General features: G+C 42.6%; 1 protein-coding gene across 1 annotated transcript; it reads left to right on the top strand.

Annotated features, from left to right (window-relative positions):
• The first annotated feature begins 237 nt into the window (after positions 1 to 237).
• On the top strand, positions 238 to 51,753 carry MBOAT1 (membrane bound glycerophospholipid O-acyltransferase 1). Its single transcript, XM_088533390.1, has 13 exons — positions 238 to 327; positions 22,548 to 22,693; positions 23,262 to 23,339; positions 26,466 to 26,561; positions 35,259 to 35,314; positions 37,308 to 37,362; positions 39,984 to 40,167; positions 41,034 to 41,226; positions 44,449 to 44,552; positions 47,403 to 47,467; positions 48,773 to 48,905; positions 50,102 to 50,253; positions 51,431 to 51,753. The coding sequence occupies exons 1-13, from the start codon at positions 238 to 240 to the stop codon at positions 51,561 to 51,563; spliced, it is 1,485 nt and encodes a 494-aa protein (XP_088389516.1). The 3' UTR covers positions 51,564 to 51,753.
• The last annotated feature ends 70,143 nt before the right edge of the window (positions 51,754 to 121,896 follow it).

Here is a 121,896-nt window from a genome sequence, read left to right as displayed (position 1 = left end):
AAACATCAGGCTCTTTGGCAGCTCTCCATTGCAAACACGAGCCCGCGCCCAAGCCGCGCTCGGAAAAAAACCCAATACCTGCGTTAACCAACAGCCAGAAACGCCCCGGAGCGGCGCCCGCGCGGCCGGCCACGCTCCGCCCGCCGGGCCGCCCCCGCCCGGTCCCCGCCCCGCGCGCGCCGTGGGCGGCCGCGGGCGCCCGCGCAGGTGGGCGCGGGCGCGCGGCGGGGATGCGGGATGGCCGCGGCGCCCGGGGCCGCGCAGCGCACCACGGGCTCCACGCTGCTGCAGCCGCTCAGCGCCCTGCTCGGCATCCCGCTCGACCAGGTAGGGCTGCTGCCGCCCGCGGGCGCTGCGCGGCCGCGGGGAGAGCCCCCGCGCGGGGTCGGCCCGCGGGGAGAGCGCCCGGGTGGACGCGCTGCCGCCTCGGCGGAGAGAGCCCTGCGGCTCGCTGCGCCCAACGCGCCGCGGTTCTTTTCCGGGCTGCTCTCGGCAGAAACGCTCGGCTGCTCGTGATGCTGCGAGGAGCAGCGCTGCGCGCGCGGCGCGGAAGTTCGCGGGGTTGGAGTAGCTGGGTGGCCTCCGTGGCTTGCTGCTTTAGAGTAAGTACTGCGCAAGGGGAGTCGTGCGTCTGTCATAGGAGAAATTGTTTAATTCAGGCAGTGGACGGGGAACTGCGGGGTTAGGGGTCTGTTGAGGGGAGGAACAGAAGTCTCTTTCAGCCCGGCACAAGAGCCCGTTGGAAATGCAAGGCGCCTCTGTGGAGATGTGTAAAACTCATAGGCACATGTAAAAGAAGAGTCCCATAGGAGAGCAGGGTGGCACAAAACGCGTACCAGTTTGCACACAAAATGAAATACGTTTTTGGCGATGTTGTTGTCTAATCTTTTAGAGGCTTGTAGTTAACCTGGAAGGGAAAACGTTGCCTTTCCTCCCCTTTCTTTCCTCTTCTTTTTACTGTGTCTGAAGCGCGCGTGCACCTGCAGCCCTTCCTGCGCTCTTTGAGCTGCAACGAAGCTGGGTGTGGAAGTGTGCGCTGGCCACCAAGGCCTCCTCAACCCCGCTTTCCTAGCACAGATGTTGGCCATAAAAGTCAGCCCAGGGTTGAGACTGATGCACGCACTGCTGTTCACAGAGTGACGGGCACTACGTGTCATTTTTTATGATTGCTTGCTGGTAAAGCTGAGTAAGAAGGGTGTCACTGACTACGGAAAGATTCAACTCCCACAACAATGCACACTGATTATAACTGATATTAACTTTTTTTTTTTTTTTTAACAAAAAGCATTTTTTATGTGAAATGCTATGGTTTTTTTTTTTTTTTGATATTGCCAGATGAATCAACTTAGTAAGAATTTACTCCTCAAAGCCTCCCAAAACCAGGGCTCATTATCTATAAACTAGCATTTTAATCTAGAAGAAGGGGCATGAATGGGTTTGGTTTCTTTTTCAAGGTGTTTGGTGCCGCAGATTGAGAACAGAAATGCTAGAGGAACCATGAACAGCAAATGTTTGCTGTTCCAGCTTGTTGGCAGCAGCAGAGCATATATACAGTGCTAGGCCGACTGGGTCACCCATCAATGAATGCTTGACAAATGAGGATTTTTTTTTACCCAAGTTTTCAAAAACTTAGCTTCCCATTCAGTCAAGACGCTACAAAGACCACGTGGTCTGGCAGGGTGATAGTTCTCTCCCTGCTGCTCCGCGTTGGAGGGCCTTGGCCGCCTGGGGCTACGTGATGTGGTTTGTGCCAGGGCGCCATCTCCCTGTCGCTGATGGCAGGCGCCCATGGAGCGCAGGGTGCGTGCATGCCCTCTTGGTCATCTTCTGGAGGGTGACGTGGCTGGGTCGTGCCATGCTGTGCCAGCAGGCTCTCTCGGTGAAGCACCACAAGGGGAGGGGAGGTTTCTTGCTGGAGGTCTTTGCAGGATTTCAGAAAAACCGCTTTGAGATGCCATTTCCCTCATCTTTTCTTTCCCCCCTCCCTCTCTCAATATCCTCCTTTCTTGCCCCTGTGAGATTGTAATATTATTCTTCAAGATGCTGTGGCCTGCTTGCCACTGCAATGAGCCAGGCTGTACCCAGCGTCCCGGATTGCTGCTCCCTCGGAAGGGGAGGCGCCGGGGCTGTTGCGTGTGAGCCACCACTGTCTGCTTGGGTGGCGTGAATTTTGACTCTGACCCATAATGCTAACACCCATAGAAACAAAATAGAAACGTATCCAACCTTTGCACCTCATGGGAGCTCATTTGCCAGGTGGGATTGGTCGCCTGCTTCATTAGGATGGAAGGAGAAAGCAGGAATTGCCTCCATTCTCTGTGCAAAACAAAACTCTGTGGAAGAAGTGTTTTGCTAGGTATAAATCCTATAATTCATGGGATTGTTTTGTGTAATGAGGTGGATCCATCATGACAATGTTGAGGGGCCCTGTTTGTCTCCCCTGCGGTAGCTCGGCTGCATCATAGGACGTGCTCTTTGATGGGTCACCACATCAGGACTGCCGCTCTTGCCCTGTTGAACCAGGACACCTAAATCTCCCCTCTGCCCACGTGCCTGGTGTTTCCTCATGTATCGGAAGCCCTGAGCTCTCCCTCTGTGCTGCGTGTGCAGGAGACTTGTCAGCTCTTCCCTTGGGCAGTTTGCCATGAGAGGCTTTACAGTCCATGGGAAAAATGAGGAAAAGGAGAGGGCTGAAAAAGTAAAAGTAGCAAGCGGGACAGAAAAGCTAATAGCAATGGCAGATGAAAAAGAAAAATCATATGATAAGCAGCTAGTGTGTGTTGCTGACTGTATGGGGACATGGATGAACATGAAAATGTCACTTTTCACACTGGTGTTTTTTTTTTTTCCATTGCAAAGATTATGTTTTAGGTTTAGTTCCAGAGGGTGTAATCCTTGTTACACTGCGCGACTGACAGACTGTTCACACTTTATTCACTGGGCAGTGTCTTAACATGATAAAATAGGAATGTTTTCTGCTTTCCAGGCTCGAGTGATCACTGTGTCTCAGTGTGAATTTGCATCTCTTCGCATAAATAATGTATATAAAAATAAATCATGGATTATTTATTTCTGAATTTAATGTTAAAATATTATTTTTTTAAGAAGAACTATATTCGGTAACAAGATTAATCAGCTCAGAAGAGGATGAAAGGACTATTTGCACTCAATTCATCCTCATATCCCAGGAAAGCAGACTTTGAAATTTAGTTGCCTTGTGTTCTAAAAATATCTGGCTAGGTCAATGCCATAACTTCAGCAAGGTTTGGAAAGGGATTTGTTTGTTTGTTTCTTTCTTTTTTTCTTCTTGCCCTGTATGTCCAAATCATTGATCCTAGGACATCATCCATCTGATAGGCTTGCCAAAACATTTGGCAATTTTTTGTTGTTGTTATCATATATGCCCCAAATCACTGTTTTAGAACATAGTCCTCTAGAATAAATCTGTGAGAAATATTAAAGATTAAATTCTGATAGTGTAATTTTTTTAAAAAATGTGTGTAAATTCAATCAAGAAATGAATATCCTATTTATATTAAAAGATTTTTAAGGGCATCATTGATCCATACTGAGTTTTTACCATGACTTCCTAAGCTCTAGGAACCTCTAAAAATTTTTGAATTCAAGGGATTAAGATCATTTTTGATTGATATTTGATAGAAAAAGTGTAGCAATAGCCTTTGAAGTGTCTGTCCAAGTGCAAGTCTTCCTATGACAAACCTTATATGTTAACAGGCCTTTCTCAAGCCTACATCTATCAGTACCAAGCTTGTTGACTTTCAAAGAAGTATGTTACCTTTTCAAGGACTGTCTCCCGCAAAAATGTCATATGAGCATCTTGTGTTTATATCAGAGAGCTTCAACTTCAGTGTTTTTGTTGCTGAAGCATGCTGTATTGACCCAAAAGTAAAAAAAAAAGTACACTTAAAATTAATTTTGTATATATTGGCTGCTTTTTGCACACCTTATATTTCATTTAGTTCATTTAGCTGTTGTCTGTGCTTATGTCTTGGCGACACTTTAAATCACTCACTAGCTCGGTGGGGCGGCTGAAGAGCAAATATATGAGTCTTGGAATAGCTGAGGTATTAGAGTCTCTTCCCACCACTACTTGAGCTTAAAGAAAGAGGTAGATACACTTTTGTCCTTTTGCAGTAATATACAATAAAGCAATATTTTACAGCAATAAATTTGGTCTTCAAGTAAATCAATCCTTGTATTAAGCATTATAGTTTTTCAGTAACTGTTTTGCTGTCTGATTTCATTTTTCCTTTGACTCTTTCTGGCTAGTCAGCAGATTGGTTAGTCCCAAGCCTGTTTGTATAACTTTTGGTGGGGGACAAATACAAATTCGACTTTCTAGGAACACACTGGACCTTAGGTTGGGAACTTTAGTGGCATTAGAAGTTGTAGTGCTGACATTAAAGAAAACATAATTTTCTTTTAGAGATCAAAGCAAGATAATTGAAAATAAAAGTTTTCATGAAGACCTGAATGGGGTTAATATCTGATTTGAACCTGAAAAAACCACAGCTCTGAGGCAACAGAAACAATTGTTCATGTAAGCTATGAACTGTGCTGCAGTTTAATTCTCTGATACTAGTCATTCTGAAAATTCAATGCTTTTATTTTTAATTGCAGCAATATTCTCAGGTTTATTGCCTCCTTGGCTGACACACCCTCAGCTGGGAAAAAATAGAGCTATGTAACCCTTAGTTATTTGAAAAACGGTAAGCAGGAATGGAATTGGAAATTAACATCATAATGCCCCTTTACGAAGCAATATTTTTTAGATTGACAAAAGCAACTCAGCTTTGGTGCTTTCTTATTTTTGGGTATCCAGAGTTTGTCATTTTATCGTCCTTAAAGGGCAGCATTAGCTTCTTGCTGTAGTGCCATAGGGGACATAGCACTTTATTTAAAGATCAGTATACTGAGGCATAGTCTTGCTGGTTCTCTTGTGGGTGACCTATTACATGGGTGCCTGGCAAGCAGGGCACCTTTTGCAGTGTTTGTGAGCTACGCAGCTCTTCTCTGTGTTTATAACACAGGCTGTAACTCTTCTAACTTGTCTCACCTGTTCATATAAGGGCTAAATTCTTCATTTTGTGGAGATTGCCCTGGAATGGAGCTGTAGCACCTTTCAAATAATTAGGCTATGTCCAAAGTATGTCTGTTCAGGCTGATTATTATTACCCATTGCAATAGTACATTTTCTTCCTCTGACTTGGAAACATGTGCTGCCTGTTTCAGTGTGCTCTCTCTGTTGGGCATTGCAGTCTTGGACCCATGGCGGATGTCTTGATATTATGCGTGTAAATATTTCCACATCCTTTCGCTCTTTGAAAACAAAGTCTCTCCTAGTAAGTCTTTCGTTTGGCAAGGGACAAAAGGGGAACTGGAATCAGCTGCTTGCAATTTTCCCCACTTTATGCACTTTCCTTCTCATTTGTGTTAAACCAGATCTGGAAAAATAAACCTTAGAGAGTTCTGCATAAAATTTCCTGAAACCTTCTCTGCACATTCATCTTACTGGGATTGATTTAGTGGTGCCCTGCAGCTATTTGGAGACAGTATAAGGTCGTGATGAAGAATCTCGGGCTCCAGAGTAGGGCTCAAGGCAATGAGCCCTTTGCAGGCCCTATGCTTGCAGGGACGGCCCTGCTGCTTAGGTTTCCTGCATGCTGGCCAGCCTGGCATGGTGTGTAGCGCTGTGACTGCTCCTTGCCTCTTGGCGTGGAGCTCTCGTGAACGGAGAGCTCTCAAAGCGGCCTTGCCAGACTGCAGGCGCTGCTGGTAATCCCTGGGCAGGAGACGCTGCTGCGCTGGGCCAGACCTAAGCACAGAGGTGGATCCAACCTTCTGTACTTGTCCAGGGCTGGACAAAATCTGCTTAATTGTGTGATATCGACAGGCCGTGCTTCTTTTTGAAGCAAATGCCCACAGCAGACGCTGTAGGACATGACCTGGTGTTTCCAGGTAACCTGGAGGATACGCAGTGCCAGGTCTCCTGGATGACTGAGTAGTCTAGCGAGAGTATTTAAAGGAAGGCTTCTAGAAAGTTGGATTTGCTCTTAAAATGACAGCCTAGTGCACGGATTGCCCTTGCCCTTGGCTGTCAGTGGTGCTGTTTATGTCAACAGTACCCGTGTAGAGCTGACATGATGCCCTCCAGGCCAGGTATAACAGGCACGTGGGATCCTTGGCATGAGCTGTTTTGCCCTGCAGATCCACTTTTACCAGCCCATGCTACTTGCTAGACATAGCCAGAGTCTTTGATTTTCATTTAGTGTTTTCTTCAGAGCCCTGCACTGGTCAGGCTTGTTTGGTTGCTTTGAGGAGGTGGAATCCAGCCCGTGCTGTATCGGGTGTTCAGCTTGATCAGTCGGTTGTGGCTCTGCAAACAAGGAGAGTTGCACTTTCAGAAAAATGCAACCAAAAGTTGCTTCCCTCCTAGTGCAAGGTGCAATCAGATCACCCTTCCTTTTTGTCATCTTAGTTTGTTCATTTTCACTAATTCTTTATTTTTTTTATTTTTTTTTCCTCTCCTGGATTAAAAGCCTTTAAACAACTTTGCAGAATTGTAGATGAGCAACAAAGCAAAAACAAAAGCACAAACATCAGTTTCTGACATAGATACTTTTTTAAACCATTTTTTTCCCCAGATACTTAAAATATATTGCATAGTTACTGGAACCAGGTAGGAAAACAGTTTTTACTGTGTTTCTGGATGTGTGTTTTAATCAAACAAATTGAAACATCTAAAAGTTGAGAGCAATAGTTTGCTCCCAATCATTATATTTTAGTAAAAATCCAAATGAAAGAGTATATTTAACTAAAACTCAGATAGTAAGTAGGGAGGTTTAACAGCTAGAAAGAAAGTTAGTCTGTCAGTCTGTCTATAGCATGGCTGTATGAAGCTACCTGGTCCTATTGAAAACAAATAGTAAATATCAGAACAATTTTTCATCCTTGGCCTCCAAAAGAAGGAATAAACTCCCTCTTTCTGGATGTTTTGTCCAGGTGGTATCCAAGGGCTTTGAACACTTTACCTGGTGGTTCTGATGACTGGGTTGCTGGGTATTAGGAATGCAGCATATGTCCATGGCACATGTCCTCACACAGATAGATCTGCAGCAGGACCATGGTGGGTGTGTGGGTCCTTTCTGGGCACATAGAAGCTGCCTAGGTGACTTATGTGGGGGTAGATACACCTGAATGCGCATATTTCCCTGGAAAGTCCTAGGCAAAAGTACAGCAATCTTATGAAATGGCTACTTTAAAAAGCATTATTGATGATGAAGCATCAAATTATATGTTGTCAACTTCCAGTTCCATGAGTTAAGTGAGCTAGAGACATCTGAGAGGAACAAGGAAGAAAGGAAAATACTCCTTTAAATCACAGTATTTTGGATTAAATGCAAATACATATGTATAATAATATATGCAATGCTTATTATGTATGTTTGCATTTAATCCTATATAGTATCTATGTGTATACACACACACATATATTTAAATCTGTTTCAGGCCCAGAAGGAAACATTAACTGCTGGCTTTTTACATAGGATGGTTCCTTTGCTCTTACTACATGCCTTGGCCTTGTGACAAAAACTCTAACTGGACTTGAGCAATTTCTTCATCTGTGGTTTCTTGTTGGAGTGTAGTTTGGCAGGGCTATGTAGATAGGGCAGGAATGGGGAAGGCAGCGTGATCTGACACAAGACATTTGAGGACCCACTCTCCCCAACATTTCTAGAATGACTTTAGCACTTGTTTTCATTCTGCAATGTGTGTGTGTAGGGGGGAATTAAACATTCTTTTTAAGCACATTTGCCTAGGAAAGATTTAATAATTAACTCTTATACCTGACTTACGTGACATTAAAAGCTGGTGAAAGTAGGTTTTTTCCTGCTATCCGTTAAAGGGAGTGTTATAGACTAGTACACTATTGACTCTGTTTATCTTTTTTTTCGCGCACACAGAGAGGGCAGTTTCAAATCACTGACTCTTAAGGTTTGCTGTAAGTATTTACACCAGCAAATTCCAACTTGTAGATCAATGATTCATCTGTTTGAAAGAGAAGTATTTTTAGAATTACTTTGTTCACTCACAAGCACTGCTGTTTCTCCATCTAAGTTACCTTATATTTATGTATTTTATGCCATGGAGTTTCTCAGAACGTTTTGCAAACCATGCTGTATTGAGAATGGGGAAAAACAAGTGTAGACAATTAATTTGGATACAATGGTTTGGAAGCTAATGGAATTGCTCTTTAAATTCTTTTATATATATATATATATGTGTGTGGCAGTGCTTTAAATCCACAGTGGGTTGTAAGCACTGCTAACATCTCCAAGGCTGTTTATGTCTTTGAGTGTATGTTTGTGTTCACACTAATTCTCTAGAGACAAAAAATTGTGGTCAGAGGTTGCCACAGCAACAATAACACTACACTTGGTCTTTTTTTTGTGTGTGTGTGTATTTTATAGCAGTATGTGGAAAGTAGCCTTATTGCTCTGATACATTGTGAAATATAATAAACTCATAAGAGAGGAAACTTTTTTCTCTCAGGAAAAAGTATCAATATTTCAGTGTTACCTTAAATGCTACTTCTGTGCTAGGGCCCTAGTTTCCGACTGCAAACCTGTGACTGAAGAGAAGAAAATGGGTCAAAAGTTTGGAAAAAGGAGGTTTTGGAGAGGTTCTGCTGATGCTAAACAAAAAATAAAATCAGGAGGAGAGCAAAGAACAGTCTGAGGTAGAAGGAAAAAGAGGGTTTAGTTGTATTTCTGCCCTGCTGTTGCTGCAGAAGTTAATTGAAAGATGACTATGAGTTGCTGTTCTTTGCCTTTAAACAATGATAAAAATACAGGCAAGATAAACAGAAGAATCATAGACTCATTTCCTTAAACACATAAGAGCAAAGTGAGCGAATTGGCTGTTTGCTTCAGAGATGTGACTGTTAAGAGGGATCTGGTAAAAGCATTTGAGTAAGGCCCTAGGGTCCAAGGCTTCTTCCCTTCTCTCTCCCAGCATTTCCTGTGTGAAGAGAAAAATGTGATAATATCAAGAGGCTGCAGATTCGAGAGTGACTAAAACGAGGATTTTTATTATTATTATTTTCTCCACGCTGGAGTCCATAGCTGGACTGGGAACCCCATTTCAACAGGATGCTGCGAAGGCCAAGGGACTTGGGTGTTTATCCCAAAACGCGTGTCCGCGGAGCACGGCGCGCGGTCGCTGCGCGGAGAGGCTTTGCGAGGACAGGCCCCGGCCTGCCGAGGAGGCCGCTGGTGCCCGCGTGTCCCCGCTGTCCCTGGGGCGCGTGGGGCCGGTCGCTGCCGTCCGTCCCGCGGGCGGCCGCCTCCTCGTGGGTGAGCGGCCCTGTCGGCATCGGCTCTGCACGGGTTTCGCCCACAGGGTCTCCTCACAGGGAGCTCCACATCTGTGTGTGCAAGAGCAGCCAACATCTGAGAGCGCTGGCGTCCCACGTGCAGACAGCCCGGGCGAGGGGGTGTCAGGCTGGAAATTAGATGTGTTCCAGGGCCTCAATGACTATCCGGGGGAAACGGATTCCATTCCTGCCACCTCCTCTTGCCTTTCCCAACACCTAAGTTTCTGAACACAGCCACGTGGAAGGCAGGGTACCAGAGCAGCTTAGGAGATGACCCCAGGTGGCACGTGTGGCTCTGTTGTCTAGATTGGGGGGCAGACCTTTGCAATTGGTTTGCCTTTATTTTTGCAAGTGCTGCATGCACGTTGCCCACTGCATGGGGTGCCACTGCAGCCTCCTTTCTTTGCCGGAGGGCAGAAACATTGTCTCATGCCCTGGCGAGGCCTGCGGGGACCCACGCGCCCGGTCCAAGTCTTCATCTGGGCTGAAGCTCCTCTACCTCTTGCTCAGGTGCCACATGTTAAAGCCTTGTGACAGAAAGAAAGAGGGATGGAAATACATTTGGCAACCTCTTGCAAATCATGTGATTTCTTAGTTCTTTTAAAGTATGTATATTTTTTTTAGGCTTTAGGTATGAAGGGCTTATTTGAAGGGAAAGCTATAATTATTTATGCAACTTAGCAATTTTTGAATTTCTTTCCCCTAGCTACCGTTTTTTGAGGAAAATTAGTTTGGACTATGCAGGATTCTGTTACTATGTTTTTTTTTTTTTTTCTTGAACCAAAAATTGCCTCTCACTGGATAACAGAAGCATCATTTTAATAATTCTGCAGTGTAAGGACATTTTCTTTTCCTGAACTGTTAAAGAGGAAAAAATGAGATTTATTCCTATTACCTAATTATTTCTGTGCTTTGTAAAGGAAAGCAATTAAAGTTTCCGCTATTGAGGATTGGTAGTATAGCAAAAATACTCCCAGAGAAAAATAAGATATTGTGACTAAGTAATGCAAGTGTGTCTGTTTGTTTCTTCTTCCCTGATAGGGTAGTTATCTTTGGAAAATGTTAGTGTTGGTATCTGAGTGCTGTCCCACTTCAAATAGAGGTATGGATCTGTACTTGGAGATATGCAAACCAGGCAGCACTTTTTTAAATGAAGCAAGGAAATAAAAAGAAAGATTTTTTTCCCTTAAACTTGGTAAAATGTAGGTTTCTCTTTTTTTATTATTCTTAATTTTACTTTGCTTTTTGCTGATTCACCAACTGACACTTGCTTATGCTGTGTGTTTTCCTGTTAGTTTTTGTTTTGTTTTGGTTGCTAAGTTTGAGAACTAGGAAACCCTGTTCTTTTGGAAGGGGGTGGGAGGAGGTAGTAAACCTCTGGAACTCGTTCGGGGCATATTTTTTTCAGAAAGATACTAGCAATTTCCAGACACTTTAATTCAATGTCAGTGGAGCTGCTGGGTTTACAGGAAGTCTTGAACACTTGCCATCTCCAAGCCACTTTCTTTCAACTGTGTCTGATGCTGAGCACCTAATTTGGGACATACCCCAAAGTTCAGTTTCCAAAGATATTTGCTGTATGTGAAGATGCTTATAATACAGGCGCCACTGAACAGCCAGCTACGTTCCAATCATCTTGTATGGCTCAAGATTTGAATAAATGTGCGTGGCTTAGAAAGAGCATGCAGCACTTTCTAAGCTGGAGTAGGGAGACCGAAAAGCTGTGACAGGATATCCTAGCTGTGCACTTGGCGGTTTCTCTTTCTGCTGCAGTACTGCAGGGGTTAAAAACTCCGTCTGCAGCCCCCATGAATGAAGGTTAGACAAACATATTTATATTAAACAACATGGGGCAATTATCCTACTGCTAAATTGTACAACAATAGGGAAGAGCGGTATTTTATGGCTGTGAATCTCATGGTTGTGAAAGCAAACGCCTGTTGGCAGTTCCAGAAGCTTGCTGATTTACACTGTCGCCGTTAGAGCAGAGGTATGAAACAAGGATAATTGTGCTCGAATAACAAAGCACACTCGGGTAAGCCTTTGGAAAGGGCCAAGCAATCGAGGGGAAAAAAAGCTCTAGCTGAAATATTTACTTGCCTATGGACGGATGCAAGGGCTGCAGACGACTGCAGAATGTATAGTTTCCACTATGTACAGAAACAAAGCAAGTTAGTTACTAACAACTGCTCTGTTTGCAAAGATAACTGCCCATATAAGAACTGGATACGTGATTCCATGACCAAATAAATGGCTCTAACTTGAGGATACTACTGCAAAAGGTGGTTTCTGCTTGTGTTCCTCCCCTGGCATCACGTTCCTGTTTCCTCGCTTGTGAGAAAACATCAGTTGTGCAGCTGCACATGTTGATGTGGCTGAAAATTAACCCTGCAAATAAAAGGGTCAGTCTGCAGTCGGTTTAGCTCTATATGATCTGCCTGGCCTAAGGGGAGAAGGTGGGGGAGAAAGGAACCCGTAGGCCGTGGCACCGAAGGAAGGTGGAAAACTCATTACCTTCTTGTGGGCAGGGAGCTGAGGTTTGGGCAGGCTTTTCCTGGCCCTTACTGGTGGCTTCTCCAAATCTTTTCGTATGCTCTTTCCCCTGCAAGTGGCATTTCATGCTGGGAGGTAGCAGGACCTCTTTTAACAAATGTTGTGTCCTTTGGAGGAGGAAAGGGCATGGTGGCAACCTGAGCTCAGTGTGCCAGGCAGAAGAACATAGACTCTCAGCTGAAAACATTTCCTTTGGCATTTGAGAGAGTTCTCCTTTCTGCTAGTGCTGCAAGTGGGTGTTTTGGGTGTTAAGTTAATCGACTTGAACAGGGAAGAGGACAGGAAGGACTGAGGTCTGCAATACCTTCTGCTTGCAGAAGCAGGAAACTGTGTGTGACTACACCCCTCAGAGAGGAAGGTTGTTAGCCCAGAGTTCCTACGCTATAGATGCTAGTAATCTTTTTTCTCAGAAGTGCCTCTTGATTGGCACTCCATTTTTTTTTCTTTTCTATTTCAAGCACTTGAGGTGGGCTTGCTTTATCGCAGAATACCATCTTGTGAAATATTGTGCCATTGTAAGGTGCTTTTAAGTGGTAAAACAAAACGTGCAGCACCATGAAAATGTGACCACTTACACCTAAATGGAAGTCCTATTTCATAGACTGAAGTTTCCTTTTTCCTTTCACTAATGCAGGCAGTATGAGTTCTTTTTACTTTCGTAAATCTGAAGTGTACATTCCTACACCTAGGCTTATCCATCTAGATTTCATTTGTAGTCAGAACAGTAGCTGTTTTTGACATGTTTGTTAGGATTAGAAGAATTGAAGCCTTAGAATTGCCCATTTTTTCCCCATTGACAGTAAAAGGAATTTAGATGGACTAGGTCAGATCTGACATCATTGTCTGGATAGATAAATTCTACTCCTTTTTTGAGCAAAGCCCTTTGCTGCAGTTTTAAAGCATGTTCCAATAAACTAATTTTCAGTATCTTTGTTTCAGAATGCCCAGTCACTGACAGCATGATCTTTGTGTTTAGTGCCTGATGTTCCAGATTTAAATAAGGAAGGACCTTATAAATTCTTCTATATTACCATTGCCATGTATGAAAGACTTAGTCTTTGATGAAGCCACTTTATTCCAAGGACAATGTGCTTAAATTCAACAAGGTGGTGACAGTTTCTACTGTGTGTGTGTGTAGGAGAAGAACTTTCTTTTGGTTTATAATAGCCCATAAAATTGGCACTTTCTTTTCTCTATTGATGTTTGCTTTTCACTGGCTGCTATCACAACGATAATAGTGAATAAAACCGCTTGGCATTGGTGTGTAATTTTAAAGGCCACTGACACTATAGAAAAGGAACTGAAAATAGAATTGCAAAGACATTGCAACAAGAATAACGGGGCAAGTTATTTCAGACTTGCCAGTTCCCATTCTAGTGAAGGATTGCACTTTGAGCTTATGATTTTAATTTTAAAGTGGTGGATATTTACAGTCACTGGGATTTCATCTCTATTAAGTGTGGTTTTGAATTGTAGCCTTAGAAATATTGCTTTAAGGATCCTGTCTGCAACTCCTGCTGGTATTTGAGGAATATAATTTGCATTGTAGCTGCAGAAAGAAATGTCATCAGGATGGCTGGGCATACATACATTTATGTGTATTACGTTTCTTCTTCATGTTTTACTTAATCAAATATACACTTACGTCTGTATTACTTAATGAAAGGTTGCTTGTCTTGCTGTGCTGTATTCTATATTTTTTAAAAATAAATCTTTAAATCTGGCAGAAAGGTCTGGCTTGAAGCTACTCTTTGCACTATTACGCTTAAGTTATTTACTGAAGAATACTAAAATAGAAACCAGAGTGCAATCTCCATGGCAGGCAGTACTTGAAGCTTGGAAACTGGAGCTAGATCATATCTGATCCAACCTGTCCCAGTGCATAGAGTCCTTCTCCCTTTCCACTGTGGCCTGGTGCCTGTAGCAATGAGGTGGTAGTGCTGGAGGAGCAGGGGCTCCCCAAGTCTTTGGAGAGGTCCAGCAAAAATAACTGATCAGGTCTAGGAGCATCTACCAGCTATGGGGAAGGAAAAAAATAATAAAAATTGGGAGCGATAGCTGTTACCCCGGAATTCATTTCTGGGAAAAGGAGGGGTGACTGGGCCACAACGTTGTGGCTGAGAAAGCTGAGCAGGTGAAGGGACGGTGGTGACGTCCTGGCCGGAGGGCTTGCTGGGCTGCTAGAGGCATTCACAGGAGAATTTGCAATGACCTCTCTGCCTTGGTGGGGTTTACTCTCCTGCAGTTGTGGTTCTCCTTGTTTCTGTGCTTTTCTTCTTCAGTGTCTCCCTCCTAATGTTAGATATGCTTAGGTCTCCAAATGGACCTTTCAAGAAGAGCAAGAGTGACGTAAGAATGTGCTGGTAAGGCAGACACGTCCCTTTGGCATTTGTGTGAACCGGATGCTTAAGCAAGGAGCATAGAGGATAAAAGATGCCATCTTTCTAGTGAGAAGTAAGTGCAAAATTCCAGTGACTTCTGAAATGCTATGGAATTTTTATTTTTGTAAAAGCAGGAGTAGTAGTCCTGGTTCTTCTTGCTTTTCAAATCCTGTTTGAATAATTACATTTCACTCTTCCTTTTCTATTAAAATATCTTCCATTTTCCGACCTGTTGACTGTAGTTCTTTTCTCAGACATGCCTGCATCTCTTATAGCACGAGATGCAGTAGATGCACAGAAGTACGTGAAATTATTCGTTCTGAAGTGATGTTTGGATGAAGGGTGCTGCAGTTAGTGTGCATCTTCACTACTGTACAGTCTGGAGGAATGAGTCAGTTCTCATAATAACCGAGAGGCTTTCTGCTTTAAACAAAATCCTGAGTGACCGAAGGCTCCAGCTTATTTGATGTTACGACTGCTTTTTTTGTAGGTAGTGTTTACTATTGACTATCCCAGGTACAAAGAAATTTCATCATGCTGTGCTCTGGCATTGCTCTCTCACTGGGAGAACAGCCGTCACTGAAGTACGGGTAGCAGCAGAACATCACTGCACATAAATGATCACTACTTAAACATCTGTTCAACACACAGCTGACAGAAAACTAAGGCTGGGTTTGGATCGGGTTCAAGTGTTAAAATTATCAGCCATCAAAGGTATGGCTGTGTGACTAACTTAGCATTACGTTGTAGAATTGACTTCTCAAGCTTGTTTTTTAAATTAAATGCTTTCCTTTTAAAATTTCTGATGAGTCAGGATTTAATCTGTTCTGCAGCTATGTTTATGTGTCCTGATGGTGATTATTCTGCTAGTGGCTTCATAGAGGTAATCCAGAAAGAACATCTGTTTCAAGTTTATAGCCTAAATCATGGAAGGATATTTGACCCTGTAAGTAGGGAGATGGCAGAGTTTACCCATGAAAACAACACAGCAGGCCAAAGTACTGTCAATTTGGCAAATTCTGCTTCATCAACTCTGTTTTCAGGATACAGCAGCAACTAACAAAGCCAGGGCTATAATAACTTAGTGCTGTTTCAGAGAATATTAATCACACGAGAATAATAATCTTAGATTAATCATGTGTATACTCTTATCTCATAACAGTATTGTCTCAGAGTTCTGTTTTCAAAGCTTTCTGTTTGCCCCCCGAAAATATTCCCCAGGACTCCTAAAACAGAAATTCAGATAAAAGAGTTGTTTGAATATAATGATGGGAAGGATTTAGCTTTTCAGTAATTGTATCACTATTTCCCTGATATAAGTGAATTTGTCTCCTGTCTGACTCATGCTGTTGGCAAATAATAGTGCCTGGGTGTAAACAGAAAATAGAACATTTCACAAGTTTCAGTTTATTCTATTTTCTTCTCAAATTCCTGTTTGCACTGATTCTTGATGAGTGAGTTCTGTGCAAAGAGATATCACTGTGGGCCAAATGGGGAGCTACACAGGTGATACTGTGATTATTCATTTCCTTTGTGAAAGCCTAAGTAAAAATTTTGCTATCAGTGGGAATCTTCCCATGCTATCTGCAATGATCTCCCTACATTTTAAAGTGTTTGTCACCTCCCTGCATAGAGTTAACAATCTCTACAGAGAATATTTGTCCTTAGGGCTCGTAAAAATAGTCTGGGAGATCAAAATATTTTGCGAAATTCCAGTATCAGATATCTTTGAGACGATCTGATTAAAGAGTATTCTGTCTCTTATTCTTAACACACCCATTTCAGCTATCACAGTCTGGATGTTGCGAAACGCTGTCAGGCCAAGCAGGTCTGTTTTTCAGCATCAAAACAGAAATGTCTCCAGCGAGATGAACTTAAACATGCTTGCTTGCTAGGTGCATGTGTGCAAAAGAGCTCTTTTAAATAAGAAAACAAGTTGTTATACTTCGGCAGTTCTGGCATTTACTTTGCAGTAGAAAGACATTATCCTGTAGGATGGGGTTGATCTGCGGCTAGGGGGAATATTTCATTCTGGGGTCTCCCTTTCAAAATGGTTTGATGTCAGAAGGACTTGCTGTTGCTGTCACTAATTTCTGTTAATATGTGGTTTTTATGCTTCTTTGAGTACTGAAAACTGCTTTTTGGTGATCTGTGTTAAGTTAGTGAATAGAGTACTTCAAGTTACAGGTTAAAAGCCTTGTATGAGTCACCTAAACTGAGAATCAGTAGCTGATGAGCGGATAGCACTCACTGTACTGTGATCTGCACTGCTAGGATTTCATGCCTAGCACTGCAGCACATGGGAAGCACCGCTGTTTGGATGCTCTCTGCTTTGCAGATGGAAATTTCAAGCCTTTCTCTCTTATTTGGTTGGTAAGCACAAAGCCTGAAGTAGAAGGTGTCTTCTGAGATTTCTGTAATCTGAGGACAATTCGTATTACCTGTTGAAGCAAGCATGGATCTGAATGCTAACTGGGAATATTCAGACACCTAACATACTTGTACCATCACCTACCAAGACGAGTGAACACGCAATATGCCTGCTCTAGTCCCACAGCTGCATACTGTGGAGGACAGATCCGTACCTCACCGTCAAATAAGTGACAAGTTATCAAAGTAAATGTACCATGTCCATTTTCATAGTGAGTAAAAATATCTTAAATTAATAGAGTTAATAGGAATTTTGCTTGCAGAGGGACTGTTATTTTGGATAACAGACCTAATGCCAATAAGAGTTTGGAGAGAACTGTGTGGTCAATTTGGTATATCCTCCTAGATATTTGGAAAGTGAGGTCAGTTTTTCTGCAAGGATAAGGGAGGAAAAAATGGTAAAGGAAAGGCAAAGTATTTTTTGTGGTCAAAGCAGAATGCAGGATATTTCTTCCTGATACTCAACTATAAGGAAATTGTTAAAAGCACTAAAATAACGGACTACTTACTTGAATTTACTTATTGCCTCTTAGGGTGCGGTCTCTCAAATGCCTTTTACCATCCCTTTAAGTAGAGGGATTTGCAGATGGTGGGATTGTGGGGTGAGTGGAACGAAACCTGCTGAAGTGAATGATCAATAGCCTACTCTGCCCCATGAAAGCAGTAACCAAGAGTATTTGTAATGATTTAGTGAAAGGGTATAAAGCCAGGGATACCTCCTCCTAAATGTTCTGTTTCCCATTCCAAGAACTTCTAGCTAAAAAAGCATTTTCCATTTTCTCCTTTTAAGGTTTATGTGGTTTTTTTTTTCACAATCATTTTCCAGTACTACCACAAAAAGCATTTATCTGTCTCCTTCTAGAAGTGTTATCCATGGCTTTCCTTTTACAGGCATTTGACAAATTGCTACCCCTTTTTTCCACAAACACAGAGGTAGTTTGTCCCCAAAACAAAAGATGATAACTGTTCCCACTCTGTTTTTGACAGTGGGATCATTGCCTCCAAATGCTGAAATTTTTAGAGATGTTGAGACACGGATCTGATGCCAGGATTTCAAATTTTTGTGCCTTGCCAAATGGCTTTTGCCCTTCAAGTGTCCACCTGCAGCGAGTTAATGGGATCTCCTAAAAGACAAAACAAGAAATGGCTGTGATGTTCTTCCAGGAATGGTCAGGTAGTTGAAGTGGTGCCTTTCCTGCCTTTTCCAATCATTTGCCCCTGCTGATCGTAAAGAAGTGACTGAAAAGCGGACTCCATAGTCTAAGGGGTTAATGTTTCCTTCCTTTTCTACAGGGTCAGTCCAGTCTTCCAAGTCGGTATCACCCTACTGAAAATGGGAAAAGATGCAAAGGCTTGACAGAGATGGAATTAACCTTTTCTGTCCTTGGAGAGTTCTGATTTTAGCATTAAAAGGTGTAGAAGAACCTTGAAACCATTTTGTGTGCCAGTGTGATAGGTGCTTGGTCAACTGGTTTCACCTGTTTACCACGTTTGTATAAAACTAGGATTTGCCAGCTAAACATCCCTTTGAGTTATTGCTATTACAGAGAATGAATGGGTAAAGGAAGGAATTAAGGTTTAATTTTATTTCTTCATTCACAACTTGCATTTAGATGCTCTGGATCCAACTGCCTTTTTAAAGCCAAGACTCTCTGATGCTGAGGGTTCTTTAACCAGGCACCAGTAACACTCAATTCAGTTGGACTGGAGCGGATCCATATTTTCTCTCTTTCCAGAAGGGCAGAAACCTCATTTCTGCATTGCAAGGCTGCCTTCCCCATGTGGGACTCAGACCTTTGGGGTGTCAGGCACTGTGATGGGCCTGGCTCCCTCACCTCCAAAGAGCTTAATCATGGAAAATGAAAGGAAGATAATAGTATCTTTCCAACCTTTTGCCTTGGCAAAATATCATGTGCTCCGATTCCACTTCATGTGGAATAAAAGTTCAAAGGCAACACTGGACGAATGTGACTAGGAAAAACATGGATTATAAATTACTTAGATAGTGGTGGGTCAGAATGAAAAAGGTTAATTTTCAAATAATTTGTTTTCTTTTTCCATGCTATTTTTATGTGGACGCCATCCATCAAAGTTCAAAAGTCCTCAATATACTGTTTACAAAGTGTTTTTAGCAACAGTGGAAATAACCAAAGAGAATAATGTGAACCCTTTCCTCTTTGCAAAGGGAAAGGGAGGAAAGTGTGACCATAACTTATCTTGTGATACAACACAATGTTTCTTGAAATTTTAAGGATCTGGAATGCAGTACAGTTGCTGTCAAATGTGCCAACAGGGCCTGTGTGAGAGAGAGAACGAATGCCTACACTTACTGTTGCATATGAGTAAAGAAAGAGATGTGATAGTTGAAGGAAAATCCATCATATCTTTCTATTATTCTGTAGAGGACAGATCCAATCTGGTCTGATACCAAAATTAGCTCTTAGTTTTAAATGCAGAGTCACCCTTTCAGGTAGAATAAACTTCAATAGTACTAGTCCTCCAGTTTTACAGCAATCGGACTTAAATTAAGGCCCAGCCAGGAAAAAAAAAAACAAAATAACCCCAAGCCCTGAGAAACTACTTCCCTCCCTCTGATTGTGAAAGCTTCAAGTTAGGAAAAGGTTTATGCCTGATTTATTTAAGCTTTCAGTGTGGCTCAGGTTCATAAGGGATTGTTTTATATTCTTCTGAAGTAAGCATTCTGTGATTCCTTGAGTTGTTTTTATGGTGAGCTATGCATTAGACCTTACGCTGAGCTCTGTACAGCTAAATCTGATCTTTTGCCTGGGCCACATGAAAACCAGAGGTCTTCTCAGTGCACTTGGATTCCAAGCATGGATTTAGAGGTGGATAGGTACAAGAAGTAGTGAAGTTCATGCGTTTCTATTTTTTTTCCTTCCTTTTTTTTTTTTTTTTTTGCAATATGTGCCAAGTACCTGGTGGATGACAGAATCACAAAATGGTTGAGGTGACAGAAAGGTTTTATCCACCATTGTTATATTTACCTCTTTTTCTTGTTCATCTCTATCCTTTTCCCAACACCTCTGCTGATGTATCATTTTAACTGTGCAATGTATATGTTAATGTTGTAAACACACTTCCTATACATTCTGTTAATGTTATTTTTCTCCAGTAATGTTAAACAAACAAACAAAAATAAACAGGGCTTGCTGCTGCGCTTCTACCTTATGAGGTTTAAAGAGCTGGAGCCAGCACATTCACATTTGGCATTCTGTTGTGTGCTGTTCAAGGAGAAGGCGTGACAAGCCAGACTTGGATGATAACTATTTTGTGGTAGGAAATCCTAAAGACTATAGCTTAAAAAAAAAAGACAAGCCTTAATGATGGATTAAACAAACAGCATGTTGTATTTAGGAGAAGTGCAGTATTTAGAGGTAGTGCAGCCGAATATCCACACGAGGGAAAGCAAGTTGGAGAACTGCAGAGGAGCTTTGGTTGTTGCAGGTGAGAAGGGAACCAGTAAAGAAATTTCCTCAGCCAGCGAGTGAAACTCTTTTATTTTTTCTGCATTTATTTATCTGTTTGTTGTTTGTTTGTTTTGCATCAGGGAGTTGATCTTCCTGTCACTGCATTGAGTGCAGCCTTCTTGCTCCCTGTACTGCTGTTGTGGTCATGTAATGGTCAAAGAACATCCAAGAATGCTAACGTACATTGGTGCCTCTTGGACACTTGTTGCTTATGGTTCCTGAAAAGGAAGGTTAATCTTTAAGTTTTTGAATCAGATCTGTAACCCTTATCGGTGTGTAGTGACCGTTACTGTGCAAACTGCTTTATCATTTAGTGCTTTATCGGTACAAAAAGTGCTTTATCAGTACAAAAAGAGTAAGTGGAAACTAAAAGTTTGAAATTATTGCTCAATTGTTTCTTTGCAGAAAAAGCTCTGAGAAAAATGAAAGCAGAATGAAATGTAAGGCTAGGGTGGACTTTTTAATCCTAGTATGAGGATTTACCCCAGTTCTTGCAAAAGCAGCACACAGAAGAATTTGTCTCAGCGGTTTGCACAACAAATTGAAAGTGTGATTGCAGTGTGGCTGGTGCACTTGTGCTGTCTTTATGCCAGGTACGCTTGCTTTCTGCCACAGAGGTTGCCTCTCCTAGCTATATAAATGCTATTCTGAGTGTCTGCTGTGGGCTCTTACACTTTTGTTTCACTGTGTGTATGCACCCCTGCAGTCCCAGCGTGTTTAGTGTCTCACATGGAAAGTACAATAATGGAATGCAAGTAGAAAGAACAAGGTAGCTTTTCTTGTTCTAGGAATAATGCTGCACAGAACAGAATACTGTCTTTTTAAAAATTCACCATGTGAGCTTCTTGGGCTGTTTGCTCTCTCCCCCTTTCTCTGTACTGGCTTCTGCAGGCCTCAAAGCTGAGCTCCGTTCTGTGTACCAGTGTGATCAGAGGTGGGAGCAGGCTGAGGTGACAATTCAGATTTGCTGAGTTGTCACTTCAGTGCATCCATTCGCCACTTGCAAAAAAGGATACAATCCAAACAGCCTTGCAGCAGAAATACTCTCCCCAGCTGTTTTTGCAGTAAGTCTGGCACTGGGAAGGAGTTATTATTTGGGAATAAACATCCTCTAATAGGCTGAGTGACAGTTTGGGATTTGTGCCATAGCTATAGACCAGTGCAATTCTGTTCCCCTCCTTTTAAAATCTTTCCTCAAGACTTTCTACTGCTAAAAGGAATTGTGTTATCCAAATAAGACTTAAAGTGGGAAAGCGAGCAGTGGGAAATTCCTAATTATTTGCTCGTGCGTGCTGTTCTGCAAAAGCTTTGAGTTATAAATGCTGGCTGCTTACAAGAGCAAAAGACAGAAGGTATTGTTCTTGGCCCAACAAACTAAAATCCAACATATTTAAATGCTTAAATTACTGAATTGCATTATTGTCTACATCACAGGAATAAAAGAACTGCAACAGTGTAGCTAAGAAATCTATAATAGAAGCATTTGCCTGAACAGCACCATTGTAAATGTTTTCGACAAGAAGCTTGATGGAATCCAACAATCTCTGGACATATAGTGTGTTCAGAGGATTTCCGAGTGTAAGATATCACCCTGTTCTGGACAGACAGCTTTGGATAATCCTCTAATCCAAGTGATTGCTTAAATATTTCACTCTAAATAGAATTTTGCTCACTCTATGATGACTTCCTGCCAGAGACCTCAGAGCAAATTAAAAATAGAAAGGAAACAGACTGCAGCTGAATAAAGTGGGTCCAACTTCATCCGCCCAGGATCCGGGCTGGTCTCGTGACTCTGGGATCCCAGATTTGCTGGGATTTGCTACCCTGGTGGCTCCTGAGCTCTGCTGCTCCTCTATACTCAGGGTTTTTTTTGCTGAGGAGACAAGGTAACTGGAAAAGGGCAATTTTGCTCTGAGGACACTGGGGTTCTGCTTGTCATTGTGTGTGACAGGAGCAGCTTCTAGCCCGAAGCTGCTCACCCTCTCCCTGCTCCTGCCTTATGCTGCCTTCTGTGCATGGCAGAGCACCCTGCCCCTCTGGGAGCTGGGGCCCAGGTGGCCATGAGCTTTTCAGTCCCTTCTCTTACGTAACAAAAGTTTTCACCAACTCACAAGAGAGGCTTGCAAGAAAGAAGACAAAAGATTAATTTCCTTTGCTTTCTTTGTTCTCCCTCTGTTGGCTCCACTCTTTCATGTTCTGAGAAGGAAGATGCTCCTTCCGCCCCTAGTCCCGCCAAAAAATCACAACATTTTTTTTCTTTTCCTTTTTTTTTTCTTTTTCTTTTTTTTTCTTTTACAGATAAATTTTGTAGCCTGCCAGCTGTTTGCCCTTTTGGCTGCTTTTTGGTTTCGTGTTTACTTGGGTCCCAGTCATGCCAGTTCTGCTGTTCGCCATGCGTTTGCCACCCTCTTTGGAATATACTTTGCTGTCTTCTGCTTTGGGTGGTGAGTATTTAATCAGGCTTGAGTGGAAGTATTTTTAATGTCCATATCAGATTTTCTAGATTACTTCTTTTTAGTCTTGAGGCACTTTCTGTATTACAGTCCTGGAGGAAAAAAAAAAAAAAAAGGGAGAGAGGACAAAAAAGCCCCAGATTCCTAATAATGTAGCCACCCTAAAACCTCAGAGTGAAATGAGTCATGAAAGCATTTGTGAGGTATTTAATCTACCAAAAATTTCTGGCAGTTTCTGGCATTTAAGGCCAGGAGTCTGCTGTGAAGATGTTGGCAATGGAAAAGTAGCATCCAATTTGAACATGCACTCTGAGTGAGACTGCTCTTTCTCTGAATCAAACACATTGACAGCATCTTGTCAATGAGTGCTAATCTATGTTGAATGCTCATACCATAAAAATGTCATTGTGATAATCCTTGTTCAGGGATATCCTCATAAGACATAGCATTAATGCCATTTGTCTGGAAAAATATCCCTGCAGCCTGTATTGCCAGCCCTTTTTCCAACCTCCTCCCATTACTTAGAAGTTTCTTAAATATTCACTTTGTTGTTTTCAAGGTATTCCATACATCTGTTTGTCCTGGTGATGATGAACTATGGCATTATGAACATGGCGAGTATTCCAAACATCCACAGGTGAGCTTATGTGGCTGCAAGTACAGGGCTGCTCCTCTGGGCAACTTCCCCCTTTCATCCAGAGGCATGAGCCTGTTTGCTTGTTTTTGTTTTGTGCCTTCTTCTCTCCTTTCTTGCCTTTCTTTCTCTGTTATGTTGCAGGAGTTTTGTACGATTGGTTACAGAATCAGCTATAATTTTGTTAATTTCATTTTGTGGTGTTTCTTTTTTCTTTTTTTCTGCATTGATATATTACGTTTCCTTAGGTAATTGCTGTGCCCCAAAGTAGGCTTTTGCAGGCTTAGCAGTTTATGCTCGTGGCTCTCATTTCTTAAACTTCATGAAGTCATATTGCCCTTGGCATTGTGTCCTTGAGGATGGCTTTGGATAATCCTTTTTAATGTATTTTCCCTCTTGCTGTATGGTCTCTAGTTATTTTCCAGCTACTCTTAAGCTAGGCAGTTCAGTTAAGGTCACTGGCAGCTTAATTTTTTTCTTTCTCTGTACAAAAGTCTTGGAGGAAGACCACTAAGATATCTGAAGTGTATCGTCAAGTGACTGCCTCATGGGACAAGAGGCAGAAGGCATTTTGATGTGAAAATGAAAACTGCATGAAAATCACGTCTGCTTCTTTCACTGGGTAATAGAAAGTGGATGTGAAAGAACCTTCTCTATCCTGTCCTCTCTAATAACTGAATGGGAATCCCATCACTTCATGATGTATCTAGAATTGTTGAGCAACATGAACTGTGACAGGTCTGTCTGTAGCAGTCACTAGGATTTGCACCAGCAAGATAGGCTTTAATCAAGGAGTTGGGCTTTTTTTTCCCACCCCCTCACAGAATTCAAAGGCAAAGCCCAGAGGTAATTAATAAAAAGTCAGACAATGTTTATGGAAGAAATGCCAGCCATAAACCAGAAGAAAAGGAGCTAAAATGTATATTATTTCTTCCTGAGTCGTCCATGCCCATCCTTTGGAGAAATGCATCAGTAATACTTCTGGATCAGAGAATTGAGCTCCAGGGGTCAAGTCTCCAATGCTTACTAAAGTCTTTATAGAGAAGTCGAGGTGGTGGTAGGATTTTCAACAGGAAACTCCCTTACTCTTACTGTTTAGCCAATTAGTCACAAGGGGAGAAATAGCTGTATATTGCAGCACAAATTAAGCCACTTTCTATAATGTCAGCTACTACTGTGAGATAGTCATGTTTTGATTTGAATCAACGTGAAATAGCAAATGAACATGCTGAAAAAGCTTAGGAGGGCTGGGGAGATTGGACTAGGCCTTTTCTACTGTATTGTATTAGCCATAGCTTTATGACTTGAAGTACAGGCACATCATTAATTTTGGCAAAATAACTGTTGCTTCATGCAGCGGGGCTATAAGAATACAGGAAGCTGAACAGCAGGGACTGGGGACTTCTCTCTTCCCCCCCCAAAATACAAGTGAAGGTGAATGAAAGGAAATAAATAAACTACATAGTTTAACCCACATGCTCTTCTGCCTGCCTATTTTCTGCTAGAGTGCTCTGTGGTGGGGCTGTCAGTCTGTTGATGAATTAATCCAGCATCTTCAGTAATGTGCTCAGCTACAGGAGCAATTTGGTACATCCCTCCTTGCCCATCTCCTTTCAGTGCAGGTGCTTTAGATGTAAGCATCAAGGATTTCTTTAGGTGCTTCATCCCATTTATCACAGTTACGTGCATCAGGCTGTTGCAGCTTTCTCTTGGAGGGATGCCTGTCAATCCTTGATTAGGGGGAGCACAAGGACCTTGGTGAGGCTGGGCTGGATGCCAAACTGAGGTAAAATAGATAAATTCTGCTGTGAACCTCCTGAAGAAGCTGTCATGTCCCCTCAGTCTGCTGTCAAACAGCTGTTTGCCGTGAGCTGTGTGACCTGCACGGTGTACTGTGATCCCTAGCTTAACATCCTTCACTGTCACTCATACTGCAGTTTACTGGTCCTCAGGACAGCAAAGCCCGTTTCTTTTATAGCAAGCCATAATCTGTCAAAGGTCTGGCCCATTTTCAGTCACCTGCTAACCCTTCCTCTGGATGTTTGTCCTCATCTTTAACTCCCTTGTCCTGATCGGTCCAATTCTGCAATGTGCATTACCAACCTGGCAGGTTTCTGCTGTCTCAGCTCTCCTACGGCTCCTCCGCATGCAGACTGCACAGTTTGGTTCCTCTACAGATGTCTTCGTATCTTCTCATCTGTGTGGCTACCTCCTCCTGCGCTAGGGAGCCCTGGTGCACTCGGCCCATCTGAGACCTGGGGGACATGACCCTTTCATTCTGGTGTCTCAGCTCCCTATCCACTGTCAAGCTTACTTGTTTTGCAAATTGTCCTCTTGTCCCTAGGTTCCCATTGCTTCTTAACTCCCAGGTACTCTCTTTTCTGCTTTGTTACATGCGTGGACAGTAAGTTGTAGGAAAGGTTGCAACTGCCCACCTAAACGCTGCAGAATGTCCAGTTCTCAAACAATTCAATTCTTATGATGGAAAGTGTCACACTGCCATCTTACCTGTCATATTTTTGTGGTCATTCTGGAAAACTGAAAGTGAATCTGCCAAGTTCCAGTTAAAGACTGTTTCTGCTAGAAGATGCATGCTTCACCATTTAGGGCTGAAAAAAATAGGCTAAGTGTCATTAGCTGCCTTTAAGGTATTATCTGCCTTCTTTCTCCTCTGGTTTTGCATTGGCTTGAAATATATGAGTTTCTGGTAGACCTGAGGAGGGATCGTACATGTAATTAAAAGGCATATACAGATAGGGTTGTTAAAAGAATAACGGATTAATTCAGCTACACACACTAAATAACATCTGGTTTCTAATACCTGAGTTGGACAAAAATTCTAAAACAATTTGTTAGATAGGGGAACCCTCCATAAAAAGGAAATACTCAACTTGTAGTGGTCTCATTTCTCTCCCTCACTCTCAGTGTGAAGAGTCTCCCCTGCTATGTTGCAGCAGGGAACACAAAATTATAAGTCCCCCTTTGAAAATTTTTGCTAGAACTTGTAACATAGATTCAGACTTATTAACCCAATTTGCAAAGCATAAACCCCAAAAGCCAAATTGAGTGATTCCAGTTCTTGCTGGTACGTGTGTTGGTAACTATTTGTTCTGTGTATTGTGTTTTTAGGTACTCCTTTGCCGTAGCTATGGGATACCTCACGTTGTGCCACATAAGCCGAATATACATATTTCATTATGGTATTCTTACTACAGATTTTTCTGGGTGAGTGAGTCTGCAAGCCGTGTCCTGAATCATTTGGTATTAGATAAATGTAGTGTCTTTAAAAAAAAATAATGCTATCTGGGGAGCTCCTGCAATCTTGTTTGCCTTTAAACTTTTTTTTTTTACCAGTTTGCTGTTGTTAAAGGAACAAATACTGAGACTTCACAGCGAACCCCTGTTTCTGCTGCCTTTTTGCTGAGCACTATCTAGTCAGGAAGGAAGAGGTTGGTTGGCTACTCATCTCCCTGTAAACGCAGCTGTCAACCTGGAGTTGTCCTTTCCTACCTTCTGACTGACTCGTGCATGGGAAGGGGTCCCAGAGTGATTGCAGCCATCCCTGCAGCCTGCTGGAGAAGGTGTTATCTGCCTTAGGACAAGAGCCAGTGCCAGAGGAAGATTTGAAGGGGTGAGAGGATAGGGGAGCTGGGACAGGTACAACCAGTTTAGAGAGAAAGGGATTGTGTTCTGTACCTGTGTTTCCGTCACCGAGGCAGGTTGTGAGTAACATTTAAGTAGCCCGACTTTGTATTATCATGCAGTTCTTCCTCATGTAGACAGTAGTCTCTCTGTATTTGGTTTCACTGAAGCGGTAGAGGAGGCCTTGCAAAAAGTGCAGGTATTTTGTAAAAGAAGGAGAGTCTCATGTCTCAGTGATGGATGCCAGCTAATGCTGTATCTTGTTTCTGAACATGGTACCATTCTGCCTAGTTTAAAAACAGTGTGCTAACCCATATTCCACTTGTTTAACTGAATGCCTGAATGCAGAGTAATTATTAACATACCCTGAAAAACCTCTGTGAACTGGAACAGTAAGTTGTAGATAAATGCCTCTTCCGAACCTCAGTCTTCTTACAGGCATAGAAAAGAAACTGGAGTTTTTGGTTGTGTGCATATGTGGCTATGTGTGTGAGGTGGGGGTGGAGGGGGGCGGCTAAGCATTTAAATGCATTTCTGCAAAAAGTGATATCTGGTCTTCTGTGTCTTTTTTTTTTTTGTCTCTTTTTTTTTTCATAGGGGAGGGGCAGGAATGGGGAATTTTTGTGCTTAGAGAAAATTTAGTGCTGTATTTTTTCCTGCTATTCTATTAGTACACAAAAGCGTGTCCTGAATGAGCGTGACATACCAAGCAGCCTATAAATGGGGTTGGAATGCTATAGCTATGTGTGCTGTGAGGCAGCAATGGGTGAGAACACGCTTTTCTGAATAGCCTGTTCAGAAAGGCACTGGGAGGCATACTAGCTGTCTCACTCCCAAGACATTTAATAAGGATGCAGTTGAGACTGGGGGTGGAAGAGGAGGAATGGTGACCCCTTTGTAGACTAGAAAGCATTTTCTGCTCTCTTGATGAAAAGGGAGCTACTTTTTTTCTAATCGTGAGCTTTAGGATATTGCTGGAGGAAAATAATAATGCTTAAACTTACTCTTACATAGTTATGTCCTGTTACTTCAAAATAAAAAACAATTCCTAAACTTAAGTCAAACAGAAAACCGTAAAATAGTTAACGGGCAGAAAATGTAGAACAGATGTGTGAACCGCATCTTCCTGGTTTATTCTAAAAACTAAGAATAAGAAAATGCTGTGTTAATAAAAACTTGAAATCCAAGTGCTCAAACTCAGGTCAGCTTCTTAAATCTGTTTTACAAACTGGTTTTCTCAGCTGCAAACAATATATTCCCACTGAGGCCGATGCACAGCTGATCGTCTCCCTGTATTAGCAGAAACTTCACGGCCTCCTCTTCATTGCCCGTGCCTGGTGGCTCCACAGACACTGTTGTGTCAGTCTGGTAAAATTCAGACAGGCTCCTGGCTAGAAGCATGTCCTAAAAAATCCCGAAACTTCAGAAACAACCAAACTGGGATCCACAGAGCGATGCCCAGCTCCCTCCAGCATGCTGGGTGAATGCTGCTGATGGCACTCTGATAGTGCCAACTGCTGAATTTACAGGAATCCTGAAAAGTGAGCAAAAAGCCTGCGATCATCTGATTCATGTCTGAGGTCTCAGTTATCCTCTGTGTTTCTGGCAATACTTGATTGCAAGGAGGAAGTGTTAATCCACATCAGGTAGGCGGGTGAGCAGTTCTCGTGTCATCAGCTTGCCAGTGGCAATTCCCTAAAGTGACAAGCCAGATGTTCAATGAATGTTTCTCAATTTCAATACTGACAGCTGGGATAACTCGTTTGCTCTCATGACCTGCTCTGTGCGCTTAGCAGTTTGCATGCATAATCCTTTTAGCTTGTGTTGCAACTGTATTTTTTTTTTTTTGGTTCCATAATAACACTGAGTGGTGCTATTTGTTTTTTGAGTGCTTCTCCCCACCTCTTTGAGAACACAGCTCATAAAAATGCGTGTAGATATGAAGGAGATATTGAAGAACAGGTAATACTGAACATATTTCTGAGTCATATGTTCAGTAAACTGGGAAACGGAAGATTAAACTGTGACTCATCACTTCAAGGTTAGGGAGTAGGGAAACTTGTACTGTAATGGTGACTAGTTAATTCTTCCAGGTTATACAAAGGATAGTTTCGTTCACTGACCCACACAAACAGGACTATACTAACACATGTAACACTCACATGGAACACTGGAGCTACGTGAAATGTCGACTTTTTTAGACTATAAGATGGATTTGTGATGTAACTCATTTGCAGTTTGTTGCACTTGATTTTTTAAAAATATATTTAAAGTACTTTTATTTATATTCTATCACAAGGATATGGTGAAATACTTTGGGAATTTTCTTTGACAGATTTCCCATAGAAAACTCAGTTCATTTGTGACCGCTAATTGTAAAGCAACCTAATGTTATGCTTCTCCTTTAATTCAAATCAGTCTTTGGAAGGAATGTGCGTATTTTATTTTGCTTGTTTTGCCGTGGCATTTATATATTGTACCTAGGAAAACTAAACCCTAACTCTTTCTCTCTCTCTTTTTTTCTCTCTCTCTCTCATTTCTTCTTCTTTATGCTAAGAGGATTATGCTGGTAAGTTGCCTGGTTTCTTCATGACTTTATAAAAATGGTAACACTAACATCCTTTTTATTTTTTTTCCCTTTGAAACACAGACACATACTGAGTATAGTGATATTTAGGCAGAGATTAGTTTAAAACAAAATCAATTGATCTTGATTTGGATTTTTGGAAATTGGTAAGAGGTATGTTTTCAATCTAGGAAACTGCATGAGCAAATGCCTTGTGCATATCATCATCTGGGCATAATTCAGGGGAAGTCCTCATCCATATGAAGTTAACTGTGTCTACGTTAATCTTTTGCTTGATTGAGACCATAGAGCTTTTTGGTTTCTTCTTTTGATGCCAGACAGCATCTGAGCAAAGTTTCATAGTATTTGCAGTCCATTCAGGGAGGCCCAGGGAGTGATAACCATGTATATACAGTACATTTCTTGGTGCCATTCCTTACAGAAAGAAATTCAGTGGGTGAAAATCTCCATACACACTGGCACTGCTTGCTATCTTGTGTTAATCTTGGAAGAGAGACTGGAGTTGAAATTATCAGACATTTTTTTTCTCCCTGAGACTGTCAAACCTGCATTAGCGTTTTGTCGTTTTGTTGGTTTTGTTTTGTTTTGTTCGAGGAAATTGATCCCCAGAACTATTGGGCATCTTCTCCCACCAGCTATACACCCAGTGCAAAAGAGCAGCAGCATTTCTAGCAAAGCACTTTAAAAATATTGGCCACTGAAAGAGCTCACCAGAAAAGCCATATAAGCAGATACTATAGTAAAAATTCTCGCTTCAGGCTTATCTGATGGTTACTGCTTTGTTACTTTTTTTTTTTCCCCCTCCCAATGGCTTTGTGTCAACCACAGAAGACAAAGGTACAGCAGCCAGTTTTTACAATGAAAATGCATTTGTGGATGGGAGCAGATACAGACGTACAATGCCCTGCTAAAGCACAACGCAGAAACACTAACTCCTCCTGTGAGGTTGGCAGGTTGTTTTTACTCCGTCATCTTTTAGATGGACCGTATCTTTCAAACTCGTCAAGTGCCACGCGCTGTTCCCAGCGCTTGTTCCATGAGCTCTGGGTGACGCTGGTCCGCATGCGGGGACAGGATGACAGAGCAGGTGGGAGCAGGAGCGGGGCAGGATGCTCCGCATCAACATCTGCTCTGAAAGGGCAAAACAGGCTTTTCTCCATGCCCGCCACTGAGCATTTATCCACTCGAAACTGTGCTGAGATCCCCCAGCATCATACAGAAGTCCTGGAGGTGAGACCTGCCAATTAGCCACATTTCAGCCCGTGAGTCAGTCTCAGAAAGCTCTGTATCTCCTGTGTCCCGGGTCACTTCTCCAGAAATCAGTTTTCTTTGAAGCAAAATATTTATTTCCTGAAGATCTAAGAAGCATGCACTGTTCGGCAGCTTTCACAAATGAATTAAAGGCAAATTAGAAATCTCTTGGGAGGCATGAGAGTGTTTAATAAAAATACTTTCCTCTGCGTGCTCCAGCACGTGTGCATTTTTTTTCTGTTGAAATGGGAAGTAAAAACCTGTTTGCAGTGAAGCATCGTGGTGTTCTGGCCCAGTGCTCCCTGGCTGGGATTTGCACGGGGACTTCAAGGCTATAGAGACAAACCTGAAATAAATGTTTGCTGCTTGGGGCTCTTGTCTGCAGTGAGCCTTTTGACTCCACCTACTCTCCTAGGGAAATCAGGTCAGTGGAAACTATTTCTGGCCTGCATGTGCCAGACTCCTCCACAGGATTACCTAAGGTCAGAGGGAGTCTGCTGGGGAAATGGCTTTTCTCTTGTAAGTTTTGAAGTGGGGGATTAGCACGATATCCCGCCCGAGATACAGGGAGGGTTCCCATGGTAGGGTATGAACTGATGCTGGCATGCTTAATTCCCCACGCCCGTGTTTCTGGACAAACACAGTTTCATGGGACAAGCCATGTTTAAAACTGTTTTAACTGATTTATTCCCATTGGAAGATTAAACTAGGAGGGCAAAGAAATATTTACTCATATTCAGCATCCTCTATAAACTGTCCCATCTTTTTCTTGCCACCATCTTGTCTTCCAAGGCATCAAAATTTAGGTAAAGTTTTTTTATAAAAATTTATTACTTTGTTTTGGACAGGACAATTTCTTGATTCCTAGTTAAAACCTGACTCCTGTGTGTAGGGGGTGCAGTGCAGCAACAACCTGAGACTAAACACTGAGCCAATATAATGCCAAACACAGAAAGAGGAAAAGTCAAGAGGCAGGTTAATGTTACTCCACGTTTCTGTCCCAGTTCGTAGCTGTGGTGGTTAATACGATGGGCAGAGAGTACAACCCATGGAAGCAGACATCTTAGTATGTGGCTGCAAAGCATTTGCAAGGTGTTTGCGTGTGACTGGAGTTCACCCGGTCTGGGCTTCTGAAAATAGATGTAATATTCCCAATGCCATGGTCTTAGGGGTAGTTCCTTGTGATTCATTCCTAAATGCAATATTAGTAGCTGGAATGTTCTCCCTCTTTTTCTTTTTTCTTAATTTTAACTGAATACTTCATGCCACTGCAGGAATCTGTTTTTTTCTCTTAAAATGTTTTGGAGGGTAAGAAGATTTGGAGGAGACATATGGAATTTTAATTCCCCTTCTTGTTTGTATCTCTTAAGACTTTTCCAGTAGAGTCAGAGATATAAAATATTGGTATATGTCAGAAAGAAACACTTGACCATATGTGATAAGATGCTTCATTTTATGCATTAACATAGTCAATGTTTAATTGATATTTAAAATCAAAACTTACTGAAAGGCTGAGCATAAATGGCAATTTAGTATCACCAAGGTTTAATTGCAATTTATGTACTTAACTAGGAAACGATGACGTTTCTTTTACCACCCCCAAATTAAACTGTTTTTTGTTTATCTATTTTTTTAATATTGATTGTAGTTTGGGGTTCTCATGCATTGCTCTGCAAGTATGGGGAAGGGCAGGCGGGCAAGGTGCACCTGAAACCTTGCTTACCCTTTCCCAAAAGGTTTAATGATACCTGATCTCAATCATGCGAAAGGTTTGGGTCGTGCCATGGGTTGCTCACATGCAGCGAGTTTCCACCTTCCTAAATAGTTTATGTGCCGGGACTGAGTCTTGAAGATTTGTCGTGTTTGTGTTTTTCTCTCTTCTGCTGGCACCGGAGAGAAACCTGGAGCGATTTCAGATTGAAGGTGGGGTTGTGTCCTACCCTTAGCGTCACCATCTACTTTGGTGTTCGGGTTTGAGGGAGGGACTGTTCCTCTTGTCTGATTACACTGCAGGGTTACTTCGTAGCACAAATGACTATGAATTCCTAATATAGCTAAGAAGAACGTCTCTATGCTCCGTGTTTATAAGTTGTACAGCTTTAATGCGGGCTGTACTTGTGCTTCCCTTGATTAATCAGCACATCAAAATTGTTTGCATTTTGGTTCCCCCTGGCTTACAGTGGGGGGCCCAATTTTTCTAAGACAAGTGTCTAAATTTAGGCACTTAAAGGCGTACAGTTCTGGCTCCAAGCCTGAGGTTTAAAGTTACCCATTGCAGTATTAACATGAAGTGCTTGCCCTTAGAAAGAAACATATGTGACAAATTGAACCAGTTTTAAATACGTGTTAGCATTCACCCAAAAAGCTAAAGGTCAAACACTGACAAAAAAATCTGTGTTTGTTGCAGTAGGAATGCTCTTTCATTGAAAGCCTCTGTCTCTCTTAAGGATTAAAAAAATGATTTTTTACATGCTTAAAGCTTTGGGTTTTAGTCATTTTCGAAACGAAAGCTGAATTTTATCTGAATGGGAAAACCCACTTGGAGAAATAGGCTGTTGGAAATAACGGGGAAAGTAGCATAGAAGGAACTTCTCAGTGGAAAAAAAAATGCAAGCCGAGTTGGGAAAAATATAGTATGATTGTTTCATCATCCTCAAGCTTCCTGGACAGTGGAAAATCGTTACTGGATTTGCCCATTTTTATCTAGCATCAGAGTTCTAGATGCCCTGCTGAGCTGCTATGCCAAGTTTTGGTGGCACAGCTGTGTTTCAGATCTGTGGATATCTAAGCCTGTTCTGGCTTTTAGGTGCAATGCTAACTTTATGTTAGCATTGTGCTTTTACTGACATTTTAAGAGAAATTTGCTAAAAGTGTGCAATTAGTTTCCTCTTAAGAAAGCAGTTACTGTTGCATATTCTCTGCTTTGGGGTGGAAAACACAAATCTATCCACACGGAGTTACATACAGATTCTTGAAGTACATCAGCCAATTTAATACAAAAAGTAGAGATTGCTTTTGATGAGAGAACACTTTTATCCAGTACCATTGTGCTTACCATAGTCAGTATATTAATTATCTTTAAAATGAGTTTGTTTTTTTTTCATGGTAGGATAGTTGGAATGCAGACAGTTAATATTAACCATTTGGGTTTACACTTGATTGCAGCTGGTAGATCACTTTGAGGAATGATCATTCAGAATCTCTTGAGAATCCTCGCTGAACAGTATTATTAAACTGTTATTTTAAACAGTTATCATTGAATATACATATTTTTCTTATCTTCTCAGTGAAACTTATTTCTATATATAGTCACCATAAATAATGTTGTTTGAATAATCAATTTATAACCTCCCAACTATTACAGTTATGAAGGTCTTGGTCACTAGATGGTGATTTGGACATTGCATGTTGGGGACACACAGATGGGGAGAGGAGCTTTACTGGGCACTCTTTTTTTGAGTTTCCTGGCATGGATCCTTCCAGGAGACAGGTGTCCACTGCTGAGATTTGTGTTTAGGGCTCCACAGCCCTTAAAAGTTGTATATGAACAGCAACTAGTGCACTGAGCCCCTGCCTGAGAGGGAATGACCGGTTTCACTACTGTTTCTCTCTTTGAATTCTACTTTTACATCTCTTGACTGCTTCCAGCTGCCTCTTGCAGCAGCCACTGTTGCCACAAAGCTGTGTTTTGCCTCAAAGTTGCATTTTGCCTCTTTTTCTACTCTTTCTCTGACGTGGCTGCTCAGATTTGCCATTAGTGCTAAGAAGTGCTGAAAAGCCAGATACTGCAAATCCAATAGTGCTATTGCGTGTAAAGGCTCTTCCTGCACTGCTTGCTCTGTTGGCCCCAACACTGGTGCCATGGGAAGCCAGCTCGTGTTTTGGGGAGCCTGCAGATCTCAGGGGGTCGTATGACCAGGAAGCAGATGAGAGAGCATGTGCTGTGCTGGCAGCTATCCTGATCCTTGTGCTTTATCAATAGCACTAGTCTTGTGTGGAAATAGGGTATTCTGTATATGGGCAAAGCTGACACTGGTTTAGGACAGTGAGGAGATGAACGATAGGAGAGTAGCCATAAGGGATGCCAGATTCAGCAGTGTCACCATGCAGCTTTGCATCATGCAAGGCTTGAGTTTGGTCTTTGCATAAGGAAAAGAGAACCCAATGGATTGCGGTAGCTGGGATTTTGAAAGTGGTGTCATTTCTTCTGGACTCTAATTTGTACTGCTGTTGGATGGGGAGATCTAAACAAAAAAAGACATTGTTTGCAATTCAAAGCTGCAATGTAAGTTACTGTGTTCTGCCCACGTTCCTCCATCAGCTTGAACTGAAGGTGTTCTACTGGTTGCTAATACTCTTACGCTTTTAAAGACATTCAGTAAGAAAACAGGTTATAATTTGTATTAAAAGGCATATAATTGTTGTCTCTGTCTTTATTGTAGTCCACTGATGATAATTACACAGAAGATCACAACACTTGCATGCCAACTCCATGATGGTAAGAAAAGAAATCTCTTTCCCTGTCCTGAAGATCGCATTTTTATTCCAGTGCAGTCTTCGAATTATGGAATGGATGAATGTAGTTCAGTGAGTTATTCTATGTGAAGAAGAAAAACGCTTTGTGGAGGAAAACAAGTAATTAAAGGTTTCGATCAGTTCTCTAGAATCATCTGTCCCCGCAATAACGGAGACAACTATTTCCTTACTGGGAACTCTGTCTCCTTTCCTTCTCTTTCCTAATTCTGATTTTAGCTGGTATCTGTGTTAGCTAATTAGACATTACTGTGCATCTCCATCGAGCTCTTTGAAGCTGTTCTGCATTCTGAGATTAAAATAAGTCTCTTATTTGATACATAGGTCTAGGAATTAATTAGCGTAGCCAGACTATACTATCACTGGACTATTCAATGACACAACCCTTTGTGAACTGCGAGAGATGGAATTCAATAGCTTTCTCCCCATGCGGAGAGAGGCTCCGTTACCGATGGCCACACTGCAGATTGCTGGGACTGGGCTTTCTCCCAGGCCAGGTCTGCATGAGTCTCTCGGATACTTTGAGCTGGTGAGAGCAGGTGCAACTTGAAGCTCTGCAGGGCCTGACTAACCTTGTCCCTGTCCCACGTGTTGCTGGGGCTTCTCTGCCTCTGTTACTTAAACTAGCCAGCTCAGGTGTCACTGCGTGCCATCGTGGTGTGCGGCCTCGATGCACACTTGGGATACTGGCAGTATACCAACAGGCAGAGGAGAAGAGGTAAGAGCAGAAAAAAGAAGCATTTCAAACAAAGAAATCTTACAGATTAATGATGGTGGAAAAGGCTCATTATGTTGTGAGCATCTACATATGGAGCTGTTGATCAAATGACAGCTGTTTTGTACATTCTCGCTAGCAAGCATTAGTAAGAAATTGCCATTTGTAAAAATTTAATGCAGCCACCCATAAATGGAAACAGGCAAAAAATGTCCAGCCCTTGAAGTAACTAAACACCCAATTGCTTCCCTGGAAGTTGCAGTTTTCCAGTATTTACATACAGAAATAGAGGAGAGATGGTGGAAATGAGCAGTCTTTTAGGAAACGGGACTTACATGTGGGTGCGTACACGAGTATTGGTGCTTATGACCAATCCACTGAGAGCAGCAGTGTTTTTGGTGCCCAGGCCCTGTTCTTGTGAAGATGTGTGCATGCGGTTTCAGCATCACGTTGTGACTCATCCGGCAGTGAGCTGGTAGGAAGCCAGTGGGATTCCTCATGCTGCAAGCAGCTAACGCTTTACAGCAAAGGCCTCAAGTTATTTGGTGTTCATACCCTTGCCTTCCTATGAGAGTTTTCCAGTTTTCCAGAGATTTCTTGATGCAGTGAGTTTGTGCCCTACCTCTGGCCCCAAAGGTCTCACGAGCTCAACAGGAGGTTGCCCTTCTAGCCTGGACCTTGTCCAACTCCCAATTATTGCTGCTGTGTGTGTTTAGGCTTGTCAGCTCCGGGGGCCCGCAGTGAGGCTGCTAGCTCACGCTACTGGAGCTTCTGCTTCTTGAGAGCCCGTTTCTCTCCCCCTGCCCGCTCGTCCTGCTGTGAAATGCTCCATTTCTCAGCAAGGAGTCAGCGGGAGGCTTCTGCTTAAATGAGCCAGCAGCTTCTGGGAACGGAGGTTTTTCCAGCCCGGGGTTGTTAGTAGAGGCTGCTGGGGGGTGGCTTCCAGTCGGTGGCATTGCGAGAAGCACTTTGTGTGTGCGGGGAGGCTGCGACTACTCCTGAAAGCACCGCAGGGTGAGAAGGGGGCAGCGAGATAGGCAGCGGGGCAAAGAAGGAGGGGAGCATGTGAATAGACTTGACCTGAAAGTTGGAGCTGTGCTATTACTGCCTTGCACAAAGAAGCCCTGAAGTCTGTGGTTTAAATAACTTTACTTTTTATGGTGGGATAGAAACATAAGGCTTGGCAAAGGCTTTCTGTGTCTGGCTGTCCGAAAGGTCTAAAGTGACTTTTTTTTCTTTCTAGGAATAGGGCGACAAGCTGAGGAACTCACTGCTGAACAAAATCGGCTTGCTGTAAAGTAAGAATTTAATTCCCCACTTGGTTTGTGTTAAGCCTCATCTAAAAAAGTTTGGTTTTATTTTCTGGGGTTTTTTTTTTGCCTTTTTCCCTCTTGTGATGTCAATACTAACAGCCATGAAAATGTTCCCTAGTTCTTTCCAGTCCAAAATGGGAAAAAGAGAGTAACTTGCTTTTTCTATTTCCTTGAAGAATTAAAACAAAACAAAACAACAACAAACAAACAGGTCTTGTGCTTTTATCACTCTGCACTAGTTAATAAAGCATGGTAACACTTGGCCCTACATTTCACTGAGTCAAATGTGTCCATCCACTCCACCTGTAACAAAGGTGGTCAACTCCTTATTACTCAGACTAGGGCTGTACTATATGGACTTTCAGCCGTCGTCTTCATTCTATCCACAATTATCCTATTTTTGCACAGTAGAACATTCCTCTTCTGTCACCATGCTGCTGCATAGTACAAACCCATTTCGGCTGGACTCTGATGCTCCAAAAGCTGTTTTTCTCTGCCACAAATTTTGGACCCTGAAATTATATTTTTTTCTGTCTCCCTCCAAAAGGTTGATACTTCTAGGCTTGCAGGTTATGTGGCTAGTATATGACTCCCGTTTTTCAGAAGAATTCATAAGCAACATGCTATCTCCAAGGTTGTTGTTTTTTTTCCCTCCTCCTCTGCTGTTTTAGTGGAAGTGCAAGATGTAGGTGAATTCTTTCTCTGGCAAGAATCAGTGTTACACCCATAACTACTTTTCACCAGTATGTTTGGTTAGAAAATTGTTTCCTTAGTTTACAGGGCAGGAGATTGAACTGTCAGAAATCTGCCTATGAGACTATATTAAAAAAAAAAAAAGAGGAGTTGTTTCTTGAAAAGCAAAAATCCTGTTGGAAAACTTATATAACTTTTGCTGTGACCCTTAGCTGTGTGTCTATTTTTAAGGCTCATAGCAAAATGTTGAACTGCACTGGGTCCATGTGACCACACCATTAGTTCTGGTCAAATTCTCACTAAACAGACTTTTTTCCCTGTGCAGGAGATGAGCTCATAATATAAAAGTACATGCCAATAGCTCAAGTGTCAGTGGCAGACAAATCATAACTTAGGAGTTGTAAATCCCCTTTGGCAATACAAGCTTTTGTCTTCCCTCCTGTTCTTGATCTGTTTTTGTTTCTCACTCATCCTCTGTGCATTCCTTCATGCTTTGCTCATGTCTCCCCACCCACCCATGTGCAGAATCTGAGTTGAAACTAATGACTTTATTTTTTTAATCATACTGTAGAGCTCAGAAGTGCAAATCATGGACCTGACTTTGAAGAACAAAAAGATGATCCTTCCCCCAAATTGTTTGCCACCTACCACGTCTTTCTATCCAATGGTTTCACCAGAGAACGTGCCATTCAGAAACTAACATCTACAATAACCAGCAGAGTGAATGCACAAAATCCCTGGCTAAGCCAACTGTTTATTCAAACTAATTCTGCTTCAGAATAAAAATAGGCAACAGCAAGTGTTTAACTGTTGCTTAGATTTTCTTCTAAAAATCTGTTGTTTAGTGTGATTTGATTTTAAGTGGGTTTTAGTTTATGCATATCCATCTGGAGAATCTTTAAACACAGTATCCTACTTTTTCTTACCAAATGGGAAGTGCTCATTGACTTTGGCTTGTGACTACCAGCAAGGAAAGGATTGTGCATCCAAATGCAGAATTCAAATAGTGCATCTTCTGTCACATAAAAAAAAAAAGCCAGTCCAGCATTTTAGAAACCATACGAGCAGTGAGAAGCCTCTGCATCTTTCTCTTTAGTCCTGCTGATCTGTAGTACTGACAGTGAATCATCTTCATTTAACATCTGACAGTGAAAGCCCCAAAGGAGCCTGCGGGATATGCACTAGCAAAATGGAAATAATGAACAAGATTGCTTTCTCTGACTTTCATCTTCAACTGTCTTTTGATTTACGTATTTCTTTTCCTCTTGCTTCCTTTTCCTGTTCATGTTGCAACACAGGCAATTACTTCCTTTATTTGCACAGTAGGACAGAATGGCAGTTCACATACTTCTAATGTCACGCTTCCCATTTTTAAAAAGGTTGACCTGTACAGGCAGCTGCTTTGAGAAGGGGTGGGTGAGAGTTTCTCCCAGGCCTGACAGTCATTGTCTTAAACACTTCCTGTCCTGTAGTTTGCATAAAACTCCAAAACGTTGCGTTGTGCAGCTTGGGCAGGTCGGCATTACTGAACTTGTGGTCTTCCAGCCATTACTGGTCCGGGCCATACTGGACTAATGTCCAAAACCAGTTACCAGCTGCTGACCATTGGCCTGTTCCAATGTTACTAATCAGTTTATTTAAGAGAAGGTACCCTAATTTATGAGTATTTTAAACTAAAAACCTTTCTAATAATAAGACTGCAACTTTTTGAATCAGTAGCATTTTGTTTACCTGTCATTTAAATGCTTCTGCTTTACCCTTGTCTGGACTGTCACTAAGATGAATTGAGCTTTCAGCTGGGAGGGAGGATAGAGGTGAGGACTGAAACACAGTAAAACCAAAAGCACTCATGAAGGCCTTTGCTGTGTTTGCCCTGGCTTTTTAATTCTATTCTATATGGATTTTTTTCACAGGACCAAACCTTCTTTACTGGAGTACTTAAGCTATCTCCTCAATTTCATGAGCATTATAGCTGGGCCTTGCAGCAATTACAAGGATTATATAGCCTTCATTGAAGGGAGACATGTACACATGAAACTCTTAGAAGTGAACTGGAAGCAGAAAGGTTATGACAGACTTCCTGATCCTTCTCCAACTGTAAGTTTTAAATTGACAAAGATTTATTCCAAAGGGCAGGGCAGTACAGCTCTGTACATGATTCTCATAGTTATAAGAAGAAAAGCCATTTTTGGATAATCTTCTCAGTAAATGTTACTGTATTTTTTTTTTCTGTGAAATGGCTGCTGTATTTATCACAGAGCCAAGGGTGAAGGGACAAGCGTCTTCTTCTTGAATTCCCAGAATGCGTTTGGCTTGCAAAACAGGTCATTTGTTAACGGGTGTCTTCTGTTGAGGAATGGGGAGGGAGCAATAGCAGCAAGTTTTATGGCCTAGCAGATACCTATATCATTGGAAGGAATGCATACAAAGATGCATGTATGAGATGTATACTTTTCTAAAAAAAAAAATTTAGCAAGACATTTGGATGATAGCTGGATGGAAGACCTATTCTTGTCCTTAACATCAGTGCTCTTGGCTTCCAGGAAAAATCCAATCTTTTGTTCCAGGAGAACGACAATGCACATGGGAAAGCTTTCTCCTTTCTGTTGAGGGGTGTTTCCTCTCCTGCCCCCAATTTAAGAACTTCCACCAATGGCTGTAGGAGTATGGTGAAGTTCATGGCCAACTTTGACTTCTAATTCCCAGTTACACACATGGACCGGTAGTTCAGTAAGCCACATCACTCAACCTTGGTCTTTGGCCATCTTCTTGTCACTTCTTAATTAATTATCATGTCACTTCTTAATTAATTATCATGCCCCTTGTTGTTGCTAACTGCATTGGCTCTTGAATCACATTCTTTTCATACGTGGTGAGCACTGCTCTTTTCTTTTTTTTTTTTTTCCCCCTCTCCTTGAGCAAATACTTGTAATGAATGTTTCGTTGTCCTTTGTGCCTTTTAGGGAGCAGTGATGTACAAGCTGTGTATCACACTGTTATCTCTTGTTTTGTTCTTGACACTTACCAAGAATTTCCCTATGGCATATATTGTTGATAATGAATTTCTTGAGAAAACATCCTTCTTGTCAAGACTTGGTTACCTGTATGTTGTCACACAGGCAGCAAAGCCCAAGTATTACTTTGCATGGACTTTAGGTAAGTCTGATTGGTTCGATTATTTTTGTCAGTAATAAAAAAGCTCATAAATGTGGGGATAGGGGTCTGAAAGAGTAATAAAGAGTAATAAATAGGCCCTAGACCTATAATTCTTATGAGAAACACATGCATGTTCCTATTGGCAGTGAAGCCTACTGAACTGGGGAGTCTTCAAAGGTTTTAAACACACACAGTTTTATCTCCTAGTTTGGGATTGCTGTTCTCTGGAACTTAATCTGTTTTTCAGAATATCAGTCAATATACTCAATATGCCAACTTCCTCTTACTTAAGAGGAAATTATTTTTGCAGGTATTTTTAGGAAATAAAGTGAAAAGTTTGTTTCCTCTAAGCCTTAATTTCTATACTTTTTCGATAATATGCCACTTTGGTTGATGGGATTGAGAGGTAGTCCTGGCTCAGGATTACACATATGTAACACTACTATGTAACATATGTACTACACATACGTTCCCCCTACTGTGGGAAGACTGTGGCCCATACATATACACTAAAAAGCTGTACAGTTGGTCAGAGATGAAGATAGGTTTTGTCTTGGTGCCGTGTGGTCCTGTACACAAACAAGCTTTAAGCAATCAAAAGACAGGACTGGAGATCAAGAGGGAAGGTGGGGAATAACTGAAATAGTGGGAGGACCAAGAGCTCTTCCTCCAGGAAAAGGAAGAGAGAAAGAAGCTCATAATAAAGAGCAGTGAATTTCTTTGGCTTTAGTATTGGAAGCCCAACTACACTCTTGGCCACAGTAAACATTTTGTTTGCCTTCTTTCTTTCAAAAGTCACCTTTCCATCAAGCTACGGGGAATCAAATCCTTCTAGGTTAGGCTGAAAATTGAGAGGGTATTTTTCTGGTATTGCAAGATTTTGTGTGTAGAAGAGATCCTGAAAGCCTCTTGGACAGAGATACGTATGCTTGAAAGTGAAAAGAGTGTCACTGAGATGGAGTGGGAAGATGCAGGGAAATTCATTGTGAGGCTGTGATTGAATTACTGGGAATAAAAATGAGAGATTGAGGAAGAAAGACAGGACTGGCATGTGCGGGCTAGGAACAGCACTGGGATAAAGAATTGTTTGCTCAGAAACTTATTTTTGTGGGAACCAATACTGAGTTGTTGCTTGCAATTTTTCTGACTTTCTAGTTAAATAAAATCACATTATTAAAGAGGGAAACTGCATTTGGATTTGTGGTATGACAAAGCCTTGGAGACTGTAGAAATATCGTATAAACGAAGGGGCTTGGGGAAAAGCAAGCCTTGCTTTCTGAGGGTGGGTGAGGCCTCTGTTATTCCCGTTACAGACATGGGCAGCAACACAGCAGGCGTTTTCTGCCTTTGCAGCCTGGCTCCCTGCTGCATGGCACAGGGCGCTATGCAAGTGCCCGCTGAACCCGCTGATAAGCACTTTGTGTTCTCAGGAAGGGACACACAGACACGCTATTGTGCGCCAGCCACGCTGCCCGACGCCTCCACATCCAGAGAAAGGCTGAAAATCCCTCTTCCGCCTGCATTCGCAGCAATCAGGGGCTTAGCCACCAACTTAGCTCACTGTTGCTGATGAAAATGATTTGAAAGGGCTGCCCGCGTCCAGGGACCCGTGCGGAGGGCAAGCGATGGGCCAGGCCTGCGAAAGTCAGCAGGGGAAGCCCGCCGGGCTTGGGGGAGGTTGGGCTTGCACCAGCCAGTCGGAGGCCGAACGATCGCGCTTCTTCCGTGCTCCAAAACATGTTCTGCAGGCAGCAGCTTGCGGGCTGCAGCTTGCAGATCTGCTGTAACCTTATGCCACTGGAATTCCGAGTTCTTGCTTTTGGCAGCGAGGCACCAGGCAGTCCCGTGTTACCCTTGGAGCAAGACGGAGCAAACACAGGAGACCCTCTGCTCTGCCACGGTAGCTGTCAGCAGCTCTGTTCTCCATAGAGGGGCAGGGCTGCATGGACGGAGCAGCTTGTTACAGATCCCCCAGGGAGACACTAGGAGGCTCTAAGATAAATACAGTGTCAGACAGGGTTGTTTTGAAATAGGGAGAGAATCAGGACTCGGAGACCTTTATTCTCCCTCAATACAATCTAGAAATCTAGCTTTTTAGTAAAGTGGAAAATAAAGGGAAAGTTTCAGGTTAGAGAAGGCTTTTTTTTTTTTTTTTTTTTAATGGTACTACCATTACTTTTAAGTTAGGCTCTTTTCCTAGTGCCCATATTGATAGGAGTAAAGCAAAGTCACTTTTCTTTCTCCTTAAAGAAATACTGACTTTTTTTAAAGCTTAGCTTGATCAGGCTTTTATTTTGTAAATGATCTAGATGGAAAAACCTGACATGTATTCTTGTTTCATTTATTTTTTTTCTCCAGTATCTTTAGTTTTTGTGGCATTTAGTGACCCAGAGATAATGAATCCCTACTATTTTCTCAGTATGTAGACATCCTACATACAGGATATCTGGCGGGGGCACACTGAAAGCAGGATCTTTTTTAGACCAGACCCAGGGATCAGATGGCTCCCAGGCAAGACTGAGAAGGGAAGTAGCCAACTTGCACCCTGGGAAAGAGCAAGAACTTTAACCAGTGGTGTCCCGTGCTTCGCTGCAGCAGAACAAGGCAGGGACATCAGCATGCCAAAATGCCTCCCCTTACTCAAGCTTTTATTTGCACTTTTGGTAGTTAAGTCTGTAGTTGAGGCTACTCGGTATTTGATTTGCAGAGATGGCCAGGTACTTTAGCAAGGCACCGAACAGCAAGATTAGCAAAAGGTTCTACCCGTGAAAGCATGAATAAAAAGACATGTTGAAAGTCTTAACAGAGATGGTAAATTTGTCTTTGAGAACCCACAGTATTTCTGAGTTCTAGAAAATATTGTGACACCTCACGCATCTTTTTGAGAAAAATGGTAATTTGTGTCATGACAACTCTTATACACCTGTCTTAAATAGATAATAATGGGAAAATGATAAGAAAAAATACTTCCTTTCACTATTATTTTGTTATCTATTTCCTCTGCCCACAGAGAAGTTGTTTTGGGTGTTTTTTTTTCTTTTTACTTGGGGAAAAGGCTTTCTTATACTGCCTTAGAGCAATGCCCCTTTGCCAATACAAAACCTCTCTTTGAAAACAAAGATACTAATAACGTCCTGAAAGTCCGTATAGTGCCTACAGAGTTGCAAGAAAATATGGCTCCTCCAGCAGTTGGATTTGACCAGTTTTGCTTTGATATTGCAGCAGATGCAATCAACAATGCGGCTGGTTATGGATTCAGTGGAGTGGATGAGAAAGGCATTTTCCGTTGGGACCTGCTATCCAACTTGAATATCTGGAACATTGAGGTGAGTTAAAGGAGTGACGGTGTTGATGTAATTATAGAAAAATGGGCATGATAATGAGGAGAAGCTTTGCTGCAAGGAAAGATAAGTCCATGCCACTGAGCTGTCTCTCTCTAAATTGGAGAGGTTTTGTGTTTTATCTCCTGGGCAGATAATAGCATCTGTCACACTGCCTTGACCACACTCTATATTCAGGTTGCATTCGTGAATAGTTTATAGAAGGCTAATAAATGATTAATCAGATGTTTAATAAATGAGCAGTCAATTATCATAGGTTGTGGTTGAGTTCACTCGGTCAATAAATTGCTTGTAACTATGATTCTCCACCATCCATGTGTCTTTTTACTTGTAATAGTCTTGCATTTTTGTACCCTGATTGAGATGCAGGGGTGGGATAGAGGCCATCATGGGTAAGAATTGCATAAATACATGGAAAAGCCGAGTTTCTGAGTGCACATAACTAGAGTGCCTGCTCCAGGTCAAGCAAAGCAAGGCAAAGGAAGAAGTAACAGTACAAAATGGTAATTCACAGAGCCACATGGAGTGTAGTTGGCTGCTGATAGAGCGCACTATCCAGCAAACCACGTGGTTTCTCAAAACATCTGTCACACATGTTCCTTGGGACTGCAACATGCTTTTAACATCCATTAGTCTTCTGTAAACTATTTACGTTTGTTTCTTTAATGCAAAAGATGGACAATTCAGTTAGTTGTTTTTTCCCCAAGAATGTTTTCTGAATGCCAGTGGGATGTCAAAATGTTTGCAATCTAGGATTGCTCTTTCTAAAGACTTCTTTGCAGTAGAAATAGGGGGAACTTCCCCCTGTGAATCCGTAGTTATGCTTTTAAAAGGAAGAACAAACAAACAAACAAAAGTTGACTGCTGCACTTCTGAATGATATGTGACTGAACAAATATGCTCTGATAGCTCTTCTCTAAAATGCAAGGGCTGCTCTAATTCAGCGTTGGAAAACGTTGGAAGATGCAAAAGCTGAAAGAATCGTTATACGCTCTCTCTCTGTTAACATCCATTTTCTGTTTTCTGCTTTCATCTTCAGTACAAGTCTGTTGAGTGGTACTGAATACACAGCAGTAAATGCTTTACACTCAATGAGAAAGGCAGCGCCCCAGATATCATCCTGAGATCTTGAAGGAGGACCTTATTCAGTTTCCAGGCAGGAGACAGTTCCTCACTAGGCTGTCTGGGACAGTTCCTGCTCCACGGTAGAAAGTTAGATGCAGGCAGTTCTCCTTAGTCAAGCCCAGCAGAGGAAGGTAGGATCTTCTACTCCTCTCTGCCCACTGAACAGTAGGCCCCATTAAATCTTTTTCCTTTACTGCACATAGGGGCAACAGGGATCATGGTAGTGAAATCATTTCCAAATGCTTAAAACAGAGGGGCCAAACCATCCTTAAAAGCCCTGTCAGGTGTCGTGAGGTACTAGACTTTTCTTGATTTACTGGTCTTACCCTGGAGAGCACCTGAGTGAGCAGGAGAAAAATGTGCTCTCCATGGATTTGTCTGTGTGTAAAATAATAATGAGACCATTATTTCCCGCAAGTCTTGTACTGTCTCTTTGTACACTGTCCACAGGCCTTGGAGTTAAAGTTTAAGTGCTATCGTGCAGTACCTTTTAGGCAGTAATAGACACTGTCACATGTAAAAATGCTTGAGAACTGAGAACTTGAGCTGGGTGCTGAATATGGCCACAAACTGCTCTGGTCCATAATGTTCAGGTGAATATAGCATGTGACAGAAATTATAAAGGCATTGAAAGTGTGACAGGAAGCCAAATACAAGTGGAGTGCTTGAAGAAAACCCTGGCAGCATGTGTATTTTGACAGCCAAAGACTGCTGCCTTTCTTGGTAACGTAACAGGAGAATTTAAGAGGCCAGAAGAGAGTGACAATATTATTTGGAAAAGAAATAGTATTTCCTTTGGCTGCTTTTGGTGCAGTAATGCAATTAAAATGTGGCAGTGCTGCATTGGGAGTTGCTAATTGTTTTAACTCCTTAGCCACAGAGCTTGACAGTGCTAATCTTCAGGATTATGCACAGAAGTGCAAGAACATCTGGATATTCCCCTTGGCACTTTCTTGACAGTGTGCCCTTGTCGTCAGTTCATGTGGCAAAACATCATGCTTCCACTGAATTGGTGGACACCAGTTATTTATTCTTACTTGATGAAGAAGTCCTCAGAGTTTCTGTCACCAGGCAAGCAAGGAGGAGGAAGGTGGGCAGGGAATGGCCAGAGAGGAAGTTAACCAGGAGTAGGGGAACTGATGCTGTAAAGGATCGTGCTCCTAGTACCCTAGCGCCCATTTCAGTTTCATGAGGTGTCAAATGAACTGAGAATTGCCTTCTAAATTTGGTCCTAACATGTTTTGTCCATGCTTTCCAGTCTTATTCTTCCTTCCCCAAGTAATAATGTGTTTCTTTTAGTCTTTATAACACTTAACAGCACTCTAGGGAAGTCCAGACTGTGTAATGGATGGCAGGGTATGTCTTTCAAAAATGAAGCTGTTTGTGAACTGTAGGGAAGGACAAACATTTAAAACAAGGAAAGCTTTCTGCATTTCACATTATGTGAACAATAACCAAATATTTTGGTTGTTTTTGCAAATTTTACAAAGCAGAGTGAGATCTTACAGCAGCACCAAATGTTAGTGGTGAGCACAACCTGATTAGTGTCCCTCCCAAAATGTATTAGTATAGTTATGGACTGTGTTGACAGTCTTCACTACAATTGGCTACTAGAGTGAATATGTTGCATGTACCACTTCTCTAATTTTAAATCCAAGTATTATTGCACTGGACAAAGCTAACATTTCATGTGAATTTCTTCTCTCTTAGACTGCAACAAGTTTTAAAATGTACCTTGATAACTGGAACATTCAGACAGCTGCCTGGCTAAAACGGTAAGAGTAATGAAATGGTGATTTGCTTGTGAGATCCAAAAACTCTAGATAGCTGGAAGCTCTAGAAACCTGGAAAAACACTGGCTAGTGAATGCCACCAGTGCATAGCCTCTTGTTCTTTCTTTCTTCCCTGACTCTATAGCAGTTGATATACTACAATGATATTTGATGCTATAAAGTTTTATTGCTGCAAATTGAAAATGTCTGCATTTTATACATCAGCAGCAAGACCATAAATGAACCGGTCAACTCTTCCATAATAAGAAGTAATAGCATTCTGAAGGCATTTTTCACACTGCTGCCATTGGCCTCCGTTATCCTGGCTATCCTGTTTCAGTAGCTATTTGTCCTCTGTTGTCTTTCCCATGGCATCGCTGCTTTGGGGCAGCCAGGCTGTGTCCCTGCGATCCAGCTCAGTTAGAAAAGGAGGAATGATCAGGTTTTCATCCAGAGCCTCCAGTGTGGGGTGATTACACAATGCTTGTTGGAGAGTCCCAGTTTAGGATGTGGAGAAGAGACCTCCCAAAACAGCAGGAGGGACTGATTTGGAACCATGGCTGTTAACGCTCATGTAGCTGCTAAGTCCAAATTTTGTAGATTGCACTTGTTATTTATAACTACACTTTCTGACACCATGCATGCATCTTAAAATCAATTTCTGCTACTCTTTATGATTCTAATAATGCTTCTGGGAACAAATGTGTTATCTTGACTCATTTCAGTTAAAACTCAGAAACCAAATGGGCTTGTCAGGGTGTTCTTGAACTGGTATCATTTACCACATCATTTATGTCTTTGCAGTAGAATTTTGGGATGATAAAAGCAGAAATCCACTACTTTGCAATAGTTAAAAGCACTTTCCATTGTGCACAGTAAGCAAGACAGCAATGCCTTAAAAATACCTGCATTCGCCAGTGAGGAGTAGGGTGATGTCTCTGTCTTTCTACTCTTGATTTACTATTAGAGTATTGAAGAGCCTAGCACAATTCCAGATGCAGAACAACACTGTCACTATAAAAGTGAATGAGCATTTTGCCCACCTCTTTTCCTTTTTCCTTATTTAAATTCTATTAGCATTGGTAGCATTTTGTACAGGGGGTCTTTGAATATTCATTGCACGAGAGTACACTTCTCTTTCCAATGACTCTCATGTAGATGAAGAGAGGATGCCTTGATCTGTAACTGAAGATGAAGCCCTTAAGAAAGTGGAGTAAGGCCACACAAATGGAGAAGGATTTGAAATGCAGTAATCATTGCTCAGTCATATTCAGCCACTTATTTCTTGTTTTGTTTTATTCCTTGCAGAGTTTGTTATGACAGAGCTCCCTGGTACCCTACAGCTTTAACATTTATCCTGTCGGCCCTGTGGCATGGTGTCTATCCTGGATATTATTTTACATTCCTCACAGGAATCCTTGTCACACTCGCAGCCAGAGCAGTACGTACCTCGCGTTGTTCTCTTGCCAGGCCAACATTAGGTACTATGCCCCTATCTCCTGCAGGGATCTCTCTGATGCTCTCAGAGTCCTCTTAACATGCCTTTGCAGGGAGCGAAACATTCACAGCAGCTTTGCTCTGTTTTAATACTAGTTCCAAGGTACCCCCCACTGGCTGCAGCCAGCACTGACTCTGCCTGTGCCGCAATGTTGTCCCTGGATTTCTGAGAAAGTTTGAACCTACAGTTAGGAATGGGGTTGGTAATGCTATTTATTGGCTATGCCCATATTCAAGCTTATGCTTGAGTTCAGACTTGAGCTAGTCCATGTTGCCTGTATGCTGGCCTGTAATCAGCTCTGAGCCCAGTGTCTCTCTCAAGGGAGGAAAGCTCGGTCACGGGCTGAGCATTAGCTCAAGTTTTAACTCTGTCTGTGGGGATGCAGTGGGCTGAGACACTGCTCTGCGTGCATGAGTCTGATCTTGGGCACAGTTACCAAAGACTCGATAGATTTCATGTTTTCCTGGGGTTAGATTCATCACTGCCAACCTTTCAGGCTGAACCAGCCCGCTGTGCAGGGCTGGGAAGCACCACCACTGATTTTGAGTTTTACTGTAGATGAGTATCCAGGTCAGTCTGAAAGGTGAATTAAACTAGTGATCAGCATTAGCCCCCATGGCTACAGTGAGTTGCTAAGCATGCCACCCTAATATGTGCTTTGCCACTCTTGCATGAGGGCCCATTTCATTGACAGAAAGCCAAACCCACCTCTATAAATAACTAAGCATGTTTGCACATATAAACATAAACACGTGCTTGTTTATTTAAAGTAACTTCATCTCACAAATGAGGATTGTTAAGCACAGAAGACACAGAGGGGGATCAGTCATGAAGACGTCCCTCCCTCAAAGATACTGCCCAAACATCAGTCCAAAGTCACGGGCCTGCTCTGGTGACTATCACAGTGGAAAATGGGCCGTTCTTCTCTGTTTACTACTGTTTGATTGTGGGATTTTAGGTATGCCAATCAACAGACCCCTGTCTTCCTTTCTACTGACAGTGCTTTCTAACTGGTGTATAAAGTTTTCTGTAGTACTAATGTTGATGAGGGTGTAATAGAAGACACCAGAGGGTGCCTGTGGGACCGTACCTAAGAAATTAACTCCTATCATTTTCGTTTGCTTTTCCTTGACCTGCAGATAAGAAGCAATTGCAGACATTACTTCCTCGCACCAGTGCCTCTCAAGGTAGTCTATGATATTGTTACCTGGCTTGTCACTCAGCTGGCCGTTTGCTATACGGTTGCACCTTTTGTTATGCTGGCTGTTGAGCCCACAATTAAGTTTTACAAGTAAGTTCTCTTTTCTAACTACTATACCTAGACAAGCACAAACTTTTGTTAAATAAGACAAACCACTCTCAAAAGCAATAGATATTTCATCATAATTGGAAAGGAATTCAAACAGCATATTTAATAAAGTTAGGAGTGATTTTTGGCATTCCCCATAACTTGATAAGCTATTAATACCAAGGCAGAACACTTATCTCTTATTTCTCAGTCTTTATGTATTCTTACATAAATTGGATTTTTCACACATTTGTTTTCCTGGGAACTTAGGGAAGGAAGCAAGGAAAGCAAGGAAATTGTAGACCTTTGGGGCAGGATTAAGCAAAGAAATTATAGACCTTTGGATGAACCCATGAATTTTTGGAGCACTGAACACCTAAATGTGGTCATAAGCACCTTGCAAGTTTTTTAAGATCTGTACTGAGAAGGGTATACGAGGCTGTCCAAAAGTGCATCTCTGTTTAGGAGCTGGATGCTACTGCTCCCAAACTTAGTCCTCTCCAGGCTACTCAGGTTGATTTTAGTATATTTGTTTTCTGTTCAATCCTGTGCATACCAAGGTATTAGAAACAAAAATACTCAATATTCAGTAAGATATCAGATAAAGGTATCTCTGAATAGTTGCCTTTAAAAACAAGGCCCTTTTGTAATTGTCATTAAGTGACCTCTGTCGCTCAGAAGTTTAATGTTTTGACTTATTTCAGATCTCCACATTTGGGATGGATTTTTGCTTTCTCATTCAGTTGCTTGGTGTCATTTTTCATTTGTTTGTTTTCTACTGGTACATGCTTTATGACCTAAAAATAAAAGAGGTTTCTTCAGAATGGATCATTTTATGATCTTTGATGTTGAGACAGATATGAGCTGATTAAGTCCAGTGTTGATTTATGTGGGTTTAGCTGAGCTCCCAGATTCGGGATGCAGGAGATGAGGGGTAGGTTCTGCACTTTGCCAGACAATTCCTTGCCTCATTCACATCCATGGAAACATTTTCAGCAGATGTCACTCTAGAGGATGTGTGCAATTCTGGAGTGAATTTTGATCATTTCTAGGTCAAGTTCTTAATTTCTGCACTTACCCTTTTGCACTGTATTTCACACTGGCTTATGGAGTTTGCACAATTCCTAACATTTGTGGTGTTATCAAGGGTATAATTTTGTCTTTCTTATTTTCCTTCTAGGTCTATGTATTTTCACATGCATATCCTAAGCATCCTGGTGTTGCTAGTGTTACCAGCCAGACCTCAAGCTCACTCTGCAAGAAGGCCTCAAAACCAGGTCACGCAGAACTCCATTAAAAACAAAGACAAATGACACTTCCAAAGAAAACCATTGATGTTGGGACATAAACGGTTGCACTGGAAGCAAACAAAGAAGAAGGAAAAAGGGAGGGGGGAGGGACAAGCTGCAAGACAAATGGCATTACTATTGCTCATCTTAAAACCTTACTGGGCAGGGCAAAAAAGATCCAGAAAGACTGTGTTTCAGATAACTCCAGTTAACAGAGTTTTACAAGCAACTTTTACAGGCTCAAGGGGCATTTTGATTTTTTTTTAATAAATATTTTTATGAAGTGTTTTTATATATTTAAACTTTTTCACACAGAGAGGTGTTTTTGCTCTTTTAAGGAAATAAACCATTATTAAAAAACGCTATTGTGATTAAAGGGACCTAGTAAAGAGTTAAACGAGCTGCTTTGTAGCCTGGTGCTCATAGCGGTTCATGCGAGAGATTTTCGGATCTTGGTAGAGAGGGGAGAGAACCACGGAAAGGGAAGTGCTCAGTGTGCCGACTTCTGCCCCGGCCGGCCGGGCTTTCCTGGGCAATCCCCCGAACAGGGACACTCCAGCCTGAGCTCGGCAGCAGGGATATTCCACCTCCCTCCAAGTGATGCCGGTATGACGGCAAGACAAGTCCCTTGGGAAGAGGTGTCTGGGAACACTGTCTAACCGCTGCGCCGAAACCTAAAGCCAAGTAAAAGCAACACAAAAGGGAAAAAAACCCAGAGGAGTAAAAATGACAGAATATCCTGTGATCTGTAGAATCAGGCTTCTCTGTTAATGCAGCTGGTGCTCATTGCTGCTTCAGCCTTATTTTGCACTTCCAGAGTGATATAGCACTTCCATTTTGTGGTGGAGGTAACTAACTGAAAATCAATGCAGGTTTAGATTATTAAAACTCACAGTTATGGCTTAAATCTGAAAAAGGTTGATAGCAGTTCAGCCTGTTCTACACAAATTTTTAGCAATAGATCAGGCGTTCTACACAGAAGCATCCTGTCTTGTGGGGTGAGTTCATTCCAAACATCTAACACTAAAATCAAAATAGAACAATAATTATTGTGGTCCTAATAAGCATTTTTGTACTAGAGGAGTGTGATGCAGTGTGATCAGCACAACAGTCAACACCGAGTCCTTATATGATCTTGACAAGACACTTAAATTTTTGGTACAAGCGTCCTTGCTTGTAAAATCCAAAGCTTACAGGGATGTTGTAGGGCTTAATTTCTAAGGGCTTATAGTGCTTTGAAATAACTTGCTGCAAAATGCTGTCAGTTTTATATTTTTTTTTCTGGATATACTTAACCCTGCAAAATAAACTTATAGGGCATTTCAAAACAAGAAAACATTTTTTTTCTTAAAAGAAAGCTTTATTGTTTTCTAAGAATGGTTTGCTCAGGACTTTTAGAAGCAATTCCCTTGTAAAGTATTGGTATTTTTTTGGTTATTGAACTGAAGTGTGAGTGAGCAGATAATCTGCTGTTTATTGCATTCTGATTTCTGTGTTGGATTAAAGTTGTGCGGAATTCTTATGTTGGGAAGGAAACAAGTCAGTGAAACCAAAAACAAATTTTAAACGTTTGATTGATTTTTCTTATTTTTCTGATGGAAACATTTGGTCTGTGGCCACCTCATGATTCAGAATGTATTTAATGGAAGAGTTTATTTGGTAATTTATTCTGAAGGCAAAATAGTATTAAAAGATGGATCTGAATAAACAAATTGCTTTGTGTCCCTGCATGGTATTATTGACAGTCAAATGTGAAAATGGATAAATGAGCCTGTGTCCCATGGGAAGGTCACTCACATATAAGGAGAGCTATTTGGGTCTGTCAGATTCCTCAGATCCTGCTCCTGTTCAGATGGGGATGAGAAAACCCCTTTTGCACAAGCCTCGCATTTGCCCAGTGGGGCTGGTCTCCCTGGCCTGGCATTAGCCTTTCTTTCTCCTCCTTGCCTCTGCTTTTCCCTGCTTTCCACCCTTATGTTTGGTGCCCTGGGCCCTGAGACCTCCTCATTCAGGGCTGGTGAACCCTTGGTTCAAGAAAGGCCAGATTTTATCTTTTTTGTTGTTGTTGTTGGGTTTTTTTTTGGAATGTGTGTGCATGGCATTTTTCATGTAGGCAGAAGCTGCATAACTTCAGTGCCTTCCACATCAGCGGTACGTTTCAGCCTCTACAGGGTGATGAACTAGTCAGGACTAGCGAGCAAATTCTGATTGCCCCTCATCCCCTGTTCTCAGCCTGTGCCTCTGGCTGCAAACAGGAATCCTGGGCTTCAGGAAAAACTGTTCCTGTGGATTTAATGTGATATGGAACACGGATTAAAATTGAAATGGCTTTTCAAGACGTGGCATCACAGGGAACCCTGCTTACTGTATTTGTCTTAAAGTTGGGAAAAAAAAAGTAAATAATCTAAAATCTTTGCTGTACTGTGTTACTTTACACTAGGTAACTTATCTAGAAAAGCATGGCAGTATTGCAAAGCTAATACAACAGACTGTAAAACACTTGTTTGACAAAAAGACCATTAGCTGTAAACTACTTTTCTAAATTCATTGTACTGAGTCTTCGTGTCCTTTCTCAGTGGGGAAAAATTTTGCTTTACAGTGGCAAAACAGCCACTACTAGTGGCTCTGCACAGGCACAAATAACTCTAGAGACAAAGTAGGACTGCAGGTTACAAATACGTGATATTAGGAATTCAACATGCATTTGCAACTTGCATTACTTGTCTTTAATTGGAATAATGTAATTTGAGAGTGTACTTCTGTGATTAAAATATGTGATTGTGATTACCAACATGCTATTAGTTTCTAATCACTCTCTGGGTTCTGTATGATATAAAGAGCTGAGGAGATGGGGATCCTGGAGAGATTCTCAAAGTGTAAACAATCTTGATAGCTTATATGAGAAAAGAAATATGGAACTACCATATTGTCATGAAAAAGGAAGATTGTGCTGAATTGGCAAATCATTCTTATATATATATTAAAAAAAAAAAAAAAAAAAAAAGAAAAAACCTCTCCTGAAAGTTAGGACACACTTGTAAGGAGGCACAGAGGCACAGAATGAAGAGTACAGCTTCATTTCAGCTGAGGTAGGTGCACAAAGGGAAATGAAGGGGCGACAGCTCCATGGAAAAAAACAAAACAAAACAAAACTGTGTGGCTGGTATTTAAAAAGCAACAACTCAGCAATTTCCAGAATGGACTTGGAGGCATGAAGTACTTTACTGTCCTACAAGCTTTTCCCCTACTCCTCCTCTTTCATACATTCCTGCATGTCCCCTTGGAGCATGCCAAGCAGTGGAGGCAGCACAAATGTGGGATGCAAGACAGGCAAATAATTTTCTTCCCTTCTGTGTTTTTCATGCACTTATTGCACATAGCTTGTTTTTTTGCATCATTTAAAATGAGATAGGTGGGTAAGAAGGCTGCAGACCTCTTGCTATATAAAGTAGTTGTTCGTGTAAATTGACATTTAACTCTGTTTGCTAAGCCTGCTTTTACATGTGCCAATAAGATCTGGATCCTTTCTTAGAAATACAAGGAGAAATCCTGATCCCAAGGAAGTCCAGTGGTAAAATTCCTATCGGTGAGGTCAACAACAGAATGGGAATCCATAGAAAAATAGTCCACTTGGCTGGAAACTTGGCTTTAATATTTAAAAGGAAGCTTATCTTATAAGGAAGCCTATGTGTTGTGGGCAGAGGAAGAGCATGTCTCTTCTCATCCTTGCCCAAAGCAAAAAGATGCCCAGAGTTACACACTGAACTATCCTTTTAGGTAACAAATCCGTTTTCTTATGCCTCCGAACCGATGTACCTCAGCTCATGGGCACCAGCAGCACTGCAGTGTGATACGCGGCGGGGAGCCTCCCTTGACATCTCGTCATGCATGGAAATGCACAGTATGCGACTTGAACATGCCTTCTTTTGTACAGCATCAGATCCTGCTCCTTTCTTCTTAGAGATGACAGTAATATGATGCAGGAAGCAAGCGGATTTGCTCTCGGAAAGCGCAGCCGCCTAACTGAGCGTGGAAGGGAGGCAAAGTGGAAATGCATTTGTTCAGTTTTTATGCTTACGAGTAGTGCCCTCTGCGGGTGAGTGGGCCTTGGTTAACGTGAGAATGAAGATTTGAGTATTCTGACTGGGGGGGACCCTGGCAAATGTGAGGGGTTTTGCTGCAGCGCAGCCAGGCTGGCTAGGTGTGGGTTTTCACGGGTGCTCTAGCAAGGACTTGGGTCTGTTCAGGGGCAGCAGGCAGACAGAAATCAAAGACCTAGTTAGATGAGGCAAAAATATTATTACAGAAGGAAATGCAGCTGTATGGATAGCAAACATGGTGTTAGTTTGCCTTAAAAACTTGGATTACACTCTGTTTCACCTTAAGTGTTGCCACTTTAAGTCTGGGTAAGCACGGTCAATGGAAAGGGAACCACAGGGTGGGAGGGAGGCTGTGAGAGGTGCCCTGAGCCTGCCCTGAAGACCTGATTTACTGCCTATCCATCGAGCAGCTCTGAGAGCAAGACCTGGGGTTGCCCAGAGGCTTCTGTGATGAGGTGCGTTTCCCTGTGCATCTGGGAATGCAGCAAATCTGGGATCTCTGTCAGGTGTTGTACAGGCGCACACTGCGCATGGGAGCACACGGAGAGGGACCCAGCCACTGCGGGACAGGGACACTCGGACAGGGTCCCCTCATGTGCTCTTGGGTTCCTCAGTGAGGGAGTATTAGCGCAGTTTAGTTTTGCTCCTTTAATTATCATTTATTTGCTTGTGCTTGAGAAAGGTGGTGGTTAGCAACTATTTCTTATCCGATCAGGGAGATATCTGGAGTTTGCATTTAATGAGCTATGTCACAGACGTGGTGGATAACAGGAGTATAGGAATAGATTAGATGACTGTATTCTCAGTATATTAGTTAATTTACCTTTCTGTCACTCTATTTTCCTTTTGCCCCAGCACTCTCCACTGATGCTTTACAGCACACAGCAAATGGTGCAGTTTGGCTTTAGAGATGGCTTCTTTATAAAATGGGTCACAGAACTACTAAGTTTTCTTCTTTGGGGCTGAGTATCCCTGGATGCAACGCAGTGGGCACAAAGCTATGAAGTGAATCCAGCTTGTTTGTGTATCTCTACTTAGTCCAAGCGAACCTCTGTATTTCAGCCTATATAGAAGAGCTGTGGCAGCTGAATACTTCCTTCCATGGGAAACCTATTTCATAGCTTTGTTTCTAGCTACTAAGTGGAAGAGTTTAAGCCCATTTGGGCCTTGGTGTTTGGCATTGTACTTCGGTGTGTAGGACAGCAAAGGGCAACTTGCTTTACACCCTTCTGCAGTCTGAGCTCGCTCACTTTTCACTCAGCGACCATACTTGAAGAGTTCACTGTAGAAATCAACCACTTACCACCTGGGGCTTGTAAGTATGGTTTCAACTCTCACCTTGACATGGTGTATCTGCTGGCTGAAAGAGGAGAAGCTGCTCTTGGTGTTCTCAGGTTTGCAATTTCAGCCTGCCTGTCTCTGAACACTCACCTTTCCAGGCCATGGCAGGGCTGGGAGCAGCCCCAGCAAGGTCCTGACTGATTAAAACCCCAAAACACGCCCAGGTGCCTTCAGAGAAGGGGGAGCCATGGGAAATGCTGGCAAGAAGCCTGGCACACAGTTGCCACTTGTGAGGCCATCATGAATGGGCAAGAGCATGCTCGTGGCGCCACATGTCCTTGCCAGACCAGGCCTCGTGATCATTCTTCTTGGTGCCACAGACCCAGTTGGGTTCCCAACGCATGCTGAGCTGGTCTGCAGCTCCCCAAGGTGCTACAAGGGCACCGGTGGCACTGACGTGCTTCCTCCTCTCCAGGTCTCAGGAAGCGTGTGTGATGAGGGAGACTGCTTGGAATTTCAGCCTTCGATGCGCAAAACTTACTGCATGGGCAAGATGACCCACTTCTGACTGCTCTGCTCCTTGCCAGGCAGAACAAGAGCTGCTCCTGGCTCCACCAAGTCTCACGGTTCCCTCCTGCCCTCCTAAAGTTGCGGAAAGTCACTTTACCCAAGGGTCTCCCTATATCTGCTCTTTGCCTTCAACAGCAGCAATGATGATAAACAACCATTGTGAGTTTGCACAAGTGTAGCAAGTAGCTCCCAGAGGCCCTCACCTTTGCAGTGCTGTGCTAGGCTCCTATTAGGTATGTGAAATAAGAGTCAGTCATTGTGTAAATCACGAGCAGAAAGACAGATCACTTTGGGAGGCAGACAGCAGAAGTGATTGCATAGGTGGGACAAGGCAGAGCTTGTGGCAGAAGGAGGAGGAAAACATAAGTTTCCAGACTGCTGGCCTCATGCTTCAACTCCCTGCATCTCGTGCCACGTATCTGGACAGTTTTGCACGTTTTTCCTGGTGGGGCTCCCACTGGACTCAGTGCTTGCAGCGCTGGATGTCCGTGGTGTAAAACACTCTCTGCCACAGCATAACCCTAGGACACAGGCAACCCTGTAGGTACTAAGGAAGGAGACTGTATCTTTGCTTACTGCTCAACTGCTTGGCATATGCATGGCTGATTGCCAGATCACAATCCCACTTCTCCTCTCCCTGATAAAATCAAGAGGTTTTCTTAAACATGAAACATCATAAGGAATCTTTAGTCTCTTTACATTGGCCTTCAGCTTTTTGCCTTTGAAGTTACTGTTTTCAGGCTGTTCACAGCTGTGAAGGCCAGAAGTCCTTTACAAATCACGGCTGTCAGCAACACCGTTTGCTCACTGTGCCCAGTTCCCTGGGCTGCCGTGTCTGCCGTGCAAAGAAATGAGGGGCGAGGAGGCTCCTCTTCTCTTTCTCCTTCCTGCAGAGCCCAGCCTGGCACAGCGAGCAGGGGCTGGAGCTGCCGGCGGGATGGGAAGTGCCATTATCCGAGGGATTCAGAGATCCGGCTGCTGCCGGGCGGTTTGTTGGGAGGCAGCCGTGCGGCCCCAGCGGCGTGCTGCTGGCCCGCTTCAATTAGGCTCCTTGACTGATGGCCACTTTAATGAGCCTATCTACGGAGGGTCATTCAACATGGCAATTATACCTATAAATCTATTTGCAGCAGGGCTCAAATAACCTTTTTGCACACAGTTCTTCACGAAATGACTGTCTGATTAATTAACATTAATTTATCCACTGCATGGAACCAGATGCAGCCTGTATAAAAGCCTCCGCTCTGATGTACAGGCACTGTGTGAACTGGGAGGATTTTGGAATGGGAATGGCTCTGATGTTGTTTAAAGCTTTTCTTTTAATTTTTTTCTCTGTTTCTTCCTCTCTCTCTCTCTCTTTGGTCCCAGCTGATTAACATTCCAGGGCAGCATCATATAACAGGGGGCAAAATTCAATTAATTGAATATGAAATATTTATAACCCTACTCTATGTGTCTATCAGAGAAGGGTCCTTAATAGATCTTCTCATTAGCATGGACTGGTGACTCACTTCTCTGCTTTCACAGTCATTTGGAATTAAAATCCAATTAATCTAATGTCCCTGTGAATATTATTAAACTATTTGAAAAACTGCATAGAAGAGATATGAGGCAGCGGGTGAGGGGCTAAGAGAAGAAGAGGGAATATGTCTTGAGCTCATGAAGATTCATTTCTTTTCTGTTAAACGCATAGCCTGGAAAGACTAATTCCCTGTTTTCTGGATGGTGGATAGCTAATCCTTAATGTTGAAAGCTTGGGAATGGAAACATAACTTGCTTCCTACTCTCACTGAGCAGAACTGTGTCATTTTAGTAAAGGCAAAGAAACGTCCTTACCTAATCCTGCATTTGCCTCCTTCTGGCTCTTGGGTGCTAATATTTGTCTGAAGTGGATGACGGATTGCAAAAAAAATGTTTAGGCACCATGAGATGAGGCTCCTCCCGGCCCTCCTCCCTGCCAGTTCCTGAACGCAGGTTTCTTCCCTATGGAAAGTGGAGCGTGGGGACAGACGAGTGGGCTCTACGCTGTAGTGGATCGGAAAGACAGTCAGGGCACGTATCCCATTCCCGGGGCTGGTGAGCGCTCCTCGGCTCTGCAGTACAGACATAGCCTAGAGGAGTATTTAATTCTTAAATATCTCTGTCTCTTCAGTGGATAGGGCACTGACCTGAAACTCAGTGAGGAGGGATCTTAACCACAGATTTCACATGCGACCTTGGCTGGGGGGAAGGAAGTTTCTAAATTGAATATTCCTCTAATGGGAATGACTTGAGGAAAAAATCCCCTAATGACGCCAATGAACTCAGAGCCTCTGCTCAAGAGTGTGTAAGCCAGGAGATAAGTATATCTGAGCTAGAAGAATGTTCTGCATATTGAAATATTAAAAAAAAATCCTCTTTGACTTGATCCTCTTTATAAACAATAAACTAGAAGATCTATGTGTTAAATTTTGTTCTGGTTTTGTCAGTTTGCTTTTTTGCTTCAGGTAGAAGTTATCCTATTCCTTCAAATGCTCCCCAGTTTTACGCTCCGTTAGAAGTTTAAGCCAAACAAAGATGAGTAGCACAATGTAAATACATAGTTAAGATATACGTCTATGCATCCTAATGCCTTCGTGAAACACCACGCTTTAGAGACAGAAAATACTCCCTTTCCATAGAAGTACAACCCATGGGAGAACCTATGCAGTGGAGCAATGCTGCTGTGCAGACTGCAGAGCAGCACAGAGGAGGACTTTTGCCTAGCAGTGGTTACATGGAGACAGGTTCAGTGGCTGCGTGTGGTGACCGGCTGTGGAAAGAGGCCAGCAATTACACAGGTGTGAAAGGTATCACAGGCTCTGCAAGGGTTTGCTGTCCATTTTGGCAAACCTCTGAAGGGTTTTGTCGTCCTTATATTGGCCACTTCTGATTTATTTGTATCTAGCCAAACTGCAGGCTGTGACTGTGCAGTACAGCAAGGCAAAACATGCAAAACTCAGCTAGCTGCTCTGACCTTGATGCAGCAAATGCATCTCAGAAAAATGCCTCTGTTTTTAACTTACCAAGGAAAATAAATGCCTAAAATGCTCCTTCTGACGTTATTTTAATCCTCAAAGTCATACGGATCTTTTTGAAATCAGCTTAATTTACCAGTATTGAAAATGTCTTCACTGGTTTGGGTTGGTATTCCTTGGATCTGAGGATGTGAAGTCATACCTGAGAGACATTTACTCCTCTTCCCAGTAAATATCAGAGCAATGAGCATCTTAATTCAAATGAGTTTTCTAGGGATCACGAGCAAGGATTTCTCCTTTCCCCAGAGAAGATGAGCTGTCTGAAATGTGGTGGTGGCACCTTGCAGGACATATCCCAAATGCTCAGACAATTCACAGGCTGCTCAACTTTGACACAACTGCAAAAAAGCTGTTGATTGGCTTAGCTGGCATTTTTGCCTGTTTTATATATATATGTATATATGCTTATATATATATATATAAATATATATATTTTATTATCTAAGGGTCTAGTCAGGTATGTCTTTGGTATTAGAAGAGATGATTGACTGATCACAATAAAACTTGTAAATTAAGAGGAGACATGCTCTTTTACTGTGGCAGCTTGCTGGATATTGTCCCTGGTTTATTCTTCTTTTGTTCAAGCCAAAGGTAAATGTGCTGGCTCTTCTTGGTGCTTTCCCTTTCCCTCCTTCACTTTTTCTGCTTCTTATGGGCTATGCCCTGGCTTAGGCTCCCAGCCCCAGAAGCCAGGGATACATCTTCTTGATTCGCCCTTTCCCTGGGATCTTTGCAGCCGGAAGAACAGAGGGAAAGGCAGCATCAAATGCACTTGTCCTGTGCTATTACAATCGCACTCCCTCTTTATTCTGGTATAAAATGACTGCTGATGATGAAGGACAGTGGAAAATCAAATCCTGGGTCCTTTTTCAATCTTCTACACTCCCCTGCCCACTCGAGGTCCTGTGTTAAGCACTGTAATTTCCTCCATGCTGCCACTTTGCCTGGGAGCCTCCTTGAAGCAGGATGTGCAGTTTTGTTTTTCTCACCGTCAGGCTCCGGCTTTTCTTGAGCTCGCTGCCCGCGCTCTTACCCAGGGCACCGGGATGGCAGCCAGTGCATCCATCCACTTTTGTTTTCATGATGCCAGCTTCCTGGGATGTTTCAAATTAATTTTAATGCCTCCCTCAATTTTAGGACCTATAAAAAGGCATTGGTTCTGCCTACCTTGGTGAGTTGGGATCCAAACAGGAATCCGGAGACGCCTTGGTGCCAGTGCTGCCTGTTTCTTCAGCAAGTTCATGGCACTGTCTGAAGTCATCAAGCACCTTTCCCAGCATGATGGGAGGCAGTGGACAGGGCTGCACTTCTTCCAAGGTAGAAGCCCTGCCTGGCGTAGTGCTGGATGAGGCAGTCTCTGCAGGGCAGAGATATTTGTGCCATTTGTGCACCAACTTCCCTGTGCAAAGCCTGTGAGAGGCCCCGGAGCTGGAGTAACTGATTGCACAGCATTTTTGCTATTCTTTGCAAGGTCAAAAAAAAAAAAAAAAAAAAAAAGAAGCTTTGATCCATGTCTGGACTGCAAGCCCAAAGGGCTGCAGCAGCTCGGACTGACTTTCTTATGTTAGCTTTAAGTTAGTTCTGTAGCAGCCCCAAGCTCAATCACGGCTCAATACGTGGCTGAGGAGCTGGATAAATGCGAGCGTGGCAATCCTGCCACGAGCTCTGTGCCCCCTTAACCATCTCCAGGCTCTGCAGCAATGGCAGGGATGAAGTGTGTTGAGGATGTCCTTGCAAATGTGAGACAGGCTCCTGCTACATGCTCAGCCAAGGGGCTTGTGACCTGGAGATGCTCATGGGTCTCTGGGCAGCCGCTATAAGTCCTGGGAAGAAAAGGGAAACCTGGGCTCAGAGAGCTTATGTTTGCCTTTAGGCAACTCTGGCACAGGCACAAAAATGCTTCGTGGCCCACGGATGAGTAAGAGATGCGGCAAGGTGCTGGGCTGCAGCGGGTAACCCCTTTGCTGCTTCTCACTGTTGACTCTTCTAAGCTCTCTGCTAAACGTTTATCGCAACTCCCACTTGGGACAGAGGAAGAGACGTAAAGCAGTGTGCAAAGATTATGTTTTTGGCAGCAGTGTGTTGTGAAGCCCCTGCTTCCAGTGGGCAGCTTCCTCCCTGCAATGAGAAGCGCCCCTGCCCATAGCAATAGGGTTCGAGGGCCAAACGAAGCTGTGGACAAATGACCAGCCCTGCCTCAGTTTTGGTATTTTCAATGAAACAAAGCGAATAAACATCTGAAAGCTGTCGCCTCCCATCAAGCAAACTGGAAAAAAAAATGCCTGTTTTCCTGCCAGCTACAGCCTAGTAGTGTTGACTCGGATATTCCCAGTGAATCATTAGGCTTTTCCCAATCCAATGGTACAAGGAGCATCTCTGCCGATGCCCACCCGCTCACCTAATGCTCCAGAGCCTGCGAGCAGGCAGAGATGGCATTGAGACACCTTATTTCTTCTTCTTCTTTTTTTTTCTTTTTCTCTCTTTTCTCAACATCAGGCTGAAAATGAAAATACCTTTTCAGCCCTTGTATTGGTACCCGTGCGGACGGCACCTTTAGTGCGTGCTATTCATTGCTGTAATAGCTGCACCTGTGTGCAGCACGCGCCGGAGCGGCAGCAGCTGTACACCGTAATTGCAAAATGTTATTTTCTGTTTCTTCCTGAAAGCTCCCCCCCCACCGACACCCTTTTCTTCCCCATTGCCTTCTTGACACGAGGGCCCGTTCATGATGACTGCAGCCCCCTTGCTCTCCGCAGGGTTCTGCAGCGGCCTCCCCACGGCACAGCCAGCACACAGCCAGGCTGCTCGTGCTGCCACTGCTGCTCCAGGCCGTGGGCTGCTGTCGGGACTGGCAGGGAGGTTCAGCGAGGACTAATTCACTTGTTCCTCGGATGTTCTGCCCTTGGGACCTGCATCAGTGTTGCGGTTGTGGGCCAGGATTCATACAAGTGCTGACAGAGCATGCACAAGAGGAAGCAGAGAAGGACGAGGTATCAAAGAAAAACAATTAACAACTCTAAAAAAAAAGAAAAAAAAAAGCACTTAAAAAAATCATTAATTTGTTTTCCATTGTCTCAGCTCCCTCATTATATTTGGTTTCTAGAAAGGCTTCTGGCTTGGTAGTGTTTTGGGTTATGTGTTACCAGCCCAGGTGGTGGCGAGGGATGTGCGACGTGCAGCGACGCCGGCGGCTCCCTTACCCACCGTGGCAATGGATGCATGGCCACAGGCAGCAGGCACGATTACCATGGAAATTATACACGTGCACACACAAACACTCCAAAGACAACACTGCCCTTTCCTTTCCTTTCCTTTCCTTTCCTTTCCTTTCCTTTCCTTTCCTTTCCTTTCCTTTCCTTTCCTTTCCTTTCCTTTCCTTTCCTTTCCTTTCCTTTCCTTTCCTTTCCTTTCCTTTCCTTTCCTTTCCTTTCCTTTCCTTTCCTTTCCTCTCCTCTTCTCCTCTCCTCTCCTCTCCTCTCCTCTCCTCTCCTCTCCTCTCCTCTCCTCTCCTCTCCTCTCCTCTCCTCTCCTCTCCTCTCCTCTCCTCTCCTCTCCTCTCCTCTCCTCTTCCTTTCCTTTCCTTTCCTTTCCTTTCCTTTCCTTTCCTTCCTTTCCTTTCCTTTCCTTTCCTTTCCTTTCCTTTCCTTTCCTTTTTTCCCCAGAACTCTTGCTTTTATTGATCCTAGTCCAGGCCTCAACTGCCTGAGGTCTGTGTCCATCTTCTTGGAGGGCAGATCAGCATTGCTCCGTGGGGTCCCAAGGCAGGAGCGGGCCTGCGGCCTGGCGAGCTCACATGTGGTGCTGCTGTTAAGGATCGTCCAGTAATGGTGAGGAATCGTAGTGTAATTTGACTTAAAAAAAAAAAAGAAAAGAAAAAAAAATCCCATTTGGATGTAAAACGTTACACTCTGGCAGGTGGCCATGTAGGGAATCAGTCACGGAATAGGATGGATGTGTGGAAAACTTGGGCAATACCCTCCCCTCCCCTCAATCCTATTCCTCTACTAAGCTTTTTTTTTTTTCTCTTGACTTTCCAAATCCTACTATTTCGCTCTTTTATCAGACGGAGGCCTGGAGTCCCAGGCACGAATCCGCCTACCCAGTGAGCAGCCCAAGCGCGTCCCGGTGGAGCGTTTTTCTCACCCCTGCAATACAGCAGCAGCGGGAGCTCAAGCGGAGCTGCCACCGGCCCGACCTTGTCCTGGGCGCTGAGCTCGTCTTGCACAGCCTGTGGAGGACCCTGCGGGCGCCCTCGGGCCCTGCAGAGCAGGCACCAGAAACGGGAAATAGGAGGGAGGGAGGAAGGGGAAAGGACCAGAAACATCCCCAGCTCCGGGAGCCGGAGGACTTCTGTGTATTCCCTGGCGAGCTGGAATAGCTCTTTCACCAGCTCTGCTTGGTAGAAAGTCTGAGGATAAAAAAAATCACGAAAAAACAGCCCCAAACGCACTGAGGCTTCGCCCACCTTTGCCCACTGGGCCCGGTGTCTCTAGTGATGAACTCGGGCTGCGTTTTGGTCCGAAGGCTCCTTCTCCCGCTGTTCCCAATACCCAGAAGCGGTACCAGAGCGTTTTCCCTCCGCATGAACAACGCGAGGCAGTGGCACTGCCCAGTAGGTGGCAGTGCTCCCTCAAGAATCTACGGATACATTCCCAGCCCCGGGAAAAGGCGATTGTTCTGCAGGCAGAGTTGGAAAAAAAAAAAAAAATTAGGACAGAGCACAGGATCCCCATTTCCTCCTTCTTGCCTCCTTTAGGGCAGGTATATAGAAAAAAGTATTCGTCTTTCATTTATTTTATTTTATTTTTTATTTGTGTGTGTGTGTGTTTAAAAAATATAGGGAAGATTTCCTTTCTGTGCCTACAAGCAATAAAGAGCAGATTTCCACCTCGCTAACAGGTTAGATATCAAAAGGTATATGTGTGTATACAAATGTGTGTATATATATAGGAAATATATATACATACCTATAATCTTCAGAGTTGCTGATGAGGACTGATATACAACAGCCACTCTGTATTTCGCAGGGGCAGTGAGAGAGTACTGATAAGTAAAATATTGCAGCTTTCTCATAGATGGATTCAGTCCTCAGTAATCCAAAGATAGCGTGTTTGTTTCTCTCAATTCCTCCAGCCACAGAGACAGGTTATGTAGCTTTTTGTAAAGCTCAGGGTCTGTTTTTTGTTTGTTCTTTGTTTTTGTTTTTTTGCTTTCTTTTGCATAACGGCTTTACACATATATATAGTATATATATGTATAGTGTGTGTGTATATATATTTTTTCCCACAATACTTTTGCTCTTCATGGCTTGCTGGTAGTGTACTAAAAGTTAAGACTAAGGAAGGGGGACAATGGAATCATTTTAGTAAGATGAGGTGGAAGAAAAAAACCCACATGAGGAAAACTGTCCAGCTAATAAGATGCACCCGAGTGCTGCAATCAACACCCCCACCTCTACTGGAATGCCACAGCTATACAGGAGTTCCTGTACACAGAACTGAAAAATGCTGGTATATTGAAATGTCGTATAGATGAAAGTTTCCTGAACTCAGACTTTTGGGGGCTCTGTGTGTACCTGAAAGCTTTTTAACATGTGACCAGCGAGTGGCACGGGGCAACGGGTGCTTTGTAATCTGCTACGTGCATTTCCAGGTACCTGTATTTCAAGAAAGGAAGGCTAATGGGAAGCATTTGCAAATACTTCCTTTTCTCTGTGGCAGTTTGGGAGCAGCGTCCTCTAAGGTCAGCTCAAGAAACTTTCTGGAAGACGACAAACAATTTTGAGGGACAGGGGGCAATTCTGAGAGGATGCTACCAGCTTGTCTCCGTTTAGCACGTTTTCTCTTTTCTTCCCTGTGAATTTAGTGATGATGAAAGATTTAGTGGGGGGAGCACTGGAGTGGGGAGCCCTCTTGGCAGGCACATAGCCAGGGCAGAGAAGTGCCTTTTGCTTGGCTGAAATTGTAACGTGGGATGTAGAAAATTTGGGTTCCCAAATTGTGTTGCTCCCTGCAGCCTTCCAGGCTTCCTAAGTTTGTTTGCTTTGAAACTAATGACTTTATAAATCATCAGGACAATCCTGAGAAATCCTTCTTGTGTTGAGGAATGGAGTCATCTGCATTTCAAAAACTATAATGAATCTTTCCACTTTTTCCTGTTGCTGCTTCTGTGTTTCTGTGTGTTGGGTAATTAAGTTAGGGGGACCTTTAAACACGAAATTCAATTTACCTTGAAGAAGATTTTTTAAAAAATATATTTCCTAATCAAGAACTTAATTGCAAGGCAGAGCACAGCAGGAGGTGTAAGCTGGCTTTATCGGTGTGTTTGCGTGACATTTTGCTCAGCAGTTTTGGAGCCTGATGCACAAAGAGGTGGGGATTACTGCGAGGCAGGCAGCGACCAGTTGAACAACAGCAGTTTGTTATGTCAAAAGGATTTTTCTAGGTGGCAGAAAAACGTGACTCTAGCTTTTTTTTTTTCCTTTGTCTCCTGAATACCTCCTGCTTTTTATGCTGAGTTTCAAATAGCTGTCCAGATCAATGTTGTCAGTTCCTGATGTGGCAGCGCTAGGGGAAGTCACTGGGATCAGCTAGTCCTGCAGCATGCCTTCCTCGCAACGGGGGACTGGGCCTGTTTGTAATCTGAAGCATATTTCCACACTGATATTTAAAAAATAAATCCACTGTATTCCCAGGCTGATTTTCTTTTTTTTTTACTTCCCACTGAATAAGAAAGGTTGGTAGCCAAGGGAAATGCCAACAGGTTTATTCCACACAGTATCTGTCCATACATGCACTGATCATAAATTGCAGGTGTCTTGATAAAATAGCATGCCTTTTTTTTTTTTTTTTGTGGGAGAGATAAAAAAAACTTTTGTTGTCAAAAAATATCTGTAAAAAAAAGAGTTGATTTCAGTCCCTGCCTACAGAGAAGGATTTTCTCTGAAAAAAGTCCTTCTCTGGTATCTTCTACTGAAAATTGGCCATGGAAATTTCAGAGAGAAAAATCTTAAAAGACGGATATAGTATACAGAATTTGATCACGATACAGCAGCTTCTACCTTCACTTTGCTGGTTAAAACCAGCTTATATAGCTGTTACCATCTGTTGGTTATGAAATGATTTGATAGTTTCGAGTTCTGTTTCTATGGGATGCGCTTCTATTTAACAAGAAAACACCACCGAAACAGACACTCTCGTTAATCGTTAGAGTGGCCAGAGACTGAATAGATGATGGAAAATGAATTTCTTTCTCATATAGTCCTTGTCAACACGATGTGAAAAATAGAACAGGCCTCGGAACGGGAAAAGAGCTTCATCAAATTTTGAACTTTGAAAGTTATTTTCATTGTGCAGGGTACAGAATGGTCTTTTTCATTTCTTGCGAAATAGGCCACAGCATCCTTTAATGAAATTTGTTAGCAAAATGATTCTTGAGATATTTCATTTACTGAAAGTCCATATTGCAGACAGCAAAAATGCTCAGTAGTAACTTCACTGCTAATTTTGTTTAAAAAATAAATCATGAAAAATTTTGCAGAAAAGAAGAGGGAAAATACTGAAAAGTTGTATTTTTTTATCAACTAAAGCATATTTAATGCAAAAAATATCTACCGGCTATCCGTTATTAGTATTATTAGACATTCTGTATGATCATTCAAAGTCTAGTTTGTTTTTTTTAAGGTTTTTTCTTGCAAGTAATAATTAGTAGTGACACTGGAAATCAGATTTTTAGCTGACACGTGTTTGAACTCCCTGCAGGTGTCTGTCTTTGAACGTTATTCCTGATTTTGAAGTATTTACACTTTTTTCTTTTCTTCTTTTGCATTGCAACAACCCCAGCGGACTTCAGTGAAGACTGGGCTCCTGTTGTGAGCAGTGTTGCACAAACTGGCAAGAGCCAGTTACTGCCCTGAAGAGTTTTGCAATCTGCCTAATGAAGGCAGGCACCATTTGGGGGTGGAAGTAGGCACAGTGGAGACAAAGGCACTTGTCCAAGGTCAAGGCTGGGATGGAATCCAGGTTTCCAGCATCCTTATCCAGTGCCTGACTCATGGCTAGCTCAGACTTTCCTGCCCTGACCCTTTGCCATGCCTTCCTTGCCCAGCCTTTTGCTGTTGAGCGGACTTCTCTGGTCTTCCCTTATGTTTTCCATCACCTCGTTTTTGGGGGCCATCCTTCGTCACTGTCACACCTGAGCCGTATAAGGAATAGCCCGGGAGGCTCAGACACCGACTCATCTCGCTCTGGGTCCTATCTCTAACAGTTGCCAGAGCCAGATGCTTCAGGGGGATGGAGGAGACACCCGCAGCAGGCAGTTATGAAATGGTTTACCCCTGGGAAGGTTTCTTTTGAACTGCTGTCAATTAAAGGATGACTTGTGGCCTCAAGCACTACTTTTTTTTTTCAATATTTAGTATTTAAATTCTAGACACTCTTGTTATCCTGGCTTGTTAATGCTTGGGCTGCCTAATTTAAGCTAAAAGAAAAGCTCCTCAGGGCAGAGCTCTGGTCTTCTTGCATGTTTGCAAATTACCCTGCCCCCGTCTCCCCCAAGAACTGTGCAGACTAATAAATAAAATAGCAATGTGGGACCTACTGGTTTTAATGAGCCAATTTCAATTTTTCATTTTCCTTTTGGAGACAATCATGCATACCTGTTGAAAATGCCCTCTTCCTGTACCTTAAAGCAAATGAAAATCATATTTGAAAACAATTTCTGAGGCGAGGGTCATCTTCAGCATGTGTTTTGGTTGAAGCTGTGGTTCCTGTGTCCTTTCAGGTGGCTTACGCACTTGAGGCACCAAAAATGCCTTGGCAAGGAAGTTTAGGATTAGGAACCCAACCATCAGCTGGCACCCTGAAAGGTGACATAGCTGAAAACCAGAGGGCAGTGGGACAGGGGGATAACACATCCTCTCCTGAGCTTGGGCAAAGCTGCTCCTATCCCTCCTTTCCCGGGCTGCTGTTTTGAATCGCTTTGAACTCTCAAGCTGGAGACGCAGAAAGAGAGATGTGCCTAATACCAGTTATCTGGGAACTTACAGGGCTGTTCTTTAAAGTCTGTTAACTGCTCCAGAAAGTGCTGGTAAATATGATTTGTACAAGCACTTACAGCAAATTGCCTGAGAAACATGCTCTCTAATGCTTCGCTCAAGCACTAAGGACGTGCACACACTGAGAGGGAAAGTAGCATCTTCGATTGCTTGTGAAGAGGAGGCAGGATCAGTGCATCCAGGAAACTTGTGTTCCTGAAGCAAGGCAAGACTTACAGTAACGAAGGTTTTGGTGACTTCATCATAATCTCTTTGGATCCTACACCCTCACTGTGGCATTGTAGACTGCTTTTACCCAGGCCAGGAGAAATAAGTTCTTTCAGGTCAAGATTAGTTAATTGACAGGATAGTTTGAGTAAAATTGCAATGTGCCAGTCTAGATCTAGCTAACCTATCTGTCAAGCAGTTCAGAAAATCATGTTATAGCCATACAAATGTTGTGAATTAAAAAAAAAAAAAAATCCAAATCCAGCTCTCTCTGGTCTAACCTTACTGAGAAAATTGAATGTAAACAAAACCTGATGCGAACTCTAGCTTAACCCTTGTCCCCAGGTTTGGCTGAGATTAAGGATGAGTCATCTACTGTGGTGGAAAATAATGGTGAAAATAAGCATCTGGATTGGTTTTCTGGCATGCAAGCAGCCACACTGTGTATATTGCGGTCCCTCATGCTGAGGTACAATGAAACGCTGATTTTTTAACAAGTGAATTGCTGGAGCTCTTATCTGTCTTCCATCTCCCCCTTCCCATTACTTTATTCTTTTCTCCTAGCACCACAGGGAAAAAAAAATGGGAGAGGTCATGCAGGAGACTTACTAGCCTGTGCACGTGCTAGCCTGCACCCTCAGAGGCAAGTGAACATGCTGCCAGTTTGATTGGGAGTGGTGTTCAGATGCCAGCCTTCACTACAGATGGCTGAAACTGAAATTTTCAGTTCATTGGGGGTGCTATTTCTACCCTATCTGAACTATAAGTATGTTTGTTTAAATATTTTCTCTGAAATTTCACTTTTGGAAATTTGCCTTGTAGCATTGCAGAACTAATTCCACTCAGTGAATTATTTAATTTGGGAGTTGTTAATTATAATAATTGCATGATATTCCTTGATGTTAGTTATCAGAATTGTCCTGATGTAATTGATAAGTAACACAGACAATATGAAAACTGGAATGAGTCAACTAAAACAGGTTGTGACATCTGATTTTTAAATTTCATTGCAAAATTCCTAAGTATGACCTCCAAAAGCCAGTAAGTTGTGAGAGGAAAATGTCTAAACAAGTTTTATTCCATTTCATTATGAGACTTTTATGGACATCTTTAGGAAAAATATTAAATTGGTTTAAATCTTATGTTTTTCATTAAAAATAAACCCTAAAATGCTGACCCCTCAGCTAACTTACAGCAGAGCTGCTTATGTGAGGTAGATGTCTCCGTCAAGTCTATATGAGAAGATTTTGCACGGGCACTAGAGAAATGTTTGAAACAACATTCTGTTATGAATTTTATTTAATGCCACAGTGACTTCATCTTACTGCATCTTTTTTTTTTTTTTTCCCTCTGCCCTATGTGGGGGTAAAATAGGGTAAATAGGGTAAAATAGGGTAAAATATTCATGGATTGTGTAAGTTGCTGCCTACTTATACATCATATCCACTTGCCTCAGCCAAACCAAGCAGAATTTATGATATTAGATAATAACATGTGGATGTGGAGAGGGAGTGAACCAGAAGAGGCCCTGTAACCATGCTCTCTGCGTCCTGCTCCCTGCACCATCTCCCCTGGGATGGCATAGAGTGAGTGTAATAGCCCAGGTGTGTTCTGGAGAGGTGAGGATGACCACTGGAGCTGAGCAAGCCTCCCTGGTGGGCTGCTAATGCTGTCCAGGTGGCTAGTGACCTAGGAGAATGGATGTAGGGGCAACACAAAGTCACCAGCATCCCATTGCTCACAAGAACAACCCCTCCTTCTGCTAGGGTAGGAGTCCAAATTCTTTTGACCAGACTGAGGGCTGGAGCAAATCCTATTAGTTGGGACAGCTGAGCTCTGCAGATGCTCAGGTGCAGATGGTCCACACAAGTTTCCCAGCCCCCAAAACGCTTCCCCTGGTCCTTCACATGAGTCTCCTTGTCAAGGAGGGACCGGGGGTTATGGGGCTGTGCTTCACACTGGCACACCCCTGGCAGCCTCCTCCTACCACCGCCTTTCTTGCCCTGTGCTGAGCAGAAGAGCAGAGTGAAGATAATGATCCTCATTTATATCAGTTAAGGTCTCAGCCCACTCTGGAGTTTTCTTCATTAGGACTGGAGGCTGTATTTATTTTCATTTCTCCTACAGTAGTGGCTTGCTGCAGTGCAACTGAAGCATCTCTTTACAGTGTATTAGTGGTATCAGCATTGTCTCTTCTCATTTCTTTTAACCTTGTTCAGCTTTGTCTTCCTCCCCTGCCCACCTCTCCTGCTCTCGCTCCCTTCCCGCGGGTTGTTTTCCCACTCTCAGACAGAACTTGATGTCCGGATTTGTCGTCTGCTAGGAGTGAAAAGTCATTGAGTAGAGGAGTCTACAGTGCTTGTCCTGTCGCTTCTTCAAGGTGTGTGAGTCAACCCCCTGTCTCCCTGCTGCAGGTAGACACCTTGCCTGCTTCCCCCATGTGGCAGGCCAGATGATGCCCTCGTGCTGTACGGGGTAAGAGGTGTTGTCTTTCAGTTGACAGCAGGCAGCAAGATCCTGTTGTCTCTAGAACCAATAATAAAAGAGCTGGGCAGCCAAAAAAAGCACAAAACAGATGGGTACACTCTGAGCAAAGATCATGGCCCATTTCCCATAGTCATCCCAGCTGAGGAAAGGGAATCTGGGCATGAAGTGTGACGCGGCTGTGCACATCCTACCCGACCTGACCTTATACCATCAAGGGCAGCTCTTCATGCTCATCCCTAGTCCCTCTCAGACCGAGGACTAGGATGTGACTACCCACTGAGGAGATGTCTCATCCTAAAAAGGTTGGATCCTCCCTTACTACCATTGCTCCCATTTGTCCTTTGAACGTTACCTTCAGGCTCCATGCTGTCCCACCTCCAGAAGGAAAAGGAAGCAAAAAACAACCTTTTAAAGGACCTTTCAAGGGGCCCTGGCTCCCGGAGCTGCTGCCTCTCTTTTCGAAGGTAAGGGAAGTTGAGGGGACTTGGCTTTTTGGGCAATAAGGCCCGGGATCTAAGTGCGTACTGCAGTAAGAGCAGGAGCCCTGGGGTAAGTCACCCACAGGGATCAGCCATGTGCCTGCAGCAGCTACCGTGCTATTAGGTCTGCCATTCCTCTTCCTCCTCTTACTCATGGCCACAGCACGTCTGCAGTACTGCCTGGTGGTCCAGTTATCCTGTGGAGCCCCTGGGGGCTGCTGACAGCGGCAGGGACGGAAGCCACCGCTGCAGTTTGCAGGGAAGGAGCCATTGCGGAAAGATTAATGCTAGGCTGAGCTCGGGGGTTTCACTATTTCTGCCTTGGGAAGGTTGTCGCCTCCCCGTGGCTTTAAGCACAGATACTCCCCCTGCTGGAAAAAAGAGAAAGGTGAAAAACAACATTAAACAGGCAGAAATGGCCTTAAAAGTGTCAAGATGATATTTCACTTTTCACTCTCTGACAGACTTGAGTAGCTGTGGCTGTAGCTGTGGCTGTAGCTGTGGCTGTAGCTGCAGCAAGGTCGTGGCCACTGCCTGCCTGCGGACATGTGAAGACAGTGATGCTGGGGCTTTCCTCTGAGTGCATGATTTACAAGATGCGTAAGCAAGGCCTTCTTTAATAAAAGCCTAGCTTCTGCAGCACTGGAGAGCCTCTCTGTCTGCCCTTCCATAGGACTTTTTCCAAAGCCTGCCTCTAAACTCTGAGTGCTGAGGCATGCTGGCTCACTGCACTTGTCTCTGCTTACTTTTGCACCTGATAAGACCCTTAGAAGCTCTCCAGAAGTAATGGATTCCTTCATGGAGGAAAAGCCCATAGTACAGATTGCCCTTCTGTGCAGCCCTGGGGCTGCATTGTAACACCCTGGAAATCCTGTTTCTGAATAAGAGAAGTGACAAGGTTTCTACCCCCTGTGTGTGTGATGTGCACAAACAAGTATCTGCAGGTACACACGCGCATGGTGATGGATGTGGAGAAAGGGTCCATCAAGCTCTTTACCACCTTTAAAGGTAGACTTAATACATTAGCTTCTATAGAGAGTTTTATAGACTTGTTTCCCATCAATGGGCAGCAGCCCTGACTGCATTAATTCCTTCCATTGAAATAAATGAGTCTGTGGCTGGATCTGACTGCATGGCTTTCAAGGGAATTCATTCTGTATCTTTCATGTTAGAGATATCTGTGAAAAACAGGAAACTGTTTTCCCATCTCATTCACATAATAGATAAGATGAGAAATTAGCTGCTGGATGAGCATCCTGGGGGCTGTTCATTTTGTCACAATAAATAAGGCTCTGCTGCTGCCTCGTGTGCGCATGCACCGCGCACACACACGTGCGCACGCGCACACAGGCTGCCTCTCTCTCAGGATCATCCTCTCACTTGAGTGCAGTTCTGCCTCATTGCTACAGACTCTCCAATTTGGAAAGGTTTTCTTCCCTTATTTTTTTTTCCCCCTTGTTTCCTCCCAGGGTTGCTCCTCACAATGTGTCTGTGGCCTTCACTGGGTTGGCTGTGCACACCTGTGAGTGAGGAAGAGGGAGCAGCTTTTGAGCAGGTCTGCATGTGGGCAGGTCTCCCAGTGAGCCAGGACCTGGCGGCATGGACTTTCTTTTGAAGTTTGCTTTTTCTGACACCTCACATTTTGCCCATTTTTTGAAAAGTAAGATGAAGGCAAGATCAGGTCAAGTTAACCATGCTCAAGCACTACAATTGCAATTTAGAAGCAAATAAATGTATTCCTATGAGGATGCTGGAAAAGGAGAGACTGCTTTCACCCTCAGAGTTATCTTCCTGCAGACCCAGCTTGGGGGGATGCTCACAGCCTTGGAGCATATTTGAAAAGTGGAAAGTGTAGTCAAAGCAGAGGGCCTTTTTTCTTTTTTTTTTGTTTAATGTTTAGAAAACTAAAGAAAGGGAAATCAATTATGAGGCCTACCTGAATTTTATTTCCTCACCAAAAACCAAATTACTCAGCAAACTTATCGCTTGCTATTGCAGGCCTTGGTATTAAAGAAAACAATCAGGCCAGCAGGATTAATCTCTGACAGCTGCCTTATCTTTAACTTGCACCTTTGTTATTTTCTGATGAGCTTCTCTTTTTTTGCTGCCACGTTGTACCATACCTCACTGGTTCCTTTCATTTTATCATCAGGCAGGAGCGGAGGACCTTTCAGTTTATTAAAAAACCTTTATTTGTGAAGAACAAAGAGGGGGGAAAAAAGGCAAACAATGAGGTCAGACAATCTCCTCCTTGCCAGGAGTCACTCACCTGTTATTTAGAGTGTTATCAGTTAGAGGAGACTTGCATCATTGAAAATCGGTCCCCGACAGAATACTCTGTGAAAGCGCACACGTGCACGCGCTCACGCTCGCGCACGCACACGTACATGCACACACACAAAAGCCCCTTATGATTGATTCATATTAACCTCCAGGCAAGGTCCTCTACTGCCAAGGATATAATATTTTCACTGGGGGGAGCTCACTGTTGTTCTCGCTCCCGTGTGGCAGTCAGGGTCTGTCAAACAGGAACAGAGCTTTGACACGTTTAGCTACACAAGGCTATGTATGCCACGAATAGCATGGGTTGCCAACCAGCAAGGCCTCCTTTTCTAACCTGCTTTGTGCTATCCTGGCGCTTAGTGAGACACAATGTGACTTTGAGACTTACACTTCAACGACAGCCTTTCTCTCCTGCCAGGCGAGTTGTGTGCTACTTCGCTTAAGCTTCAACTCAGGTAGTGCCCAAAGCGACTTTGTCACATAGGAACGTGTCCATTCCCAACTGCAATCATCAACGCTGTGTAGATGTTGGTTCCCTCGGTGCAGGAAACTCTTCCTGCATCAGTCCTTCTGGCGGTTTGTGCTTTAGAGGTCTTTATATAAGTTTTGGTAGGGATCAAATGATCTCTGCTTGCAAAATATGGAACTACTTGCCTAATGTGGCCATAGGAAGTCCATTTTGCAGTGGCTTTTGCACTCCTTATGATCAACTGCAAAACCATCAACCTGAAGTTTCTGGATTTTTTTCCTCCCTCCCTTGCCCAACCACATGCCTCGGGCAGAAATTACCTTCATACTTATTTGGATAACCTGACAATGCAGCTTTGGACAGGTGGGACACCATCTCTTTAACATTTTGAACTAATGGCTTTGCTTTGGTTCCTCAGGACTCTGAGAGCTGCACTTATAGAAAGAGAATTAAAAAAAAAAGAGAGAAAAAAAATAAAGGGACATCTCCTTCTGGGGTTTAAAGTACAAACAGCTTTGAGGATGCCTTTAGGCAGCAACTGGTTGAAGATACTGAAGTTGCAGGTGACCACTTCATGACGGTGGAAGTGTACAAATGGATTTTGGGCTCATTGGTTTGTTGTGCTCATAGCTCATCCTGATGTGTGCATTATAGGCATACATCAATCAGGTAGTGTGGTTTGAGGCCTTACTTGCCATGTATGCATCTCTCATGCTTGTGGTCGCAGTGAGAAAGTATCACAGCTGAAGGAACAGATCTAGTGTGGGATGGGCAGAAGAAGAATTACTGCAAAATGGAGTGTCCGTGGCTAAAGGAAACGCGGCCTTAGTTACAGATGTTTCAAGATTTTTTAATCAAGATTGAGAGCCAGATGGGTAGCTTCAGATGGGTCCTTTTAAGCCTTGTTTGTATGGCCGAAGCCTAACCAAAGACTATGGGCATGTTGAAAGAGTTGTGGGAATAATAACACTGAGAAATTCTTCAGAATAAAAAAACCAAACCAAAGTGCACCCTCCCCGCCAGAAAAAAAAAAAAATCTAGCATGAAATCCAAAGAAATTTTCAAGGTAAAAAACAAACCCAATGAATAAGTCAGGATAGTACTGTGGTGTACTCAACCCCATAAGAATTAAAAATGCTGGGTACCTAAACATGCAGATGTTTAGCTTACTGCATCTAAGTGATCACATGCACAGAGCCATTGTCATCTACAGAGAAGACATGATGATCTAGTAATATGAAGATGTTTCTGGTGGGAGTTTAAATTGGTCTGCAGTAAATCATGCTGCCAGGAGCAGTGCATGGCATCCTTGTCCTTTGCCTCTCCTCTGAACCAGAGGAGGAAGCAGATGGTATAAAACTGCTTCTTCCAGTTCTATGCCAATCTCCATCCTAGAAAAAAAAAAACCCTCTACTGCCTGTTTGAGGCAGCTTGAACCCCTTTGCACAAGTGCAGTGTCAAAAAATTCTCAGCAAAGCTTTTCTGCAAATAATGAACGCAGTTTCAAAGGGCTGATGCACAGATTCAACGGGATGCTCATGATCTTTTCTGGTTATTGCTTTGGGGAATAGGGTATCTCTCCTTTCCTGGGTATTTGGGTGAATCCTGTGGTGTATCTTGTCCATCATTTTGTCCTGTGCCATCTAGGCAAGAAGCCTTCTCTGTCATAGATGGCTGCTGAAACTAAATGTCTACATTTGACCTTGAATACCCCAAAAGACCATGATTGTGGCTATTTTATGAAATAGAAATGCACGCAGATCTCCAGCTAAGAGGGATATAATTGCCCATAAAAGGAGTAAGTATGCTTCCAAACCACAGGCACACATAAAGAAATGCTTTTTGCTGTCACTGTCTATTTACCTATGTGTGTATGTATGTATTTACACATGCCTTTAAAGAGAATAATCTTATGCTTTATTATCTGAGACTTTTCGTTATTTTCAGCAATCTGCCTCTCTTCTTTCTAGGTGTTTTCACTTCTCAGGTAGAATTATTCAGTTTGACGTCTCAGTTCAGAACTGCAATGTACTAACCCGGCTGAAAGGAACCTGAGAAAATAAGCAGAGACAGCCATACAAAGGGAGCATGGAAGGGGGGGACTAAATCACGGTGGAAAAAAAAAAGGAAAAAAAAAAGAGGTAGGATAATTCTTGACAGTGATCTTTTGGATCTAATGCTTTGGGGTTTGCATTGTACCCTATGTTCTTGGTTCTTTTTTTTTTTTTTTTTTTTTTTTGACGATATGCTTTGGTTGGTATCTTTGTTCCTTCCCCTGCAGCCAATGACAGTGAACTGTCAATATGAGCTTGAAGGACATGTCAGGCCCCAGGAATCCCCTAACACGGAAACAAGTCTGTGGCATCCCGTGGCATGAGCATACGGAGGTGAGCTGGCTTGCTCCCTTTATTTTTGCTATACCCATTTAATTCTCTCCAGTGCAGTAATACTCTACTCTTGTCATTCCTTCCCAGGCTCTCCAGTAAACAGCGCTGCAGTTGCAGGCCTCAAGCAGTTGTAGTTATTTATTGATTTCATTTATAGTGTGCACAAACTTAAATTGCATTAGCTACAGTTAAAATAAAAACAAATCAAAACTCATATCCCCTAATGAATTACACTGTCATGACAACAGTGAAAGTAAAAGTATCCTCATCAAAATCTCCTTCGTAGCCCGCCCCAATATATTAAACTGGAGTTCAACAAAGAGACAAGTTTTGCAACATGCCCTGGAGGTTCTCCACACAAGGAAGCAAATTCAAGATCTGTGGGCCTGCTGCAGGGACAAAGTCATTCCCAAAAGTTCTGCTCTGGGGTTCAAATGCCTCAGCTCATCTCAGTGGAGGACCCGAGGTTCATAAACAGAGGTAACCTCCTGGGGACAGCAGGTTCAAATCACAAGGAGATTTAGAAACCAAGGCCTCGATTGCACCTGGAAATGAACTGAAAATTGGCGCAGTCTGTGCACCATCTGCGTTCTATGGTTTGTGTCTGAATGTGGATATGTAAGCAGGCAGCTGCATACTGCAATTAGCTGAAGTTTCTGAGTGGTCCTCAGACGTAGAGCTGAGCAGACCACATGGCAGCGATCCAGTCTGGAGATGAGAAAAGCGCAGACAATGGCGGTACAGTCCAACAGGACAAGAGGTTGAAATCTCCTCACCAAGCAGATAGAAGGGGAAATAAACACTCATAGCTACTGCTGCTGCTGGAACAGTCAGAAGCATCTGGAAATCCAGGAGGCCTTCTATGGGTTGGTAACAAAGGACAGGGCTTTCTCCATCCAGACGGCGACTATGACTTTTGCCATCTCCCCCAGTTATTTCCTGCCACCATTATCGTTTTGATTTTGCATGCAGTCTGCTCCTGTCTTCCAAGCCCTCATTTGGGATAGAGCCTGAGAAAGCCAAATGTCTGCAAAACCTGAAGTCCCACGAAATAGGAGTCACAAAGCTAAACATGACGAGCATTTGGATGGTGCTGTTTTCCAGCAGTGTGATACTTCCTTTGTGAGTATCACAGCTCTATAGAAAGACCAATGAAATAACCCTCTAATAACCCTTAAATAGGTGCCAGAACCTCTTGGGCATTGACTAGATGGGTACAAAATGTATATACTCAGATGCATCAGCTCTGTTTTGAATCTAAAGTTTACCTCCAAGGTGCTGATCTCCTTGTTGGGATGAAAAAAAAAAAAAAAAAAAAAAACTATTTGAAGCCTGCTAAGGTAATCACAACCAGGATTCAGGAGAGTGTGTTGATTTAAGCCCTAGTTATAGAAGTTAGTAAGATTGCAGAGTCTTTTTTAATGGGGATTTTTGAGAGGGAAATGGTGGCTTGAATTGGGAGGTTTAAATTAGAGCTTTTCTGTTTGCCAAGGGTCACATGGGAAGCCAAGTATATAGTACCGTAGGTGCATAATGTAAGGGAGAGGCCGAACAGACTGGTTTAATTACAAGGCAATAACTGCTTTATCACAAACATGATGGGTCTGATTTAGCACTGCATTGCTCTAGTTGCAACTCTTCTGAAATGATTTCTCTTGGCTGAGACATTCTGGAGCAATGCATTGCCCTCAAGTTGTGCAGCCAGGGATCCAGTGTTTCTGGAGGAGGTAGAGACCAATTGCACTTTCGGGACAAAATAAGTTAGTATCACTACAGCTTTGAGTCTAGACAGCAATGGAGCCTAATGGCTAAAGTCTCTCAGCTAGAGAGACTTTCATCAGTAAAACAACCAATGCATGCAAATGCAGAAAGAGAAATTTGTGTGGGAAGGAGACTGGAGTTTTTTCAGGGATGATTATATGGGAAGAGTGATAATGTAGAAACCCACCTTATTATAGGTGTAAAAAAATTTGTTTAAAGATGCATTTACTCACTGTACTGACTGAAATTGAGGGTAAACTTCCTTTTGGTCCTGCAAGCCCTGACTAACCAACCTAGCATAGGACCCTTGGCGTGATTTTATCCCAACACACCCAACAACCTGAGAACTGGCAATTAATTTCAAACTGGATAGACTGGGTCGTTGATGATGTGTAAGACAAAAAGGCAACAGAGGCTGAGGCTGTGCACTGATAGTTAAAATAGGGGGGTTGGACTACATGACCTCTAGAGGTCCCTTCCAACCTTAAGCATTCTATGATTCCACTCTATGATTGCACTGTTTACTAGGGAACTGTGTGTGTTTGGTCTTGAATCACTGAGAGAAAATGACATGGTAAGAGGCTCCAGGAGGCAGCTTGTACATTATTCTCTCTGATACAAGGGAGGAGACTTGCACTTCAAATTTCATTTGATACCACCTTTAATATTGCTGCTGACAAGAACTAGATCACATCTATGCCTGTGATCAGACCAGTGCTATAGTTTCAGTGCAGTTGTTAGCACAGTAAGATTGGTAGTCTTGCTTTTAAATTCTGCTTTGGAGCTGTGTGACATTCTCAATTTTTGGGAGCATGCTGTCTACCAAATCACGTAACTACCCGCATGTCGCAATATTTCCAATCACTTGTTCACCATGATCTAAGTTTTGCATAGCTTCTTCCTTTGACCGTGTCAGTCTGACTGAGGGAATCCTTCCTCTGCTTGTCTTTCTCTGCTGCCTTGTCCTTGATACACCTCTTCATTTTCAAGGTCTCACGACTGATTCCCCACTTAACGTATCGTTGGGTCACCATCCTCTCTTCCATACCCTTGAAATGTTTACACCCACCTTCGGTCAGATGCCCTGCTGGCCTCTGTTGCGCATTTGTTAATTTTTCGAACAAGGATCTCAGTGTTTTCTTCCCTAATGCTTTGTTAAAGTTTCAAACAAGTGCCTCTGTGTTTTCTTCCCCACTGCTGCTTGTGCTCAAGATGCATCCCCTGCAGACATACCCAAATTCGGCTTATTACTGCTGTCCCAATCCTGCCTTAAAAACTGTCCCACATAATGATATCTATAAAAGGCTTGGCAATGGTGATTGGCAACCATGTGATGGAGTGACCCCTGTCCTGCTGACCACCATTCTCCTTGGTACTGCCTCGTGCTCCATTCCCGTCTGCCTGTGTTCACCTAAGATCTTTTGTCTCTCACTAAGACTCATTTCTTTGGAGTCTGGACCATTTTCTTGTGTTGTGCTTGTCCAGCACCTGCTACAGCTGTCTGGCCATGTGGGACTCTCCTGTGAGAAGACTCTTCCCTAGGAATCGGAGATATAATTTGCAAAATTTTATAGGGTTTTGCAGTGAGAAATGCCATCCAGCAGGAAAAAAAAAAAATCCAGGGTCAAGTCTTTCTTTAATGTGGAAGGGCAAAATGCCACCCCAGCAAATGGAGGCACAGTCACTTCATGCCACCGGGAAATAAGCCCCTCTGCAGGAGGGGAAAGTGCTGTGCAGTGGCTCTGCCTGCAGCTCGAAGCAGCCACCATGGGCCCTTGCTTGTGGTAGAGAATTTGAGCAAGTCGTGCCAGGTCAGCAGCGAGAAGAGAAGGCAGAAGGAGAGAAAACAAAGAGCATTGTTTGGAGCTATTAGCCAAATATGTTTTAAAAATGTAACTGCACTTTCTCCACCTCAGTGGAATGCAAAAATGCTATAAAAGTATTCTAAAGATAAGTACTAGTTAAGTAGCCCCCAAATAATCATATTTTTTCTTTGAGCTTTTTATTTCTCTTAAGTTAAATCCATTAGTAGATTAGGTTTTGCCAGCTCTATTCACGGACATTTGATCCTTGAATCCTTTCAAGAAATCAATGTGTGGCTTTTCAGTTAATTAGCATAATGTTAATAAAAACGTATAGCGTTGACCGATTACCGAAGCGCCGCACTTTGTCTTGCAGAAGCATACAGCAGAAGGTCAATAAATAATGCTCACGATGCCTGATGAGGCTGCGGCCACCGGGCTCCTGCAGCTGGGCAAGGAGGAGGGCTGTGGGCCAGGGGCTGAGGCAGGGACGCTGCTCTCCCTTCCCACCCCCGGCTTGCATGCCTCCCTTTTCATTTTTCTTTCCTTTTTTCTTTCTCTTTTTTCTTTTTTTCTTTTTCTCTTTTTTCCCCCTTTCTTTCTTCTGCTAATCAGCCCCACCATCTGCTGCAGCAAGTGTGTCCCGTTCACCTTTTCCCTCTTATCTGCTCCCTTGCAGGGGAGCGCTGGGGCAGCCACCGGCACCAAGCCCGTGTTTCGGGGCAGCACCGCTGGTCCCTGCGACTGTCATGGGGAAGGGACAAGGGAACCCTGGCGGGCTGGGAGAAGAGGAGGCTTTTATTTCACTTCTATGTGTTTGTGCCCAAAGGACCCTGCAGTTCTCCAGAGCTCTTCAGCACTGGTTTCTGGGTGCTTGCACCCCTCCTTGTCCCCCTGCTTGCTGTTTTCCTCTTGTGTCTGACACAGATGTGGGGGACAACCTGAGCTCGTCTTCCCCTTTGCCCTTTTTCGTGCAAACTTGTACAACCAGCTGTTAATGTTTGTTTGCTGGGGGGAAACCATTTGAGCGACCGAGAAGCTTAAGCTAAAACCTGTCATGGGCCTTGGTAAATCATGGTGGTAACGGCAAGGCGGCAGAAGGCAGAAATGCTGGGGATAAATATTTTTTTCTTTTCCACGTAGTAATCTCATGCTGACACTTCTGTGGTTGCATAGGTGTCAATGGGGAGAGAATTTTATCCCTGTATAGGGAAGAAACCTGAGAAGAAAAGAAATGACAGAGGAAAGGATAAAAAGCTCCTCTCAGTATTTTTTTTTCTGCTGAAAAATGAAACTAAAGCCCCCACACTTTGTTTTGCTCTCTTGACTAGATCTGACATTTTACACTGCTTCCTTTTTATTTCTTCCTACCCAGTTTTAAAGGACATATCTCGTATAAGTGTGTCGGGGGCAGGCTGCGGCAGAGCGGGTAGGCGCCCGCAGCGCTACCTCTGCCCACCCCGGACCTGCACCAAATATTCATATTCAAAGCATTTGGAAATGAAAGCACTTTACAAGCTCAGTAAATGGGAACAGTAAAATACGTATAGCTAAAATCATTGACTATAGTTAACTGATAGAATGATATCCCTGGATGGGTTTACAGGGTGTGTAGATACTGAAGGATAATTGAAAGCATGTGGCAATCTTGCCTGTGCCTCTAGTAAACTGGACCTGGCACTTTGCCTTGTCACTAGGACTTGTCATACTTGGGCCACTTTTATGGCTTAATATACTAATACAGTAGCCTCCACTACTAATATTGTATGGAAAGTAATCACGTTTCTCAGTGTCAGACCTCTGTGAGTTCTCAATGAGTAAATTTCTTTAAAAAAATCCTATTATTTGTTTGTGTAAATGTCATTGAAAGTTGTATCAAGCCTATATAGTTGGCACTTTCTTACTATGCACCACACATATGTGGTCATAGCTGTATGTCTGCATTTGCATGACCCAGGAAGCCTGTCCAGGAACCCAAGGCAGGAGCGCACAGTTCTGAAATCAATGTGAGCTTTTAAATAATACAACCTTTCCCCACAAAATCAAATGCCTGTGTCTAGCACACTGCCAAAGTGCTGAGCAGTACATTTTCCAAGCACAAAACATATTGACAACAATTTCCTGTGTCTTACTAGATAGAATTATGATAAAGTGCCAGGGCTTCATCACTATTAGTGCCACCCTAGGTTTTGTTTGTTTGCATGTTTGTTTAGACAAAATTGTGAAGTTACTCAAAAGCAAATCTCTTCTGGTTCCTGATTCAGCTCTTCTTGTTGCTGGTGCTGGGCTATAGGAAAGCAATGGGAAGCTGGCAGAGAATATGGTGAGCTCTGCTTAGCATGGCCCGGCAAGTGGGACGCAAGCAAGATTGCTCGAGGCTGCACCCGGTGGTCTCCACTGCTGTGTTAAGGGTGTTCACACGCTTGTGAGCGTGCGTATCCATCTGTCTGACCCTCTTGCAGGCAGTCTCCTGGAGGTGGGAAAGACAGCGATTTCTGTCATCTTTCAGGAAGCTCCTCTGCCTCGAAGGGACTGACCAAGGTTAGGAGAAACTTTCTGTTCTGATTAAAAAAGCCCCGGTGGATGAGGTCCAAGCCAAACATGTGGAAGGCCTCTATCTCTGAATTTCAGTTTGTTATAACATTTACATTAGCTTGTAGATAATGTGCTCATAAAGCATTAATTTAATGCAGTGAATTATGAAGCAGTTGCAGTTGAATTAATGTCTTTTTATAATCAAGCCTTATTTTGATACCCCGTATGTTCAATTTCCTGAAAAACTCTCCTTTCTGCCTAAAATTTGCATATCTGTTTTATAACAAATCTGGTAGGATTGTTTGAGAGAAAATGTGAGGTAGATTAGTTAGCTGAGGTATTTCACAGGCTTAGGCAGGTAAAATGAGTGGCAGTACATATTTTGCAATAGCTCCCTCCGTTTTTAACCTACCTCTCAAAGCTGTCTCATTTTGGAAGCATCAGCATTCAGGAATGTGCAGTTTGCAGGAGATATGTCCTGGTGACTTTGAATTTAAATAAGTTAGTCATGCAGTAGCTCACCTCTTGAGTTTAGCAAGAAGGCACTTCAAGGCCAGCAGGTAGGTTTGGCATGTGTTTGTAATGGTGAAACTGTAAGACCTGTGAGCTAAACATCTGATTTGAAAGACAAGTCAAAGTCTGCTGGGACACCCTAAGATAAGGTGGCACTAAAGATGGTATCACAGGCCTGTAAACTGCAGATGTGCTGGCTCAGCTTTGCTTTCTGGTGCCAGCATGGTAGGCTGGTGTCTTCTCACTCCTCTTGTCAAATCTTCTTCCACTGACTTTTCCTATGTGCAGGAAATCCCTGGTATCGATTCGGCAAAATGAGCTGCAGTCTGACAACTCCGATTAAAATCTTTGGAGAGAAGGAGCAGACTCCCCAGCCACACATCCAGGAAACCCAGGTGAGAGGATATCAGGATCACTTGTGTCTAAAGGTAGCACTTCTCTGGAATAAATAAAGCAGCAACACAGTAAGATATGACTTGATACATATGAGGAGTTATATGCCCATTATGTAAATATATTTAAGAGAAAAAATCATGAAGGAAAAAAATAAATAGGGCTGATGTTTGATATTTTTATTGCACCAGATATTCATAAACTGAGATAGCAAAGTTTAAATTGTACAGTATTTGTCCAGAGACTAGATGGGATGACCTGCATATTTCTCAGCCTGTTTTGTGTCTCAGCCACTTATTTGACTCAGATGGTCAGTAAGGTGGAACTATGACACAGCAAATGGGATAATTGTGATTTTCCATTAAGTGCATTTTAATCTTCAGTTTGACTGTCTCAAAATACTTCAGGAATTTTCAGCAGAGTTGTCGGTCAAGTTTACTACTGCAGGAGAAAAACCCACAGCTTGGTGAGTTAGTTTTGTATTGGTATATGTTCTTAATATCCAGATAAACCTCTAATCCTACTGTTTTTTTTCTTGTTTGTTTGTTTGCTTATTTTTTTCCCTTCAGTCATATCTGTTGACAGATACCTCCAGAAGTTACTTTCTTGCTGTACACAAATAAATAAATCCTTTTATCAGTTTTCAGTTGAATGCCTTTCAGTTTTATTTAGCTATGTTTTGTTCCTTTATTATGAGAAACAGTAGATAGCACAAAAGCAGATTTTTTTTTATGTTGCATGGTGTTGTCAGGCCCTGTTTTTGTTTCTTCTCTAAACTAAAAACTCTGTTCTTCTCAATCTTTCTTCCTATGGAAACTTTCCTCCTATCTCTGACAATATAGCATTGAATTACATGATAATTAACTAAAACAGGATGTTTCCTGTTGAGCAATTAGCTTCACTGAGTGGGTCTGTCAATAGTATTGACTATCAATTGTGACTTTATATCGCTGTGGGTTTGGGGTGCATGGGCGTAGCAGGCTGACGCCCTTCCTGGTGGGAAAAGGCCAGGAGGGATACACTTATCTAATTTTGGAGCAGATTATAAGTGGCACTGTTGCAGGGGCCAGATGCCAGCTTCCTTGAAAGAACTAATTGTTGGCCACTTTCTCAATAAATCTTCTCTTGTTTCTGATAAACCCACCAGTGTTTGTTCTGCCTCTTCTTTTCCTGGCAAGAGGATCTGGCCAAGCAAGCGGTGTTATCTGAGTCTTGTGCCTTTCTTAACCCGATGAGCTTGGTGTTTACTCTGGAAGCAGTACGGGAACAGTGCTGGCCATGCTGTTTGGCAATGCTGTGGACGGTCAGTTAGGTCACGTAGCCTGTTTTTCTGAGCCACCCTGCTCTCAGGCTGGCTCCTGGCTGAGGAGGGGCCTCTGCACCTCTCCCAAGTATCTCCTCCTTCCCCACCTCAGCCCTGTGTCTCAGCTCATGCGGGAACGGAGCGAGGGATCCAGCATTTCCAACTGCTGCTCCTTGCACTCTCTCCACCCACACTGCAATGGCCCTTCCCTGTGGCTTGTGACCACCTGAGACATCCTGTTTGTCCTCTGAGTCCTGTAACTATGCTTAGCCTCTTTTCTAATGAGCGTTTAGACCTGTACTACTGGCACAGAGAAAATGCTTGGGGAAGTAGGTCTCAAGGGCATGTGAACGTTGTCTGGGCGTTAGTTCTAAGACCTGGTATTCTGCCTGGCAAAAATCTTCCGTTGTGCCACTCTGGGCCCTTGTTGTGAATACTTGCTTCCCCTCTCCAAACTCTTTCTGCTGATAAGCTATGTGAGGAGACTGCTCCAGTTGCCCATACATTCCTCAAAGAAATATCATGTATAGTCTTGATGAAAACTTGGAAGTTAATGGAGCCAAATCTGTGGCAGTGCTGCACTGAGGAAAAACACTGATTTTCCAATCAACCCAGGTTTCATTCAGAACCTTAGTTCTAGGTACATTTAATTTGCATGTAATGGGATGGTTGGGAGAAAGTTTGCACTGCAGTAAACTGATTTTATGCTTAATATGGTGCTTGACTAATACCAAATAAGCTTCCATTATCCATATAGTTTCACAAATTTTTGATCGGACATCAGCAAAATAGTGGTACTGTAATCATTTAAAATGATGAATTCTGTCTTTTGTGCTGTATTTTCCCTTTGCAGACACAAACAAATTCTGGCCTTCTAGATTTCACTCTGAGCATGCTAAGAAGGAAAAGAGCCAGAAACGAAGCACACAAAAGTGACTCTCAGCCCCTGTACGACCCTGCTAGAAATGGCAACAGGAACACCCTTCAATGTATAGTCTCAGGCTTCCAAGCTGTAAGAGTCCATTCTTCCTCTGCAATAATCACTGGAAAAGATTATTACGTGGAAAATAAATATTTGCATGTGTGAGAGAGAGACAGGCAAGCGAGGGAGAGGGTTTTTAAAATTAGTGTTTTAAGTCGTATACAATTTACTGCAGATCAAAACACATTAGTTATAGTATGAATAATATATAAAGAGATAGTAGTATAAATACATGCTACATTTCCATATCTGAACACCCAAAGAAAAGAAATTTGATTCACTCCCGGTATTTCTCACCATTCAATGGCTTTAAAATCTGTCTCCCCTCACATCTGTCATTATAATATCCAAAATATGAATGTGTATCTGGACAATAATATCTACATAGAATTCAGAGATGTCTCTGCTTTTCCCCTGGCCTGTAGCAAAATCAGGTCTTTGAAAAAATTGGAAAAAACACCTACTATGTTTTTGCTTTATTTTTTTCCCCATTTTTACTTTACTGAGACCTTCTTTGCTAGTTTTGTTTGTTGATGTGGCTGCTTCTTTCATCTTAACCTGCTTTTCCAGTAAGGAAATAAAGGAGAATTGTGGGGTAAAGCGAAAGAAAGCAAGAATAAATATAAATTTTATCAATTCCAAATTTTTACAGTGATTTTCAGAGAAAATAATGAATAAAAAAAGGTTGTCCCAGAGCTCTCAAAGAAGAAATTACTGGAAGTTTGTTTCCCCAACCTCCTTCCAGAACTGTTACATTTTGAGGTATATTTATCATTATAGTTCATAGAGGAGCAGTCACGTATGTGTTTACTTATCAAAATAATGAACTGATTTTCTTCTTACTGGCTTTAGATATTGACATATTGGCAGTGCTTAATTATTTTATAAAAGCTTCTATTCTCATAGCACAACATTTTGTAGCACATTAAATGTGGCAGTGATTTCTATATGTTAGATTTATTTTGAATCCACTGGTGAAACTCATTTCTTTGGTATAGAGGTCTCATCTAATCACTGTTTTGAACGTGCAGGTTCCTCAGTTGAGCAATCTGTTGTTCTGCATTAAACTAGTAAAGAGGCAGATTAAACTATCCCAAACAAGGTAGTTAAAAGGGAGTTGCCTTTGAAACCTGTTTACCTATATTCGTATCTGTAAAGGTGTTTGTATTTTGTGCCGCTCAAATTATTATTTTATAGACGAGGGAGCCGGGAGGTGGTCATTATCTCTCACAACAATGTGCAAGGGTGGGCTCTGATACTGTGTCGTTACACTTGCACGAGAACCTGCATTACTGATTGTAAAGATCTTTGCAATATTCCTCTTATCGTCACAAATGCATGGTTTTTGCTTATGGATATGTATCCATATGTGTAGATTATTAATGTTCAGCTATATGTATTTAAATGTATATGATTTTTTATATAATATAAAATACATTTAATACATTTTATATAATATAAAATACATTTTTATATAAAAATGTTTTTGCCTATATTTGTTTGGCAGGTAAGAAATGTCAGCATTTTAAGTTTCCATTGCAAGACACAATGAAGAGTATGAACGTGCTCGCTGATGAACACACGATATCAATTTATAAACTTCTGCAATGCCTCCCCTCATCCTGTGCTGTTTAAAACATCCTGTTTTCAATAGTTTGCCTTTTGCTTAATTCTGGAGTAATATTTGACATCAAACATTTCCATCCTGAGGTGGATCTTGATGGTCTTTAATATGACAAAATGGCTTCCTGTCATCCAGTTTAAATCACTTTTTTCTAACCATGCATAAAAAAAGGGAAATTTGGAGCACAGCTCTTTTACAGTCTTTGATGGCCACAAGCAAAATACTGCTAGTCCCAGCCTAACCCTCAATTTCACTGCAGTGCGTTGTCATCATAATTTGATGTGATAGATTTTCACTCTATTTTACTAAAATTTTGTTTGTGATTGAATAAATGTGCCACTAGCAGTTGAAAGGAAATGCTGTTAAAAAATTAGCCCTGAGCAACAGCAGCATGAGTGGTTTTTTGAAAGTGTGTGTATGTGCACATACATATATATAAATAGAAAGGCTGCATGGGCAGGTTAAGCGCCTAGCTAACCTAGCTAAGATTAAATCAACAACAACAACAAAACTTCATTCCTAAATGCATCCTGAACTCCATTTTATAAAGATGTGCTGTACTTGCTATAATCAGAGAGGGTGAAAACATAAAAGAAATACTGTGGACTGCGGGGTGGGGGAGGGATTTCTTCCTACCACTTACTACTTTTGTCGAGCCACCTGAGAAGTTGATATGAGAAGGGCATTTTAGAATAAAGACATTGCTCTGACAGCAAATACAAACGAAATAAAATTGGCCTAAGGCTTTGATGCCAGAACCTGAATGGAGAGCTGAGACTTGGCAATGCACTAGTTTAATACACCAGAGAAATAGAACTAGAATAATTTGCAATGCAGTATGATGAAAGGAGAAAATATAACAAACTCAGAGATTAAAATAGACTTTTCAGGCTGCATATATTCTCTTTTTGCACCAAAGCTGACCCATAAGCATAACAAGAGAAATAAATGTAAGCCTGAAATTATTATTCTCAGCCACTTTTCCCCCTTCTTTTTGGAGAAAAAGCATCAAGCTTGGGGTTATGCCACACTTGGAGCCTGATTCTGGAATGTTAGAGAGGAGGAACAATTTTTGGATCAAGGCTTCTGCTGGGGCATCTTCTGCCACCAGCCACCAGCTAGCTGCCACCAGCCATGTTAAGCCAGCACTCTGTCCACTGGAGCAGACAACTAGGCTTGGTGGTGGAAAAGAAGGGATAGCAGGGAAAAAAGGCACTTTGAGGACATCTTCTGTACTGTATTGTAACTCACCCTACCCCATGCACGGGCACACAACTCCCTTCCTTCCTCCCACTGCGAGACCTGTATTTAATTTAGAAAGTCTTGAGGTAGGGATTATTTGCGAGGTTGTGTTTGTACAACATTTCTAACTGAAAGTGTTTAGGTCTGTAAAAGGGAATCCTATGTGTTACCACAATAGAAAGAGAAACAATAATAGCAAATGGGTTAAAGATTGAGTTGGTTTGCATGAAAATGCGGGTCTGTTTATTTTCATATCCTCCAGAAGACATCATTTGCTGGTTTCTAATGTTTTTCAGGTCTGTATGACCCAAATATGAATTGTTTAACTTTTTTTTCTGCAATAGGCATTTTGGCAAGTACTGAATTCATTTTATGGTATTAAGTCAGCTGTAGAGAAAAATAAATAAATTGTTGAAGTATCAGAGCCAATTATGGGCACTGGTTCATGTGCTGGATTCTGCATTTCTCCTTTAGATATTTAAATGAATCCAGTGCACAAGCCCAGTCTTTCCAAGTCTTTCATTATATTTAAAGCAATTGAAAATCCCTTTTTGAGAAGAAAGTCAAATATTATTGCAGCCACTTTAATAAATAATAATAGTTACTTTGAGATTGTACTTTGAGATGGATGTTAGTGCAAAGTTCTACTTGATGCTAAGGTGGTATCTAAGCTATGTAGGAAAAATGCCATAATGCAAAAGAAATAGTAGCAAGAATAATAACATAGCTACATTTTAAACATGGTTTTAGAGACCCTGCCACACTCCCCTCCTGGTGTAAATCATTTCAGTTTCCTCAGATGTAGAGCCTGATAGAACCAAGAGTGCTTTACAGCATGTAAATGTAAGACACTGACTTATGCAACATTCTTCTAAAAAGAAGACCTTGTTACCAGCTCTGTCCTACAAATGAGCCTTAGGAAGGAAAACAAAAATTCAAATAGCAATTCAAAAAACACATTTTACTTTTTTTTAAGCATCAGCCATCTAACAAGGGGATAAAGTATGGTGGAGAAGAGTAGAAATGTGGTAGGAGTTTGAACTTCTTTCTTTGAGGCAATTTTAGCTGTTCCTCTTCCTTCAGGAAAGATTTCTGTTTTAGGACTCTGCTAGTCCTTTTATGTTCTTGTTTAAGTTTTCTGTGTTAGGAGTTCTCTACGATCTTTCATAACCTCACTTTTAGGAAGCATTTCTGAATGCAACTTCTTTTAGGCAGATAGAAAAGCTATTATTTTATCACAACTATAAAAGCTATTACAAGTTTAAAACTTCGTCACACCTATTGGAAAACGCCAAAAAAACAAAACAAACAAACAAACCCTCCCCCCCAAGAAAAAAAAAATGAAACAAAACAACCACCGGCGTGTTACAGTGCATTTGTGCAGTATAGGATATAGCTTAACCTATTTTGGCTTTGACTAGCTAATTTTCTGCTTTCCACTCAGATACAGAATTCCTAGGCTGGGGTGGAAGGGAGGTGAAGTCTGTAGGTAAGAACTAGCCAGCTGGTGCTGGAGGTTATTATCTAAGGATGAAGTTGACATTTATAGCAGTGAGGGAGAATGAAATGGAGATCTTTAGGTTTATTCTTCTCCTTTTTTTTTTCCTTCAGAACTATCACTAATGTCTACAGTAGCTCAAAGACTTTTAAAAAAAAAAGTAATAATGGGAATGTTTAGACCTCCCCTAGGCATTTTCCATGCTCTAGATATCACCAGAATGCAACAGAGCATCCTAGCTCACCACTGAATAACGTCTCAGATATGCCCTTCCCCTCTGTGACTGGAGGGACTAATTTATGAAGAGAGATTAAAAGAATTAAATATAGATTGCTAAGTGAAGACTATATGGGGACAAAAGAATGGCCTACAAATACACGGAGGGGGTAAATTCCTAAGGGAGGTGAATTATTTAGGACAATAGGAGTGGGCTTAACTAAGAGTAATGGGATGAAATTAAGAACAGGAAAAAATAGACTGAATATATAAAAGAAATCTTCCCGACAGCAAGATCTGTTCAGTCATGGAAGACTCTCCCTTGGGAAGTGATGGAAGGCTCATCGTTCTGCTCATTTAGAGGGCAGGCTTTGACAAAACATTAGTTAATGCATGTTGGGAAACTACCAGGAGGGAAATGCTGGACTTCTCCTGTTACACTGGACTATGGAGACCCTGCAACATTTTCTTCGCTTGTAAAATCCTTCCACTTGCCCTCACTTTGTTGTCCCCTGAGCCTATGGTGTTTGAAGTCCTTCCCTCCATCTCAGGCTTGCACTGGGGCCATAATCCTTATGGACATCCACAACAACAGTAAGTGCTGGTGTTCAAGAGTTACCGCACATCTGAGTTTTGTTGTTTGTTGTAAAAAGCTGGTGAGGACTTGGTCTTATTTTTAAAGAACCTTAGGGACTTGGTTTCTTCACCTCGCTGCAGAATCCTCTGCCATTTAATAGACCTGCATGTGAAAAAGGCTGGAAGATAGCAGAGCTCACACATGTGTTTACTATAGTTAAGGTTGCAATAAATAAAGAGCATGGAGCCCACCACGTTTGAAGTGGTGCAGATAACTTCCCTTAACATGGCTTTACTAGGTGCTTAGGTCCTCCCAACAGGAAATATATACTATGACAAAATCATACAGCTTTCTAGAAATAACTCACATCCCTGTTATTAAGAGCGCCGTTTGGCCACTTCTAGATTGTGAAGGCTTCCTAGCCAAGGCTTAGGATATTTCTGCGTTATCCCTGGAAATCGCTTGTCAGAAGAAGTCTCAGCGCGATCCGGTGGGCTTCTGTGCCACCGCTCAGCATGACAAACTGCAGCGTAAGGGGGGCTTTGAGGAGAACCGGCCTTGCACAAAACTGCAGCAGCTCTGGTTTGTCATTTTGCCCTTCCTTTGCTGGGGAGAACTGGGGAGGGGAAAAGAAAAAAAAAAAAAGTGATTTCTTTTGACTTAAACTGGGCATTCAAAAAGCTGTTTTTATTAATGAATCATATTAAGCCCTCAGTGAAAGGCTCCCTGACTCTGTTTAAATAACAGGCTATGATTCCTCCCTCCACCACCCCCCTTCCCTTTGGCTCCACTGCTATTAATTGAGGAGTTTCTTTGTTTCTTTTCTAATGAAGCTAACAGAACACATCTGTCAGGTGCTTGTATTCTTCACCCGTCTATAGTATGTAATAGCCCAGCTGGAGGCTATAATGCTACACAATACCCCTGGCCGTTACAGCAACTATTTATTCCTGGGCTTTTCCTCTGATAGGGATTTGAAAAAAAGTCTGAAATTTGGGCCTAATTGCTATTTACACAGCGATAGACACCTGTTCTAGCTGAGACACTGGCTCATGAATCCCACACCTGAGACCTTAGGGAAAGTGAAGGGGAAAATTTCAAGCAGCTGCCAGTCCAGTTCAGAGACAGAGAGCTTTTCTATGTCGTATGTACATACAGTACATAAATTTATGTCTGCGCATTGCCATAGCTACTGTTTCACGGCCAAATGTTCATTTAAAGGCTTAGCATGTGCTGGTTGTACGGCCGTGCGTACCCAGCCACGAGGAGAGAGTTTTCTGCGTTTACCTCTACGCTTTTATTGGACTCATCTACGTGCCTCACGCCAGCGTTTTGTGCTCCAAAGAGCCCCCGGGTCGCTGCCAGCCGCTCATCTCCCGCTCTTCCCTCGTGGGGTGAAGCGCGGCCGTCCGGTTTTCCTTTTATTTGGGCAGAGGACTCTGCTTTTCCGCTCTGCTCTCCTCGTTCGCGTGGTGTTTCTCGCCCCGGCGCGGCTCCGGAGCCGCAGTTCGCCTCAGCGGCGGCAGTGGAGGCTTTGTTAGAATAAAGCTGTTAATGGCGGGGCCGCGGTGCAAAAGCGCGCATGAATCTAATAGAAGTTAGCGGCCTCTCCAGTGCAGCGGGGAGCTCAAATTGATTAAAATGCAATTAGCTCATAAAACTCCCTGTTTATTACCTCAGATGTTTGTCAAAGACGCAGAGCGGAAGAAGAGGTTTCTCAGCTTTTCTCTCCTCTCGCTGCCTCCCTGTGTCCCCACCGCCCTGTTTGTTGCTGTTGGGTGCCAAATAACCTCATTAGTTAGGTACAGGGCAGAAATAAAGTGTTATTGCCCTGCCATTCTATCCGATGACAACATCCCCTGCCACTGATAGGGGAGGGAGCTGGTCACTTTTTATTTCTAAACTTTTCCCTGCACTGAGAGAGGCTCTGGAGCTTTCCCATAGGTGCCTCTCTTTTGTGGGAATAGCTTTTATTTCACCCGTTTTTGTTATCCGGTGATACTTTGTTATCCTCAGCCTACTTTTATAATGCTCTTGTTTTGGGGGGTGGGGAGGAGAGACATGAGAAGATTTTGCATAAATTAACTGGAAAAATTGGTTCTTGTGTCACACAAAAGACATCTGAGAGCTTCTGAAACATCAAATGAATGAAAGGAAGGTGAGGAATAGGAAGGTTAATAGATGAATAAAAAAAGAGTGAGAAAACTTCACACAAGGGAAAAAATAAGACTTCGAAGCCAAACTAGATATTCAAAAGGTTTTTAAAAACATATATATGAGAAACAGAAAGATGAGTCAAGGAGCCTGCAGAGCTTTTAAGACAGGGTGGGGTGCATAGACTGGTGAGAGAAGAAGGGGATACTGCTAATACTAATTATGTGCCTCAGGCTCACAAAAGCAGTTAGGTAGCTGAGGACAGAAGCAGAAATTCATTTCCCAGAGGAGGCAAAAAGAAGTAGTGAGTGATCTCAGGGTCACTCCAGGACAGGTGATAATGAAATTAGAGTTAATGAAGATTAGGAAGACACTAGCCCCAGATGAGCCTCCCTCCCAAGCTGATGCTGGTAATAAATGCTTTCTGCACAAGAATAGGAACCTTAAAGGTAGAGGGAAACTATGACTGCCTCTCATTTAACAGAAGCTCTGGGATAATTATGGACCTTACCCTTATTCTCCCAGAGATGGCAGTTTTTCTAGCCTCTGCATTCCTTGGATCACAGAATCATTCTGTTTGCTGGTAATGTAGATTCCCCATCCCTGGACTAGCCTAGAGATTAAAGAGAACAATAATAAATAGGAAGGATTAGATATCATTTCCTGTCTATTTGGCCCTATGCAGTGATAGAACAGCTTAGTTTTGGGTGAAATTTTGATTTAATCGTTGATTTAATACATATATATAAATATATAGTCTTCATTGCAGAAGCTCTTACAGTACTTTCTCATCCTGTGAGTGTAAAATACAGGAAATAAGGGGAAAGCAAATGAAACATATGAAATGCAATGCCCTGCAGAGGGGAGGAGGTGATGGGCTGGCAGCTCTGACTCACCACTGCTTCATGCTGGACTGATCTAGGAGGACTGTCACACTGTCACTTAGCCAGCCCTTAGGGTCCCAGTAGCCAGCGTGGCTGAGTATCCACCCATATGAGTATTTACCTCTCAGTACCTGCAGGCATAACAGCAATATATCTCTCTGCCCAAAGTGACTATCTCAGGAAAGCTTAGTTATCAGGATGCTATTCCTAACTTTATTTTCTTCATCAAACTTTAATCCTCTCTGTGTCACATATACAAAATGCAAGGGAAGTAGTGTTGGGCTCACCATACATAAATAATTTTTGAAAGGAATTGGACAAAAAAAGCAATTTCTGGGCAAGAAGATAGTCTATGTGATAGCACAATCATCTTTTTACTGCTCAGTATCGATAGGTAAAGTTTTAGGTATAAGGGAAAGAAGTGGTTTATAGATTCCAGAAATTAGTTTTATATCAACTTATATCAACTTCATATCAATCGTAATTTCTATTTGTCAGTGGTCATAATAATCAGAAATACTAACATATCTCCAACTTTGGATGGCTTTCAGATTTCTGTCTAAACTTAGCTAAATCTGAATCACAGACTAAATTTGCACCTTCAAGCTTTCCACTATGTTCTTTTTAATGACAAAGTGCAAAAAAAGATAATTTGATCATTTGGAAGTTTTGAAGTCAAGTGAAAACATTTACCATTCCTAATCACAGTTTTAAACTCTAGCCTACTTTGATAATTCATGCAATATTATCCGGATACGTTTATTCACGTTGACAAATTCTTAGCAGAAGTTCTGCTTATTTTCAGCAGCACTGCACACAAGATAAAGCACAGTTAATTTTGGAGTGATAGAATTTAATGCTATACATTCTGATCTTCCGCTAGGAATTATTCTCAAGACCAACATATTTATGGCCATATATAATACAAACTACAGCATACACACACATACCCAGATGTATGTATGTGTGCTTAAAACATGCAGGTAAATCTTGAAAATAAGGCCCCTTAAATCAGTGAACAAAGTTCACTGTTCATGGGCAAAGGCACTGTTCGGTATAGATATATAAAGGGAGCAGATTTTTGGACTTAAACCCAGCCCTGGAAATCAGTACAGATCAACTCCTCCTTATCAGGAACTACAAAATGTACTTGTGGCCAAAATAGCAATTGGTTAGAAAGAAAATTAAAGTTGGAAGGGTACTATTGTATTTTAAGATTCTTTTCTGTGCTATAGTATGCTGAGCATGCTGGAGCAGCCGTGCTGTGCTACTGGAGATGCTTACAGATGTCAATAGCATCCATTTGAAAACTTATGCTCAGTAATACTGGAGCCCAGATGTGATCAAGCTACACCTGAGTTCTCAGGGAGGGAAAAAAATGCCTATACGTGATACAGATGTTATATAGTTGTTTGCCACAGTCCAGAAGTTTATTTTACATCTAGTGTTTAACCTCTTTCCCCCCCACGGAACAAATGTCAATATTGGATTTTCTCTGGTTGAATGGATGTGTCACAGTGCAGATTAGCCACTGGCAGTGATAAAGGACTTGCACTTGCCAAAACTGAATTTCTCACAAATGGATCAAAACAGTCTGAGGTACACAAAAGTAGCAAGACAGGAAATCTTGCCAAATTTAGTCATGATGCTTCATTAGGCTGATCTTAAGACCTCAGCATATGTACTTTATTCAGGAGTTCTCAGATTGTGCCAGCACAAAGTACAGACATGCCTGTGTGTGTGTGCATGCGTGCATTTGAGGAGAAGATGAAAGAGAAATCGCCAGCTAGATCACTGAAGCTAACACTTTTCACAGATGAGTTCTTTAAAATCCCACCACTCTGTTAGTTCATTCCCATGTTCACAGTGTAAGATGAATCCCTCCTCCTGTTCTCAGAGTGATGCTGCTGTTGGTCCACCATTTACTGTTGTATTTTATCAGCTCCAGAATGGTAGGAGTAGTCCACTGCAGTGATTAGCACAGCAAGAGTCATCTGGGCTACGTAATTTCCACATCATATAGAGTTTGATGCTCTCTTGGTTGTTGGTCCTTTGGTAGTCCTTTCCCTTATGCTCTGAGGTGTATGAGATTTAGGCAAAGACCTCTCATGTTAGAATAACAAGGTAGATCATTCGAAGAAGTGGTGTTGCTTTCGAACTTGGGAAATCTAAGTGCTAAGCTTCATTGCCAGTTGAAACATATATATGTGTGTGTATATATATATGTATATATATGTATGAGATATACTAGGCTTTAGAGTGACTTCTGGCATGTTCATGCAACAATTGGGCCAGCTCGTTACATTTTCACTGATTTCATGGGACTATTTGTAATTTATAGCAGTGTGAGTTGTAATTTACAGCAGTGTACAGCTGATGCCTGTGCCATCGAGACAAAAGTTTTAAGGCCAGGGAAGATCATTAGGATCATGTACTCTAAACTCATAAAACAAGCAATGCTTTTTACCGAGAGCTTTCTGCATAAACCCACATCTGTCGGCTGAGCTCAAGCCTACTTTCACAAGGCTATGCTGAAAAAGATTTTTGCTGGAAACTCTTTGATTCATGGAGAACACACCATATTCCTTGGTGAACCATTTAAATGTCAAATTATCATAGAATCATAGAATCATAGAATGCTTAGGGTTGGAAGGGACCTCTAGAGATCATCTAGTCCAACCCCCCTGCACACGCAGGGACACCTAGAGCACGTGGCACAGGACTGCATCCAAGCGGGTTTTGAAGATCTCCAGAGAAGGAGACTCCACAACCTCTCTGGGCAGCCTGTTCCAGTGCTCTGTCACCCTCACTGTTAAGAAATTTTTCCTTAAGTTCCTATGGAATTTTTGGTGTTTCAGTTTCCGGCCATTTCCTCTAGTCCTATCAGTGGCCACCACTGAAAAGAGACCATCCCCGTCCTCTGCACTCCCTCCCTTGAGGTATTTATATACACTGATTAGATCCCCTCTCAGCCTTCTCTTCTCCAGGCTGAACAGGCCCAGCTCCCTCAGCCTCTCCTCATAGGGCAGATGTTCCAGGCCCCTGATCATCCTTGTAGCCCTGCGCTGGACTCTCTCCAGCAGCTCCACATCCCTCTTGTACTGTGGAGCCCAGAACTGGACACAATACTCCAGATGCAGCCTCACCAGGGCTGAGTAGAGGGGCAGGATCACCTCCCTCCACCTGCTGGAGACGCTCTTCTTAACGCAGCTCAGGATCCCATTGGCCTTCTTGGCCAAGAGGGCACACTGCTGCCTCATGGTCAACTTATCATCCACCATGACACCCAGGTCCCTCTCTGCAGAGCTGCTCTCCAGAAGGTCAGTCCCCAGCCTGTACTGGTGTCTGGGGTTATTCCTCCCCAGGTGCAGGACCTTGCACTTGGCCTTGTTGAATTGCATGAGGTTTTTCACCGCCCAGTTGTCCAGTCTGTCCAGGTCCCTCTGGATGGCAGCACAGCCCTCACTTAAAAAAAATAAAAATCACCTTCTAATCTGATTTGATCTATCAATCACTGCTGTTCAACCACTGGCTTTTATATAAGTTTGAGTCCCACACTTCAAGAAATCCTCTGTATCATAAGCTGCAGCACAGCCTCAAAGTGCCCATGCTGGGTTAGGGAGCATTAACCTGGAGTATGGGCTCCTGCACGGGGCTGCCATGCACTGAGTTTCTCCAGCCTCAGCTGCATGGAGCACACACCCAGTCTGGAGCTGGGTACTTGCCCCCCATGCAATCCGAGGTCCACGGCATCTGTCATGGGATTTGCAACGTGGACTGTGGCCTCACGATCAGGGCTGGGTGAGAGCTTCACTATCAGGGTACAACAGCAGCTCCCCCACCCTGGGCCCAGCTATTCAGGCTCCAGGATGTCTGAGCTGTCTAAAAATACAGCTCCTTCCCCCAGCTTATAAACCTGACCAGCATCTATTATTCCTGCATGAGGAATCTTGCAGTCAGTTTACATCATAACATAGGTTGTTTAAGTTAGCTTAGCTTCCCTCTGATTTAGATGTTGCTGCAAAACTGACCTGATCTTGTTATTTATTATTCTTCCACTTTTTGTGCTCTCTACAGAGCTCAACAGCAATAACTTTATATGTTCTTCTGGTTCACCATTTTTTTTTTATTTCTTGGTATCATTTCGGAGGCCTTTATCAGGTTTCCACTTCTGTGATTTTTAAGTTTTACATGTTTATTGCCTTGCTAATTATCTCAAAAAAGGGAGGGGAGGAGAGAGAGATGGAAAAAAAAAAGGGATTCACATGCATCTGCTATTAATATATAATGGATAGAGCAATGTTGTCCCAATTGTTCACCACCAAATGTTAGCATTTGCAACAGTGGCTTTCAAGCAATGTGTTACTGAAGTGTGGTGAGTGCAACATTCAAAGCACAGATCTGCTTTCTGTTTCTTTTGACTTTACATGACTCTGTTCACTCAGAGATAATTGCCAACATGGACATCTAGGAAGCAGTGGAAAAGAATATATGGAAGAACAGTGGATCTGATTTTCCTGGGCTGTCTGGTTACTCTATATAAGGTAAAAAGGAGTGTTACTGGCTGTTGAAAAGCATCTAAAATGCTTAAATGTTTTTAAATTAGCAGTTCTGTATAATTGAACTCAGGACTTTTTAATGGGTAGGCCTCACCTGTCACTGTTTGAAAAATGGAGAAGTTCAAGTGAAGTGGGAAAAGGTCGATATTTAAAGAGACTCCTGAGACTCCTCACCTGATGCAAGTAATTGAAATTACCTTTATCTTGAAGAAGATTCTAGGCCAATAATAATGCGGTTGTTAATAGAGTCAATAAAGAGCAAAATGAGTTTCTCAAGAAACTCATGTAATGTCTTTTTTTTCCTTTTTTTTTTTTTATTAACTTGATAGAGCTTTCAGTGATGAGATATCAACTATGAATAAAAGTACCTGTGGGTCATGGTAGACGTCTGTAAAGTGCTTGACTTAATCCTTGATTCACTGGGCCTGGCTCAGAGGACTGACATGCTTATACGAGGGCCTGTGGCCATCCAGCTGGATGTGCTATGGGGCAGGAGCCCTGGAAATTGCACAAAATCATATCTGAACAAGAGCACGTCCTAGAGGAAATCAGCCTGTCTTAACAGAAAAAGAGACACTGATCTAAAATCAGTAAGTAAATAGATTAAAAATATCTATTTTAAATAACCTAGAAACAACTGTTATTACTGTAAGTTAGATAGTAGTATGAATTATTAGTAGAAATAATATGTAGTAATGACATTGTTATTGCAATAATGGTAACAGAGGAGATTAAGAGACCTTGATGGACCTAAGAACTTGTAGAGAATCAGCATCTAGTTGTTTCTAAAAGGGTCTACTGAAGATGTCCTGCCATTGAGGGGATGGAAAGCAGTAATGAAGGCAAACTCTGAACCTCATGGTCTGCAGCTGGGTCAAAAGCTGAGTGCAGGCCCAGTGCTATTCTTCTTTGTTCACCAAACACTTAATGGCAGTTCAGTTGTTTTTTTCTTTCTTTTTTTTTTTTCTACTGCGTTTACATATCACTTCCCCTGTCTATGTTAGGCTGACAGCAAGCAGATATCTGCGGTACTAACTCATCGTTTGGGTAGTTTCACAGGATCTGTGAAAATAGCATAAGCAGGAAATACCATGCTGAAGGTAGAAGCAGTGTATTTATTGGAGAATACAAATGAAAATGTAAATAAAAAGGAGAAGAAGGAGAGAGAAATAGCCAAGAGCTTCTACTTTGAGCTACTGCAGGGGAGAAGATGACTGAGGAGAGGGCAGCCATCCCAGGCAAGGCAAGAGTTTAAATCAAGAAATGTTCCTGGCAGCCTGGCTCTGGGATAACAGGGCCAAGCTGAGCCTCTGGGATGTCTGTGCCTGGACTGAACTGGCTGGTGGACACTAGAGTGCATGACACGTCCCAGTTCTCCACGGCTTAGCTGAGGAGCTGAGTAAAGTGTCCTGCAGTTTCATGCAGACCTGGGTATCTGGTTTCCTTCCCATTGATGTGGGATTGGTGCTAGGGAAGAGGTTTCATCTGCACTGGCATCTTGCTTCAATGTGAAATGAAATGCTGTCCTCTGATGTTGCCCAAATAAGCCGAGGCAGTGGAACTACCAAGAGAGGAATTGATTGTGAAGTTTTACCTTAGGAAAATATTTTGTGATTTTCATTCTTACGTAGCTATTTGCAGTTTTGCAAATGTTTGACTCTTATCTGGATAGTGCATAAGGGAGCTCTTGTGCCTCCAGCTTTTATCCATCACATTGCCTGTTAATGAACAAATCCAGAGTGGTCTGCTGATGAAGACTGAGTACTCCTTAGGGAAGGAGGAATTGGAATAAAATGTAGCCTGTAGCACCTGCCACTCAACACAAGCAATAGAGATCTTGAAAGCTGGGGTATGTGCTCTCTATCACCCACACTAGGTGCCAAAATAGCGGAGAGGAGTTGCTCATTGAAGGCATGAGGTAGTGTCTCTTGGGCAAGGCCTTCCATTTTGGATTGCTTTATGACCTTGTAGAGGCCTGTACAAGCAGGCCAGGCTTAGGCGAGTGGCAAGAAGGTGTTGCGCCATGATAAGCAATGCCCACCATGTGTTAGGCTTGGTGGTCAGAAAACATGAGGACAAGAAGTTCTGGTGTGGCGGTTCGGTGAGTTGCCGCTTGCTCAACATGAGCAGTGGGAAGCTGTTCCTACCATGTGTGGTAGGAGTAAGTCTCTTCCAGAGATACATCCCTCCACTGTACGATGGCTTTGAGACCAGTGGGCAGGTTTTCCTTGCCGTCAGCTTGCCATCACAGCTGCCAACAGCAGCCCACAAAGCCACCTCTCATCATGGAGTGTGCCAAGGCCCTGCATTTTCACCTCAAATCACTTTCATCTGAAGTATACAGTGTACGTACCTGTGCTAGAGGTGATAAAGTACAGCCAGCAAAAGATATAGGCAGCTGTTTGGAGCCTTTCACCTCTCATTTCCCAAGGCCTGTCTGTCTCTTGTAAGCAGTATCTGACCTCTGTGGCTCCTGTGCAATGTATGCAAAGAGGATGATCCAGGTCCTACAGCGAACACGCCTCCCCAGGGCTGCTCTTCAGGGGAGCTGCATGCTCTGGGAGCACATCGGATGTTTGCTCTGTCTTGGCTGTGCCCGGTCCACAAGGAGAGCCCTTCAGTCTCCTATGACATCAGTTTTGTTTTTCCATCAGCCTTAAACTCACATGCGAAAAATTTATGTTGATAACTTAAAAAAGCAGCATCTGTGATAGGAGCTGCGGTAATAAAAGTGAAGTGCATGGCTGCTGCCAGGCTTCTTTCTCCCTCCTTGGTTCTGGCTCTAGTATTCAAGCAATAGATTTAAATATAAAACAGATCATTAACGGCTGGCTCAACATCTGCTAATATTATTTTCCTTGCATTGTCTGTGCGTCTTTGTTTATCTCAGTGTGCTACTTTGTTTTTCCCCTTTTATAATAAGGATCATTCCTTTATTTTAAAGCGCCGCATCAATTTTCAATTGCTTGGGCTCTTGGAGCCTCCCACGCTTTGCCCACATGCTTGCACCGCACGAAGAGGTGGAGAAACAAAGCAAATGCGAAGCGTGGGATGATTGTTGCTTCAAAAAACAGTAATTAAGAATCTGTTAGAAAAATAACAACTGAGTTTAATAAGAGCTTAACTTAGCTGCGTGAGCTGGACAGAGAGAGACTCCTGGGCTCTTTCATAGAAACCAAACAGCTCGACTCCTCGGGAGACTTTCAAGTGACATTGTTGAAGTGTATTCATGAAACTCTAGTAAGACCATTGTTCTTGTTTCTGTTGGAGAGATGATTTGCTTTTTATTTACAGAAATTATAATAATCAACATTGTAGTAAAAATTCATTTGCAAAAAGTGAAAATTTCAGTGTGAAATCCTCCTATGCACCAAGATACCTGATTTACATTAACAGAATCCTGGGCAAGCTTCAGTTAAGCCTGAAAGCCTGTTATTATTATACATATCCCTCTACCTCCATACCACAGCGTTGACAATACAATATGCAAAATCACCAGCTGTTCAGATATTCATAAAGTACTTAAGCTAAGTGAATTATGGTTGGAGTGTACTTTTTTTTACCTTGAAATTAGTCCATATTTTTTTGTCCTTACTCTCCCAATTTCATGTTTCTTAAGGTTCATCACATTTATCCTGATGAAAAAAGAAATAAAGGAATTGGATCTGTAAATACCTACCGAACGTAAATTTCTGTGAGGCAGATGGATCTATAATATGGTCCTGTCTGACTAGAACGCTGTTCAGGTCTAAGGCTGTTCCAGACGAGCTCACTCATTACTTGCAAGATGCAAGAATGCATTTAAGGCTTTTTTCCTTTTCTCATTTGCTCAGACAGAATCCCCATTTTTCTTGCTGCCCCACAGAGGTCTCTCACCACATGAGAGGACTTCTAGCTGCCCATTACCAAAAAGAGTTTTCATCCCTAAAAGAACAGGAAGTAATTTATTTGCAGAGAACCTCCGAAACTTTGGAGACAAAAGGTTTTTGTTCATGAAATGCAGGTTCAGTACCTTACTGTTGATGCTCCAGTGGGTTTAGTATGACATGGCCATGTGCCAGAGGGCTTAGTCACTTCAGAAATCTTGGTTACAAATCTGTGCTGCAGTATGGATAGCCTAACTGTAGGACTACACACACCTGGCTAATCTGCTACTCTCTCCCCACATCTCAGGAGAGGGAGCATGCCCAAATAGATGGAAGATGCTAGTAAAGTACAGCAAGATAGCTTTGGCCAGCTGGCTGGGGTTTGAGAAGTCTTTGGTTGCTCTGATGTTTGCCCAGGGGATAGCCCAGCTTGGGGGCCGTGAGAATCAAGACTCTCTTTCGTACCACTGAAGTACTTGCATTTTAGTTCCCCGGTGGTGCAAGTATGAGGATGGACTTATTTTTGCCAAGGAAGTTTGCTTTCCTTTTGTCCATGATAGTCAGTATTATCCTTTCCCTGCTTTTGCTATAAGGACTAATTGCTCTGTCAAGGGATATTTTCCTGCTTGAAAGACAGGAGCTGAGTTCTTGCACATCTTGCTTTTCTGTGTTGGTAGATACACCTGTAGAGAATGATGTCTTTTCTTTTTTCCTTTTTTTTTTTCTTTCCAAATCTTGCAGTGCTAATACGTTTGCTCTTTGCTTTGGAGATAAATACCAGAAGATGACTGTAAAGTATAGCTAAACTCCACTGTTTGTACCCTCTGTTTCTTCAAAGATCTCCTTCTCCCTTGCCTGTTTTTATCTTTCGTGCTTGCTGGGATTTCACTGGGACTGGCAGCAATTACTGTACATCTGCCCTAGAAGGCGGCTCCTATTGGTATAATATAGGCACGAACTATTTAGTGTCACTCAGAGAGATCTGAGCAATGTTTCTCTATGGTAACACATTGTTAGTTGCATTGTTTTTAAGGGCCTTAAATTTGCAATACATGTGAGAGGTGACTGCCACGTATTAATGGTATTGCTGTAAGAAAGAAGTGAAACTGCCATGCCTCTGCAAAAATATTTCCTTTTTGCTATCTCTGTTCTGCTCCAGTTTTATTTGGGAATGTGAAATTTTTGAAAGGTTTGATCAATAAAACGTTGCCTCAAGCCTTATGACAGCTGGTAGCCAGTTTATATTAGAGAGAAGTGCAAGTTATATCACCCAGTGTCTCAGGAGGACTAGGCTTGAGGAGGGAAGGACCACTTGCAAAATTCATCCCTGGAGTGTCAGAATTTGGAACCGTCTCTTTTTTTTTCACCCACCCTTTGGCTTAAGGAGGTTTTGCAAGACTCTCTGTGGTGGTAACTTACATATTGCTTCACTACAGCAAAATGCTAACATACATCTAGTGATCTGTACTCGCAGTAGTTCAGTAATGATAACTCAGTAGTCTTAAAATTTCCTTTGGGTATGTCGCATGAAACACTTTTAAAGCTCAGGCACGTCATTCTCAGTATGAAGCAATAATTTGAAATACTGCAGATCCACATGCTGATTTCCTGCTGAATTTGTTGTAAATCACATGCATTTGTACTGTCTAAGTCTGGGCAAACAGCTCTCACCCCAGGAAACAAGCTATGTACGAAACTACATAAACAAACCCACACACCAAGCTTATTTTGCTGGACAAGGGTCTGCTCCTAAACACAGGTGGGGAGATCAGATTGTCAGCTTCCTTACACAAAGGTCAGAAAAAGCCTTGCTGCAACACAGTGGAAAGCAGGATGCAGTTTTTCAGCTGTAACCTATATTGCATGAGTTGCATACACACAGAAAGTCTTTTTTGGGGGGGTCAGGGACAGTGATTTTCTGCAAGAAAATTATAAGATGGATATCCTACATTTAGAAAATGCACCGAAATGGAGGACGAGAGTCATCCCTCCATAAAGGGAGCAGTGGAGAAGGATCATCGGGGGTCAGGTAGACCTCAGTCTGTTGGAGTCCATTCCCAACATGAGCAGACCGCATGAAATAGCATTAGAAGCTGACGTTAGCCACATTCTTCCATCTGTTCCAAGGCTGGCAGCTGCCTCAGTGCATGACAAAACCAAGGACAAGACACCATTTTGCTTCTGTACTTCTTCAATGCTGCTCTCATGTTTTAAATAAACTTTTGACTTTTATCCAAATGCAGTAACTGGAAGGAAAAGGAAAACTTCAACTGCCTTGCAAACACATGGAAATAGGTGATAAACAGACACGGTCTGCCTGATATTACATGGTAACTGAGCTTGTATAAATCATAATTTTTCAACCTTTTGTTAAACTAATAGGATTGGGTTTTGGAATACAAATTTTTTTTAGAAGGCTAGTAATAATGTTCTTCCGTTTAGCTATGGTGGAGATCAGATCATCCACATGAAATTTGTTCTGGCTCATCACAGCTCAACTTCTCATGTGTCAGCTGTTGATAATTTTTCAACAACCAACCTGAAATACTACCTGAACTTCTGAAAAATCATCTACTTTAAAAATGTGTGACGGGCTTCGGCATGCAAATAATTGAGAGCTCCCAGAAGAAGTGTTTCAAAGGCCTTAATTCTTTCCACTGCTTTGAACTGAGGTTGTATGTCACAGACTTACATGGGTCTTCCTAAATGAGCTCCTGTGACGCAGGTGCCTGTCTGTCAAGCTCTTCTGGCTTTTGATTAAAGCATCTTTTTCCTTAGTAGCAAAGGATTTTAGAGAAAACTGCTACAGTGTGAAAAGAAACTTCATTACTTTTGCCACCAGCCAGGTAGATGGAGGAGTTTAAGTTTAAAACCCCATGGAGATTTCCTGAAAATCTGAGCCCAGTATGTGTACAAGATATTTTTGCAGGGAGGCACCAACTTACTCTGAGCTACGAGTATTCTCATATACATTTTTTTTTTCTCATTGAGGCTGTATATCTGGGTTTTGGCACCACACTAACACAGCCACATGGTTCATAGCAGGCTTGGAGTGTGGTCAGATCGAGATTGAGTCTGTCTGCAAAATGCTGTGTAGACATACCCTTTGATGTGTTCCTGAGCCAGATGCAGCACTTTCTAGCATAAGGAATGTGGAATAACAACTTTTATGACATCTGGCGATGCAAATGTTACCCCAGCTTGAACATTGGTTCCTGTCCAAAATGATAATCTTCCTTTTTGTGGGCTGAGCATATTTAGGGTCGCTATCTCAAATTCCCAAGGGTTTTCCTCACAGCCTGCATTTGTCTATGCAAACTAGATAGTACCTTGCATGCATGTGCATGCAAATATTTGAGTTTTGCAGGTGGAAATGAGCTGCTTTTCATAGCTGTAAATAATGAGAAAAAAAAAAGAATTACAGAGAAGCTGATATTCTCATGTTAAAAGTCTTATAAATGAAGCAAAGAAAAGAAGTGGCAGCATATGTAACAGGGCTGTTTATTGTCCTCCAAGTTAAGGAATGTTTTTTTGACTGAGCAACATCTCTGCCAAATGGTTCATGAAGAGCTTTGTTGTGGCATCAGTTGAAGTCAAGGCAAATCTGTATTGTTACAGGCATTTTGATCTGTCATGGACTGTTTCTGCAGAGTGGCTGGACTTTGCTCTACAGTGAAGTGCATATGTCAACGCTTGCGAGTTCATGCAGGCCTAGAGAAGTGGCAAGATAATAGCAGAGCTGTGAAAACTTTGGGGAGGGCTGAGCGGAAGGATCTGTAGATGATGTCAACAGGGCCTACGGTCACCCAGCAGCTCCACAAAACCAGATCACTATACATTAACTTTGCTACTGAACTGCAAGCACAGAAACAGAAAGTTTGTGTGGGGGGGGAACTGGCAGCCTGGGCTTTTTTGCTATCCTTGAATGTGTTGCAAGAGACATCTAATACATGTCTGCCACAGGGCGAGACTGGCCAGGGGGTAAAGCTGAAGCTAGCGAAGGTTGCTACCGTGCCTGATGAAACTTTTCAATCCTCAGACATTTACTTTCCTCAGGATGAGGAGCAGGGCAATGAAGAGCTGACTCAATAGGGACGATGGAACAGTAATGTCAGTCAGAAGGTGTTATTCTTGTCTTCCTCTATATGTCCAGGAAGCCCTGATCATGCTGATATAGAAATGCCATTTTAGATACAACCAGGGTAGATGCTGGGGAAAATCCTGGGAATAGATTAGACGTAATATCCTGTCCTAGAAGTGCTGCATCATGTGAGCACTGCCACATCTCATCTTGCTGATTAAGTGTGCCAGCACAAAGGGGACTCTGCTGCCCCTCCCAAGCTCAACAGCTGCTACTTGGAAGAGGCTTTTTTTTCCCCATAATTGGTATTAGATGATGATGATGCCACAGGCTTTGAAATATTGGAAGCCAGCGCTGATCACGCTTACAGATAGCTGAACAATGCAGTGCAATGTAAACTAGGCAAACAAATCCATCTGGGTTGCCAGAGAAGGCAGAGAAAAGCTCTAATCTTCTAGAAGCAGCTGTTGGCCAAGCTGACATTGAAAGGCATTATTTTTAAAATGAAAGCTTCTGTGTGGGTGATGAAAGCTGCTGCATTTCTTGCTTTGGACTGGAAGCACTTGTCAGTGGCCTAGGCAGAGATCAAAATCACTGAATTCTGCCGAACAGCAGTGATAACCAGGACCCTCTTCAGTGGGTAATGGATTCCTGACTATGCTGGGACACAGTGGGATTTGCCAGGAATAGCTGCTTATTGACAGTCACAGCGTTTCCATGGAGGTGAATAACAAGAGCTTGGTGGCCCTCTTCCCTCCTTTCCTTGACACTTCTTCCAGCACAGAAAAGGGCCCTGGAGGTCAGTGTACCTGAGGGGGCTGGGGGCAGTGGCCGGCTTGCTTTGGAGCCTGCCGGGATTTCTGATGGGTAGGACGAGGGGAGAGTGGAGGTCCAGCGGGAGCCTGGCACTGCACTGGAGACAGCTGAAGGCTCGGGGTATGGATCCGGCCTCTAAGAGCTTTGCAAGAGTCAGGCGTCCCTGTCTGATTCCTTCTAGGAAACAGGAAAATATTTAACCAGCGACCCCTATTCTGAATGCTCATCCATACCAGGGCAGGACATCTACGTGAGCAAAGCCGTCCTTGCACAGCTATCGCCTGCTGTTTCTCGAGGGCTGTTGCTGGTGGAGTGTGAACGTGCACCTCAGGCAAACCCAGCCTCATCAGTGGGAGCAGGCTGTTGATTCCAGGACAAGTGAGTCAAACCTAGGGCTTTTGCCAACATAGCAAAGTTATAGGAAAAAGCTCACACCCTTAACTTACATTATCATGCTGGCAAGCATTTTTAAAGGCCTAATCTTAGAGTCCAGAAAGTTCACTAAGAAAAAAAAAGAGAGAGAGAATTATTTCATTTATGAGGATAGTATTGTTAACATGAATAAGCAGGCACATTTCCATCCAGAGGGATATGACACAGTTTGAATGCAGAAGAGCAAGGAGAAGAGATTTCCTATTCAGACGGCACTTAGGAGGTTGGTGATAGGTTACCAAAGGGCAGCAGGAGCAGCAGGTAAAATGTCTGTAATTTGTATTAGTTTTAACAGTCTGTGGTGCCTAAGGGATGCTACAAAGCTCCATATTTTCCTTTGTATGCACTGTGACTGCCAGAAAAATAAAAGCCACCCCTACCAGGATAAGTAACGCTATTATCCATTCTGCAGATAGGGATACTGGACTACAGAGGGTCTGCTCCAAACCTTGCAATTTGCTTGGTGCCGCTGTAGGTTGATAGCAGAACCAGGGCCGGCACCCTGGCTTGCTGTGCAGGGAGCAAATGGGACTCTGGACAAGGATCTGCTGTGAGTAGCTAGCAGCCACCAAGGCACATTGCAACCAAAGGAATAATAAACTTGACTTAGGGCTCCTAGACTGAGAGAATAGAACAAGAAGAATAATATCTGGTGTTGATTTTAAGCCCTCACTCCAAAAGCAAGTTGTCCTTTGGGCACTAGGGCAAGCGGTTTGCCTGGTAGAGCCAGCACAAGCATGGAGGAGCAAGCAAAATGTTGCACTATTCTCATCACCAGAAGGCTGAGAGAAGCTGACAGGGAGACCTGTTTAGCTACAAAGCCATATAGACCAGATTGCCCAAATGCATTTTGTTTTCCTCTTACACTGCATTTCTAAAAGTGACAAGAAAACTAATCAAACCTACTAAGAACAACCACGGTAATTTAGCACTCAGAGAGAGAGAAACTAGATCTGAGGATTTTGTCCATTGCTCTAACATTGAAGGGTTTTCTTTACTGCTTTTTATTTTTCTTTTCTTATTTTTCACTTTCTGATCAACACGTACGGCTTATCTTATCACACTCTTCTTACAAAGTTGTTGCCAGGCAGTTTTAATGAGAGAAGTTAAAAGGTGCAGTAGGTAAGACTCTGGGAGACGAAAAGGAAGCACCCCAGGATCAGTCATAGGTTACTGCTCTACAAGAAGACTCTCCTTGATTTGCACTCATTTGCAGTGAATTCCATCATACCCTTGTCAATCAAATATGAGCTGAGATGTTTTTAAACCTGCATACCTCCACAGACACACACGGGTCTAGTCCATCAGTCTGTCTGACTATGCGGCCAATGCCCTGCACTTTCCAATGCACCTGATCGTAGTGCCAAGGCACTATAGTAACCAAATTTTCCAAAGAATGGTTCTTTCCTACTTGCTTTGCCTTGTAAGCTTTTTCTAGCCCCTCCCCTTTTTTTTTTAATTTTGGGATTTTAAAAGAACTTTTAAAAAATGAATTCTGTATTCTACCTTGGGCATATCAGTGTAAATGGTGAAAAACAGGGGGAAAAGAACACCAGATAAATGAGAAGCAAAACCATATTACAGTTCTCTGGAATGACTCTGTGTCCAAAATTCAGTTTTGTGCGATTACATCTTGATGTCCTAAATTTTCCCGGTGATCAGCATTTATCTTAATAGTTCTTGCCCAATGCTGCTATAAGGTCATGTTATATGTGGTTAAACAGCTGCTGTACTCTGGCCAGAGGTGGATGCATTTCCATGACGGGCTGAAAAGAACTGGTGTTGTACAGTGTTCGTACAGCTCTTTGGGGATCTTCCTGGATGAAAGGCACTATTATACGGGTAAGATCATTATCATTATCATGAAAAACCTTCTCAAGGAAGCAATTCCACCTTCTGCTTCTGACACCTCATTTCTCTGTTGTCTCAGGAGCCTCTTTTGTATCTCCTAGGAGTGTCAGTTCACATCTTAATCTCTTTGTATGTAATCTCATTACAGATAATCCCATTTGCTGGAGATGTCAGTACTTCTCCACTATGTGAGGAAGGATTTCCACTCAGCTCATTTTGTAACTGATCCCAGATACATTCACTGTACAAAATTGACTGGCTGTAGCTGGAATCTCCCTTAGGTTAGGGTTGCTGTGGGCAGAGAAATTCAAAGGGAAAGAGAGAAAGAGACTCCTTTCTGCCAATAAAACCCAGTTATTTTTTTTTCCATCTCATTGTTTACATGAGAGGGGAATTTTCCCTTTAGCAAGAAAGATCAAACTTTATAAAGAGGTAATAATAAAAGGAAAAAAAGAAGGGAAGTTTGGAAATTACTTTCAGAACCATCCATCTTTGATCGGGTCTGCCTGGTAGAGGCAGATGCACTGTGAGCCTTCCTCACTTTGATTTCTTGCCTTTTAGTAACTCTTGTCAATTAGGGAGGATATAGTCTACTCTCAATTCATTAAGTGCAGCACAATTGTCAGTCAGTGGCAGGCTCAGGGGAGGCCAAGACTAAGCAAACATGGAGGATAAATTATACAAGAAGAGCACAGTGTGGAGAAAAATAGGACCCTCTTTATATAACATGCTTATCCTTAAAATCTTGAGTAAGCCACTATCCTTGATAAAAGTCCAAAATCTCCTATTCGTAAAGGGAAGAGTAGGGGAAAAAAAAGCAGTCACTCTCCTTTGACGGTTTGAAAAAAGAAAAGATGTTTGTACCACTCACTGACTGGCTAATGAATAATCAGATTTCACAGCTTGAGTGCTGGGGTGGTAATTTGGTTGCACGCCATGCTCCAAATCCATGGAATAGTGCTTCATTAATGTGAAGACCTGTATAATCAAACAATTAGCAGTCTCTCTGCTGCTAAAGCAGCTTTTCATCAGCATATATACTTCGTTGTAAGATGAGTCTCAAATTACTGGATCTGACAGCAACTAGTCTTTTGCTAAATCACAGCAGTAGTAAAGTAGGGTGGACAGAACATCCATTTTTTAACCCATTTCTACATCTGCAAGAGGTTCATTCTATCCACGCATGTCATATATAACTACTAGTGGGAAGGAAAGGACATTGTAGGTGAACTGAAATTTCATTTAAATGAGTAAATCACAGATTAGGGTTTTTTAACAGAATGTAGAAGTGCTGTAAATTACCAGTGATAAATTGCTGCTTCTCTCTTCACTTATCTTCCAGGAAGTAAGTAGAGATTTCTATCCATATTCGTGTAGCTGAATGTCAGTCTCTTTCTTACTTAGTACAGAGCTTGTTCATATAAGCAGAAGGGATTGGCACAAGTTTTTACCATTAGATTCTGCTGAGACCTGAGGGCAACTGCCCTTTGTCTCCTCTCTGCTCTCCGGTTCATCTGCTTGGAGGAGAGGAAATATAGAAGAAGCAGTACAGAAGAGTCCAAGCTGCAGCACTGGTCTTCACATGTGGTTATAGGTGTCCACTTCCATTGAGCTCAGGAGGCCCTGGAGCCTCAAGGCCCCACATTTGTTATGCCACACCTGACCCTGATGACTCAGGATGTATTTGGCACTGTGGAAATATATCCATTCCCATTTTCTAATTATGGATACTTTACCTCCTGTTAGCAAATAAGGTTTAGCATTTCATATTTATCTACATGTTATGTAGATAACATAGGTTAGCTTTTGGGGGATTTCCTTAGAATATTGCCTTTAGTGTGCTGGAAATCATCTGAACATCGGTGTTTTTGTTGCTCTCTGTGCCAGCTGCTAAAAAGGATGGGAACATCCAGTGGGCACTTGTGCTATTGGTACAGATACTGCACGAGAACCAGAGCTCATGTGACACAGTGCAGTGAAGTTCATTTACCTCAGCTTAAGCATAAACCCCTTACATTTACAAACTAATTTAGCAACAGCTGATCTAAGGTGGAACAGTTCTGGACTATTTTCTTGGCTGCAACCTTTTATTGGGTTTTCTGTTTTCCCCTGTTCATCAAAAATAGGTCCTTTTACAGATTATGGGCACTGCATGTGATTTGGGATGCAGCTGTCTGAAGTGCAGCTAAGGAGAGCTGAAAAGCTCAGCAGCTGAGTGTAACCAGTAGCCTGCCCTGCCTGAATGAGTGTTTTCTAAACATCAGAGGTAGAAGTGAAGAGTTTAGGTGCACCATAGGGATTTTCTCTGAGAGTAATCCTAAGAACTGACCATTACAGAGATGAAATAACGTGTCCTGCTTTCAGTAGCCGTATCAGTCCCGTATCAGCTCGAGAAGATGGTACTGATGGAAAGGCCAAAATATTCCTCAAACCTACTATCCAAGAATTTTCAGCAAGAATTGTGAGGTACAAAAACACAATATCTCTTAATACAGATGGCATCCACCAGCATTTTAAAGTAGACAGTGATCTCCTTCTGACTTCAAGAAGATTGTAGAATAACTGCGCTGGAAATGTGTAGCATTTCAGTGGCTATTTGTTGATCTAGGACTTCACCTTCCTGTCAAGCACACAAACAGAAGGTGGGACTTAACCCAAGATGCAGCCCTTGCTCCTAGTCTGCATGTGCTTTCGCAATCAGACACAGGAAGGAGGCCCTTGGGCCAAAACAGACCCAATATCTGTAGAACTGAAAACTTAATCACAACAATTAAAAAGTGTAATTTTTAATTGTATTGTGAATCTTAGTGTTCCCTCTCCTTTTCAATGCCCACCAAACATTGCTCCTGCACAGGCTAAGTCTCTGCCTTTATATGTCCCTAACCAGACAAGACATCTATAAGTAACTGCACAAGTAAATACTTTTGAAGTCCCAGGTTTGGCTCATTTGAGTGATCTAAAATGAGTGTGCAAAAATAAATCTATTCTAAATGCTGATGATTTTAGTCTCCGTTAAGTGTTGTGTATCTCGTAAGGTCGATGCAGTACTCTCCTCCTTGTCATAGATACAGGGGACGGACTCCATTACTAGACATTAAGTATGGTCATTAATTTTTTTAAGCATCTGTCTTGCTTGCAACAATTTGGATGTGCATGCTAAAATTTAGGAACCCATTCATAAAATTAGCATTGCTTTGCTAAATGGTGTTGTGGTACATTTTCTCCAGAAACAATTCTTTGTCCAGTCCTTGCTTGAAAAATGATAGGGACATTTTCCTATTACATTTCTTTAGCAATATCCACTATAATTATTTCCTTTCTGCTTCACATCCACCTGCGACTGAGCCCTATTGAAGTGGGCTCCCCAGGGGCACACAAATAAAGGCGAGGTGGTGGGTTGCTGTCTGTGGATATCTCGCGATACAGAGCCCATCTACTTACCTTGGGTTCAGAACTATGACCCTTTAGGGCTCAGGCCTGGCTGTTGAAGCGCAATAGTTACACTGTTCAAACGCCCTAGACAGGGTAAATCCGTGGTGCCTGAGCTTCCCGGGCTTTCCCACAGCAAGACGTGGAAAGAAAGCCGAGCTGTGACTGCCAGGGGATGTCTGTAATGCAGTGAGCTGTGGTAGGGGGACTGTTTCATCCTCAGGAGAACACAGTGTGAAAAGGCCCTGGAAATTAATAAGCAGGAGTAAGCCTTAACAAATGTCCTAGGGGAATTGGGCACAGAGTCTTAGTGCAAGAATTATGTGCCTAAGGCTCTCTAGTGCTCTGAAAATCTCACCCTTAAGCCACTTACTTGATCTCAAATTCCACCTCCTCTTGCCCCCAGAAAAACGGATAGAAATTCAATAAGAGAAGCAAGGAACTGCCTGTGCTTTCTCTCTTGCTTTTGGAAGTAGCAGGTATCCCAATGTAACAGGGACATATTTGGTAATAGGCCAAGGTATGTCTATATAGATTTATATATAGTATATATAATGGTATAATGCCAAGGTGTATGGGGATTATAAAAAGAAAACAAAACTGGTGCACTGCACGCATAGTGATTATCTTTTTGTTTCAAATTGCAGTTCCTCGAGACATTCATATACCCTGCAAATGTGTGGCTGTGTGTGCATGCAAATAACAAAGGTGTGAATTTATAATAAACTCCCACCCCCATGCACACCCACCCCTACCATTTTTAACTGCACAACTCCAATATAATGGGGTCTTTTCTGACAGTGAATTCCCTTGCTATCCAAATCTTCTTCTAACATCAGAACCCTCCCTCTGTCATATCTCAGGTCCCAATCCTGCAGACTGCTGTGAGCATTCAAGTAAAAATGTCTGAGTCAGTAGAACTGTTCGAATAAGGAAAAAAATCCTTCAATACCAGTAAGAGGCAAGCAACACAAAACAAAAACCTAAGTAAGTGTTGCAGGATTAGGACCAAAAGAGATAGAAATGTAAGTACGATGTTACAGAGGATGCACTTATGTGAAATTTGGACTGTAAATAAATAAGTAACAGTATACGTGTAAAAAAATCCATCACAATCTATTGTAGCAACAAATATAGCAGCTCAAAATAAGTGTGGTCCAATACTCATATTAAATGAGTTTCATTTGCTGATTTGTAAATAATAATAATGTTATTTTCAAGACTACTTATTAAAATTCTGCAAATTCATAAGGGAAAAAAGCTTTCCATAAAAATATTAATTTTACCCTGTTCTTTGAAAAACAGTTCAGTTTTCTTTTTCGGATGCATAAAACTTGTGTTTTAACAAATCACTGCCAGGAGCTAACCCAGATCTGAATCCAGAAAATGCTCTCAACATTATCCTTCTCTGTTCACATATATTTGAAGTAAATTACATCAAATTGTATTTGAAATACCAAACTGGCATTAATGGAAGCTTTTTTTGCTCCAGGCACCATTTTAAAATAGATGAGCATAAAAATGCAGTCTGCATCATTAAGTTTATATGAAACTAGTGAGAATAAAAATCACCATGTAAGTTCTAATAAGATGTGTTTTTCATTCCAGTTTAATAACCCAAGACTATATTCATCTTCCAGTATAATAAATACACTGAAAGGAATTCATTCTTTTGTGGTTTTTAACATGTTGAGGGTTTCAGAAGATGGAGTTTTCTGGGAAGCTGGGTGAAGAAAATTCTTTAATATGGCAGTGTGGAGTATTATTATCATAAATAATTAATGTGCACAGCAGAAGAAAGCCTGGCTTCATTAATAATTCTTATTTTTAGTTGGCATAAGCTAGAGGTGCTGTATCTTCTTTCATCCGATCTATGTCAATTTCCCTGATTTTAATTTACTAGATGTTAAAATTTTAAAGGTATGTTTCATTCTGCGGTGGATTTTTGTTTGTGACTTTGCATTAATATCCTACTGCTAATTCTCACCCGTTAAGATATTTTTAGTAACAAGTGAAAAAGGAAGGAGAAAAAAAATAGTAGCAGCCAGGCAAGGTGGAGTGGGCATCAGTGTCAGCTCCTTTCATCTTGCATTTCCCTTTGGGACCAGTTAAGATGCTTCTTTGATTAGGACCTCAGGAAATATTAAAAAGCTCTTCTGTGAATTTAAACTCATCAAACTTGTCTCTGTTTATTTTTTTGAATGCAGAGATAATTCACCTCCCACATTTTGAGAACACAGGTTCCCTCCGACCCAGCCGCGCTCCTCTGATCAGCTAAGTCACTTGTCAACATCGCTGAGTCTCCTCCAACAAATGTTAGTGCTTCATTAATGCAGCGTCTGAGTAGGAGCAGCCCCTAAATGTTCCTTATTAGCACAATTGAGGAAATGAAGACGACGCTATGGATGGCACCCAGGCTCTGTGCAGTGAGATGAGCGCAGGTAGCGCTGGGCTGCGACGAAGGAGGTGGCGGGACACCTGAAGGCGAAGCACGTGGGCAGGCGGTGGAAACCATTTTGCCTCATTTTGCCTTGGCAAAATGTATCTGGCAAAGGAGATTTAAACTTTGCAAACAGCAATGGCTTTTCTTTTCTTTTTCTTTTCTTTTTTTTTTTTTCTCGTAGGCTCTTAGGTATTTTTAAGGAAGATTTGCTTTTTTTTTTCTTTCAAATGGTGCTGAGCTGGTGAGAAAAAAATAAACCCTTCTTCCTGACTTTTACACTCATGCCTCCTTTTTAACTTTTTGCTTCCATTTTCTACAGATCAAAAGAAGCAAATGTCAGAAATGAGGAACAAAAAGACAAAAGCCATAACAAAGAAAGGCAGAAAGGAATATCCCCGTGAAAATAATAATTTTAAGATGGGAGGAGGAAGCAGATAAAAAGCAAAATGCACAAGGTTACTTGTTTAAGAGAAAAATCATTTTAACTTCTTTTATTTTTGCATGAAAATTTGCAACTACTAGCAATACTTCTAACATCTAGAGTAGCCTGCGTTGTCGTTCCAGCTTTATATCATTACAACTCCATGCAGGAGTTGCTGTTCCTCTGTCCTCTTGATTTCTCTTTGAGAGTACCTAGCGTTTTTGCTGATGGCAAGCAGTTCAAGGCATTTACCTAAAGCTGTGCTGGGGCTTTGCCCCAGCGGGCTCCTGCTGTGACGTGCGGAGCTTGGCTGGACCATCCGGAGAAAATGAATTGCAGTCTGGGGAATATTGGTGACCTGCTGTGCGTGTACGCAGGGGTGTGCCAAAAATTGGTGATGCTGCTGAACCTACATGCACAAATGCATGCCTTGGACACTCAGGAGAGGGTAGCAAAATGCACAGTAGTTACAGCCTGAAGGCCTCAGCCCTCCGTTTGTGGGACACCACCTCCCACAGGAGTATGGCATGGAGGTTTGCAGCAAGTGACAAGGTTGGTCGCCTGGTATTTTTGATGTGCTAGGTGGTCATACTCACACAAGAGCAGCTCAAACCCCTCAGAGACACCTGAGTGGAAAAGGACTCCCCTGCAACGTAACCCCAAATGTCTGTAGCCTGTCCTTAGGGAGGCTGCTCCCTTAGGGAGTTTGCTCCCTTTCCCATGCCCACTCTGGAGCTCAACCCTCGGTGGGAACAGCAGTGGCCTCCAGAAAAGTGCTTATGGCCCCTGGGCACCATGCAAAGATAGATGCCATTTTTTATTCCTCGATTTTCTGAAACAATAAGCTAGCAGCACGTTAAACGTGCCCTTAACATTTTAGCATCGTTAATACTTGAATGGAGTGGGGTCAGAGACCATGCATCCATAGGGACGCTGCTCCTGCTGGACTGCAAATCTGTCGGCAAGGCGCAAATATTTTTGTGCATTTTGTTGTTGCTGTTGTTTGCTCCTCCTTCCCGCCTTCTCAGGTAGAGAGTGAAATTTTATCATTTCATAAGAGCACCTCGTATTTGTGTTCTTTCTTCACGATTTCACGACACTTTAGAGAGCTGATGGGCTGATGGGTGATTTTCCTGCACCGTTGTTTTCATGGGAAAGACTACAAGAGACAAACATTTCTGTATTTTATCTCAATATTTGCTGCTATTAAAAGGGAAAAAAGTGACAAAAGTTTGTGTTCCAACAACATATTCACTAATCAGCAAATGCAGACCAATTATACAATAGGTGAAAGACATGGGCTTGCATGCTAAAATCTGCACCAAAAGAGGCGTTTTTTTCTGACTTCTTTATTTCCTATTAATCCTCTGTGACAATGGGTTTATTTTGCAGGAAAATATGCAAATACCTTAATCTGGTAGAACAGTATGACAGTCTGAATCCCTGTCTCTTAAGTATACGTTGACAAACACTTGTTTAAGAGAAACAGAGCTAGCAAGATGATAAATTTCTGAGAGCAAAGCCAAAATCTCTTCAGAAAAGCTGTGTTGCCCTCTGAAATAAACAAATAGATGGACACCGAGGCTTGATCTCTCAGAAAAATAAATTGCCATCTTCTGTAAAACATAATTTATTAGCAAATGAGTAGGTGAAGCAATTGGGGATCTTTTGCACCCATACCATGAAAAAAAAAGCCTTTCTTAGAAGGTCTGTTGTCTCTTTGCTTTATTTTATACATTAATTATACAGTGTCAGCTGTTGGAACAATACTTCCAAAATATTCCTGTAAGTGTCGAAACTATATCTGTAGAGACTTTTTTTGATTCTTTATAATATCCTAATTTGAAGAGTGATTTAGGGACTGATTGGCAGTTGGCAAAAAATGAATGATAATGAACTCATTTCGATAGAGATGGACCAGATACCATGCCGGCTGTCGAAAGTTTTCAAAGCTGGTTTCTCTCCAGTAAATGTGATCCTGCAGGCTCTGTCCATCTGCCTACAAGAAGAGAGACACTCGCATGCTGTAGAAAATGCTGCAGAGAAAATACCGCCGAGAATTATCGATTTTGCGATAGCTGGTAGCTCTCAGCAAGGAAACTGGACGATGATGAACACAAAGCCGTATGACAGTGCCAGGCACTGTTGCTTTTCCCTTCTGGATAAGCAGGTAGCTTGGGTGCTTCCCGGTGAGAAGGAGCCCATGCAGTTAAGAGGCAGAGCAGAGGGCTCCCGGCTGCAGGAGGTGCTCGGGGGAATCAGGGCGCCTGGGCTCTGGCATCACCCAAATTTTCACTCATCCCAAAATGCCCCGTTTTCCACCCAGTCCTTCCTCACCCCAGCCCGCGTGCTGGGGGCACACGGACGCTGGTGCATTCCCAACCTCAGGGAGGGTGAGCGCTCCTTGCTGCCCGTGCTCTTCACCATGAGGGCTGGGCTCGCTCCCCACGCTCTTATATCCTATTTCCCTCGGCTCATTTTTTCCTGGCGCCCCGTCTCAGCTCGCAGGGCTTCCCTTGTAGATTTCGGGCCTCTCCAAAGCCTGCCACCTTTCTCTCGCTCTTCTGAGAGCCGGTTTCCATGCGCTCCCCTGGGCACCCAATGTTCTTCCAGGAGTACCTGTGCCCTCCCTTCCCCTCGCACGCTCCCCAGCCTCTTCCCGTGCCTCCTGTTTCGAGAGCTGCTTTCAAACAACATGCCCGGGGGCCTACCTCTGTGCAAACCTTGCTGCTAAATTTTTAATTGACGGTGGTGAAACAAAGGAAATGAAGCAGCGCTGTTTTCCACAAACACCATGCGTCTGGACCCCATACCTTGCATTAGCCTATAGACATGAGCAGGGTAGCAAATGCTGTCATCATCACTTAACATGCTGGGAGGGTTTCACTGTGGCGCGTGGTCATGCGACTCTCATTAATATTAAGTGTGTTAGGGTTGCACATTTGAAAAACAGAACAGGGAGGAAATGCTTCTTCATATGGTGCTGAACTCACTGCTACTTCAGGCATTAGTTGACAACCTTGGTTCATTTCTGCCCTTTTTACATTGACCGAATGATGAAAGTAAGATGCAAATATTAATTTTTAAAAAGGCTAGTTGCAATGTTTGTACAATATTGGCAGTGGAGCAGAATGAACCTGGAATAACTAAATCTTTAGCTTCACAGTTTCACTGAACGAACACAGAGATCAGCTTAGATCTATGCATTGCAGTGAAAGGTTAAGTGCATTTTTGTATATGTAAGGCAGCATGCTAGCAGAAGATTAAATCTACCTTTATCTGCAAGAGGCAGGATTCAGTGTGCACGGGACTGACCAAGGGTTGACTCATCTAGGCAAATTCAGTGAACCAAACTCACATGGTTATGCACATGCAAGAAGTAAAGGGAGGATGTTTCGGTAAGTGGATTAATGGCCTAGGCCTCAGCATCCTTGGCTTGCAGTGCTGCTCCAGCCACCTCGTGGTGACATTTCTTGAACAGGAGATGCTAACAGGGTTGAATTTGTGGTACTGAGGGCAGAGTTCAGCTCTTTGCTTCTAGCTAATTCTCGAGATGATAAAAGCAAGTCTCTCCTTCTTCCATCTCTATATTTTGTTCCAAATGCTTTATTACCTGTGAAATTCTCTGATTTATGCCAAGAGTAAAGAGAAATGAATTTAAGTTAACCAGCAGCATTTGAAGTAAAGTTGTGATGCTAAGACCATCCTGTTATAACAACAACAACAACAAAAGTCTGGGTTGGTGTTATGATTTATTGCTTATATTAAAATAGCTCCTCAAGAACTTAACAAAGATGTGGGCCTTTTTCTTTTTTGCTTTTTTTCCATGGGTGAGTATTTTAAAAGCCATAAGAAAAACATATGGCTCGATCCAAAGAATTAGCACAGTTACTACCATTGTCTTAATGCGTGTATTACTGCAGCTCACCTATACACAGAAAAAAAACACTCATAGGCTTTATTTCAATGTGTCTTTGAGGTGTAATACCTGCTCAAAAGTTTTTCAGTGTGTTTAATGCAAGAAAAAAATCATAGCAATGCCCCACAAAATGTATATGTTTCTCATCATAGGAAAGTGTCAGGCACAGGGCTCTTCAGCAGGCAAACAGGCGTGACGTCACCGTTTTGAAACTTCATGGAAAAAATAATGTGCTTAATGGAGTAAACAAGTGGCGGCAGGAAAAAACACCATCACAAAAGAGATTTCTAGGATGTTGCTTCCCACCACGTTTGGCTCCCATGGGCTGGTTCCCTCCTCCTATCCCGTGTTATCCTCACCTGTTCAAGGTCCTTGCATGACCAGATCTCCTCCCATTTCTTCAGTGGGCAATCTAGCATAGAAATAAGCCTGGCATTAGCCTGGCTGCAGATGGGAAGCCTTCAAAGAAATCTTTTAGCAGTTAGGGCCGGGAGGGCTCTAGTATCGGTGTTTCCAGGAAAACCTTTTCTCCTTCACCTCTCTTCCATCCAAGCGTAACTGGTGGTTTTTACCTTCATGAGTGAGAGCCAGTGCCAGTGTGTGAATTCATTAAACCCGTCTCAGCCCATCTCCTTTTTTTTTTTTTTTTTTGGTATTAAAGAAATATGGAGCAAAGCAAGGC

Source organism: Tinamus guttatus, unplaced genomic scaffold, assembly GCF_059628265.1.
Source record: "Tinamus guttatus ecotype Peru unplaced genomic scaffold, ASM5962826v1 Tinamus_guttatus_pri_ptg000497l, whole genome shotgun sequence".
Classification (NCBI taxonomy): Eukaryota; Metazoa; Chordata; class Aves; order Tinamiformes; family Tinamidae; genus Tinamus; species Tinamus guttatus.
Note: the sequence above shows the minus strand (reverse complement) of the source record. Positions and strands in the feature narration are given on the sequence as shown.

Coding starts and splice junctions, on each gene's coding strand:
- MBOAT1 (XM_088533390.1), top strand. CDS start 238: ATGGCCGCGGCGCCCGGGGCCGCGCAGCGCACCACGGGCTCCACGCTG. Junction 328..22,547: donor TCGGCATCCCGCTCGACCAG/GTAGGGCTGCTG, acceptor TTTCTTTTACAG/ATAAATTTTGTAGCCTGCCA. Junction 23,340..26,465: donor AGTATTCCAAACATCCACAG/GTGAGCTTATGT, acceptor TTGTGTTTTTAG/GTACTCCTTTGCCGTAGCTA.